This window comes from Caretta caretta, chromosome 1 (genome assembly GCF_965140235.1).
Source record: "Caretta caretta isolate rCarCar2 chromosome 1, rCarCar1.hap1, whole genome shotgun sequence".
Taxonomy (NCBI): Eukaryota; Metazoa; Chordata; order Testudines; family Cheloniidae; genus Caretta; species Caretta caretta.
Genome location: NC_134206.1, coordinates 135,730,964 through 135,875,142, shown reverse-complemented (window position 1 = coordinate 135,875,142; position 144,179 = coordinate 135,730,964). Strand labels below are relative to the sequence as shown.

Sequence of the window (144,179 nt, the reverse complement as noted above, 5' to 3'; positions counted from 1 at the left end):
TAGCTCCTGGAGGCCAATTTGTCAAATTGCATCTGCACTACCCCAAATTCGACCCAGCAAGGTCAATTTTAGCGCTACTCTCCTTGCTGGGGAGGAGTACAGAAGTCGATTTTAAGAGCCTTTAGGTTGATAGAATGGGGTTGGTTGTGTAGACACATTCATTTTAAAATTGACCTAACACGGCTAAATTTGACCTAACCCCGTAATGTCGACCAGGGCTTTATGGGAGCTGAGGGTGCTCAATGTGTCCTCTGATCAGGCCCTTTGTGATACAGAATGCATGCAGGGGCTTGCCTATGTGTGGAAATTAACCGGAATAGCTATTGTAGAATAAACTATTCCATACTAGCTCTCTGTGTGGCCATTATTTCAGAATAAAAGTGATTTCATCCCGAATAATTACTTCTTATTGGAAGTGAATTAAGCTAAACTGAATTAAGGCCACTTTTGTTCACAATGAGAGTGGTTTTACTAATCCATTATACTTTTGGCTTTCACAACATCCAAAGAATTAGATAAATTCATGGAGGATAGGTCCATCAATATCTATTAGCCATTCACAACATCCCCTGGCAACAAATTCCACAGGTTTACTGTGCCTTGTGTGAAGAAGTATTTCCTCTTGCTTGTTTTAAACCTACTGCCTATGGAATTCATCAGGGGGCCCCTGGTTCTTTTGTTACAGAAAAGGCTAAATAACACTTCCTTATTCACTTTTACCACACCATTCATGATTTTATAGACCCTTAGTCTACCATATTCCCCCTTAGTCTCTCCTCCAAACAGAATAGTCCCAATCTTTTTAATCTCTCCTCATATGGAAGCTTTTCCATAGCCTTTATCATTTTTGTTGCCTTCTCTGTATGTTTTCCTTTTCTAATATATCCATGGGCAGCGGATATCATAGGCTGGGGGAGCCTGTGCCTCCCCGAACAGACTGGCATGAGCCCATCCCCAGACCCCTCCTGCAGTTCCCTGAGTTCTGTCCTGGCCCTGGCTGCCTGGGGCCGGGGCTGGGGCTGGCCGGCCTGCCTGCCTGCCACAGGGACTCGGGCAGCTGGGGCCGTGCTGCCCTTGGCCACATCACCTGACCACCCAGCGTTCGGGCCGAGGTGGAGGTCTCTGGGCTCCTGTGGAGGTGGGGGGACTGGAAAGGAAGGGGAAGGGCCTCGGGCATGGGGTGGGGCCCCGGAGGTTAGCCTCCCCCAACAGCCGGGTCATCAGCTGCCTATAAATATATCTTTTTTGAGATGGGGCAGTCAGAACTGCATGCACTATTCAAGGTCTGAGCCTACCTTTTAGATAATTTAGGATTTAGATAACGGCATTGTGATATTTACTGTCTTATTGTCTGTCCCTTTCCTAATGCTTCCTCATATCCTGTTAGCTTTTTTTGAATGCCACTACATGTCAATGAGCTATCCACAATGACTCCAAGATCTCTTTCTTGAATAATAACAGCTAATTTAGACCCCATCATTTTGTATTTTGGTTGGGATTATTTTTCCATTGTGCATTACTTTGTACTTATCAACATTGAATTTCATCTGCCATTTTGTTGTCCAGTCACCCAGTTTTGTGAGATCCCTTTGTAATTCTTTGCAGTTTGCTTTGGACATAACTATCTTTAGTAGTTTTGTGTCATCTGCAAACTTTGCCACCTCACTGTTTCCTGTTCTATTAATATGTTGAACAGCAGTGGTCCCACTACAGATCCCTGCAAGATACCACTATTTACTTCTCTCTATTCTGAAAACTGACCATTTATTCCTACCCTTTCCTGTCTTTTAACCATGATCTGATCCATGACAGGACCTTGCCTCTTATCCCACAGCTGCTTACTTTGCTTAAGAGCTGTGGGTGAGGGACCCTGTCAAAGGCTTTCTGAAAATCCAAGTACTCTATATCCACTGGATCACCCCGTCCATGTTTGTTGACTCCCCTTAAAGAATGCTAGTAGGTTGTGAGGCATGATTTCCCTTTACAAAAGCCATGTTGGCTCTTCCCCAACAAATTATGTTCATCTATGTGTCTGACAATTCTGTTTTTTACTATAATGTCAACCAATTTGCCTGGTACTGAAGTCAGGCTTACTCACCTGTAATTATCAGTATTGCCTCTGGAGCCTTTTTAAAAAATTGGTGTCACATTAGCTATCCTCCAGTCATCTGGTACAGAAGCAGATTTAAGTGATAGGTTACATACCACAGTTAGTAGTTCTGCAATATCATATTTGAGTTACTTCAGAACTGTTGGGTGAATACTATCTGGTCCTGGCGTTTTCTGATCATTTTATTTATCAATTTATTCCAAAACTGCCTCTAATTGACACCTCAGTCTGGAACAGTTCTTCTGATTTGTCACCTAAAAAGAATGGGAATCTCCCTCAAATCCTCTGCAGTCAAAATGGATTTAAAGAATTTATTTCTCTTCTCTGCAGTGGCTTTGTCTTCCTTGAGTTCTCCTTTAACACTTCAATCATACAGGTTTCAGAGTAGCAGCCGTGTTAGTCTGTATTCGCAAAAAGAAAAGGAGTACTTGTGGCATCTTAGAGACTAACCAATTTATTTGAGCATAAGCTTCCGTGAGCTACAGCTCACTTCATCGGATGCATTCAGTGGAAAATACAGTGGGGAGATTTATATACACAGAGAACATGAAACAATGGGTGTTACCATACACACTGTAACCAGAGTGACCACTTAAGGTGAGCTATTACTAGCAGGAGCGCGGGGGGGTGGGGGGTGGAATAAACATGGGTGTCACAAGTACTCTTTTTTTTTTTCAATCATACAGTGGCTGCACTGATTGTGGCAGGCTTGCTGCTTCTGATGTACTTCCCCCCTCCCCACCGCTATTAGTTTGAGTCTTTTGCTAGTTGCTCTTCAAATTTTGTTTTGGCAAGCCTAATTTTATTTGACTTGCCAGTGTTTATGTTCCTTTCTATTTTCCTCAGTAGGATTTGACTTCCAATTTTTAAAGGATGCCTTTTTGCCTCTAACAGCCTCTTCTACTCTGTAGTTTAGCCATGGTGGGTTTTTTTAATCTTCTTACTATTTCTTTTTAAATTTGGGATGTACATTTAATTTGAGCCTCTATTATGGTGTTTTTAAAAAGCTTCCATGCAGCATGCAGGTATTTCACTTTGGGGGCTGTACCTTTTCATTTCCATTTAATTAGCTTCCTAATTTTTGTGTAGTTCCCTTTCTGAAGTTAAATGCTACTGTGGTGGGCTTCTTTGGTAGTCCCCCTACCAGGATGTAGCATTTAATTACATTATGGTTGCTATTACTGAGCAGTTCAGCAATATCCACCTCTTGGACCAGATCCTGTGCTCCACTTAGGACTAAATCAAGTATTGCCTCTCCTCTTGTGGATTCCAGGACTAGCTGCTCTAAGAAGCCATCATTAATGGTGTCTAGAACTTTTATTTCTGCATCCCATCCTGAAGTGACATGTACCCAGTCAATATGGGGATAGTTGAAATCTCCCAATATTATTGAATTTTTTTATTTTTATAGCCTCTCTAATTGCCCTGACCAGTTCACAATCATCGTCACCATCCTGGTCAGGTGGTTCATAGTATATTCCTACTGCTATTCTCTTATTATTCAAGCATGGAATTTCTCTTCATGGAGATTCTATGGTACAGTTTGATTAAGGTTTTTGCTATATTTGACTGTATGCTTTCTTTCACATATAGTGCCACTCCCCCACCAGCATAACCTACTCAGTCATTGCTATATATTTTGTAACCTGGTATTACCATGGCCCATTGATTGTCATCATTCCACCAAGTTTCTGTGGTGCCTATTATATCAATAGCCTCATTTAAATACCAGGCACTCAAGTTCACCCATTTTAGTATTTAGACTTCTAGCATTTGTACACAAGCACTTATAAAAATTGTCACTTTTTAGTTGTCTGCCTTCATATGATATAACTGAACAGGACTCTTTCATTTTACTTTTTCTCTTCAGTTCATATCTGTAATTTATAAACTTCTATCCTGTCCTCTTTACTAGAAGTGAGAGAATCCCCATTAATAGATCCCCCATGTGGGATTCAGAGTAACAGCCGTGTTAGTCTGTATTCGCAAAAAGAAAAGGAGTACTTGTGGCACCTTAGAGACTAACCAATTTATTTGAGCATGAGCTTTCGTGAGCTACAGCTCACTTCATCGGATGCATACTGTGGAAACTGCAGAAGACATTATATACACACAGAGACCATGAAACAATACCTCCTCCCACCCCACTGTCCTGCTGGTAATAGCTTATCTAAAGTGATCATCAAGTTGGGCCATTTCCAGCACAAATCCAGGTTTTCTCACCCTCCGCCCCCCCACACACAAACTCACTCTCCTGCTGATAATAGCCCATCCAAAGTGACCACTCTCCCTACAATGTGTATGATAATCAAGGTGGGCCATTTCCTGCACAAATCCAGGTTCTCTCACTCCCTCACCCCCCTCCAAAAACCACACACACAAACTCACTCTCCTGCTGGTAATAACTTATCCAAAGTGACCACTCTCCCTACAATGTGCATGATAATCAAGGTGGGCTATTTCCAGCACAAATCCAGGTGAGTTTGTGTGTGTATGGGGGTGGGAGGGTGAGAAAACCTGGATTTGTGCTGGAAATGGCCCACCTTGATTATCATGCACATTGTAGGGAGAGTGGTCACTTTGGATGGGCTATTACCAGCAGGAGAGTGAGTTTGTGTGTGGGGGGATGTTAGCTGACGGCCAAGGATGTTTGGTGAGATGCCAGCTATGCCCGTTTATACCATCCGTGACTTTAACCGCTAGGACGCACTGTCCCTTCGCGGCGGGCAGCCTGGGCTAGGCTGACGGATGCCCCAAGGTCCTAACCACCCGTGACTTTAACTGCTAGAGCTCAGAGCTCCTTCGCAGCGGGCAGTCAATACTGACTGACAGGTGCCCCAATGGCAGCACTAAGAGCCTCTCCACACCCGTGACTTTAACTGCTAGAGCTCAGAGCTCCTTCGCAGCGGGCAGCCAGGATTGACTGACAGGTGCCCCAAGAGTTTGCCCCGTGGAGGCGGCACAACTCAACGCTAGGCTCTTAGTACTCTCACCTAGTGGCCAGGCTTTAGAGCCAAAATGGCTGAGGTTCTTTAATTGTGTTGGCTGCTTTACAGTAAACCAGAGAAAAGAAGTCAGGCTTATGCACAAATGGTTACCAAAATTTATTAAGCTAGATTCTAATCATGTGGTTACAAAATTGCTAGTGCCTACTTATTTAAATGTAGAGATGTTACACACACAAACAAGTTACAAAACTGAAGCCACAATCCCAAAGAAAGAAAACAAAGTATAGAGCTCTATTTCAAAATATGTGTACACTAAAGATAGGAGATCAGGTGTGGGTGCTTCTTACCCTCCTTGCATCTCTCGATTCCAGCGGTGCCAAGCCAGGATCGGTCACTCAATTCCGCGGAAAGACGAATAAGGGACAAGGCTTAGGGACCCTCTTAGCTGCAGAAGCCTTGGGAGGCTGTCACTTATCTGACCAGCAGATAGATAGTGAAAAGCACTCAAAAATCATGGTGCTGTAGTCCCCTACTTATACCTCTGTACTCCTTTATTCTCTTTCTCCTTTCTTATGCCAAATTGAGGCTGGTCTGTCTGGGTGATGCCAGCTTTCGCAAGAGTAGTTTACACTTGCAAGGGAGAGAAACAATAAGTGTCGACTACTGGACATTTCTTTTATCAGGGTAAATATTTTCCCACCTAGGATGTTGGTGTGTGTGCATCACGCTATTTAGTAGGGGCTAAGAGCCATGTCTGTCACAGGGCCTCTGCCTGCTGTGAGCTTAATCGTCGTATCTGTTCCCAGAGGCACATTGTAGCAGCACACCTGTGCTTTCACAGCTTCAAAGGCTGTGCTGGAATATATGTTAAGTGCCCTGTTCCGGCTTCCTCCTGTGTTTCCAGCAATGCTGGTCTGAGGGGGGGGGGGGGGGGGGCTGGCTGTCTGGCTACAGGGGGGCGGAGGGTGAGAAAACCTGGATTTGTGCTGGAAATGGCCCAACTTGATGATCACTTTAGATAAGCTATTACCAGCAGGACAGTGGGGTGGGAGGAGGTATTGTTTCATGGTCTCTGTGTGTATATAATGTCTTCTGCCGTTTCCACAGTATGCATCCGATGAAGTGAGCTGTAGCTCACGAAAGCTCATGCTCAAATAAATTGGTTAGTCTCTAAGGTGCCACAAGTACTCCTTTCCCATGTGGGGTGTCTCTGAACCACATACTCCTCTGTACCTATCAGCTTTTCTCCAGCCCTTAGTTTAAAAACTCCTCTATGGCCTTTTTAATTTTACGCACCAGCTATCTGGTTCTGTTTTGGTTTAGGTGGAGCTCATCCTTCCTGTATAGGCTCATCCTTTCCCAAAAGGTTCCCCAGTTCCTAATAAACCTAAAACTCACCTTCCTACGCTATTGTCTCATTCACCATGGAGACCCTGCAGTTCTGCCTGTCTAACTGGAAGCATTTCAGAGAATGCTACTTTAATCTCTTACTGAGAAGCCTAAATTTGACCTCCAGGACCTGTCTCCTACCTTTCCCTATATCACTGGTGCTTACGTGCACCATGATCACCTGGTCATCCCCTTTACTGCCCCTAAGTCTATCGGCAATTTTTGCACCCTGCAAGCGATTCTCCTGGTCATCACAAATCCAGCTGTCTATATTTCTAATGATTGAATCTCCTATTACTATTCCCTGTCTCTTTCTAATAATTGGGATTCTCTCCCCCAAAGAGGTGTCCTCAGTTTGCGAGGATACCTAGACATCATCTGGAAGGAGGGTCCCAACTATGGGATCATTTCCCTCTGCTCCACTTTGATGTTCTCCTTCCCCAAAGCTCTCATCCTCCTCAACAGCACAGATGCTGTCAGATGGGGGGTGGAGGGGTGACTACTGTACTGTGTCCCAGAAAGACTCATCTATGTACCTCTGTGCCTCCCTTAGGTCCTCCAGTTCAGCCACTCTGGTCTCGCAATCCATATAAATATCCAATCCTTTTTTTACTTAGCCTGGATACTACTCAACATGAATAATATTGGAAAAATCTGTTCCTTAGCTTGCAAATAAAGCCAAATGAGTGCTATTTTAGGTCTAATCCCCAATGTCTTCTCATTCTCCCATCACTGCCCCAGGATCACCTCACAAATGCTGGAAACAAAGTGATGACACTGTGATCCCATCCTGGACCTTGTCTTGTGTCTCACCCTCTATGGAAAACTCCTCTGTTGGCACTGGAGAGATATCATCTTCTCTCAATGCAGTGACACACTTGGAGAAGGAATGTCTTCACATTTCTGGGTGGGCCTGCCAAACAGCTTTTTCAGGGCTCTCCTTGCCCCGCCCTAAATGTCCCCCCTCTCCTGTCTGCCATGGTTCACATTGTGCACAGGGCTGGCTTCAGGATTCTGAGGATGTGTGGAGCATGCTATTACTTACCTGACTCATATTATAAAAACGTAGCAGGCAACAACACGGAGCAGTCACAATTTCAGTTCATCTTACTGGTAAGACTTCTTTAGATAAGGGATTAAATGTTTCTTAAAACCAATTATACATCCTGTAACTCCTCCAGCAGCAAGTCTGTTGCACTCTTGTACAGAGAGGCCTTTCTTCTAAGTACTAATGTACTAGGAGTTTACTTATTGCTTACACAGTTACAAATGCTGTCTCTGCTGTCATTCCTGTAAATACATTCTCAGCAGTTTTCTGGTATTTTCAGCTATGATAATATTTGCATAGTGCAAAAGATCTCCCCTCCCCCTCATAAAAACAAAACACAAACAAACTCAAGTTATAAATACTAAAGTCTCTCAAGTGTCATGTTTCTAAGGCTTTAATATGCTCTGCTCCTGCCCAGGGATGAGTTAATCAATCTGAGAAAAGTTGTTTCTAAGTGCTTGCTGTATATGTTTGAGGGAAAATAGGAAATATCTGAGTTTGATAACAGTTGCGTTTGAATCAAAGCAAATGGCATGTAGCCAGAGCCTGGTTCACAAGAAAGGGTGAGGTTCCTAGGAAATCATAATTATACAGCTTCCTGTTTTTAAAGATGTATTTCAACAAGGATCGCAGCCACTTCAAAGCAAATAGATGCTTGCTACCGTTAGGAAAGCACTGAGTGAGCTCTCTCCAGAATATTGCTCAGTGCCAGCAAGTTGCACAGCTCTCTGCTTTTCTTAAAAGTGATTCATGCTGGAAATGAAATCAGGCTTCCTTTTTTGGGTTTCGGCTACAGCAGGGTCAGTAAACGTTGCAGTGTTGGACTCTTTTTTCTGCTTTTGCTGTTGTACAAACTTTAGGCCTTGTCCTTGGCAATGCTGAGTGTGCTCAAGAGTTTAAGGTGCTCAGTGCCCTGCTCAATTGGGCCCTTTATATACAAAATGATTAAAACACAAGGCACACCAGTTATTTTTAGGGGAAAACATCCTGCAACAGATCTATTGCAATCTTTTATATAGCACCAAAATACCTCTCCTTTTCCCACACCCCCTCCAAAAAGAACAACTTATACTCTAAATTGTCGGTTCTTTGTACTACTTACTCTAAAAAATATCATTTTATTTCTGAAATGAGAAAACAGGTTGCATGCTGCAGCTTGGATACTTATATTAAAGGTACAAACTTGCTAATCTTGTACATTTTCTTTTCTTAAAGTATACTTTTTAGAGGCAGCAAAATGCTTTCGCTCTTTTACCCAGCATATGTTGACCAGTTTAAAACAATGTCACGATGGGCCTGTGATACAGTTGACTGGTTTCACGTCCACTGGGGTTTGGCATTGAATTGTCTTGAGTTAGTCAGCCACAAGTTTCTGGATCACCTCTGTTGGCATGGGTCACCTTTTCCAATGCTGGGAAGGGAGAGACACTGGGAGGTGAAACACTGCATGATTTCTTGTTTAATCAGTGTACAAACATTTGTACTTTAATCCAGAACAGTTTTATTAATTTTGATCACAGGGGACTGTAGAGAAGCCTGAAATTTGTCAACTCCCCCTCCACCTTTTCTGTCAGATGTTACTATGGCTACCACCTAGATTACCCAGAATGATACAAATTGGGGAAATAGATTCCTTTTAAAAACAGGATTGGAATACAAACCTGGAGTGAGATGGTCAGGGATCCAACCCCATTCTCTGGGTGTCCTTAAGCCTGTGACTGCCAGATGTTAGGACTGAATGACAGGGGAAGGATCACTTGATAACTGCCCTGTTCTGTTCGTTGCCTTTGAAGCATCTGGCATTGGCTCGTGTCAGAAGACAGGATACTGGGATCAATGGACCATTGGTCCGACCCAGTATGGCAAGTCTGACATTCTTAAGAATATTTAGACTTTATTGCTAACAATATTTTTGGAAGAGATATTACACCACACATTTCAGGGATTAAGCCTAGCTTTAACTATTAGAGATCAAGATGAGATATAATGTGGAGACGGATTATCCCCCATCTGCCTACCACAGGGTTCTTACCTTCCGCTGAGGCATCTCGTGCTGGCCACTGTCAGAGACTGGATATTGGACTAGCTGAACCTCGGGTCTGATTCAATCTGGCAATTCCTTTGTTCCTATCTTACTCCTCAAACACTACCATTGACTTACTTAAGGCGTTGAGGCCTTGTTATTGTTTGCATCACTGTATCTGCACCAATGCAACCCCACAGTGTAGATGTGCTGCCCTGGTGTGACTACCCGAGGAAGCTACTAGAGTAAATCACACCAGTGCGAGCCTGATGCGGCGTTACTGCATTGAGTAGTTAGGCTGGTGCATATGTACCTCGTATAAATCTCTAAGGTGTTACGCAGACAGAATCTGGATGTCAAAAGGAAGTTTGAAGCCGTCAGCCCCTCTTTCAATTGCTTTGTTTCCTAAGTGTCTGGGAAGCTATTAGAGGAAGTGAGGAGGCCTGAATATGTAGGGCACATGTGCTGGCTGTGAACTGTGCAGTCAGGAACCGTAAAATACTTTTGTAAGCTAAAGCAACAGTTTCAGTGCTTTTTACCCTCAGATTTATTTTGCTTTGGATATATCCGAGTCCAGCAATGTAGCTGGGAAAACAGAAGAGAGGGAGTTCTGATTTAAAATCTGTTACAAACGCAGCTCTCTGACTTCAGACTGAAGAGTGTTATGTAAACTGTTTAATCAGGAAAACAGAAGCTGGCTATGCCAAATGTGATATGTTTACTCCCAAAGTCTCTCCAGATTTTACAGTATAAGCCTGAACTGAGTTAGAGGGAAAGGCTATGCTCAGTCAGCTGTATTTCTGCTAGTGTCATTGGTGAAGGGCCTGACCATGGGAAGTTCTGAGCATCTATAAGTCTCTGAACAACAGGGAGGGTAGGATTGTGGGGCATGTGGAAGTTGGGTGGAGGGGTGGGAACCTGAGGGTGTGGGTGAGGATGGAAAGGACATGTTGGAATAGGAGACCAACTGCAATGGACAGAACAAGAAAGCAAACAACCTCTAAGAGCCATAAGTGGGAACTGGGCTGGAGGTGTGACAAGTGGCCTCTGACATTGCACGTACACCTTTTGGCCACTAAGATACTTTTTCATGATTGAAAACAGTTGTGAAGAATCGACTTAGATGTCCCTAGACTCTGATTGCCAGAAGCTGGGAGTGGGCGACAGGGATGAACCACTTGATGATCGCCTGTTCTGTTCACCCCCTCTGAAGCACCTGGCATTAGCTACAGCCAGAAGATAGGACACTGGACTAGACGGTCAATTGGTCTGACCCAGTGTGGCCGTTCTTATCTTCTTGCTGCAGCAGTTTGTAATGTAGTAGTACTATTCAAGTCACTGAGAACTGAATTTCCTGTTGTGTAATTCTCAAAACTGCCATAGGCAAAGTTATTTTATCCTTCCAGCCCCCCAAGCCCTGAAGCAAATTAGCTGTAACAGTAAATGATTTATTGTGAAATAACGATTACAGTGATTCCATTTCTATACAGGGCGTGAGTCTGACTTTATGGCTGTTTTCAGTGGGCACATGCTTTAGGGATCCTGGCTTTGCACATTGGGTGTTGCACTGCAATAATGTCTCAAAATCTGGGCCCTATCCTATCCTTCCTCATACTTACCCTTTGCCTTTGATTCTAGCCTCTTGGAATTATCCTGCTACTCACACATTACATTATTAATGTCTTGATAATAGTTAGTACTTACATACCACTTTTCATTTTCCCAAGTGCGGGACTAACATTAAGGCCTGGCCTACATACAGATTTTTATACCAGTATAACTATTTCCGTTGGTGGGGGGACAGGGGACAGAGATCTTTTTTTTATTAATATATTTATGTCAGTACAACCCCTAGTGCAGATGCAGTTATTCCAGTATAAAAGTGTTTTATGGCAGTGTAGCTATTCTCATATGGAAAGGGGAATTATTTATAAAGGGGCTGTAGCACTTAACTCTACCAATACTTACGTGTGCAGACAAGGCCTAAGAACCAGAGTTTGCCACCCTTATCCACACTGAGTAATTTCATGAGTAGTCCTGGAACCAAGATATAGATGGCAAAAACTGGCCCTAACTAATGAGGCATCACAGCCCCCATGAATCCAAGGAGTATTACTATTACCATCATGCAGATGGGAAAACTGAAGTCTTGTCTGTGCACTAACTTCAAATGTACAGAGTGGCACCAGTTTTAATTAATCCAGTTTAGTGCGGATTCCTATGTGGACACTTTTATTTGGTAAGGAGGATCTTATTTTGGTTTTGCTCTAAGCTGCTTCTGATCAACCTAAACTAAACTGAAACAAGCCTAGTATAAACTGCCATAGAGTGTCCACCAGCCTTTTGTACTGTTTTAACCAAATGGGTTTAAAATCCCACCTAGAGTTAAACCGGCACAACTCTGTGTGTAAACAAGCTGTGAGACAAAGGATGAGTGGCCTAGTTAGCTCCCTCCAGTGAGTCAATGGCAGAAGCATGATTAGAATTTAGCAAAAAGAAAAGGAGTACTTGTGGCACCGTAGAGACTAACCAATTTATTTGAGCATGAGCTTTCGTGAGCTACAGCTCACTTCATCAGATGCATCAAGTACTCCTTTTCTTTTTGCGAATACAGACTAACACGGCTGTTACTCTGAAAATTGTAGGGAGAGTGGTCACTTTGGATAAGCTATTACCAGCAGGAGAGTGAGTTTGTGTATGTGTGTTTGGGGGGGGGGGGGTGAGAAAACCTGGATTTGTGCTGGAAATGGCCCACCTTGATTTTCATACACATTGTAAGGAGAGTGGTCACTTTGGATAAGCTATTACCAGCAGGAGAGTTAGTTAGTGTGTGTGGGTTTTGGAAAAAAAGGGGGGAGGGAGAAAACCTGGATTTGTGCTGGAAATGGCCCACCTTGATTATCATACACATTGTAAAGAGAGTGGTCACTTTAGATGGGTTATTACCAGCAGGAGAGTGAGTTTCTGTGTGTGTGGGGGGGAGGGGGGGCAGAGGGTGAGAAAACCTGGATTTGTGCTGGAAATGGCCCAACTTGATTATCATACACATTGTAAGGAGAGTGATCACTTTAGATAAGCTATTACCAGCAGGAGAAGTGGGGTGGGAGGAGGTATTGTTTCATGGTCTCTGTGTATATAATGTCTTCTGCAGTTTCCACAGTATGCATCCGATGAAGTGAGCTGTAGCTCATGAAAGCTTATGCTCAAATAAATTGGTTAGTCTCTAAGGTGCCACAAGTACTCTTTTTCTTTTTGCGAATACAGACTAACACAGCTGTTACTCTGAAACCTGTGATTAGAATTTAGAATTTCTTTGCTCAGTGCTCAATCCAGTAGACATTGCTTTCTGTCCTCACTTAGCATTCTGATCTGTGGTTCTGAGGGGATATGATATCCCTTTGGAATAAAGATGATGGTAACAGTAATAGATTTGATCGCTGCTGGACTTTATTTTGGTATCTTGAGTGCAAAATTGTTAGAAGGTACAGTTAACATTTTGGAATTGCCAGGGAGGCATTCAGTTTTTAAGATGCACCATGGGCAATATTGTTCGTAATATTTAACACATTTTAATAATTTTAGTATTTATTTGATTCAACTAACATGGAGAAGGGTTGGTTCCTCAGGACCCTCCCTTGTACAGCCTCCCTCAGCAGCCTGGCTGGCTCACAAGCTCCTTAGAGCATCCTCCTGGGGATTACTGCTGTGTTACACTGGGAAATGTCTTGGTTTCTTAGCAGCTTATCTGATAGAAGAAAAAGAAGGTTAATGCAGCAGTGTGTGTGATGTTTACACTAACACATGCTCGGTTAGTTTATAGAAATAGGCGAGAAATGTACTTCCAGTTCCCTTGCTTCAGGCGATAAGGCATTTCCTGTCTTGAATAATGGTGAAGGACATATGCATTATGCCTTGCAGTAACACTCCTCATTCCCACATTACCAGGAGGAGCAATGGAGTCCAGTGAAATCCACTTAAAATCTAAGAACTGAGGAAATAAATAGTAAAAGTTTCAGGATATTGGCATTTTATTTTCTCACTAAACATGAACCATTTATTCCCAACTTGCCTTCTCTTATGGTCAACAATTGGTTTAGGTGTTGTTCCAATGCAGTTGTGCAGAGAGCAGCTCTGCGTTGTTCATTTGTCTTTATCTCAGATTGTGTTTTGTGGCTGAGTATTGTTCATCAGTTTGGCATTCTTTTCTCCGAAAAATGAGAGAGCATTGAAGTATTTGCTGGATAATGCATTTCTATGTGTGTGTTTGTTTTTACAGATAAAATCTGGCTTGGCACTGTATTTGCTATTGAAGTCTTTGCCTGCAGATATCCAGATTCGACAGGGTTGGGAAATCTTGGATGCTTATACCCCAAATGGCCTCTTCTGATAGCATGGTAACTACCAAGTTTATCGGGAAGTAGGGTCAGGGATAGAGGTTACTGCTGTGGCCCAGAAGATGCTCATCCTTCAGGAAAACTGAGACTCCAAAGGTGAAGACAGAATACACAAGTGTATGTGTAGGGGAAAAACAACAGGAGGGAGTGGAGAAGGGATGAATTGAGCAGAAAGGAAAGGATAGGACCAGGTGATGATGGATCCAGGGAGGGGGAAAAAAAGAGTGGTCCATGGAAGAAAAGAAAGATTGGGTAAAAATGATGGAGCTGGTGTTTAAGAATGGCACTTAGCAGCCAAGTGGCACTGTGATTAATGCTGTTCTGCCTTTTCCCACGGAGACTCTGGGCTTATGTTTTAGGTACAGTCTTGTACTCCCTGGACCTGAAGGAGAGAACATGTCATGCCACTCTGCATGACCCCTGTGTGCACTGATGGGCTCCGAAGCAATTCCGTCCAGCCCTCGTCAGCCACACAAAGAAATAGTCATGGAATGAGCCTTGCAGGAAAGGAGGCTGGTGTAAAATAAGGTGGGAAATCGTCTCTCCAGCGGGAGGGGAGGAGGAAATGACTGGCACACAAGGCAGTGCAAAATGTCAAGAGCAAACACTTCCCCATCACTGAAATTGCTCAAATAATTCCTTAGCAGTTTTTATGCTGAAATAGTTTCAAATATATCTGCCACAATGAGGTGAGGTAAAACGAAAACTAACAATGCTCTGCAATCATGAGGCTGTAGTAAATAGCTTACCATAGAAAAGGATCATTATACGGTCATGTTCATTTTATTTTTTTTTTTGTTCTGTCACTTCAGCAGTTGTAAAACACTTACATTAAAGACAAAGTCAGTGGCCTGAAGCAAGCTGTGATGGATCTAAAGACTTATCTAGCCCCACCAAAACTCTAAAGACTAGTTAGCACAGCCTCCTTACTCATTTGCTATTCAGGCAAACCTTTTTTAGGCATGTCTAATTTACAGAATCTTCTTTTTGAACTGTCAAGTTGTTTTTTTTTTCTGATGGTTTGACTCACTGCTAAACAGAAGTGCAGCTTCCTTAGCCTAGGACTTTCCCTTTTGTTTTGTTCCCTTTTTTTAATCCTCGTTATTTATTGGGCAGGGAGTCTTTCCCATGTGTCATCCACACTTTGCAATATGAAAGGATAGTTTAATTTAAGCTTTTATTCCACCTTCCAGAGCTTAAATAGCAAGTTTTGCCCCATTCCCATTTCTCAAGCATGCTACGTCCTCTCTGTAGTTGAAATTGCTAATGAAATTGACTCTGCCTCCTTTGAGATATGGGTCAGATTGTGCTGTCAGCTACATCAGTGTAAATCCAAAGTATCTCAATGGAGTTGAAGTGAGTTACTCTAGCTGCACACAGGGGTAACAGAGAAGAATTTGGCCTGCTGCTTTAACCATTCTGCTTGGACAGCCTTGTTTAACTTCAGAAAGCGTTGATGACTCAGATCAGCTTACCCAGTTACATGCAGCATTCCAACAGGCTACTTCTCTTGCAGAAAAATAGTGAACAGAAACAGGAAGTTCACATCAGGGTTGTTAATGCTGCAAAGATCAATTAATCAGGCTCTGCACCCCCATCTTCAGTTGTTTCTGTTACAGTTTCACAGTAACAGAAAATGGGCCAAAGAGTCTGATTGGGTCTTTACAAACTAAATTTTCAAGTCTCTCATTCGGTTTCACAAGCGGGTAATTTAATCTTAAGGTAGAAAGTGGATCAGGATAAAGTTGCAATGGCAAACATTAAATTTTGAATAAAATCATTCACATGCTGTCAAGAGTTTGCCAGATTCTAAAACAGCTCTGTCATGGCTGAAAAATTGTCTGGCTTCTTACAAGCACAGGCTTTTCAATCTCTTTATCACTTTATTACATATACTGTCATGTTAATTGTGCTATGTATATCAGCAAACTTTGTCAGATCAATACTTACATGTACTGTGGTAAACAGTTCCCAACCCTTCTTTCTGAAGTGACCTTCCCTTACACACTGTCCACATCCAACCTGCTACCCAGTGGGGACAAGCCAGGAAATGAAATTTCTCAATCTCAAGCTCCGACTTGGAAGGCAGCCAGGGTGCACTCCAGAGTATGAGCTCTGACAGCGGGCATCAAGGCTTCTGGCTTAAATGTAGGTCATCATTCAGTTATGGAAATTCACTGCCTCGAATACTGCGTGTGGAACGCCATGAAGCACTGCTTTGGAGAGACAAAGCAAATGTGTAACATGGTCTGTGACATAACTGCAAATGTGTGAATGGAAATCCTTCCGTTTGCTTTAGCTGTATGTATTAAACACTCAGCTTGGGTGGCAAAGCAAATGGCATCACTAAGCCAGCATATAGATACTTGGGGGCACATATAGGGCTGCAGTTAAAATAGAAAAAACTGTGACATGAATGAGGCATCTGTCCTTTGTATTTCTGAATGGTCTATGTTCCAGTAAAAGTTCCATTCCTAGTCTCAGGGAGAAGCGCTGTCTGTGAGCTAATCTCCCCATTGTCTGCAGATCTCTATCCTGGATCTGGCCAGCAGCAATTAATGTGAATCTTTCCTTGCTTGTAACACACCCACCCACACTCTTGCTGTTTGGATCTGACTGGTGCTAGGTTTTCAGTTCCACATTGTTCAAACACAACATGCTAGGTTTTTTAAACCGTGAGATTGACTCCTGCCTCTGATCGGCCCATGATGCCAGACTCCATCACCCACTACAAAAACACCTTTGTGCTTTCTCCCAGGCTGCCCCTCGTGCTTGGGAGGAGCTTCCTAAACTCGTCCGCAAAGCTACATCATGGTCCTCCTGCAAATCCCTCCTTTGTCATGGGGTGCCTACAAAAACTTGACATTGTTAGACCACAGTCTACCATGCTGACTAATACTGTTGCCTTGCGCTCCTCCATCTGTCTTTCTGTATCCATCTGTTGTCTTTTGTCTTATACTTCGATTGTAAGCTCTTTGGGGTAAAGCCTATCTTTGTTTTTGAACAGTGCCTCGCACATTATGACGTCTAGCAAAATACAAGTACTAAACAATACAACATAACAATTATACTACTGCACTTCTGAGAGGTATTGTGGCCAATGGGTAAAAAGAGGCACAAGGAGTCAGTATTCTTGGTTTTAATATCCAGCTCTGCTCTGACTTATTATGTGACCTTGGATAAGTCACTAGTCTCTCTGTGCTTCGGTTTGGTGGCCTGTGAAATGGGTACGCTAAGAATTCATGGGATGTTGTGTGACCAGTTAATTGTTTATGTAATAGTTGTCAGCAGGGAATGAATCTGAGACCTTCAGCTCCAAAGCATAGTCCTCTACAACTTTGGCAATAGTTGGTAGCAGTAGTAGGTTATTCTACTTTATTTGGATCAGAGGGGCATGATACATTTGGCAAGTGTCTTATATTTATAAAATTCTCTAAGATCCCTAGATGGAAAAGGCTGGTATAACTTCAGTAAACATAGGGTTAATTATTTATGATATATTATTTAAATTATCTATTATTTTGGTATAAAACTCACACCCTACCACCATTATTTATACTTTTCCTTCTTTTGAGTGATTTTTATTTGCTTGCATCATCTGTTTGCGTTTTCTGAAGTAAAATGGAGATACAATGAAGCAAATCAAGAATTGTATAATCACTGTGGTGTATGAAAAAATAGTATTTGTTAATATATACCTAGCCCACCTTTGGAACTGGAATCAGTGGAAAGCCCACGTTTCTCGGAACCACAAACATTTGGCCAGGACTGCATAGATGCTGAATGACAGGAACAGAAAGAATGGAGAGGCATCTTCATCCTTTCTTTGAGAAAAGCTGATGGAGAGAGAGGAGGAAGAGAAGAAGAGAAAATGAGAGAAGGGGGAACCAGTGTGGGAAGAAGACAGTGATAAAGGAAGAGAGAAAAGTGCAGTGCAGAAAAAGGTCTGCATGTCATTTTCAGACAGCATCCTAGATTGGTGTTAGGGGTTCCAAACAGGAAGACTGATGTCTCTGTAAGCAGAGAGTATGAGCCCTCAAAACTGGACAGGTTTTATATTTTCCTTTGCCTAGCTCTGCTAGGCTCTCCAGGCACTCTGCTCTCCTTCTAGACATGCACTTAATGAATCACATTGACAGTCAGGCACAGTAAATCACATCCCATCACAGAGCACTCACACTTCCATTCTCATATATGCTCATTCATTACTATGGCTAGGTACATCACAAATAATGCATCCGAAGAAGTGAGCTGTAGCTCATGAAAGCTTATGCTCAAATAAATTGGTTAGTCTCTAAGGTGCCACAAGTCCTCCTTTTCTTTTTGCAAATACAGACTAACACGGCTGCTTCTCTGAAACAAATAAGGACAGTGTCTTTCGCTTTTAGCAGCAGTTATTAAGTAATGCTGTCAAAGAAAGAGAGAGGCCCTCCCTTTCCCCATCAGTCTCCTAATCCATACTCACTCCTTGCCTTTGAGACAACTGTCTGGATAAGGGAACTACAGATGGAAGAGGGGAGATAGTCAGTACTCAAGTCCACCCGATTTGCATGATTATATGTGGGGACTGGTGCATTTAAAGTACTTTTAAAGCAAACTCATTCATAAAGGTCCTCTTAATCATTTGGTTAAGTGAGACATGGGTTACTGGAATCATGATTCCATATTGAACGTCAGGGTTAATCAAAGGCATTTGCAGTCTCTTCTTTTGGCATCTACATCTAGTTGTTGTTCTTGTCTCAAAACGACACATCTTCTACTTTCTTCTATTAACAATAGGTGTAGAAATAGCTGGGAGGTCAGTTTTCTTTGCTTTAAAAGATGCCTGATCTTTCATACTTTCTGGTTTGCTTTTAAAAAATATCTAAAGAGACACTCCCCACATTTTTTAAAAATTAAAAACATTTTACATGCCCCACATACTCATTTTAGAAATAATCAGGTGATTGGGGGGGGAGGGCAGGAGGAGAGGAATGGAAGCTTTTCCAAAGTTCCTATGCCACTTTAAAAATGAGATTTAGGATACTAAATCAGTTAGATGCTTTTGAGGTAAATTTTTCAAATCTCCTAAATGTATTATTAAAGGAGGTGAGCCTGATGTGATGTTGCAGGTATTAAACTTAATCACTTCAAAGAAAACCACCTGAGCTAGCAAAAAAATCCAAATCTACTACCATTAAACATTACAAACTTGTAGAGCCTTGTTCATGTCATCTAGTGACATTATCTTATGTTGTAATGTCATAGTGAGAAGTATTTGGAGACAGAGTTCAAAGGTGAATTGTGAGATGATGTAAGTTACACTCTGAGATGCACTCAGATTTCATCAGGACTAATTATGCCCACTTTCTAATGTGTGAGTGAATGTAAGGAGATGCTTAAGTGGGTATAATTTACACACTGAGGAAATGTAAGTTCAAATAAGGGGTGGCTTATTTATATCTTTGAGATACCCTCCTGATAGCACAACTTTGGCACAATAGCCAAAATTAGTCAGGGCATAGGAATGTCCTGGCCATGCCCCTGGCATTCTTCCTGCTTTGACTGCCTTAGATTTATTTAGACTTGCCACAAAATTTGAGTCATAGAAAAAAACCCAGTTGTCAGACCAGTATCTGTTATGCTATGTGTCTCTCTGTAACAACACATGAAAAGGAAATGGATCACAGGAAGTTTTTGGGGGCCAACAGCTTCAGTAGCCCCTTGTTCTCCAAATTTAAATCACAGGGCTTCTCCTTATTCTGCTGTGGGTCATCACCTAAAAAAAAAAGGGGGGGAGGGGGACTGGGCAAACTTTTACTTTCTGAAACAATGGCAAGACTATGCTACTCAACACAAAATCATATTGATCTATATTTGACTCATAAAAAGAGAGAGCGAAGCATGGTGCTAAGGTGATTTTTTATATATATTTTTATATATATTCCTTCTTAAAACAGTAGAACTTAGAGATAGGAAAAAAGGCCATCTAGTTCACTTCCCTGCCTGTGCAGGATATTTTCTTGTTGCTTTAGTGCTAACATGCACAGTATCTTTGGTTCTCATTGCATCAACAAGTAGTGAGAGTGGATGGCAAGGTGGGGGGTGTATGTGTGACTCTTAGAAAGAACAATACATATGGTGTGCAGAAAAGATGCCAGGCCACATTCACTCTTGCCAGTGCTGTGGGAATCCGACCCTTCCCATAGCCCCGCACCAGCATGGGAGGTAGCATTAGCTCTGGGGAAAGGCACTGCCTCCCCGCTCCACCCCCAGGACTTCATCTGGGAGAAGACAGCTTTAAATTACAGCCAGGGATCCTTCCAGCAGAAACTGCCTAGAGATGTGCTGATTCAATGCATCACCAGGCAGGCTGGCCACATCCCTTTCACACAGAGCACTATCTTGTTTTGGGCTTGCACTGGCTGACTGCCCCCGCCCCCCTATGCAGAATGCGGTTCAAAGTTGCAGCCCCTTCCTGCCAGACTTTCTACTACCGCAAACCCTTCTGCTGATGTAACCAGGAGTTGAAACAAGCCCAGGTGCTGATCCCCCACTGCAGTAGCAGGGGGTGGGTTGGGCTGCACCATTATAGGCACTATCCTTCTAACTAGGCTTTGATGTTAAATCCCTTCTGCCTGTGTCTGACAGTTGTTCAAGTAGATGTAAAAATATCCCATAGTGAGTTTCAAAAAGAGGCTAAGAAAAACTGGGAGCTCGGCCAATGATTTCCTCCCCCAGTGAAAGAGGTTTTAATACCTAAGGCCAGGTGTGCACGTAGGGATTGGTTTCAGTGTCAGTCGTACCTGGCTTCCCCATATTTCCTTTCTACTGCAAGGTCAGTGTTTCTCATCATAAACAGACCCTTAAACAACCTTCCCTCCTCTCTGTGCAGCTCCCTAGACCTGATCTCATTTACACTCAGAGCTATTTACACTGCTCTTCGCACTTCCACAGTTGTGAAAAGGGGCTGGCAGGTAAATGAGAATCGGATCCCGCTGTCCAGTTGGTGTTTGCCCAGCAGGGCTCCTTTGGAGTATTGCATTCTTCTAAGGTTTCATCTTCAGATATACGCTGGATACACTCATTCCTTCCAGAATTTTGTTTGAAAGAACATCTTTCAAGCCACTTCTGTCTTTGTAGGGTAAAAGTCTGATCTTGAGACATGGATCAAGCTGTGATGTCAATATATATTCTCTTTCAAATCTTCAGCTGAAACAAAGGTCTGAAGGCTGAGTTTCAATCTCGTTTTCTCATCAGCATTTAAATTGTTTCCTTTAGTTTCTAATTCACATGATATTTTTCTATGGTAGATATGGCTAAGTGTATAGCAGTGCCTGTTTAATGTTGACATGGCCTTTTTCAAGGTATTGTAACCTGGACATGCAGGGCAATGGACTTTATGCGCTAACTGGTCTTTTCTATTTCTAATTAGATAGGATAAGTACTATATGTGACACTCTGTTCCTTGGGGGAACATCCTGCACCCTCATGTTCATCCTTATAATATGATTGTGTGGTATCTAATGCAAAGTTTGTCATGTCGGGTGTCTTCGTGATGTACTGAACATTGTTTTTATAGTAATGTTATAGGTTGTAATTTCATGTATATAGTTATGAGGCTGAAAATGTGTCCTCATGGCTTAAAACAAGCCCAGGCAAACTCCCCAGGAACAGAGAGGCAGTTCACACCAAATCAGGGCAGGTATGGGACAAACCCAGCCCAGCCTCTCAGGAACAAAGGACACTGGCCTAGGCAGCAACAAATGATCTGTTGGGCTCTCGAGTGAGTCACCCCCCCTTCGTTTGGGACTATGATGCGGTAATGTTCACCTGATCCTGAAGGGGGTGGGGGCAAAGCCAAGAGGGAAGAAAGAACATGATAAAAGGGAGAGATGTTTGCCATGCTTGCTCTCTCTTCCTCCTCCATCCACCACCAAGCAACTGAAGTGCTGATCAAAGAAGAGAGTCTGGCTGAAGGGCAACTAGCCAGCCTGTAGTGAGAAGCATCTAAGTTTGTAAGGGCACTGAAAGTGTTAAGATCAGCTTAGAATGTGTTTTGCTTTTATTTCATTTGACCAAATCTCACGTGTTGTGCTTTGACTTATAATCACTTAAAGTCTATCTTTTGTAGTTAATACATTTGTTTGTTTATTCTACCTGAAGCAGTGCGTTCAGTTTGAAGCGTGTCCGAGATTCCCCTTGGGATGACAAACCTGGTACATATCAATGTTTTTGTTAAATTGATGAACTCATATAAGCTTCCAGCATCCAGCAGGCATAACAGACAGAGGCTCCTAGGGTCGTGTCTGGGACCAGAGATATGGTCTAGTATCATTCGGTTACACGATCCAAGGAGCAACTTACATGCTAGGGGTCATGCGGGAGCAACCCGGAAGTGGGGGTTCTCACAGCAGAGCAGGGTAAAGCCTGGAGTGACCTAGCGGATCACTGGTCCAGATAACACCAGGGGAACATCACAGTGGCACAACGAGCAGGGTGTATGTGCAGCTTGTTACTCCCAAGTGGAGTTCACACTTTAAGCACTGATATTTGTAATTTTTAAGTGAGTCTAAGTGCAGTGGCTAAGAAGAGTCAAGGATTGGAGTGACCTAGCAGGTCTATTTCAGAGTAGCAGCCGTGTTAGTCTGTATTCACAAAAAGAAAAGGAGTACTAGCGGCACCTTAGAGACTAACCAATTTATTTGAGTATAAGCTTTCGTGAGCTACAGCTCACTTCATCGGATGCATCCAATGAAATTGGTTAGTCTCTAAGGTGCCACTAGTACTCCTTTTCTTCTAGCTGGTCTAGCAGATCTAGTGACCTAGCTGGCAATAATTTTTCAGCAGGTGAAGTTAAGGGCTCCATCTTCTTTTCTAGTCCTGTGCTTGCCAGTATAAGCATGTATGGCTTTTTGTTGTGTACTGTTGCTATGTGCTTCTGAGTAGTTGTAACTCATCCAGAATATGTTCAGAAGAGACAAAATAACAGCTTAGTGAAAGGACTGCAAGAAATGTATTTTTTGCCAAATTCTGTGCTCTCCAATGCACAGAGTTTTGTTTTTCTTCGGGCATACAAGGCCCATTGCATGTATGATGGTACGATAGAGGTACAAGAGCAGAACCCATAGGAAGGCACAGTACACTAGCACCATTTATTAGGCTTCAGAACTGCGCATTTAAGGTAAATATTGGTCATCATGAACAGCAGAGATAAGGAAGGGAGTTTTCCCACCAACATTACTAATGACTGTATCGTGCCTTAAGATACTGCCCTGAGCACAGAATAGTATATAAGGCACTCAGCCCCAGGAGTTACCTTGAGAGACATTATGCCTCGGAGAGATCTGTCTTAGGTACAGCTTCTTCAGCGCTTCCCCTCTTGTGTAGAGAGAGGGGTAATTTGGTATATATATTTTTACGGGCCCCAGCGTACTTCCCCATCCTTATGTCCAGCCAGATCCATACAGGAGAATGGAGATTGGAGGAGTTCCAGTCTAACTCTAAGTGAAGAAAATAGCATATACTGGCTGCAGGAAGAAACCCGACAGGAGTATAATTGCCATTCTCCTTCTCTACAATATTACTGTCCTATCTTGATGTAAAACCAAAAATTGTGGTGTATTGAAGTTACAGAGAGAGCTGCAAACTTCACTCATTATGTTTGTTACCTCAAGACTGCACCTCTATTAAGACCTGTTTTGTACTTTTATTACTCTGTTATACTTAGCTGGTATTTCTACTTTTCAGTACATGCTAAGCTGAAATTTGTGTACATTCTGAAGGTGAGAAGTAAGTCCATGAGCCTATGTATCTCGCACGTGACTGAGACAAGGAGGCAGAGCACAGCTGTTCCACTTCTCCCAAAATGTGTACCACAGAGGCAGTAAAAATAAGAACAAAATGGGTCACATTTTTGTTCTCTTCTGAGTTCCTGCTTTGCTATTCACTAGGTCTCACAATGGAAAGCCATCTGATGGGATGGCTGGTCATTGGCCTTTGTGAAATGTGTTGATGGTCTCAATCCAATTCCAACTTCCTGGTAGACTCAAATCCTTCACCATAGCTGGCATGAATTGGCATATTCGTTAGTAGTGTCAGGAGAGGGAGGAATTGAGAGATTGTAGAAGTTGTCCTTCTAGGTCGGGTGAGAGGCAAGTTGATGAGACAATATTGGTGAGCCTGTCCTACTGTTGCTCATGGTGTTCCCAATAAACAGATGGCTTCCATCTTCAAGGCTGTCAGTTAAGCCACGTTCCCAAACATGACAGTCACTATAAACTATTTTACAAAGAAAATGAAAAGTAATTGCCCTACTCTTTTTGTGTTTAAAGGATACAAATGGCACAGCTAAAGTATCCATCAAAGATATATATATAACTCATTCTAAAGAATTAGCTGGACTAGCAGAGTCTCTATTTCCAACTGGTTTGCTCTCTCTACCAGTAGACCATGTGTGATTTGGTTTGGTTATTGTTCTTATTCCAATGGGAGAAACAAAATCCCTTTGGAACTTTTAAAGTGACTTTATTTAGACTATCAATGAACTCCCTGAGTTCATGCCATAGGAAAAGATTTTACACATATGGGGCCAGATTCAGCCCAGGGATGCAAGGATGCCATCAGCATGAATCAGGGCACAAAGTTTATGCCTTCCCAAGTGTCAGAATGTCTGTTCTGAGTGAAGGTACAGTGATTCAAGGCACCCACATCCTATACTTCACGTAGGGGCCAGCTTAGCCCCAAAATTACTCAGTGCTAGTCAGGGATGGGGTGATATCATTTTACCCTGAAGAGGTACTATACAAGTTCCCAGGTAACTTCTAACTGCAATTATCTTATCGAGCTTGATCCACAAGTTAAAGATGTCCTTCTCTAGTGAAACCTCTGCAGCTGCCTTCTTCTAGGAGTGAATCTCCCTGGGATGCAGCAGTCTCTCTTGGTACAGGGGTGTGGGAGAACAATTTGACCATCTAATACAAACAGAAAAAAGCCCAGGATATGTTCATTCTTCCCCTCCACAGTTGTAGCCCTTGTTGTGTGATCTTTTGAGGTGGACTGTCATACTTGACAAATCACGTGTAAATGTCAGAAACAATACACTATTATAAATTACACGATTTTGCTGTGAAAATAAAGGTCTGTTCTATTCTGCTTAGGAATTTTGGTTCTTAAGACAAACAGTTCAGTCTTGCTCCTTTCAAACACAACTTTTCCATGGGACTAAGTGTTTTAATAAACATCACAAGCTATGTTTTAATACTTCCAAATCCCCTCCTTTCCTTGTTCATCTCGTATTATCTCTTTAATGCGCATTAGCTTAAAAACGTGCAATATATGCCTTTTGTACCACATGTATTATAAGATGAACTGCAGCCATCCAGGATCGCTTCCCAACAGTATGGTGAATCAGAATGATTTGTATGACTTATGTGCTGCCTGTCCCCCTCAGGTACTTTATTTCAACTTCTTGGCTGCATTTCCAGGCTCCATTTTATTGCCAGTTATCACAGTATTTGAAGTGTGGGTGTATTTCTAGCAAATAATCCCCTTGGATTTACTTAGTAAATGCCATGAGTCATAGGTTCAGCTCATCTGCAGTTATTATTACTTAACAATGTGCAAATATTGTGAGGTGTATTTCTTGTTCTCTCACACCTCTTACTGAGCTGCATGTCTAAAGGTATAGGCCACAGTTGTGTTTCATGCTGTGGCCCAGGTATGCTGCTCTATTGGCACAAAATCTCTATAAATGGATCTTAAATAGTCCCTGCAGAATAGATCATGGAGGAAGGTTTTCTCTTGATGGCATAGAGCCAATATGCCTTCCACACCAGCACCCTCCTAGCCCGCATAGGGGGAATGTAGGGATTAGCAGGCAAGTGATGAGAAAGGAGGAGACAGGCATTATTTTCAGATTGTTTTGTAGCAGCATAATGGCCCCATAGAGATCTGTTACAAGTTGGTGCAATAGAGTAACCATGACACAGGCACAAAGGTAGCTCCAGGCTACCTTCCCTATGTCACTCCCCTGCCCTTGCTTTCCTGTTCTGAGGATGGACAAACAGGCATGCAGCACACAGTGCCTCCTGGTAAGGCTAATTGTTGATGTGATGTGATGATTCATTTTTCAAGTGCTTTATAAACAATATGGCCACTTACACTGTGAGGTAACACACAGTTACCAGGATTTATTCCAGGGTAATTGAGCTTAGAGTCTGGCACTTTGAATACTGAGATTATTATTTTCTACAAGCTTGTGGGGGGAAAAAATTGCTTGTTGCTGTCTTTTCTTTTCTGGATCTACTGCAGTTTTCTGGCAGCACTAGATAAAACAGGCATTAATTCTTCTAGATACCATGGTGGAACTAAGAATCCCCGTTCCTCATTATTGCACAAAATTTTGCAGCCCCCAAGCTGTTATGAAACATTGTACAGCGATCACAACAGGAAGTACCATCAATGGTGAGTAAATAAAGCCACCACTTCCTATTCTACAGATTTCAGAACTTCCTTATCCTCCAGTTCTCAATCCTCTTACAGCTGTTGCTCTTATTTATTTATGGGTTTTGGGTTTTTTCTGCTTTTTGCATGGGCTGCTTTAATGGGACCACCACCTGCTCCCTCTTACTGGCATTCTCTTTTTGCATGCAGGAAAATAAGTCACAGCTTAATCGGTCTCCAGGGAAGACTGGGAAGCCATTGGTCAAAGATCTGCAGATCGCATTAGATGCTCTCCTCCCCCAGCTTTGCAGGAACTGATGTTGCGTCCTCATCCCCACTAAATATTAGTGGAATGATTTCTTCTATTTAAATTTTTCACTAGCAAATCAGACCTGATGCGGTGGCTTGTAACAAGCAATAATCCTATAGCCTGTACCTGTTGACTCTAGCATAGCAATTTAATCAGAATTTGCCTCAAAATCCTATCAATCTGTTTGTTTATAAGCAGAACAAATAAATCCTGATAAACTATTTTCAAAACTCAGAAGACAGATTACTTGTGCCCATGCCACATCAACAGCAGAAGCCAAGGCAAGAGTCATTATTTACAGATTTACATTATTTGCAGATACTGACTAGTTGCAAAAATTGTTCAGATCCTGTTCACCTTACTTATATGCGTAGTCCCATTAAAATGACTGTGATTACTCATCTGAGTAAGGCAATCAGGGTTTGGCACATTATTTCCAACTCATTTCATATTCCAGCCCCTGATTCAACAAATGTTCTTATGCACCTTTAAGCATGTTCAAACGTAAGCAAGGAATGAAGCATGCTTCAATGGCACTATTGAGGTGCTTTAAATTGAGCCTGGGCTTAAATACCTTACTGAATAGAATTCTGTTAAAGAATTCACATCTCCTGAGGCTTTGTATTCTCTAGGGAGAAAGGTGTGCTCTGAACAGGAGTTGGCTATCATGAGGTAAGATCCTAATGAAGACAAGGCAATTTGTGGTTTTCACAGGCGTTAGCAAATCAAGGTCAGCCCTAGGTTTCCCCATAGTCTTTAATTCAGCCTGCTAATGCGTGTGGAAACTTCAGATGCTATACAAACACAGAACAAAAAGACTGTCCCTGCTACTTGATTTTTAAAATTTTTAATAGTGACTGTTTGAAGCTTTAGGGATGTGCAGCGTGTTAGCGTTAGTGGGGAGAGGGCAGGTATGGTGATTAAAGTACCTGATAAATTTGTTCACCCCTTGGGATAGCTACCTCCATATACGTGGTGAGTATAATATATACATCCACATCTCTATAGTGTGTGCACAATACATATAACATGTATGTGTATGATTATAAAAAAGAAGAAGAAATACAGCTGAGCAGGCCTGCAGCAAATGCTGTTTTTGTCTTCTTCTTTCTTGGAAAGGCTGCTCAGAAGAAATTAATAATTAATCTCACTCCAACAGCTGGTGATTGCAGACTGTCTCCCCATGCACACTGCTTAGTCTCCAGTTTTTGTTTTAGAATTCTGTAGTCACTTCAGCTGGAGTAGCCCTCAGGCCTTACATTGCAAAGCAAACTCTGTATCTCCTGGATTATCTGCTTGTCACTGCCCAAGGCCTGTTGATTATCACTTCATCAAGCAAAATGAGGTAAGGGGATGGGAGAGGGATATAATGTAAGCGTGCACCACAATCTTCCAAGGTTACTGAGGGGCTGGTCTAAGGTCTGAGCTGTTGATCCAATGACTATTTCTTTGTTTCTGTTAGATGGGACTGTCAAGGCTACAGAAAAGCTTCCAGATAAATGACAAAGGAACAACACATACCCCAGCCCCCACCACTCAATCACTTTCCCTAAATGGACAACTAAAAATAGGGATGTGTAGCAGCTAGGAAGGATCAGCCTTCATCAGATGCTTTATATAGGGGATTGGTGGGAAATAGCCTTAGCCCCCACAGAAGAACTCCACTAAATGAAGTTAGTGAAATTTTTAGATTAAACTCTCTAAAGAGAATTAGAATAGAGTTATAATAAAAAAATTCAGAGCATTGTAGACACTCTCTTCTTAAGAAGAAAAGGAGTACTTGTGGCACCTTAGAGACTAACCAATTTATTTGAGCATGAGCTTTCGTGAGCTACAGCTCACTTCATCGGATGCATACCGTGGAAACTGCAGCAGACTTTATATATACACAGAGAATATGAAACAATACCTCCTCCCACCCCACTGTCCTGCTGGTAATAGCTTATCTAAAGTGATCATCAGGTGGGCCATTTCCAGCACAAATCCAGGTTTTCTCACCCTCCACCCCCCCACACAAATTCACTCTCCTGCTGGTGCTAGCCCATCCAAAGTGACAACTCTTTACATAATCAAGTCCGGCTATTTCCTGCATAAATCCAGGTTTTCTCACATCCCCCCCACCCCCATACACACACAAACTCACTCTCCTGCTGGTAATAGCTCATCTAAACTGACCACTCTCCAAGTTTGAATCCAAGTTAAACCAGAACATCTGGGGGGGGGTTAGGAAAAAACAAGAGGAAACAGGCTACCTTGCATAATGACTTAGCCACTCCCAGTCTCTATTTAAGCCTAAATTAATAGTATCCAATTTGCAAATGAATTCCAATTCAGCAGTTTCTCGCTGGAGTCTGGATTTGAAGTTTTTTTGTTTTAAGATAGCGACCTTCATGTCTGTGATTGCGTGACCAGAGAGATTGAAGTGTTCTCCGACTGGTTTATGAATGTTATAATTCTTGACATCTGATTTGTGTCCATTTATTCTTTTACGTAGAGACTCTTCTTAAGTCCTCACACTGCCTCTGAGTAGCCCTTAGAGTACATGTGACACAAAGCCATACATGCTTGGGCATGTCTTCACTAGCAACGTTAAAGGACTGCCGCGGCCGGGCTTTAACGTGGCTGTGTAGGTGTGGCACCAGCACTGGGAGAGCTCTCCCAGCGCTATAAAAAAACCACTTCCGCGAGGGGCGTAGCTACCAGCGTTGGTGCACTGTCTACACTGCCACTTTACAGCGCTGAAACTTGCAGCCCTCAGGGGGGTGTTTTTTCACATCCCTGAGCAAGAAAGTTGCAGCGTTGTAAAGTGTCAGTGTAGAAAAGGCCCTGCTTGGCTACATTAATAAGAAAACACCTTAGAAAACTAGATTAGCAGATCCCTCTCTATTTTATTTATTGTTTTGAAAGGGTAGACAATGCATGTAAGAGATGTCCGACTACAAAGGGTCATCAAGTCTAAACTGGGAGGTAAAATGTAGTGGATAGGGCATGGCATTAAAGAGTCCTGCGCTCTATTCCCATCTCTGGCAAACCGTGTAACGTTTTTGTGCCTAGGGTATGTCTATTCTACAGCTGCTACAATGGCACACCTACAGCTCTGCATTTGTGCCGCTTGTAGCAGTCTTGGTGTAGAAACCTCCTACATAGACTGAAGGGGTTTTTTGGTCAATGTAGTTAATCCACCGCTCCAAGAGGTGGTAGCTAGGTTGATGGCAGAATTCTTCCATTGATCTAGCCACGTCTATCTAGGGGGCTAGGTTGACCTAAGTAACTTGCACTAACACAAAACTTTTCAGAGCTGTGAGCAACATAGCTAACTTGATCCAATTTTTAAGTGTAGACCAGGCCTTAGTTTTCCCATTGGTAAAATGGGTATAATAATGCTTCCATATCTTGTTAAAGCACTTAGGCTAAGTTTTTCAAAAGTGTCTATTGATTTTAGGGGCCTCAACTATTTGGCCTCAACCAGTTTGAGACTCCTTATATACATAAAGCACCAACTGTCCACACATGCATCCGATGAAGTGAGCTGTAGCTCATGAAAGCTCATGCTCAAATAAATTGGTTAGTCTCTAAGGTGCCACAAGTACTCCTTTTCTTTTTGCGAATACAGACTAACACGGCTGCTACTCTGAAACCTCTGGAAATCAGGCTGCTTTAAGGCATCTCAAGTTAGGCATACGAAATCCCATCACTTTTGAAAACCTTGGCCTTTGGGATGTATGCATGAAAAGTTCTCTATGTACTAGTATTAAGTACGACTGTCTCAAAAAATAAAATTCATAAAACAAAAGGCTATGCATGGACAAGTGTGTGTCAAAGGAACCTCAAACTCAATTCCAATTGTTCACAGAATCTGTATTTGCATGTGGAGACCTGATGACCTGCTGGTATAATATCTGCATGAACAAATTTAAAGCCCATTAAAAAAATTGGCCCCAAACATAGACAACTCAAACACTTATTTTTTTGTACCATATTGAAAAAATATCCGTTGAATGAGATGCCCACATTTTTTTTTAACATTCAGCCTCTACTTATGCAGCAACATGAAAAAAGAGAGAGTAAACCACACAGAAAATGGTTGAACTCTATAATGCAATCGTGTTAAAAGAAATAACAGCTCTTTCCCAAGATAAACTCTTGCCTCCAAAATTTCAGCTGAAAAATCATCTCTATGACTGCATTAATATTTTTTAAAGGAAGATGCCTCGACAGGAAATACCAACAGAACCTTTAGCAATAACAGCCATGTCGCTGATGTGTGAACTTATTTGTTGAAATTCAGATACTGCTTTCAACAAATAACTGCAAAATATTCTTTCCTTCCTGGCTATTATTTTTTTTCCTCTGCACTGACTAGTATCCGTCAGCAGTTTCAACATTTAGTCTGCTTGTATGGCTGAACAAAAAATAAATCGTTTAAACTAAATCTACCCAGATAAATTGAATTAGCATGTAAATAATTGGCACTCACAGTCAATGTGTTGCTATTTTAAACACTATACGAAAACTCGTGATGTTTTGGAGCTTCAGTAAAGACTGAATTTCTGTTGCAAAAATTTCTGTCTCCTTATTCTTTTTACATAGGCATGTACTGTGCAATGCCAAGGGCTTTCACTAATAATATTTATGGTGCAATAAATCTTCTTCCATATCATTTTTGTGGTTGATGTTGCCTTTGGTACATGGACATGTTCTAAAGTAGAATCTACAATTACTCATCCCCAGCAATTGGTTTTAATAGGATCATTTTGCTGAATAACTATTTGACTTCCAGACATGTTTAAAGGTAGCACACAACACACAGGAGGCTGAAGCACTGTTTAAGGTCACTTTTCTTCATGGGATCGCTATTCTGTCTAATGACATGCTGAACTGGTTTTGAACTCTTGCGAGATGGAGAGAGAGAAAAGGGGATACAGGAGACCAACAGGTCTTTACTACCCACTACCAAATCAGGTGAATGAGTTAATTTATGAAGCAAACAAACAACGACAACAAAAACAGTCCCCAACAGTGGCTTCATAATCTACACAGATTCCCAGTTCATATCTATAACTCCTAGAATGCTCAGTCTTTCTATTGTGTTTACTAGGCCTCACATTCTTTCTCTGTCTCCTCAGAAAAACACCCTTGTTTCCTCTTATTCTTTTATGATCTTTAAAATACAGATGCTCACTTGATTAATCATCTACACATCTTCCCATTACCTGCTTTCTGTGTCCAAAGAGTGGAATTCCCTTCAGGGCAGGAGTGGTAATTTTCTTATTGACATCCCAATAAGAGCTTCACTTTACAGTGAGCAATACAGCATATGCATCTGCAGCTTTCACCTATGATTTCATCTAACTTCACAAGCTATGCAGGAGTGGGCCAGGTCAGTTCTTGAAGAGTGGTATAGCCTTGAGAAAATGCCAGGTGCTGCAAGAAGTGGAACTGGCTATTTATTATCCTCCATTGGACCCAGCCTGTACGTAATTAACCTGCCCTGAAGTTAGAGAACACCAAGAAGGAGATGTACTGACTATTAATGGTCATGGTAATTGTATATTATTTTGCTGCAGCCAAGTTTATGCTAGCCAGGGGTTCTCAAACTTCATTGCACCATGACCCCCTTCCGACAACAAAAATTACTACACGACACCAGGAGGGGGGAAACGAAGCCTGAGCCCTGTGGCCCAGGCGTGGGAGGTGGGGTGGGGGGGCAAAGCCAAAACCCAAGCCCCACCCCGTGGTTGGGGGGGGGCAAAGCTCAAGGGCTTCAGCCCCATGCACAGGGCGTGTAACCTGAGCCCCGCCATCCAGAGCAGAAGCTCTCAGGCTTCAGCTTTGGCCGCAGGTGGCGGGGCTTTGGCTTTGGCCCCAGGCCCCAGCAAGTCTAATGCCAGCCCTGGCGACCCCTTTAAAAAGGAGTCGCGACCCACTTTGGGGTCCCAACCCACAGTTTGAGAACCACTGTGCTAGGCAATCCACAGCACAGGTAAACTGCACAAGATCCTTGCCTTGTAGAATAGCTAACTACATGTTCCTGTGTGAATTTTGGCGCAGCAGGGGAGTTGGCTGTATGCTTTGTTGTGTGTATTTTGGCAAAGCAGAGTGCTTGTGAGCTGCTTGCTCCTAGAGAGCATGTAAAATAATAGTGTTTAGCAAGGGGATTTTGAAAGGGGTTTTTTACGATCCCATTAACAGTTCTAAAATTAGGGCAAGAATTATTTGAAGAGGATTATTATTTTAGATTTTTAATGTGACAAGTGAGAAAAGGCAACATGGAAACTATGGGCTGTAAATGAAAATAGAGATGGTTTTATTCCCCCCCCCCCCCCCCAGTGGAAAATGCAATGACGGAAGCTATGCCAACAATATGCATTAATTACACTAATGAGCAACAACAGGGAGGGGAAGAAGAACTAAGCAAACCCAGCTATAAATAAATAAAATTCCATGAAATGAATTCCATGAAAACTCTAATGTTAAAAGGAATGGTTCTGTGAATGTGTATGCAGTTATGCAGACATTTTGTATATATCGCTGATTGGTAGATATTCTGGATATGACGAGAAAAAAGTGAAAAGTCACATTTTTAGTCTGTCTTCTTGCAAAATCTATAGTAAAACATATCTTTAAACTAATTTCATTCTCATCTAGTTCTCACTCCATTTAGAAGACTTAGTAATACATCGGTATTGTAACTGTTGGGAACTTTTGTGCATCCTGAAATAGCTAATCTTTGCAGAATATTACAGCTGTAAATTACCTTTTGAAAACTTGGACAGGAATCCACTAACCAAATGAATAGATTATTCAGTTATGAGGTACTACTCTCCCCCCCCCCCCCCGTCCCACTCCCAGAAGCCATAATAGGAACAATTTTGTAGAACATCAGTCAGGTTTTCTGACTGCAATATCAATACAAGAGCCACCACTTTTCTGTGCTCTACCTTCAGAAGAAAAAAAATTCGGTGGTGTAGTAGAATTGTGCTGGCTACTATGTAGAAAGGAATGTATGTAGCAAGATTGCCACCCTACCTGCCAGTGCAATTCTCAGCGCGTTCCTTATTAAACTAATATAGAATATTTCCTTTTTTTGGCCATGGTTAAGGTTTATCTGTGTGCATTTAGAACTCTGGTTACATGGGATAAAACATGGACTTCATTTTAGTGGTTTTTCCTTCAGTGTCTTCAAATGGTATCAATACAGGATGGCATATCTTACAGAAACACTGCCTCATGTTCTTTCCTGACATTCAGGAAGGCTCAAAGTGGAAGCTAGATGAAATAAACTGAATTTTAAACAGTCTAAATCTGCAGTCCTCAGCCTTCCTCTTGTCATCTGCCTGTACATTTTTTTTCTGTCATTCCTTCTCTTTACCCTATAAATGGATTATTACTTGTAAATTATAGTAACTCAAGTGGTACTTTGTCAAGTAAAAAAGCTTATTGCCTTTATGCATTTACTATCCTCTTTTACTGATGTATCCTCTAATATGTAGTAGTAGTATTCCTAAAATACTATTCCATCAGTGAACTAGAGGATTTAAATAAATTCTCTGGTCAATGAGCAATTCCACAGCCAAAGAAATACTATAAACCAGCATTCTAGTGCAGGGTTAATGCATTGGCTTTTCACCTGCAGACCAGAGCAGCTATCGTCTATTTAGTGGTGTGAACTTAAACAATTACAATGATATTTGTCCACATCTCAGAGCACAGTTGACTGGACCCAGTTCAACATGAGTGTCTCTTCAGGCTCTCCCCAAGGCTGTAGGCCTCTCAGTTAGCACAATGGCCATACTATGAGCACAATGCCTGTCTCTCACCAGTATTGTCATGCCCCACAGTAGAATTAACATTCACCAGCTTCAGTGGAAAATTGAAAAAATAAATAAGCAAAGCAATGAAAACTTACAGCCAGTGCTGTTGGAAGAGCATAGTGACAGTGGGCAGTACGCTCTTAACTTCTGTCGTAATCAATGGAAGTTAGGAGACTAAATATCTTAGCGCTGGGGTTCTCAACCTTCATTGCACCGTGACCCCCTTCTGAAAACAAAAATTACTACAGGACACCAGGACAGGGGACCAAAGTCTGAGCCCACCCAAGCCCCACCACCTGGGGAGTGGGGGGGCAAAGCCAAAGCCCCACTGCAAAGTCGAAGCGCAAGGGCGTCAGCCCCAGGCAGGGGCCTGTAACCTTAGCCCCACTGCCCAGGGCTGAAGCTCTCAGGCTTGGGCTTTGGCCCTGGGCCCCATCAAGTCAAAGCCATCTCTGGCAACCCCATGAAAATGGGGTCACGACTCACTTTGGGGTCCCAACCCAAGTTTGAGAAATGCTGCCTTAGAGGATCTGGACTAGAATTGCTTAGTATAGTTTGGTATGGCTGGTGGGCATAGATAGCTAGTGTCTATGGTATCAGTGATGTAGTGTAACAATGACTAGTATCTGCATCAGAATGCCTTTACATGCAAAACACTTGCATTGCCGCAACCCCGCATATCCTTTAATACGTACTAGACAGCTCTATAATTATTAAAATAAGAACAAAAGCCTTTGGCTTTTGCTAGTTCATTAGGACCTTGTTCATTCATGCTCCTCGTGACTGGGCGCCCATTGTGAATAACAGAATTTTGTAAATTAGTAAGGATCTGATCCTGCTCCCAATGTGGTCAGTCAGAATTTTGCCATAGAATTCAATGGAAGCAGGACTGGTCCTGATTGACTTGATCCTGCATCACTGAAATTATAAGAGGCTTTACCATTGACTTCTATTGGTGCAGTGATCAGGCCTTAAAGCAAGTATGTGAAATAAGAAACAAAACAATGATCCCATGTCACAAAATATATTTTGTTAATTTATTTTGCCAGTGGTAATTTGTGTAATTATTTCTTATATTTCATAATTAAAATTGCCATTAATTATTGTGTATATATTATTTTACAGCACCCAAACATGTGATGAGCTCATACAGTACAAGTAAGACGTGATGGGGACAGATGCTCAGTTGGCATGGAGTACTGTAGTTCCATTGACTTCAGCTGGGGATCTGTCCCAGCATAACCCTGACTGAGGATGCTTTACATTCTAATTTCAGGCACGATGCAACAAAGTGATGGGATCAGGTAATAAATCAATATGAAGGGGTGGGTTGGGGGCACTGGGAGAGAAGAGCAGCAATACTTAGCCAAGGCTTGTACAGAATATGTGGTGTAGTCAATCCCACAAACCTTGTATAAATATCTTAGCCTCAATATACATAAGTATCTTTGACTCATTTCTTGCGGTAAACGCATGGTAGTAGGTTTTGTTAAAATAATGTAGTCTTAATATAATTCCTTACTACAGCATCTGCTGCTAAGGTTTAGATGAGGCATTGAGAGGGACTGCCATTCTTCTGTGCAAATTATAAGTGCCCTGGTTTTACAGTCCTCTCCTGAGCAAGGACTGTAGGAACAGACTCAAAGAGTGAAATCCTAGCCCCACTGAGTGTGGCTGCAAATAAACCAGGATTTGAACTCAGGCTCAAGCCTAACCTCTCTTCCATCTATGCACAACTATCACTTACCCAGAGCTTGGACCCAGGGTCCCAGAACCCCATGCAGGTGGAGAGTGGTCCAGCCTAAGTCAAGCCAGGACCCAGGGTTCAAGCCCTATTGCTTTGCAGTATAGACACAGCCCCACTGGACTAGTGCTCTGGGAGTCTGCCAAGAGTATTCCACAATACCACATTGTGGTATTTCTTTGTCCTTTCTTTGTCCTCTGGACAGTCAAGTTTTCCCACATTGCACCATGAACAAATGGCTAGAGCAGCCACATTTTGGGAGGGCTCTAGGAAGTCTGGGATATGGGTGGTTGGACTTGAGCCCAGATAATGCAGTGTAGATGTTGGAACTCCAGGTTGTAATCTGGGGTTATAAATGAGTGTAGACACTTAAGCCCTAGGTTAGCAAACACAGGGTCTGCTAACTCGAGTTCGACTAACCCTGGGCTTACTTTTCACTGTACACATACCCACTGAAGACAAAGGAGCTTTGCCATTGACTTCAGCAAGGTCAGGATGTCACCCAGGTATGCAGGTTAGTGAAGTGTGGATTAGCAAACCTCTGCTCTGTTTAAGGAAATCTAGCCCTCATGTTTCAAAGTATTTTATTTACCTTGGGTAAACCATTAATATTCCAGTGATTTGGTGATATATTTTTCACAGACTATATTTAAGCACTTTCTTTTTTAACCTGTACAAACAATGTGTATCTGCAGCTTTTTGGCCTTGTTTTAAATAAAACTAACAGTAATAAAGAAGAGAAGCAGGTTTTTGCTTCCTTTTCTGCCCTTCTTGTTGAAAAGAGCTATTTGAAAGTGCAGTCTCTGGGGAACAGAGTCACTTCCTGACTGTATTTGGCAAGAGAAGGATGCTGTAATGCATGATACTTTTTTATACTGAGGCAGGAAGCTCTGGTCTTTGTGCTCTTCATGGAAAATATTTTACACATCTTTCTGCTGTGTTCTATCCTAAATGAAGATATATTTTAAATATCACCAAAAATTGGCTTGTTTCATGGGTAACAACTTTATTTGAGAAGTTAGAATGCTACAGTTGAGTTCAAACTGAAACACAGGGCAAGCGTAAAGCAAACTTACTCAGTGAAGACTTCCTGTAAAGGTGGCTAAGAACCAGAAAGGTCTAATGAATATTTGAGTAAGTGAATTTACAGTGTAGAGTATATAAAAGCAATTAGGAACTCCCCACCCCTTCAGCCACGAACTAAAGGGTGGCTTAAAAAATAAAAGTAGTTTTGCCACTATGTAAATCTTGATACAAATGAATGTGTTACCAAGAACCCAGCACTTTTCTTTGCAAGATTAGCCCAGATGGAATCTGAGAATTAGCACATTATTAGCTGAGCTTCATTTTTGGAATGCTAGGTACTTTACCTGGTTCTTATAAAATGTCTTTTCTCTTGTTCCATGAGGAGCACCTGGATGAACTGAAGGTAAAAACAGATCATGGGGCCAGATGACCCACTACCAGGCATTTTGCATAATTATTCATACCTGTGTGAAGTGGGTGTGAAACATGAGGGACCAGATCCTGGCCTGGCACTGGCTACTTTGCACTATACTAGTAGCATGAAGTAGCTGTAAAACTGGTGGATCCTGCCTCTTGAGATTTCTTCTCTATGCCAGGAAATTATCAGGAAGCATACACCACCCAGCTTCTCAGCCTCTCATGCATAGGGTATAACTGAGAGGAAGGGGGTGTAACCAGGGCTTACTCCCTGGTGATCCCAGTGATGTTGGGACCAGGGGTAGCTGGCATCAATTGTAGCAGGCCTGAGACCCAGTCTCTAACCAGCCCTAGTATTGTTTGAATGAAAAGGTAATTTAGAGCCATTCAGCCGCCTAAACTGTGTGAAGTGCAACTTGGATGCAGTTTAGAATCTGGGCCTTGGTAATGTTTAAAACTCACTTTGCACCAGTGTTCATAAGTATGCAAGGTGCAAGGCAGTGCCTATCAGAACCTAATGTTGAAAGTACTAGGGAGGTTTTACACCCCCTCAGTTTCAGATCCCAGCCCTTCCAAGGCCCATTGTCCTGCACTTGTGCCCCACGTATTACTGTCTGGCATACTACTACCTGACAAAGCACAGTGCTGTATTGTTACATTTTGCAGAGGTTCTATTTTGTTCTGAATAAGCCTGGCCAGTGCACCTGTTCCCTCTGCTAAAATAATCTGGAGGAAAAAATTAGAATATGCACATTTAAGTAAGTACGTAAACTGCTTTATTGTTTTGGTTTTGCTCTATTGTGTTGGGCCATGCGGTAACTCTATGCATTCCCTGAGTCCTGTATCAGGAAGTCTGCAACAAGAGGAAATTTATCTTTTTCCCAAGGACAATGGAACATGTGTTAGAGTTTGGGGTTTGTTTGTTTCTCCTAGGAGAGAGGTTTGTCAGGTTCTCGCTGCTGTATTACTCACTTCTCAGTCCTGAACTAAATAAATCCCATTCTATAGGACAGGCTACATCCTGTCATCTGCCAAAACTGACGTTTGTGTTTTCCCCTGCTGACTTGAAAAGTTGTGCTCTATTGGTGAGAGAATCTCTGAAGCCTAGGATGTCTGGACATTTTTTTCCCCACAGGCTGCTGGTCTGGAGTGAGGAGATTCCATATATTTTATTGACATGATGTTCCGCTACATAGGAGATTAAAATCCCCTTCTTCAGAAAAGCTGGTGATCCAACTCCTAATGTCAATGGTAATTTGATCAAGAGGGGAAAAAAACTTGTTCCAAGAGAAAAAATTATTTAGTTTGAGCCTCACTACATTAAAAAAAATCTATAATGATGATTCCCCTCTAGTAGTAGTTTGACATCAGTGTATAAGCATTTACTTCAGTAGAGTTAATCCTGATTTACACTGGTCCAAGAAAGAGAGGAATCAGGCTCTTTGTGGTACCAGCTGAATGTTAGGGCTAGGTTGTGACTGGCCCTTGTGTGGGTGCTCACAGAAAGGCAGGACACAAGCAACATTCTCACTATGCACGAGGGCCAGTCTCAGATGAACACTGTGTGCTGGAGAGAATGCAGAAGAATGAGGAATACTCTTTTCATGCCCCCACTGTGGATGGAGAAGAGGTGGGGCCACAGCCAGAACCCCCTTCCACAGTAGCTCATGACCCTGTGTGGCAGACCCACCATAGGGAAGATGCACAATTCAAAAGGACAGTACAGCCTGCACACCTGCTGTATGTGCTCCCTGAGTTACCTTGGATGATGTGGCCACATGCCACAACCAATTCAGACTTTGTGCTAACTACACAATCAGATCCTTTATCACTGATAAAGCAGCTCCTTCCTCTTATGCACAGTCTGAATTTCCCTTCCCTTTTCCTGTTTTTGCATGAGATGTTCCTTCTAGTCTCTTATGACACTCCCGTGTGTGTGCTTGTGGCTGATATCTTTATGATTCACTGCTCATTGCCTTAAGGGATATAAAAGACTATTGAGTTTAACGGTCAATCCCTTATGCATCCCATAAGCACCGAAAACACATGCAAAATCTTAATGGACAAAACAAACCTTTTCAATAACAAATTTAGCACATTCCATTCTACCTATAGTGCCACAGATTAATAAGCCAGTCTTTAGAGCATCCTACAAAGGTGTTAGCTAAAAACCTGATTCTGACCACTACTGTCAATGTGAGTTTTCCCATAGACTTCAATGGAAACAGTATTAGGACCTTAGTGATATTATTACAAGTAGGTTTCATTTTTATTAAATTATGTCTTTAGTTTATAATATATAAAATGCATTGCCCAGTTTATTACATAATGATCCAAAACATATTTACTTTGAGATATGTTATTATTTACTTAAATTATTTCTAGTCTAGTAGAGGCTCCAGTGAGAGATTGTGCTAGATCTTGTACCCAGCAAAAAGCTTTACAATCTAAGCATACAATGAGAGACAACAGGTGGACAGAACAAATACGTGGGGGGAAGGAAGGAGGAAAAAAGTAACTGAGGGACAATTATGTTTGGCATAACAACCAGCAGTCACAGCACACCCATACACTTGCCATTGTCGAGTGCTAGGAATCATTTCAAGAGTGGCCCTCATTGCTTTAGTTTATGTCACTAAATACTGCAGATGGGGTTATTATTTACTATATATTTGTAGGTTGCCTAGCATAATGGGGCTGTAACCTAATCGCTAGAAGAGGTTGTTGAATTTAGGAAGTTGTGGAAGTACCTTTCCTGGTGGATTTGGAAGGAATAAATACAGTGCTCCTTCAACCACACTGCATTCCTGTTAAACAGTGTAATTTAGGAGCTCATAATACTTGGTAATAATCCATGTTTCATTCCATCTATGAAAACACACCCCATTCCATGTTTACCTATTGTTGTAGTGTGTTGTTTGTTCATTACTATATCACTTCATGTATTTAGATTGCCATTAAAGCCTCCACGTCAATGGCTTTGTACTTGTTTGGCATTGTCTCCCTAATGCACAATATAAATACATATACCAACTTAACACTACAGTAATGAGTGCATAGGAATGAAAACCGTGTTTAACTTTGGTAATTAGGGACCTGATCCAAAGCCCATTGAAGTCAAAAGTCTAAATGAAGACTTCAACTCATGCTACCCTACAGATGAACTCCCAGGAATTTGTATGCATATTGAGACACTACAAGGATAAAACACTGATTTTCTGTCTTTGTGAGAAGCACATTTTATTATTTTTAATTATTATTCCATGCATAGGAATAATATGGAGGTCCTGTAGGTCCGGGGATGGAATAGGCCCACTGCTTCTCCTGCATGTCATAAGAGGTGACTGAAATGGGGTTGCCTGGCGAGGGATGGGCTCCAGCAGGTTAGAAATTTGTCCAAGACATACCATATAATGAGCAAGTCAACCATGTCCATACTGGATTGGTCGCAGCCCGGGTTAATAATGACTGCGCCATCCGTCTACCACCAGGAAAGATGTGACAAGTATACTACTGGTGTAACTCCAACAAAGAGGATCTGTGGAAGAGTTAATGTCACCGTAGCCACATGGAATGTAAGGACATTGAGACAAATAGGAGGTTGAAAGAACTCACATACAAAATGGAACAATACCTGGCACCTCCTAGGAATCTCTAAGGTCAGATGGAAGAACTTTGGAGAGGCACTAACGGAAGAAGACCATGTACTCTATTACAGTGGAGAGGACAAACATGTCAACGGTGTAGGATTTCTTGTGCATAAAGATATCAAGAATTCAGTATTAGGATGCCGCTCAATATCCAGCAGGCTTATTTCAATCAGTCTAAAGGCAGTACCATTTAATATGACAGTGGTACAAATCTGTGTACCCCTACAACAGACTATGACAATGAGTAAATTGAAGATTTTTACAATCAGCTCCAAGACATCATCGATAAGGTACACAAGAAAGATATCCTGATTGTAGGAAGATTGGAATGCTAAAGTGAGTACCGTTGCACAGGCAGATTGGCGAGATTATTGAGGCCCTTTATGTAATGTGATAACCAATGAGAGAGGATTGAGACTTTTGGAGTTTGCCAGCTATAACAATCTGGTTCTTGCACACACATTAGGAGCACATAAAGCATCCAGACAATCAACGTGGCATGCATCTGATGGTCTACATCACAGCCAGATCGACTACATTATGGTCAAAACCGATTAGTTCTGGGATTAACAGAGTTAAAACAAGGAGCTTCGCTGGTGCTGATATTGGAAGTGATCACGACTTTGTGATGCTAAACTTTTGGCTGCGGCTAAGGAAAATCATCAGGCCCCAAAATTCACAAGAACCAAGCTTGATTTAGAAAGACTCAGAGACCAAAACATTGCAGAGTCATTCCAAGCAATGATCGGCAAAAAAATTGCCCCTCTGCTTGCTCTAGAGGAAGACATAGAAACAATGACCAACAATTTCAATGCTGTAATGAATGAGGCAGCAATGGACATCCTTGGGAAATACCATAAGAAGAAAAAAACATGGGTCACAAATGTAATACTACAAATGTGTGACATTAGAAGAGAACTCAAGAGAGACAAGAACAGCACTGAGGGAGCTGATAAATACAGAGCGATTGGCAGAAAGATCAAGAAAGGAATGAAAGTGGCCAAGGAAAGATGGATTGAAAAACAATGCTCTAAAATTGAAGAGTGTATCAATAATAAAAATAGCAAATGAGCCTTCCAGGTTGTAAAAGATCTGACAAAGGAAAGATGGATCAAAGCTAATTCAATTCAAGACAAAGAAGGGAACAGTCTTACAGAAGAAAGGGACATCATCAATAGGTGGACAAACTACTACTCTGATCTATACAGCCACCAGACAAATGGAAATCCTAGTGTCTTAGACAGCCCAGATTCAACAGAGGAGGATGACTTTCCAATACTGCGTGAAGAAGTGGAGACAGCTGTGAAATTACTCAAGAACGGAAAGGCTACAAGTATTAACAACATCCCAGCCGAACTGATGAAATATGGAGAAATAGTAATAGATGTACTCACCAAGATCTGCAACAAGATCTGGCAGACCAGTGAGTGGCCCTCGACGTGGAGACAGTCACTAATAGTGCAGTTCTCATCAATGGCACAATAGGAGGGGGGGAGTTGTACCGCTGCTGGAGTCTGGCAAGTCTGCCTTCTTTCACCCACACTGTTCAACATCTACTTGAAGCGCATAATGACTGATGCCCTAGAAGATCACATATGCACAGTCAGCATCGGGGGGCGAACAATCTCAAATCTTCGGTTCGCTGATGACATTGATGGCCTGGCAGGTAGTGAAGATGAATTTGCCAATCTTGTGAAACGATTGGATGAAACCTTCGCAAAATATGGCATGGAAATCATGCAGAGAAAACCAAGCTGATGACAAACAAATGTGACGGGATCAGCTCACATATCACTGTCAGTGGACAAGAGCTGGAGACAGTGAAATAGTTAAATTATTTGGGGACAGTCATCACTGATGAGGATCCAAGGCAGAAATTCTGGCAAGAACTGCGCAAACAGCAGCAGTGGCAAAGCTAAAGCCAATTTGGAGGAATAAGAACATCTCCCTGGAATCCAAACTGAAACTGCTGCACGCACTGGTCATCTCCATTTTTCTGAATGTGTGCAAGACATGGACCCTTATGGCAGAACTTGAACGGAAAATACAAGTAGTAGAGATGAGATACTTCCGTAAAATTCTGGGCATCTCCTACTTTGACCATGTCACTAATGAAGAGGTCCAGAACATCATCACCCAATGCACTGAGTCATCTGAAGACCATGAAGGAGTGCAAGCTGAAGTGGTATGGCCATGTAACACGATCATCTGGCCTATCCAAGACCATCCTCCAAGGGACAGTACAGAGGAAGAGAAGAAGAGGTAGACAGAAGAAGAGATGGACTGACAACATAAAAGAGTGGACAGGAATGGACTTCGCGGAGACTCAAGCACTGACACACAATCATCAGGGGTGGAGACAATTGGTTGATTGCTCATCAATGATGGTGCCTCAATGACCAATGCAGTTATGGGAGTGATGACGATGATAGCTAAAGTTCCCATCACCACAGTATCTATCTGCTCCCATCATACCATGATACTCATGGATGGTATGGTGAGAATGTCCCTTAAGCACCAGTCCTCGTGGGCTAAAAATTTTGTTGTTTGCCAAGATGGCACCCTTGTAACATAATTTTTGTTAATTTAACAGGTTCTGCACTCTTACCATATTCTAAGGCAAGTAACCCTTTAGAAGAAATACAATTTAATGACAGTAACCACTAAAGACAAATAAGGCTTCAGCCTTGCAAGCTTCAAGCAGCAGATGGTACTATTGACTCCAATCGGAGTTCCATGTCTAAGAGACTGTCTTTCTGTTCTGCGTTTGTACAGTGCCTAGCACAATGAGGTCCTGGTCCATGACTGGGGCTCCTAGGTGCTACCACAGTACAAATAATAAATGATGAGTGGCAGGCTTTCAGGACCAGGTGGTAAGTTTGTGCTACTTGACACGTTTACCATCTTCTAAATAGGGAAATGGAAACATCTTTCAGGATGGTTTCCTTCTGTGCCATTTTATGAGGCTGGAACTGCAGTAGTCGCAGATTGTATGTTGGCTGCAGTGTAAATAATCTGGAAGGGTAACTGCATTTCAGTGTTTATCTGTCTCCTTTTTAAGTATTGGAAAAGTAACATCTATAAATTCTATCAAAGCAATACATTACAAGAATGGTAGCAGCATTATCTCCCTGAGTGGTTACTTTCTGTATCTCTGTAATAGGTGGGGGCGGGGGGGAGGGTGCAGGGGAAGGGGGAGTTATATGTCATACCATGATGATCCTGTGATAGTAGCTCTATCTGATAATAACTTCTGCTGTTTGATTTTTATGCTAACCTTGATTTCATGAAGCTCCCGATTTCATGCCTTAATTCTAGATGCTAAATTATTAAATAAGGTGGGGGGTTTTCATGTTGAATATTTGTCAAAACATTTCTTAGCATGGTCTGCAGACTGCTGTTTCTAGCCTTTGTATTGCTTTCAGTCTTTGCAAGAAGGGAGAGACTAATTCAGTTATTAAAAAAGAAAAAGTCACCTACACACTCTCGGTAGATCTCTAAGGGCACATTTCTAATGGTCCCTTTCTAATATTGCTACTGTAGGGGTGTCTTAGTAATGCTGCTAGACTTTATATTGTTTGACTTTATCTATGGATGTTGTACCTATGTAAGTACAAATTTGCAATATGTATTATTGAGCAACAATGGCAGCAATTTACAAGATAGGTATCTAGGTAAGTGGACAAATATTAAGTTTTCTGATTTTGGGGTGCCCAGCTTGACTGATTTGGGGGCCTGATTTCCAGAGGGAGGATGCTTAGCATTTATTAACATTCATGCCCATTTAAGGCATCCTAAGTTGGGCACCCAAAAATTGAGGCATCAAAATCACGAGTCGCTTAAAAAAATTAGTCCTTTAGGTTAAACTGAAAATATCTAAAACAATAATGATGCTAAATATGCTGTTACATTTTGCAGTTAAGAACAGTTTTCAGTATAGATGCAGGAGTTTCATCATAGACTATTTGGTGGTTGTTCAAAAATAATTTTACCACTGATAGGACTCAACAGAAAAAATAAATTTATAGATGGAGAGAACCAAAGGTGCATCTAGTCCATCTGCTTGCCTTATAGCAGGTGCTGCTTGCTATCTAACAGTCATGACCACTATAGTTTTGAATTTCACCTTCTTTAACTCACACCTCTTCTTGGCCTTTAGCATGTAAGTTACAACAATTCTGAGGGCTTGTCTAGGGGACACTAAGGAAAATTAAGCCAAATTAACTAAAGGTGTGAAATTTCATTAAAGCACATTTTAGTCCTATGTGGACACTCTGTTTCAGAAGTCAAGTGGCCTTAGTTCATACTAGTTTAATTCTCCTCCAAGGAGGAGGGATGTGGGAGATAGGAGACATGAGCCATGAACAGTGTCATTATAACATAATGTCAGAAAATAAAGACAATAAGTCAATGACTATAACAACTCTTTGATGTTTGACTCAGTTCACTGGGAATTTGTTTCTCACTCTAGGCAAAATAATTTGGGTAAATACATTATAAAATGGACTAAACTGTAATACTCCAGCCCTGGAGACAAAATTAGAATCAACCAAATAAAGTCAACATATTTCAGTTTGCATAGGGGAAGATAGTAGAGATGTTCCCAATTTTTATTTGCCTTGAGAATGGAACCTCTAGCTAATATAATATCCATAGACTACTTACACCAAGAAATCTAAGTCATACCACTATAGTAAATGGGGAGATATATTTATTGTCTATTACTGACCCTAATGCTGCTCCCAGATGCTACCAACCATACAGCATTATGTTAAATGATCTAAATTATATTTTAATATTAATTGATCAACAGCTGGAGTGATGCCCTGACAACATATACAACTAACTTGCCATTCATTTGGTGAGCATAGGTGATGAAATGTTTAGGCATTTAAAAACATCATTTAGCACCTGCTTTATTTAGAGGGAAATATGCTTGCAGGTCTGAAGCAGATTGAGCAGAAAACATGAGGTGGGGTGTAAAAGGCAGGTGCAATTGGAAGCCTTTAAGCTACCACACAAAGAGGAAGAATTAGCAGTTATTTATTTCCAACCCTATTATTTAGGGCACAGAAGCCATTTGTAAGTATGTAGCAAAACGAATGGAAACAACTGAAATACTGTTGAAACAATGAGAACAACAAAAGCATTGGCTATTCTGAGCTTAGTTTACTTCCCATGTATATCAATATAAACTATTTTCAGAAGTGGACCAACATACACTATCTATACATTGCTCCAATGCAGTCATGTTTTGAAAGTGTTTTGGTTTAAACCGGGAAGCGGGAAGGAGACTTAGCCACCAAATTCACAGAGAGTGCAACCCTGGAATTTCAGACTGCATAACTGTATCACAATCTTCTCCTGGCAGGACGTCTCCTACAACCTACTGCCCGTGGAAGTCCCACATACAGGGGAATAATGCAACATAGAAGGAGTTTTGAACAAATGTTAGTGCAGCCGCAGGCTACACCAATAGTTTGGTGAATTCAGTGCCAGATGCTGCGGGGTGGGAAAGGTAATAATTCATGTCTACCTTGGACCACCATATTCCCAAGGATGTGGTTACTATGAGATCCAATGAGGATGGGATGATTATCACCGAGGTGCTCACCCTCCCCTTTCATGTGTACAAAGGAGATCTGTGGGTGGATGTGGAGCCAATATGTCATAACGTTATGAATACTGAGCTCTAACCATTTTATGAACACTTCATGTGACCTGGTAAGTGAGAGGAAGTCATGGTATATTGGGATTATTGGAATTTCCTGCATGACCATATTGATCTAACTAATTGGGGACTGTGGGAAGAGCAAAAACAGGAAAGTCACATAATAAATCTAGATAAGGACATCCCAACACATATTGTGGCAAGTCGTTAGCTTGCAGAGACTAATCCTGTCTCTGGCCTCTAAGAAGTAGCAGTCTAATTTTGCCAAAGCTGTGAGGTTAGAGATCAAAAGAACACTGAAGAATTAAAAGCTTTTGTCAGTGGCAGAAGGGAGTCAGTCACCTATAGAATCATAGAATCATAGAATATCAGGGTTGGAAGGGACCCCAGAAGGTCATCTAGTCCAACCCCCTGCTCGAAGCAGGACCAAATCCCAGTTAAATCATCCCAGCCAGGGCTTTGTCAAGCCTGACCTTAAAAACCTCTAAGGAAGGAGATTCTACCACCTCCCTAGGTAACGCATTCCAGTGTTTCACCACCCTCTTAGTGAAAAAGTTTTTCCTAATATCCAATCTAAACCTCCCCCACTGCAACTTGAGACCATTACTCCTCGTTCTGTCATCTGCTACCATTGAGAACAGTCTAGAGCCATCCTCTTTGGAACCCCCTTTCAGGTAGTTGAAAGCAGCTATCAAATCCCCCCTCATTCTTCTCTTCTGCAGGCTAAACAATCCCAGCTCCCTCAGCCTCTCCTCATAAGTCATGTGTTCCAGACCCCTAATCATTTTTGTTGCCCTTCGCTGGACTCTCTCCAATTTATCCACATCCTTCTTGAAGTGTGGGGCCCAAAACTGGACACAGTACTCCAGATGAGGCCTCACCAATGTCGAATAGAGGGGAACAATCACGTCCCTCGATCTGCTCGCTACGCCCCTACTTATACATCCCAAAATGCCATTGGCCTTCTTGGCAACAAGGGCACACTGCTGACTCATATCCAGCTTCTCGTCCACTGTCACCCCTAGGTCCTTTTCCGCAGAACTGCTGCCTAGCCATTCGGTCCCTAGTCTGTAGCTGTGCATTGGGTTCTTCCGTCCTAAGTGCAGGACCCTGCACTTATCCTTATTGAACCTCATCAGATTTCTTTTGGCCCAATCCTCCAATTTGTCTAGGTCCCTCTGTATCCTATCCCTCCCCTCCAGCGTATCTACCACTCCTCCCAGTTTAGTATCATCCGCAAATTTGCTGAGAGTGCAATCCACACCATCCTCCAGATCATTTATGAAGATATTGAACAAAACCGGCCCCAGGACCGACCCTTGGGGCACTCCACTTGATACCGGCTGCCAACTAGACATGGAACCATTGATAACTACCCGTTGAGCCTGACAATCTAGCCAGCTTTCTACCCACCTTATAGTGCATTCTTCCAGCCCATACTTCCTTAACTTGCTGACAAGAATACTGTGGGAGACCGTGTCAAAAGCTTTGCTAAAGTCAAGAAACAATACATCCACTGCTTTCCCTTCATCCACAGAACCAGTAATCTCATCATAAAAGGCGATTAGATTAGTCAGGTATGACCTTCCCTTGGTGAATCCATGCTGGCTGTTCCTGATCACTTTCCTCTCATGCAAGTGCTTCAGGATTGATTCTTTGAGGACCTGCTCCATGATTTTTCCAGGGACTGAGGTGAGGCTGACTGGCCTGTAGTTCCCAGGATCCTCCTTCTTCCCTTTTTTAAAGATTGGCACTACATTAGCCTTTTTCCAGTCATCCGGGACTTCCCCCGTTCGCCACGAGTTTTCAAAGATAATGGCCAATGGCTCTGCAATCACAGCCGCCAATTCCTTCAGCACTCTCGGATGCAACTCGTCCGGCCCCATGGACTTGTGCACGTCCAGCTTTTCTAAATAGTCCCTAACCACCTCTCAGTAGCTGTCTAAGGAGACAGGCTGACACTGGAAGAGAGTCTCTGTGGAGGGAGTCTAAGCAGTAGGGCAGATCCAGGGAAGAGCTTGATGTGTGTACAGTCCATTTTATTGTTTTAAAGATGTTTTATCTGAAATGTTTTTGTTCTAAGTAAATGATACTTTGCTTCAAGGAGGCTATTTGTTTACTGATTTCCACTGCCATTCCCCTGGCGAGAACAGAACCTCAAGGTCTGAGCCGAAGTCAGACCTTCCGAGGTAATCATAGTTGATCCACAGAGGACTGCTACTCAGGGGCCAATGAGTCTGACTAGGTGAATCATGCGATTCCACCCCAAGAGAAAGGTGACAGCTTGAGGCCTGAGACCTAGAGGGGTGTGTGCTCAGAGAGACCAGGAGGAGTCAGAGGGGCAGCTCACCCAGAACTGTGAACAGTTCACCCAGGAATTTGCATTATTTTTTTGTTATCTCAGCCTAAACATACTCACCAGGAAAGATACAAAGGCAGATTCACAGCTGATATAAACTACCATAGTTTCACTGAGCTATATCAGTGGTGCTACTCCAGTTCATACCATCTGAGAATATGACCCATAATCTCCAAATTACAGATGGTAATGACAAATGTAGAAAACAGACACTCGCAACCTGTTAAGCTAAAATTGGAGCATGATTTAAGGCCTAACATTGATTTGTCAGAATGGTCATATACGTGAATTACAAATATATTGCCGTTAACTAGATGCAAATTACCACATTACCCATTTTCACCCTGCATTTATATAACCGTTATAAATCTGTACCATATGCACCCTAATAATTCTAAATATTTTAAAATTACGCTGGAGACCATTAGCCATCCATCAACTATTGAAATGTCTGCTTGATCAAAGAGTATTGGGTGTCTGGCCTCACCACCAGAAATACTGTTTGCATATGTAGAGTGAACTGGGCTTGTGTTATGCCTCTTGTCTGTAACTGATTAAATGTGTATTAAGCACACTGAATTTGTGAAGATGAGCTTGATACTTGTGAAACGGAAAGAACTGTGTGAAGGGCACATGGTTGATAGTCTATTATTGGATTAAAGATAATATATATATTCTGCCTGTGAAAAAGAAACAAGCTATAAGGAATAAACTAACATGGAGAAATTTCACAAGTATGGGATAATTTCCCAGACTTTATTAAATTTAATGGAGGAAGTCAATGCTTATAACTGAAGTGCCGCAATGGATTATAAATAATTTAGCTTTCTGAAGAACAAAGAACAGGACTTGGTCATGTAATCAAATGATATAGTCCCACAAAGGAGAAGAACGGAACCTGCACCTGCAAACACTTATCCATCTGAACAGCTACTCACAGAAGTAGCTGCCATCGAAATTCAGATTGAATAGCACCTTTCACACAAATAATTCTGATGGGATGGCTCATGTGAATAAGGGTTTACAGACTTGACCATTAGTGACTTACAGATAATTACAAGCTTTTATTAATTTGTTCTTTCTATTGCCTGTTTTCTTTCTTTCCCCTTTTAATGCTGTTTGCTCATGAGACAGCACCATGGCAGAGGATAGGCATACAGACAACAATCCTACAACACCACTGCAAACTGTATTACTTTCTGTAAGAAAATCAATAAAAATGAATTTAAAAAAAGATGTCAAGTACTGGAGTATTCAGAAAACCATTGATTTATTTTTCCACCTGCCCTTCTTTTTAATGTAGATTGTGTCTTAAGGCATGGCCCTGGGGTGATGCATAAAATGCCTCACTGCGGGAAGAATGGTGACACAGGGACACCCTACAAAGCACAATTCCCTTCTTGCTTTCCCTACACCAGCAGCAAATTACAACAGCACCCTACCCATCCACCAGCTTGGTTGTAATGGCTGGTGTTTTATTGGGGTCCCATTTATCCCAGCCTACCTGCTCTGAGGGGAGGGGGATAAAGGGGGAGAGGGAAGGATAAGCAGCAGGGGAGTAAGCATTTGAACCCAAGATCCTAACCAGAGCCTATTCCTTCCCCTTGTGTATGTAGTCCAAGTCACAACCAAGCCCTTAATCTTTTGAGTCTAATTTTTTCACCTTTACTTATGTTTGTCTCGCATGAAAAGCCGCACTGAAAATAAAGGGAATACTAGTGTGGGTAAGGCAGTATTCAGGGTGAACAGAATCTGAGCCTGTGATCACCCTGGGAAATTTTCAGCCTACACTGCATTGGAAATTACAGGGTTTTTTAAAATTGGGTCAAATTCTGCAGTTTTTACTTAGGCCAGTTTTGCACTGACTCAAATCCTGAGAAGGGCTGAATATCTCCAACTCCCGCTGACTCTAATGAGAATTGCAAGCACCTGCCTTGTTTCTGGATTTGGCTTATTGATTTCAATGTGCATTTTCCTTAGTATACACACATGTGTGCCATTTCTATTTTGTTAGCTCCTAGCCTCAACTTAAGCCAAATATTTTTAGTGTCTCCACATACAATTTAGCTGTACTGATAACAATCTAACTGATTTCTGTGTTAGAACCTGGCCTGCAACTCCCTGGCACAATACTAAAATAATCTCCAAGGAATCAATCTTCTGTTAGCAAGTAGAGCAATATTACATATTAATGGGTTTCGGATCTACAAGTCCATAATTTGTAATAAATTCCCTTTTTTCTATGTAACTTAAACCTCCTTATAGAGCTACATCTGTATAAGAACCCCTGGGGAATGCAATGTGAGAAAAGAAGCTATGCAGAGACTCAAATTTATGGATATGTCTAATAGAAAAGGCCTAAATATTTCAAATCTCAGTAGATGTGAAATGTGTGGGCAGGATGTTGCCCGTGATTACTGTCTGCATTATTGACCCTCTTATCACTAGCTAGTAACCACTAGGCATAAGTCAACTCCTTCAAGAAAAAAAACAAAACAAAACACTGCCCTGAAGCTGAGGTAAAGAGTAAGCCAAGATTATATGAATATTTAGATAAATGTCCTCTTCTTCTTCCTGATGAACAGTCTATACTGTTCCTAATTCTGCCCCATTTGCTGATATTCCACTGGCCTACTCTGCTGGGTCAGCTTTTGTCTTTCTGTCTTGCTTATCTGAGGAAGAGTGGGAGGGGGCAAATGGAGTATTACACAGGTCTATCACAGGTCTAGCTGCCTGAGGCAGAAGAGTTTTGAAAGGAGCCTCTTGTTAAAAATTTTGCAGGATATCACTGCTGAGTTTGAGGGATTTAGAGACACCAGACAGCCCCGCAGACTTGCTCTGACACTGTATAAGGGATTCAAGATATTACCACAGATAGTGAGAGTGCTTGGTGGGAGAGGTGTCACTGTGACATTCCCCAGGGGCACGCAGAGTTTGAGGCACCTCACCACTACTTGCCCTTAATATGAAGGAGTCTAGTCTGGGTTGTGCCTGCTGTGGACCAGCTCCCTGAAATCAATGGCCACTGATAGCATAAGCACCACCTTTCAGGCCTTACCCTTTCTGTACAGGTAGCGACAGCCACACACCAATCCCTAAGTCCTCAGAGCATTCCCTGTAGTGTCCTTCCCCTTATCCATGGGACACTCAGAGAATTACCAGGCTTGCTGTTCCCAAAGGAACAGTACACACCAGCTTGTCAGAGTCATCACTTGGCTTTACTCCACAGTACTGAGATATATTTATAGTACAAACACTAATCAATTTATTATCCAAGACTTAGAGATTCAGGAGATAGTAAGGATATTGGAAACAAATGGTTTCATATAAAACAAAATCACAGCATGCTTTCTAGAGACTAAATTTAACTAACAGTTTAGTGTCCTGTCTAAACAAGATTATGTTACCCAAGGACCCCTTCAGGTTTTCAACCAAGATCCCGTTTTCATGAATATAAATGCACTGCCTGTTTACGTCCAAAGTGCAGGATGAAGAAGTATCATCTTTGCTTTCTCGAAATAGCTCCAAAGTTCATTATCTTTGCTCATAAACAGGATAACCATGTTTTTTCCTGCATGTCCTTTACAGTTGACTTCACATCTCTTGGTTAACATTTGACTTTGTATGGAAATGGGCAACCATTGTGTCGTCTTACAATGCTTTAATTCACCTCTCTCTCTGTCAGGATGTAAATTAACATCTTTTGTCTGACAAAACTGTTTTTCACCTTTGCTGGCGACCAACACCTTGATACAGATACTAAGATTATATTTTTAGTGTATATACATAACACCTTACATACTGTTCACAGTGATATTAATAACTAATGTGACACCAGCTTTCATCTGCAACCTTGCATTACATTATTTGGTGAACCAGAATGTGCATACCAGAATCAGGATCTTCCTGTAACACCCTTGCCAGCTAGCATTAAGAGTTTCTTGGGTCACAGGCACACAAATAGATTGTGGATCAGGGCAGTGTGAGGGCTAAGGAAAAGACAAGGGTCATGCAAATGCAGAACTGGAATTATTGGGGGATCAGCCAAAGAGAAAATTGTATTCAAAGAGTGGGGGAATAGGAACACAGAGGAAGACAAGGAGTTGGGAGGGGAGGGGAGATGACTAGGTTTGGGGAAAAAAAGAGAAAAATGTCAAATAAAGAAGGCAGTGGGTAGGGAAGGAGAAAGAAGAACTCGGAAGATTTAATTCAATTTTACATAAGCATTCAAAGATGGGAGATCTATCCAAACCTCCAGGCCTTCTGATGAGCACTCATTACAGTTGACACCTGCCTGAGAGGTACAATAGAAGCTAATTTAGGTTTTGTCTACACTACACAGCTTTTAGTGACACGGCCATGTAGCTAAACGTCTGGCAGCTTAAATGCTGTTTGTCAGCACTTTTGCTGACAAAATACTTGCACCCCCTACGAGCAAGGTTTGCGTTGTCGACAGAAGAGCGATCCTGCCGACAACGCAGGCGTTCACACAGGCACTTGCCATGAATGACAAAAGTTGTGTCGTTCAATTGGCAGTGTAGACAAAGCCTTAGAGTCTTCGGCCAAAATTTACAAATGGGGATGCCAACAGTTAGGTGCCTAAATTCAGATTTAGGCACTTACATAAGAGTGGCCTGATTTTCAAATACACTGAGCAGCCACAAATCTCCCCAAGGGGCGAGGGGAAGCTGTGAGTGCTCAGCTCCTTTGAAAATCAGGGCACTTATTTGTGGCACGGCATTTGCAAAGGGAGAAATGTGAGTTCGGCATCTTTGGGACCTTTGTCTTCCCCTCTCCCCCCCCCCCCCCCCATCCTAGATATGGATTTGGGAGCCCAACTTTAGGCACCCAGGTTTTAAAAAGGTTTCAGAGTAGCAGCCATGTTAATCTGTATCCGCAAAAAAAAAAGGAGGACTTGTGGCACCTTAGAGACTAACAAATTTATTTGAGCATAAGCTTTCGCAATAAATTTGTTAGTCTCTAAGGTGCCACAAGTACTCCTTTTCTTTTTTCAGGTTTTAAAAAGTGAGCCAAAGTTATTCCAAATCTAAATACAGTGTCTGTATTTTCCTATTTTACATACCAGAGGCAAAATATACGTTGGTATCCACAGCATGCCCTATACCCTGTATTGAAAACAAAGTTGTGCAGGTATCATTGGCTCACCAAATTGGCCCCCCAAAATATGTGAAGTGACATTTATTATTACATTAGAATATTGTATATAATAATATAACATTAGAATATTACTGTATGCATGATTATACAGCTTTCCGCAAGGACATAAACATGCCATCATTTACAGACCTTTCAGAGAATGCCAGGCAGAAGTTTACTGTTCCCAGCTTTAACCTTTAAAAAGGCAGCAAGGACACTGAGAGCTACACTGACATTTCTCAATGGAACTAACACCTCCCACATGCTGCAGAGATGATTTTTAACAAGCGAAGCACCAGCGAAGCAGCCTGCCACACACGTACATGTTTAGAACTGTGCAACTTGCAGCCTTTTTCTTTAAAGGTTTATTCACCAGCAACCTTTGGCCTGTTCTCCCATTTGATACTGGAAAGCAAACCGCCACGCCCAAGGCAAGCAGCTGATTTTTGTACATTTCACAGAGTGAAATGTTGTTCCCCGAAAAATGTGAACCTCTTCATGGGAGCTTAATTCTCTGCGTGGTCCAAACAAGCATCAGCTGCTTTTACAGTCATGAGTCGTGTGGATAAGGCTGTCTAGGATCCACCTTGCTCTCTTCCATGTGTTAAACCAGAGGGTGAACAATTCAGCTTTTCACATCAGAGACTTCTTATCCCTAATGCTGTTGGAATTACAAGGAATGAATAATATCACTGAAGCCTATAACACTCACTCACTTTTTACATTTCCCTAGCTATCTCTGGGAAATGATTGCCCTTATAAAAATCATCACAAATTTGAATTCCGTTTAGAGTCATTATATTAATACCCACCTAGACACAACTTCAGGAGAACCTCAGACTTCCTCATGGCTTCAGATGTACTCTTAGGCTGAGATTTGTTGGTAGACCTGGCTATGCCACTATGAAGCAAAGCCTTTGGCTGAACAGTGATATTTCCCTAAAATAGCAATGTCTCTATAATTACATAAAATGAAGGTCCAGCTGCACATTCAGGCTACTTCGCACCACTCCTATGATGGAAAGCAGCAATAAATCCAACTTAAATGGCTGGTTAAACCAGCTTTATGACTGCTCTCCATTAGAGGAATGGTGCAAAGCAACCAGAATGTATTGGTATGAACCAACCATTTTACAAATGTATCTTAAATTCCCCACCTCAATGATTTATTACCTAGCATCATCCTTGAAACAGCTGCATTGCCAATGAATGTAACAAAATGTAATGAACATTTTTCAAGAAAGAGAAAGTGCGTATTTTCCAAGACATTTTCCAAAGTAGTTCTAGGAAAAGACTAAAACAAATACACAAAACAAGGAAAAAGCTACCTTGCTTGCTTCCCTCCCTTTAGCTTCAGCTAAAGTCCCCTTCCCTCTTGAGTGCTTCCCTCCCTCCCACAAAAAAAAAGCTTTTTTCCATTATGGTTGTGGTTTTAAAGAAACCATGTGAACAACTTGCCCTCTTAGTCTCTTCTTGCCATCAGGAAGCAAGGAGATACCAATACTATCTGTTGTTCTATAGGCAGATGAGCAAAAGATCAGGAAAAAGAAAAGGAGTACTTGTGGCACCTTAAAAAGAAAAGGAGTACTTGTGGCACCTTAGAGACTAACCAATTTATTTGAGCATGAGCTTTCGTGAGCTACAGCTCACTTCATCGGATGCATACCGTGGAAACTGCAGCAGATATTATATACACACAGAGATCATGAAACAATACCTCCTCCCACCCCACTGTCCTGCTGGTAATAGCTTATCTAAAGTGATCATCAAGTTGGGCCATTTCCAGCACAAATCCAGGTTTTCTCACTCTCCACCCTCCTACACACAAACTCACTCTCCTGCTGGTAATAGCCCATCCAAAGTGACAACTCTCTTCACAATAAGAAAAGGAGTACTTGTGGCACCTTAGAGACTAACCAATTTATTTGAGCATGAGCTTTCGTGAGCTACAGCTCACTTCATCAGATGTATACCGTGGAAACTGCAGCAGACTTTATATACACACAGAGAATATGAAACAATACCTCCTCCCACCCCGCTGTCCTGCTGGTAAATGGGACAGTGGGGTGGGAGGAGGTATTGTTTCATATTCTCTGTGTGTATATAAAGTCTGCTGCAGTTTCCACGGTATACATCTGATGAAGTGAGCTGTAGCTCACGAAAGCTCATGCTCAAATAAATTGGTTAGTCTCTAAGGTGCCACAAGTACTCCTTTTCTTTTTGCGAATACAGACTAACACGGCTGTTCCTCTGAAACCTCTCTTCACAATGTGCATGATAATCAAGGTGGGCCATTTCCTGCACAAATCCAAGTTCTCTCACCCCCCTCCAAAAACCACACACACAAACTCACTCTCCTGCTGGTAAAAGCTCATCCAAAGTGACCACTCTCCCTACAATGTGCATGATAATCAAGGTGGGCCATTTCCAGCACAAATCCAGGTTTTCTCACCCCCCCACCCCCATACACACACAAACTCACTCTCCTGCTGGTAATAGCTCATCCAAAGTGACCACTCTCCCTACAATGTGCATGGTAATCAAGGTGGGCCATGTCCAGCACAAATCCAGGCTCTCTCCCCCCCCCTGGACACACACACACACACACACACACAAACTCACTCTCCTGTGGCAATAGCTCATCCAAACTGACCACTCTCCAAGTTTAAATCTAAGTTTAACCAGAACGTCTGGGGGCGGGGTAGGAAAAAACAAGGGGAAATAGGCTACCTTGCATAATGACTTAGCCACTCCCAGTCTCTATTTAAGCCTAAATTAATAGTATCCAATTTGCAAATGAATTCCAATTCAGCAGTTTCTCGCTGGAGTCTGGATTTGAATTTTTTTTGTTGTAAGATAGCGACCTTCATGTCTGTGATTGCGTGACCAGAGAGATTGAAGTGTTCTCCGACTGGTTTATGAATGTTATAATTCTTGACATCTGATTTGTGTCCATTTATTCTAATTCATTTGCAAATTGGACACTATTAATTTAGGCTTAAATAGAGACTGGGAGTGGCTAAGTCATTATGCAAGGTAGCCTATTTCCCCTTGTTTTTTCCTACCCTCCCCCCACCAGACGTTCTGGTTAAACTTGGATTTAAACTTGGAGAGTGGTCAGTTTGGATGAGCTATTGCCAGCAGGAGAGTGAGTTTGTGTGTGTGTCCGTGTCCCCGGGGGGAGGGGGGGGTGAGAGAGCCTGGATTTGTGCTGGACATGGCCCACCTTGAGCTATTTTCCAGCAGGAGAGTGAGTTTGTGTGTGTGGTTTTTGGAGGGGGGTGAGGGGGTGAGAGAACCTGGATTTGTGCAGGAAATGGCCCACCTTGATTATCATGCACATTGTGAAGAGAGTTGTCACTTTGGATGGGCTATTACCAGCAGGAGAGTGAGTTTGTGTGTAGGGGGGTGGAGAGAGAAAACCTGGATTTGTGCTGGAAATGGACCAACTTGATGATCACTTTAGATAAGCTATTACCAGCAGGGCAGTGGGGTGGGAGGGGGTATTGTTTCATGATCTCTGTGTGTATATAATATCTGCTGCAGTTTCCACGGTATGCATCCGATGAAGTGAGCTGTAGCTCATGAAAGCTCATGCTCAAATAAATTGGTTAGTCTCTAAGGTGCCACAAGTACTCCTTTTCTTTTTGCGAATACAGACTAACACGGCTGTTACTCTGAAATGTGGCACCTTAGAGACTAACCAATTTATTTGAGCATAAACTTTCGTGAGCTACAGCTCACTTCATCGGATGCATAGTGTGGAAACTGCAGTATGCATCCGATGAAGTGAGCTGTAGCTCACGAAAGCTTATGCTCAGATAAATTTGTTAGTCTCTAAGGTGCCACAAGTACTCCTTTTCTTTTTGTGAATACAGACTAACACGGCTGTTACTCTGAAACCTGTCAAAAGATCATTATCACTTCGGGTCGAGGCACCCTTGAATGGTCCACAGTCCAGAGTAAAACAAACTGGAGCTTGACAAGCACACAGGAACTTGGCAGCCTGCAACACATACAACATGGAGCAACAAATTGTCTGCACCAAGAGCCATCTGGAAGACAGGCATAACTTTGCCGATTTTGGAGAGGTAGATTGCAGTGCACCATGATGAGAAATGCAAAGAAAGCAGAAGAAAAAAGTAAAAACAGAACAAACATAAGATGGCATCAGCAATGTTTCAGGCCTTGCTGGTTTCTCCTGTGCCCCTGAATGCAGAGGAGATCAAGGACACTGTGGAGCTTATGCCTTCTTCAGGGAATGAATCCCTAAGGTAAGACCTTTGCCACATTTCCATTTGGGAAAGGTGCTCTACAGCTGGGTCACTCTTCTTAATCTCTTCATTGACTGACCATGTTAGGCTTCAGAAAATGGGTTTGATATCATTAGGATACTGGGCTAGATGGACCTTTGGTTTCACCCAGTATGGCTGTTCTTATGTTCTTAGTTTACCTTTCTGTGTTAATCCTCTCAGTACCTCTACCTGGGATCTTCCCTTTCTCAGTAGCACATTGCTCTGTTCCAACCAGCCATAAAGTTAAATGCTACATTTTTAGTCATAACCTTTTTGGCCACCTGGGGTGCTCAGTCAGTGAAGAGTATAGTGCATGCTTATTCATAACCACATAAGTGAAAATAATCAAGGTGATAAAGGGCAGAGCAATATGATGCATTTACCGCTTGTTAATTATATGGTCATACAAAACTCTTGTCAGAACCATCTTACTATTCTGGGCAATTGATACAAGTTAGAACAGCCCTCAGCCTGTTCTAACTTATGCCAGGGAATGATCAGGTGTGGACAAGCCCCTGGATTGTGGGGTAGCTTACCATTCAAATTACAAACTTCTAGAGGCAATAACCCTGTCATTAATGTAGTGCTGATTGTTTTCCACACATAACTAGAGTGACTTGAAAATGAATTACAGTGCTAATAATTGTTTTGCAGCAATATTTCACCATTTCAAAATGTTTTAAAAAGCCAAAACATAGGGTAAATAAGCACCAGTATAAGAAATCAAGTGAAAACTAATCTAAGGAACATTTGATTTTTAAAGTATTATTTATGTTCCAGATTCTAGTTATGGACTTTTTCTTAATTTCCCAATTTACGGCCATTTCCATCATCTCCTCTGCAATCTCTCACTTTCTGGCTAAGTCATCTCAGAGAAAGACACACATCTATGCACTTCCTACTGCTTGGTGGCCAATAACTACACAAACTGCCCTTTGAATGAGATTGTAGAGGGAAGACAATTGTTGAGCTCTCCTAAGTCAAAATGCCACCCGCAGCAGTAAGGTGCTGACAGGCAATTACAATCTGGCAAGATTTACAGCTCTGGAACTCTGTCCTAGCTGCAAAATGTCCAGTAACAGTGTAAGCTCAGTGGGGGTAAAGACATATCCACCAAAGAAATTTGTGTTCAGATTTATTAAAAACACCTTGTAAACTATACTACCATTATGGGTGAAATCTTGTCCTCATTGAAAGTAATGAGAATGTTGGCATTGATTTCAATGGGGATATCACCTTATAAAACTAGCTATCACATCTGAAACTGTCTCATCTTTCTAATTTTGGCACTACTGCAGGTTTGGACCATCACAGGAAATTTGGGTTATTATTAGCAAATAATAGTACATGCTAATTTACAACCCCCACCCGCACCCTCCCGTTGTCAAATGCCTCCTAAGATGATTCTAATTTCTGCAGGGGTATTCCGTATTCACAAGGATTATGCAAACAAATTTCAAGGTATGGGTTGTTTTTGAACTGTTCACATTTACTATTTGCTGTTCATGGTGTGTGATTGGTCAACAAGGTCACATGATACTGTTTCTGCTCCCTGATTTCAGGAATTAAACATTCTGAACAGCAGAATGACGAATAACACATAATTTTTTTTGGATGAGCTATCATGAGTGGGTGACCATCCAAATAATACTATCCCAGAGGATTAACGGCAAATACGTTGCAGTGCTTGTATTTGCATGATATTTGCTAATCATTTTTTCATTATTCAACACAAGAAACAGTATATACTAGGTAAATACATTTAAAAAGTATCAGAAAATAAATCCAAAGGCATCAGAAAAACCAGATCAACAGGTTCCATATCTTTTAAGAAATTTTTGCTTATAGCCTCCTTTGATCACTCTTCTCATACTGAGTAGTAAGTAATGAGTAGTCCTATTGATTTGGGCCATAAAATACTACCTTAGCATGAGTAAGGGTGGCAGAACCAATTCAGTGTAGCCAACTCTCACAATTTTATTTTGAGTCTCACACTATTTGACATTTTTCTTAAAGCCCCAGCTCTGGGAGACCTGAGATTTTGTGAGAATCTCAGGTTTTGCGTTTTCTTCCCCCCCGCCACATTGTTTTAGTGCTTGTGGCTAAGGAGGAAAGCTTGAAAATGTGACCCTAGTGCACAACAAAACAGAAGGCAAATAAAAAAAACCCCAAATTTATAATTTCTAAAAAAAATCTCATGATTTTTGGGGGTCTGCCTCATGATTTTTGAAAGCTTGAAGGCAGCAGTATTGAAATCCAGCCTTTAATTTGGAAATCCTTCACTCAGAGCAGGAGGGAAAATGGATTCTTCCTTGTCACAAGTTATACAGCTTTAAAGTAGGTACATGGTTAACAACAATGCTTTCTAAAAATAATCATATCACAGGGACGGTGGCAAATTAATATGTCAAACAGTGTACAAATAACACAGAGATGATATATAAAATTGCCCTTATACAAATTAACAAAATAGCCAGTTTTCTTTGCAATTCCATTTCCCATTCTGTTGTATTGCAAAGTGTATAAAATAAGCACATCAAATGCTGTCAGAGGAAACTGCCTTCCCCAGCCTTCTCTTACAGATTTCTAAGGTTGATTTGCATATTTGTACTAATGTGTATGAATAAGTAAGCTTCAGCTATATTTTTAATTGCATTAAAGAAAATTCTACCATATGTAGGATTAAAATGCCCACTTTCTCTGTCCTATGTTATTTTTTGCATCATCCTTATGGCTTGGCTTATCATTTTCCACAGTCAAACACATGAATTACTTTAATGTACCATTTGGAGTAGTACTTATTCATTCCTTCTTTTTAAAAATAATTTTCTTCAATAGCCTCATGTGTTCGCCACATATGATTAAACTAAAAGCTAGAAACTGGTCTTTGGTGTTCATTTCTACCCGGTTACTAGGGAAGTAGAGGTTACCAAGGGAAGTGGTGTTTTATCACACATTCAGCATTGCACAAAAATAGCCTAAATGTTTGCATTACGGAAAGGCTCAACAATTTTTTTCTGTAAATTTAGTGCCAAAAGGAGCTATTTTGGATATTGGGAACGTATGTTTTCTGTTCAATACATAGATCTTGCAACTTGTATGACAGTGAAAAATCTTATTTAAAACCCTAAAATGAACAATTTGCTTCAGAGCTTGAAGGCACCACTAAACATTTCATAACCTAGGCAGTTCTCAGAAGCTGAGCCGCATTTCTGGTGGGAGTGGGGGTGGGGGAGGGGGAGACAGCACATCAGACATCATAAAGACTTTGTCCCTGAGGGGGGCTGGGCTGATGTGGCTGCACAGCATGTGAGATCAAAAACCATATGTGCTGCTCTGTTTCAAATGACCTTTTTTTTCATAACCAGGTTTCTTGCCTGTGATTTTTTTAGTGAATTTAATACTGGTGAAAGTTGCTAGATTGACAGTGCTACAGCCTAAACCTAAACCTGTCTGTTTATTATTCACGGTACAACTCTAGAAGAGTAAGGAGCATCACAGTAGGTCTGATTCTCCCCTGCCTTGCACCTTGTGTGCTCACTTACACTTGTGCTATGTGAATGTACGATGCTACCATATTTAGAACTCTTTTTTCACACTGTGGGGAATGTTTTGCAGCCACTGTGCACTCACTTGGCACTGATATAAATGGCTTCACATGGTGTAAAGCAATGGAGAATGGGGTCCGGTATTCTTCAAATCTGACCTGGAGGGATCACCATCAAATACTGACAGGTTTCAGAGTAGCAGCCATGTTAGTCTGTATTCGCAAAAAGAAAAGGAGTACTTGTGGCACCTTAGAGACTAACCAATTTATTTGAGCATAAGCTTTCGTGAGCCACAGCTCACTTCATCAGATGCTTTGCCTCTCTATTGAGGATCCTGACAATAGGACTAATTCACATCAGTTGTGACAAAATCACCTCCCTACGAGAGACTGGGCTGGAAACTCATCATATACTGTAGGCCTTCAAACAGCTAGCAGATGGTAACACTCTTTGAACATTACTGACTTCTGGTGCATTTGGACCAGTGACCTAGAAGGGAAAGGTTCTATATCCAATTACCATTTGCCTGAGCCATCCTATATTCACCTACACACACACACACACACACTGAATTACAATTTATCAAAGCTGCAATCAGATAGCTACAGGTTAAGTTCATGAGGCATCAATCTAAATGCATGCCATAAAAGGGAATGTGAAGCTACTGGCCACAGTACCACAAATACATGATATTGGGCCAGCTCCTCAAGTGGTTTAAATCAGCATAGCTCATTGACTTAAATGGAGCTATGCCAATTTACACCGAGGATCTGGTCCTCTGTGTCTAATGCTCTAATTCTTTTTAAATATATTGCTCTGATATTGCTACGGTTTTCTTTGCAGAGATGAACCACTGCAAGCAGATGCTCACTGCCATTCTAATTGACCACGACTCACATACATACAATGTAGACTAACACTCTTGAGTTTAGTCATATGCTACTTCCTGTGCTAGCTGATTAAGATCAGAAGCTAGGAGGTGATTGTCTAAACTATTTTTCAGAGTCTAACTGGTTTCCTGTACCTTTTCTACAATTCAGGAGGAAGAAAATGAAAGCCTAAAAATCTAACACTACAAGCAAAGATAACTGACTTTATTTTCTAATGGACCACCCTAAACATAATGGAATTATCCTGAAGCATTTTTGCCAACAGATTTTCAGTGGATTACATCAGCATTTCACTGAATCCCAGTTCTTAGAATACGTAGACTTCCTTATTAAACGCTTGATCATACAAGATGTTGAATGCCTTCAATTTTCATTGACTTCAGTGGGAGTTCAAGGCCACAGAGCATCTTACAGGATCGAGCCTTTATTCTGTTGTAAGTATTAAGCTAGAGGAATCAAGTTGTGCGCTGATGCTGGTGAGAATTCAGTCAAGAACAGAATTCATCCTGCGAGGTGGTGAGTGCTCCCAGTATCTTTTGAGTACAGACTAGGTGCACTCAGCATCTTGCAGGATTAGGCCCCGATCTATACACCTTACTCAGGGAAAAGGCGCAATGAAATCAATGGAGTTACCCCCAAGGATAAATTTGTCTCTGTTGCAGTTAATTCACATAGCACCCATGGGTACAGTTGATCCTGAATCAGGAAGAAGGTGCAGGACCAAGTCTTAGCCACTGAATAAGCTAAGATACTAGTGACCTTCACAGACCATCCCCACAACACCCATATGAAGAAGTGTCATTTCAGGCTGCTATGTGCTTAGCGATGAAATCCTGATGCCCACTGCCTTTAAAATGGGTCCAGAATTTCACCCAGTGTCAAGTGACAGGGATGGGAGATGAATGTGTACATAACAAAGCAGGTTATGTGAAATGGCATGCTACTGTCTGATGGTTTACAAGATAGTTTTGTCCCATAATGATTTTTATTTTTTAAATTAATATGGATTTTATCCCCAAAGTATTAATTTTAAATTTTACGAACAAGATTCTAGGTCAGATCATCATACAGTGACTAATAAGAAAGACATTACCCAATGAAGCTCTGAACAGATCCAAACCATATTTAATTCTGCTGAACTTCCATTTGCACAGAATACCCTTTATTAAACGATCATTAATAGTTTTACTTTTAGCACAGCACAAAGAATGAGTGGTCAACAATACGCAAAAGACTGGCTACCCTTGTTGCTCTCTTAATGTATTTATTCTAAAATTTTTAGGTTCAGTCTATTATTGTACTGCCTACTAAACTGAATGCAGATTAATTACATATTTGCGTGAAGAAAGTGCAGTTCAAGGGTGAAGATACAGAATGGTTTCTACAAAAGGAAATGTTTTAAAAAAATACAAAAATGCTGATTTACCTCAAATTTGAAAAATATATATTAGAACTAAGCATATTTACAGGAAAGCAAACAAAGTTAGCTGTGATGCATAGAAATATGAATGAAATCGATTTTAAGTGTTGTAGGACTGAAATTGGCAAGAGCATATATCAAGAGCCAAAAACATTTTTTTTTAAATAATCTCCAAAGGTCTCCTAGCATCCCACATGTTAACACAGGCACTTATGCTTCATCCTGTGAGATCACTGTCCAAAAGATAGCACATCAATACCATCCAGGTTTTAAAACATTTTATTTGCATATTAAAAAAATTGTGCATTCCAATAATTAAAATCATTTGAACAAAAAAAATGGCACTCGATTAACTGCATTTTACAGCTCGCAGGACCTTGGTACAGCTTTGCATTTATTCATGTGTTACTAGTTTACTGTAGTCCCACCCAAGTTCTTCTTTCATCAACATGCAAGCTCTTTCATGCCACCAGGACCAAACCCAGACAGGCAGATGGAAAGGCAGCGCCTTCATTCAGTGTCAGTAGTTCTATTTTTTGATGTGAAAGGGGCAGTACAGTCATTTAAACTTTATCCGACCTCTTTGCATCTTACAAAGTTAAACAGCTAAAAGAAGTAAAATAAGAAGGCAATGCTTGTGGAATGTACAGTGCATAATTTGGAAGGGCAGATTTCATTACGATTCACCCGCTTGCTTCTCCTGTTCAATTGCTAAAAAAAAAAAAAAAAAAAAGAGGAAAAAAATAAGAATTTAAAAAATAAAGATGAAGTACTTGACCTTTTTTAAATATTAACTTTAATAAATTTTATGGTATAGAAATCAAATGTAGATTTATAAAATTGGTAAAAAAAATTATAAAATGTACTATGTTAACTTTACAGTGGTTAGGATATTTTATATCTACTCAGTAATCATACATATATTTCACATAATTTATATATGTATAAAAACTGTCTCTACCCTGGACTTTATCTTTTCCTTGCCTTCTCCCTCTCCCTGTTAAATTATACATACTTACTTTCTTTTGAAGGCAGTGAATTTTTCTCCTGCGTTTCTGTTTTCTTCAATTTAGTCTTGTCAAATTTCTCAATTTCAGCCATATCTGGTTTGTCGGACATTTTTGCAGATTAATCTGTGCGTGGAAAGGAGAGACAGTTATAGACTCCTCCACCTTTTAGCGTTACTCCTTGATCTCCAGCCAGCAACCCCGCCTCCCGCCTCCCTGGTTGAGAGGTACGTAATAGCCTCTTCTTTTTTTGGTAATAAGATACATATTCAGTGAAATAAAATTCGTCGTGTTAACATACAGTGGGATGAAATGATATGTACATTTCATATACAAGGCTGATTAAGGAGTTTAAAACAAAATCAATGCAGGAAATACGTTGTTTTATTTTTTAAGTGGAAATTTAATCCATTGTCAAAACAATTGCCTATTGTTGAGACTGTTTTCTTCTCATTAAAATCTCTTCAATGTTTCCACGAAGAGAACAATAGGGAGGATGGTGCCTGGAAGAGGCTATTATCTTTTTTTTTTAAAAGATTTAATGCACACACACTAAAAAATGTGAAATAATGCCAATGCCAAGGAACTAGCCTATGCTAATCACATTCTCCATCTTGGGGTCTGTCTGCTCTCCCTTCCCTTAGCACATTTGGCTGAAGTCCTGCATTCTTTTCTCCTCACAAAGAACTGCAGCTGCAGTCTGAGGAAGCTCAAACCACCGCCCTTCTCCGTTTGCTGCCTTTCTCCTTCTCAGCAATGCAGCCACAGAGACAACGCTGCCTGGATTTAAACAAAAGATTTTCTTGTATCGATACACACACACACAGCGACAGAGCCCCTCTTTCAGCAGCTGGAGGTTTGAACAATACAACCTCCCCTTGCTCTCCCTCCCTCCCTCCCTGTATTGGGAGCTTGAGATTTTTGCGCACATCTGCTTGTAGTAAATTCCCTTCTAAATAGCAGGGAAGGAAGTAGTAATGCGTAGATCAACAAAAGCTCCCGTTGTTGGGTCACAGATACGAAAAGATTCAATGAGTGTCGACAAAGATGCCAGCTTTTTTGGTCAAGCCAGAACAAAGGAAATGGAGAGGGCTTCCCCCATTCTTTCCTTAGGCTCGCATTTAACATTTTCTCTCAATCTGTCCACCTTTAACGACGCCACTAGTCTTAAACACGGGCTTACAATTAACATCTCTTGGGTGCCTGTGAAAGCAACAGGAATATCCCATCCTGAAATTTAGTAACAAAGCAAAGGGTGTTGAAGAAGGACTTGGGTTAAAAATCCACACTCATCAGCGTAGAGATGGAGAAATGCATGCTAATAAAAGGGGAGAAAGGGGGGGAAAGAAAACCAGAGTTGAAATATAAAAATCGTATCCTCACCACTGATGCTCTGCACAGAAGTAACTCTACCCTTTGCCGCTGCTGCTCTGGACTGTAGCATCAGCGCTTTCTCTGCATGAGCAGTTATAGCCTCACTTCTATGCAAATGAGAATGATGTCATTGAGACGGCTTTAACCCTTTCGCTACACGTCCTGTTCCTTGCTTCCTTTTTATGTTATTTTATTTATTTATTTATTTATTTATTTATTTATTACACCGCACTAAAAAAGCAAAAGCCAGCAACCAGATCCCCTATGGAAAGCATTATTTTTGTAGACAGCTGTCCCTGAAAAGAATGTGAGGGAATTTGTGTGTGAGATTTGTACTACTGCCAAATTATCACAAGGAAAGGCCTGTTGTAGCCCCCGTACTAGAAAACGGGCAGGGTAAACACGCAGCAAACCAATACAACACAGGGGGATGCTATCTTTGTGGACCTAATGCAATGATGGAAGGGCGGGGGGGGGGTGTGAAATGAACGTGTATGTCACTCCCTGGTTCCCCTTCATGTCGATGTGAAAGGATTTTCCCCTTGTATTTTTGTTTGCAGTTATTATTGCCTTCTCAATGTCTTCTGGCCCTTGAACACTGTCTGACATCAGGTGGGTTACTGTATTTAGTGCTAAAATCCCAACCACCGGGGAAAAAAATCCCATTTTAAAATCACTCTAGTTAGAACAATACCTTTTTAACAGATAATAACTCTGGGCCATATCATGCCAACCATTATTAAGCAGAAATCTCAGTTGAAATTAATGGGACGTTTTGCTTAAAAAATCAATGGCAACAATATGCTGGCTCCAGAAAATAGCATAACAAAGTGCTTATTGTTCGTAATTGCTGCTTTTCTTTGTTCTTTTTTACTTCCTCTTAGTGTGTATGGAGGCGGGAGGGTCCAGTGATAGCTGTTTTTTTACATTTTGCAGAGAAATTGCAGCCATGTTGTGGTGACCATGTTGTGCTGCATTTCCAAAACCCTGGTATATTTTTGCACAAACTTTTTGTGGATCTCTTTTTGTTGAGCAATAGTTTCTTACTGCTCATGTTACTCAAATTTCCTCACTTACAAAACATCATCTCTATCAGAGAGAAGACTCTAGGAACTGCCCCCCTGCCATCCTTGTGATTGTGCTGCAAGTGAAAGAAAGAAATCATGTAGGCAGGCTTTCTTGCAGCTTCAGCAGACAATAGCTCTAAAGGAGACCCTGACTTGCCCCTCTCCACCCCTAGCTCCATTCACTACAGCTGGGTTATCACAAACCATGCATCTGCTTGTGTGCTTCCAGTTCTGGTTCATTGTGGTTGGAGGGCAGACAGAGACATGGTACAAACAGGATTTCCACCATACTAGGCCTTAGCTAAGCAAGGCCTGGGACCTCTCCATGCTGAATATTTCAAGCTTCCTTGCACACAGAGCATTGCAGGGAACACAAGCAGCACATCTAAAGGAGTAAAATGATCCATTTGTGAGAACACGAGGGTTTTTAGATGTTTGGGGTAATTTTTGGATATGGGGGAGGAGAGGACGTCTGGAATATGGTTTCTGTGTATACAGGATTGAACAATGCACCAAACTATCCATGCAAAAATACATAGAAGCGAAAAAGTTCAGTTAAAACTGTGAATTTTAACTATCCTGATTCGTTGTCTCCTGGAGAATGGGGGAAAGGGAGTTTTACAGGTCACACCAAAGGGGCAAGGTTTGTGGAGTCCCAGATTGTGTATGTGGAAATTAATTTAATCTTCACTGACCCTGGGCCATCTATATGGAGACCCATGCGGCCCGTTGTGTTGCTCCGTGGTCCCATGCCCTGGCAACGTGTGTGTGTGTGTGTGTGTGTGTGTTGGAGGTCATTTGAAGCCACAACTCCTAAGCAGCATTAAGTTACACTGGTAATTATGAATAAATCTATGCCAGTTCCCTCGGGAGCATGCCACACAGAGTGGCTGCTAAATGGCGTTGCCTTAACCTATTACCAGGCAGTCTCCATAAAATCACAGAGTCTTAATTTCATTGGGAGAAATCCTGGCCCCATTGGAGTCCCAGCAAAAGTCTCATTGACTTCACTGGGGCCAGGTTTTTACTCATGTGGTTCACACAAGAGGCAATCCCATGTATGAAGGCAAAAAGGGTCAAGAAATTGTTTCCATGATCTGGGAAACACACAAGACTGAAGGCCAAAGGAACTGTTTAGAAAAGAAATGGAAAAGAACATACATTACTAAAGTCTCTAGAAAAATGGTCGGGACATAGATGTTTATTACAGCTTTTCATAATAAAAGTGTTGAAAGGATCCTGGAATATTTTCTTTATTAAACACAAAGCAACTTTGCTAATATGTGAGCAAGATTTGTAGGATAACGTTATGACTGTTTCACTACTTCCAAATTTTGTGAACTTGAATCTTGTAAATCTGAATAGTTAAAATATTCCAGTTATTGGCCTATCTTTTTCTACAGTGTATGAAGTCCATTATGGCTCTACAATCTCAGATCTTTGGGCTTTCAAAAGGATCTTTGTAATGAATGTTGCGGAAGAGTTGAGTGCAAATTTTTCTTAAAAATTCCCTGAGCAGACTGCCTATTTCTTCACTTCTATGGCTCCAGCAAACACTTATGCATGTGCTTATCTGTAAGTATGTGAGTGATCTCATTGTACTTTCATTGATTTCAATGGGAATACTCATATGCTTAGAGCTAGGCATGGATGTGAGTGTTTACAGGATTTGGGTCTGTATTTCTGAAAGCAGTTGGCCACCAGTTGACAGTGGCAGGTACCTCATCTTTAGTTTCTTAGTTTGGGACAGATGCCCAGCTGGCATAAATCAGAGGAGCTCCATTGATTTCCATGGCGATTTACACCCACGGAGTATCTAGCCCAAATTTAGATTCAGTTATGGTTCCGAATGCCAGAGACATGCTAGGGCTCTAGTCTTTCAGCTTCAACTTGCCGCCCTCCCTAGTCCCGCCTGCTCCCATGCACTCAGGCTGGGATATTTAGAATCTACTCCTATGTTAAATATAGAAAGCATGTTTATTGTAATACACTTATGACCTGATGCTGACATTTTTCTCCCATTGAAATGAATGTGCTTATTGAGTAATGGCAGGAAATAAACGGAAAGTAATTTCTGACTGTAAATATCTATCTATAGGGCATATTTTATTAGTGATGGGAGCTACAGAATCTGCATACCTTAGTGCCATACTTTTTAGTTATATTGTGACTGTGAGAAAGGTGCTTGATCATCCAATACTAATTCATTGCACAATACCCTAGGCCTAGGGGATAGAAAACTTCAAAATGAACTTGAAGGTACCAATGCAGAGCTCATAAATAAACCAACCAGCGCATAGTATGTATTGGATAACTGGCTTAGAAATGCTTTCATTTTGGATATTGATGATCTGTTAAATTTTTCATTACTTCATGCGGTTTTGTCATCAATTTCTTCTCCTGTTTTGTTTTGTTTTTATTTAAATCAATATATCTTCAGTGATGTCATGCCTCATTGGACATGCATTCTGGTAGCTGTTTGCATGTTAAAGGCACGCACTTTTCAGCATGTTAGACAAGAGTCAGCCTCATGCTAATCTAGTGTTCTGTAACTCAGTGAAGGAACAAAAACACAGAGAGGTTGCAAATCCTGTCTCGTGTTTTTGCTAGTTGTAACAGGACAAATAGTGAATGGTAACAATAATTCAGAGCCCTTATGTATCATTTCACATGTCCAAACCATTGTACAAATACAACATCACACAAATATTAACACCCTCTTTAAGCAGGCTGGGAAGCAGAGATGCTAAATGACTTGCCCAGGGCAAAGCAGCAAGAACCCAGTCTGAAATCCACTGAAATCAATGAAAGTATCTCCACTTGGGAGTATGTCATTGACTTCAGTGGGTGCTAGATCAGGTCCCAGTCAGTGGCAGTCAGAGATGTGATTAAAATTCAAGACTTCCAACCTGGTATTAATTCCTCCAGACTTTGTCTGAGTTAATTAAAGCACACGTACATGGTAGTAATTATAGTAAAAATGAGGGATGAGAAATATCTATGTGACACAGTGGCAGAGATTAATTCCCATATCATTTAGTCCGTAATAATGGAAAAAGTGCTCACTGGCACAATAAATAAATGAATGAATAAAAAAGAAATCTGCATATAAATTTCTCCATCATCTGGCAAGTAAACTTAGAGACAAGCAACCAAGTGATTGGTTGTCCAGGATTTGAGGAAATCTTACCGTCAGATGACTTTCATTGTCTGTCAGAACTTTCTTTCTCTGCAGTTTGCAAAAAAGGTTACATAGAACCAGGAGTTGGCAATGAGAATTGGAAATGTAAATGAGAAGATGCTCACATGTTGCAATTTTTTAAGGCTCTGCTAGACTAACAATGCTCCTTGTTGTAGGCTGAGTATTTGCTGACACCATTATTTTGCTATTTTGATATAATTGAGTAAAGCTCTTAAATACAACACCCAATACATTCTTTTTGCATTATATTCCACTCTACTTGGTACTAATTCCAGCAGGGTATTGAGACACTCAAAAATGTGTCCAAATCGTTTTTTAGATTTTTTTAGGTAGATATAAAAGTATTCATTTAACAGGCTTTTTAAAGGGGCATACTATTTTTTCACAGGTTTAATTCCAAAAGAGCACTTACAAAATGCCTCCTCCCAGTACGAATTGGCTTTACAAATAATTAACTCTCCTTTTTGTTGGGACAGATGATGGGAAGTTTGCAACAGGCCATGACATTAATAAGGTAAAACTCATGGGGTAGCAACAGAGGGCTTAGGAAACTAAGGTTCATCTCTTGGAGTTCAGGGGCTTCCACAGGTTCTCATGGACGGAAGAGGCTGCTGAGGCTCCCTTCTGCATCTGTGTCTGGATTTGCTTCCTTCCCTTTTGCCTGCATAGATGAGCCCATATTTTAATATGCACAAATAACAATACAAACAAGTTGTTTATAAAATAAGCCATTCTGACACACTGATTAGGACGTTCTCTCCATACAATCTAAAACAAAGGGCAGAGGATAAGGAGGCACTGAACTCTAGTTTTCAACTTCTGATGGAAGTTGTTTTCTTCTCACATTCTGCTGTCTGTTACGCACACAGCAGAGGGAAGGAAAGGTGGGTGCTACATTTTGGCGGGAGTATTTTATTGCCTGAAGTGTTTCTAAATACTGAGTTTAAAATTTATCTAAAAATGGTGTATTTTTGTTATTCAAAGTATCTGAAAGAACAGTAAACAAAACACTGCCAGGAAATCTCCTGTCAAGTCATTCCTCTCTTTCAATTTATGTGTGTGAATATAATGCTTTTGAAAGCATTGGTATAGTGCATGAAGGTATTGTGCGGTCTTTACCATTCAGCTCTGCTAATGCACCTCAGTCCTAACTAACAATACCCCTGTAATTCCAGTGCCAGGCCTCTCCTATGTAGTGGCTGCTAATCATATCCTGTGTATGTGTCAACATAGAATACAATTAGAAATCTGAGGCAAATGAAATGTGACTCCATAAAACATATAGAGCAAGGGTGGGGAAGAGAGGGAGATTGGACCTGTGACCGTTGAATATAGCTCCCTATCTATGTAAAGATAAAGCTGGCTTTGCCTCCAAAATACCATGGCCTCTTTGTTGAACATATAAACAAATCAATATATGTAAAATATATAAATGACAGGAAAGCAATTCCTATCACAACTCCCTTGGAAAGGGGATGGCCAAAATTAACACAAGGGAAGAAACAATAGCCAGTGGCTCGAGATTGATTTCAATGGGAGTTAGGTGTCTAAATACCTTTGAGGATAGGGGCCTACATACATAAGTGGTCCTAACTAGTACAATGAGATTTTTATATTTTTAAAGTAGCACCAGCTCTTATGCTATAGGCACCCCAAGCCTCATACATTTCCTATCTAGCTCTGCTCACCCGGTGGTATAGTCCTGTTTCTTCAGATATTACTAAGATTCTTCCTTTTGTAGCAAGTTGCAAACATAACCAAATGTACAGGGTCAGTTAGAGGGGGAGGTTATATGGATAGAGTCCAAGGGGCTCTAGGGTGCCTCAGGAGAATGCCACAAGCAGCATAGGGTTTTTTTAAGGGACTTCTTGAGGAGGGGTGGAGGCAGGGAGGGGAGTCTGAATGCTTTGTCACCGCAGTCAGGAGTCAGAAAAGTGTATCATTCGGGATAGGATCAGTACAGTTCTTTCTTGGAACTGGCAAGTGTTGGGTTCCCATGTTTATCTTTCAAGGGAGAGGGCTTTTTCATGATGTTACAGCAAGAGTGCAGTCATAGATGCCTGCTGGGAAGGGGAACTGTTGAGCAAAGTCACAAGTTTGTTTCTTTGGGGAAGGGCTTTGGAGGGGGGTTGTTTTCTTTGAGACACAAGATTGGCCTGCGCCTGGGGCTGGCCCTGTAATTGTACGTCTTGTGTTTTCAAGCAGCACTGAAGATTATTTGTCACTGGGGAGAGAAGGGGAGAATGACATTGTTCTGCAGAAAGCACAGTTTTTTAAATAGAGCTATCGTTTCAACTTATTCATGCAGCACAATAAAAGCCAATGCCGGAGGTTCATGATTGTGAATGCTTGTGACTTTTATTTTTAAAACTTCCCGTTTAGAGAAGTAAACCTACACACGAAAATACCAGGAAGGGAACTTGTTGTTCAGGACAAAAAGTTGGTGGGAGCTGGGGGGTGGGAGGGAGGGAGAGGACTTTTGTTTTATTTCTCCCTCAGCACTTCTGTGGGGGCATCCTTCCCTGGGCACATATTCTCAGGGTTACATGCACTGAAGGGAGAATATCTCTATTTTCAGGCATTAACTCAATCTGGTATGTCTGCTTTTTTGTGGTATCACCTCCTGCCTTCTCTGTTATTCATATTGTTGAATATATATATATATATTGTTGATACAGATTCATTTATATCTGAATGAAGCAAAAGGAGGCAACAGATAGCTCATTTCCTTGTGATTATCTCGTGTCTCGTGTCTCTGGTCACCCTGGTGTTCTGAAGCACAGGGTATGAGGGCTAAAGGCTGAGTGACTTCAAATACCTCAGGAATGCAATAAGCTCTCAGAATGTTTTCTAGGGTGTGCTGTGATTCTCAGGAAATTATCATATACACACTCGAAAAATCATTAACGTACAGAGGGCTCTTGCCAGCAGTGTGTCATCACAGCCAGCCACTTAGAAAGCTCCATTTGTGTTTATGGGTCAAATACCCTTTGTAACTGAATTTACTATAAAACATAGTAGCAGAGAGAAAAATATGCAGGCTCCAATCTTTAAGTCAAGGGGAATTTTGCTGGTGATATCAATAAGAACAGGGTGGAGCCCATACCTTTTATTTGTTTTATTTATGTAATGTGCCTTAACGTACGGAATGTATGTGAAACACCCTTTCTGAATGGAACATTTCTTGACTTGGATTTACACCATCTAAATCTTTGGCTGATTAGTCTCACACAATAATTCTGGTAACATCAGAATTCTGGGTTGAGAAACAGGAGTAAAAGGCTAGATTGAATTATAAGTGAAAGTTCAGTGTTTCTTTGCCACTGAATCTGGAAACTTAAAGCCCATGGTATTGTTCAAAGTTCTGTGCACGAGCAGCGAACTGCTGCCACCAATAGGCTGGGATTTGTATTGGCACAAACGTTAACACTGTTAAAACATCCAAAATACTTGTACAGTAATAGTGACCATAACTTTAAAAATGTGTCTAAAGTTAGACACTTAAATCCATATTTAGGAATCTAAGTAAGTCTTATTCAGGTGCCTAAATATGGATCTGGAAAACTAACTTTAGACATCAATGTTTGAAAATGTTGGCCAGTGATTACTAATTTGGAAATGGCCCACCTGTTGATCACTTTAGATAAGCTATTACCAGCAGGACAGTGGGGTGGGAGGAGGTATTGTTTCATATTCTCTGTGTGTATATAAAGTCTGCTGCAGTTTCCACGGTAAACATCTGATGAAGTGAGCTGTAGCTCACGAAAGCTTTAGTCTCTAAGGTGCCACAAGTACTCCTTTTCTTAATTTGAATAATTATCTGTTGTTATTGTGTGGCATTTATTGACACATACTATAGTAGTTAAATGGATAGTTTCAATGGACACCACTAGTCCTTTTGGAGCCATTCTCTTCTGAGCATAACAGGCGCTCTATTCACCTCTTGTTTACACTGATGTTAGTCCACGGGGCTTGATTCTCAATTACTCTGTAACCTGTAGTTATTTACACCAGTGCAAAGTCAGTATAAAATGTTACCATCCTAATCTGTAAGTATATAACACATACTTCACTGTCTCTGTGCACTAATATCAATGAGTACACACGGTGCAGGGCAATGAAGAACCATGCCCATTTGGAGTTATTCTTGAAAACAGGACTGAGTGAAAGGAAAATTAGCCCTGATGTTCTGACTAGTGTTGATGAAAACAAATCCATGCTCTTGGCCAGCCTACGACAGTGTTTCACACACTTGGCTAATATTGAATGTTTATTTAAGGGCTACTGTCAACCCACTTTTGTCAAGTTCACCAAAATCCAGTCATCAAGATACTTTTGGAAAATAAATCTGCCTTTGAATCTGACTGGCTATCCCTTGCTTTTCAGAATTGTTGGAATAGGGCAGGGTTGGTTTCTCTCATCCTGGAGCTCATTAGTTGTGGACAGCTATTCTAAAAACAATTAATCGCTATTTGTTTTGTTTAATTTTTACGCAGAAGCTGTTAAGTAGTTTATCTCCATAAGGGGAAAAATCAAATTTTTGATCAAATGTATGTAGCTTCCTAGTCCTTTTTAATTATGACAAGATTTATTAGAGCTATTTCTCCTGTCAAAAAAGTACCAGTATGAACAGTGTCATATGCTGCTAAAATGGGCCCAAACACCAACTCAGTATTTAAACTGGCTTCACATATGTAAATATTATCGCTGAAAAGTTGCAAAACTAGGGGCTTGTCTATGTGATGTGGCAATGCACACCAGAGGGGTGTAAACTGTAGAGCACTCTTAATATGTTGCACTGTAACTTCCCTGTGTAGATCCTGCTGATGCACTTGAAAAGGTACCTAGTGCGCATTGATGTAGTCCCGTTTGAAACAGTCCTACATTAACACACACTAGGAACCATTTAGAGTGTGTCAGAAGGGTCTGCAAAGGGCAGTTAGAGTGCAATACTTTAAAGCACTCTACAATTTACCCCTTTCTGATACGTATTGCCGCACTGTGTAATGAAGCCCTGAATTTTGTCCCAAGTTTATCCAGGCTACAAGGGACTAGGACACTGTGGAAGCAGCATGTACTTCCCCTTGGGGGTGGGGGGTGGAGGGGAAATGCCTTGACAGCCTTCCTCTGGCTGATGTGTGGAGTCGCATTAATGAGCATTAATACAGCACTCCTGTGGCAGGAGGATTGCCACCTTTTGGGGACTGTGTAAGTGGTAGAGATAAATAAGGGAATCTAAAATGCTCTTCCCTTCATTCCCAAAAATGGGACAACTAAAAATATCATATAGCTCTTTCCAGAATCCAGCTGATCAAGTGAGGTTTTAATCAGTCCAGAAACTTAATTGTGTTACCAGCAAGATTCAAATGTTCCGTCCATTTCTGTGAATATTAATAATCCCATGGAAAACTGCATATGAGACAGAAGATTGCCTTAGTGTTCTGATCAAAAGCCTTCCTTCAGTCCACTGAAATTGGCTATCCACACGACTGCTGCCCTTCACTCCAGAGGCAGTTAAATTTTGGAATACTGAATGTATATAGTTTGAGAACTTTTGGATACTAGAGATTCTTTGCTATGTGTATCCAGCCAAGAAGTAGAAAGTAGATCTGAACTCAAAACTCCACATGAAAAAGCTCCCACATTACACAGCTTAATACTTTAGAATTTATGTAATCACTGCTCATGAACTTCATATGAATCACATGGATAAATTATTCTACAACAGTTCTTCTGGAATATCTCCCCATGAAGATACTCTTATTCTGGAATAAAGAGTGACTATTTCTGAGTTATTTTATGAATCGAGCTAAATCAGGGAAAGGCACTCTTATTCCAGAATAAGAACATCCTCCCAGGAAGGTATCTAGATAGTTATTGCAGTATAGTTTATTCCACAATAGTAGTCTGGTCAATTTTCAAGAATAGACAAGTTCTTAGCACTTGGGAACAGTTAGGTTGCTGATGAACTGAGACCACAGCCTGTCATGCTGACCAATAGTGTTTCATTGTTTCCTTGTACTCTCCCATCTGTCTATCTGTGTTCATCTGTCAGAAATTAATTTGTCAAAAGAGGAGGCATTGGAACAAACTGATAATGTAAATTACAATAAGTCACTCTGTCTTACTTACTCACAAAAGCTTAGAAGGAGCTGAGCTGCTAACAAAAACATACAGTCTCTTGTGGACACTCTAAGACCCAATGGCTAGTGACCCATTTCTTCTGGTGGCTCCAAATGCGATCCACAGTGCAGGCATCTGTTGCTTCCTGCAGTGTGTGTGCTTGCCTCAAGACAGCACTCTACAAACCTTGTGGTCTTCTCCAACCTCTGGAAACCCCATCCTGACCCTGGTCGGCAGTTGCCTCGGACTTGTTGTGGAACTACTGGAATCCAACAGATTTATGACAATTTTGACTGTGGTAGACCACTTCACCAAAATGACCTACTTTATTCCCGGCACCAGTCTACCCTCTGCTGAGGAAGTCACCCAGCTATGGATACACTATGGATACATAGTCCAACTCAGTAGCCACCCAGATCACGTTACCTCTGATAGAGGGCCACAATTCAGTTCCCGGTTCTGGCATGACCACCCAATTTCATCTGAAACTACCCACAACCTCCTGTAACCCAGCCACCTCCGACCGGTACAATGGATCCATCAAATCCAGGAGGTAGTGAGGGAACACTGGAAAAGGATATAACAAACTACAAATAGTCGGGAGCAGGGCCCCACCTATTCAGTGGGACAAATATATGGCTCTCAACAGAGCACCTTTGCATGGACACTCTCGTAAACTAGATTACCAATTCTTCAACCCCCATTGAATCTGGCAACAAATTAATCCCATTACCTTTGACCTCCACCTATCCTATCACCTTCAAATCCACCCAGTGTTCTCTGTATCACTCCTAAAATGATACTCACAGAGCTCATTTTCCCACAGGACCCAACCAGCCACCCCACCCTCACCAGTGCACGTACAAGGCCAAAAGGAATATATCATTCACAAAGTCTTAGCCTCCAAACTTAAACAAGGGAGACTCTGGTATCTAATTGACTGGGAGGGCTACAGCCCTGAGGAGCACACCTGGGAGTCAGCATAAAATTTTCATGCCTCGGCCCTCATATAAGCCTTCCATGAGAGTCACCCTGGACTGATGTCACTCAGAGGGCATCTCTAAGGGACAGGTGGTGTCATGTGTCACTGATCTCAAACCCAAGTCCATCGAGTCCCTGGGAGTCATCGTGCTTCAATCCTCCACCTGATGGCTTTCTAGCATCAGCTTGGACCAGGACTCCTTGAAGCCCAGCTCAGACAGACAGCTCCACCCCTGAATTCCAATTGCTGGAAAACTGGAGTTCCTGATTGGCCTGCTCCCCCTACTTAAGCTGAAAGGAGGAACAGAAAGTTGTCCATGTAGCTGGGCTCCACCCTGCTTTGGACTACTCACTCAGTGCTACCCATGCCTGATCCTGGTCTCCTTTTTTCTTGACTTAGCCTGATTCCTGGTATCTTACTCGTGGCTCCTGATCTCTGGCTTGTCTCCTGATCCTGGTCTCCTGACTTGGCCTGATACCTGGTATCTGACTTGCGGTTAATATCCCTGTTACATACTAATAGTCGGTATCCACTAAGTCCAGTGACCATTGGATGCCCAGGTCTTTTTCCTGAGTGGTTACAAGTAATTGAGAACCCAATAATGTATATGAGTAGTTGGAATTATTAATCCCATCTTGAATTTATCAATACTGAATTTCATCTGCCATAGTGATGCTTTTAACATTAATCACTGTGACGGGGGAGGAGGGAGAGAATAGAGAGGGAAGAAATAACATCATAAAATATATACTGGGCAAGTGGATAGTTGTGGAGCAGAGTGTTTTGGTGAGGTAAGGCTGTATGTAGCTGTGCATAAACTGTACTAATGAATTATACTGGGCAGATCTCTGATTTTTTGAAGTCATTAAGACGTCAGTGAAAGCTGACGTGAAAAGTCACTATGCACAGAAAGCCACTTGTGATTATTAATATAATCCAGGTAGTTGCCCTTTAAAATTTTAATAAAACATGTTAGACCTGTGCCTTGCTTCTACAGTAATTGTCCTTGAATTAAAAACTTTAATAGCATCCATTACTTTTTATGTGGGCAAGCAAAAAGCATGTCACTTGATAGTATCTAAAATAGTGTTCCATTAGTCTTAGCCTTTGTCCTGTAGTACTGTGCCGAAGTGGGCCTGGGGCATTGACCAACTCACTCCTACCTTGTATTAGTCAGAGAGGTGAAGGAGACTGAAATGAGATGGTTATATAGATTGGTGCCTCAAAGATAGCTCTTGGCTCTTGCCGTCAAAATTGTATTTGAGAAAGAAAGATACTGTGTGTTTTCAATTAATGTATAACAGAAAGGATGAAAGGTGAAGAAGCCTTTGGTAATGAAGAAGGAATGAGGTCTCAAGTGAGACTGATCAGCCTGCTCTAGAGAATGGATCACTTCTTTTGGCCAAAGCATTTTTTTGGTGTAGACCCCAGAGATGCTGTAAAATGTCTTTTGTGTAAATGTGAATTTAGGGTAATTTCCCACAAGCATATTCATGAGTTTAAATAAATCTGCCTCCTGTCACTTGGTACATTGCACCATTGTTGTTTGCATTGGTGTTGTAGTCATGTTGGTCCCAGGCTATGAGAGACAAAGTAGGTGAAGTAATATCTTTGTTAACAAGATGGTCCAATAAAAGATATTACCTCACCCACCTTGTCCCTCACATTCCATCTTTGTCATTCCTGCCTAATCTCAGTATTCCTGTGAGAGTTTACAAATAAATTAGCAGTCTGACACGCTTAGTCCTCTGAGGCTGGGAGTCAGGAAGGGCTAGTTTTCTTAGAAATATGAAAGACTCTCCTTTCTCTCAGGTCAAAGCACAAATGCATCAACCATAAAGCATGATGAAAACCATATAGTTAGGAAGTGAGAACAGGGCTGTTTTCATCCTGCAACTCACTGTTTCACTTAAGGGTGAAACAATTTCTGGTTTTGTTTTTAAAAACTAGACAAGCCATTTACAACGCACACTTTGCTTCTCTACAAAAGAAAAAGGACACTAAACTTTCTAAACTACTACATGCTACAAGGGGCCACAGCAATGGTTCCCTCACCCCACCTAGCAATATTGTTAACCTATCCAACTATACTCTCAGCCCAGCAGAAGCAGCTGTTCTATCTCGGGGCCTCTCCTTCTGCCCCTCCACCCCCACGAACATGATACAGTTCTGTGGTGACCTAGAATCCTATTTTCGACGTCTCCGTCTCAAGGAATATTTCCAAAATACCTCTGAACAACATACTAATCCACAGAGGTCTCCCTGCCAACACTACAGAAAGAGGGATTCTAGATGGACTCCTCCTGAAGGTCAAAACAGCAGACTGGACTTCTACATAGAGTGCTTCCGCCGACGTGCACGGGCTGAAATTGTGGAAAAGCAGCATCACTTGCCCCATAACCTCAGCCATGCGGAACGCAATGCCATCCACAGCCTCAGAAACAACTCTGACATCATAATCAAAAAGGCTGACAAAGGAGGTGCTGTTGTCATCATGAATAGGTCGGAATATGAACAAGAGGCTGCTCGGCAGCTCTCCAACACGAGTTTCTACAAGCCATTACCCTATGATCCCACTGAGAGTTACCAAAAGCAACTACAGCATTTGCTCAAGAAACTTCCTGAAAAAGCACAAGATCAAATCCGCACAGACACACCCCTGGAACCCCGACCTGGGATATTCTATCTACTACCCAAGATCCATAAACCTGGAAATCCTGGGCGCCCCATCATCTCAGGCATTGGCACCCTGACAGCAGGATTGTCTGGCTATGTAGACTCCCTCCTCAGGCCCTACGCTACCAGCACTCCCAGCTACCTTCGAGACACCACTGACTTCCTGAGGAAACTTCAATCCATCGGTGATCTTCCTGATAACACCATCCTGGCTACTATGGATGTAGAAGCCCTCTACACCAACATTCCACACAAAGATGGACTACAAGCCGTCAAGAACACTATCCCCGATAATGTCACGGCTAACCTGGTGGCTGAACTTTGTGACTTTGTCCTTACCCATAACTATTTCACATTTGGGGACAATGTATACCTTCAGATCAGCGGCACTGCTATGGGTACCCGCATGGCCCCACAGTATGCCAACATTTTTATGGCTGATTTAGAACAACGCTTCCTCAGCTCTCGTCCCCTAAAGCCCCTACTCTACTTGCGCTATATTGATGACATCTTCATCATCTGGACCCATGGAAAAGAAGCCCTTGAGGAATTCCACCATGATTTCAACAATTTCCATCCCACCACCAACCTCAGCCTGGTCCAGTCCACACAAGAGATCCACTTCCTGGACACTACAGTGCTAATAAACAATGGCCACATAAACACCACCCTATACCGGAAACCTACTGACCGCTATTCCTACCTGCATGCCTCCAGCTTTCACCCTGACCACACCACACGATCCATCGTCTACAGCCAAGCTCTGCGATACAACCGCATTTGCTCCAACCCCTCAGACAGAGACAAACACCTACAAGATCTCTGTCAAGCTTTCTTACAACTACAATACCCACCTGCAGAAGTAAAGAAACAGATTGATAGAGCCAGAAGAGTTCCCAGAAGTTACCTACTACAGGACAGGCCTAACAAAGAAAATAACAGAACGCCACTAGCGGTCACCTTCAGCCCCGAACTAAAACCCCTCCAACGCATTATTAAGGATCTACAACCTATCCTAAAGGATGACCCAACACTCTCACAAGTCTTGGGAGACAGGCCAGTCCTTGCCTACAGAGAGCCCCGCAACCTGAAGCAAATACTCACCAACAACCACATACCACACAACAGAACCACTAACCCAGGAACTTATCCTTGCAACAAAGCCCGTTGCCAATTGTGCCCACATATCTATTCAGGGGACACCATCACAGGGCCTAATAACATCAGCCACACTATCAGAGGCTCGTTCACCTGCACATCCACCAATGTGATATATGCCATCATGTGCCAGCAATGCCCCTCTGCCATGTACATTGGTCAAACTGGACAGTCTCTACATAAAAGAATAAATGGACACAAATCAGATGTCAAGAATTATAACATTCATAAACCAGTCGGAGAACACTTCAATCTCTCTGGTCACGCAATCACAGACATGAAGGTCGCTATCTTAAAACAAAAAAACTTCAAATCCAGACTCCAGCGAGAAACTGCTGAATTGGAATTCATTTGCAAATTGGATACTATTAATTTAGGCTTAAATAGAGACTGGGAGTGGCTAAGTCATTATGCAAGGTAGCCTGTTTCCTCTTGTTTTTTCCTAACCCCCCCCCCCCCCAGATGTTCTGGTTTAACTTGGATTTAAACTTGGAGAGTGGTCAGTTTAGATGAGCTATTACCAGCAGGAGAGTGAGTTTGTGTGTGTATGGGGGTGGGGGGGATGTGAGAAAACCTGGATCTATGCAGGAAATAGCCCGACTTGATTATGTAAAGAGTTGTCACTTTGGATGGGCTAGCACCAGCAGGAGAGTGAATTTGTGTGGGGGGGTGGAGGGTGAGAAAACCTGGATTTGTGCTGGAAATGGCCCACCTGTTGATCACTTTAGATAAGCTATTACCAGCAGGACAGTGGGGTGGGAGGAGGTATTGTTTCATATTCTCTGTGTGTATATAAAGTCTGCTGCAGTTTCCACGGTATACATCTGATGAAGTGAGCTGTAGCTCACGAAAGGTCATGCTCAAATAAATTGGTTAGTCTCTAAGGTGCCACAAGTACTCCTTTTCTTTTTGCGAATACAGACTAGCATGGCTGTTGCTCTGAAACTTATCAGTGAAGTACTCATATCTTCAGCTAAAGACGTGGGATATAATTTTCAAAGGCACATAAATGATTTGAAGCCTGAGTCCCATTTTTAGCACTTAGGAGCCAAGATCCATTGAGTTTCATTGAAACTCCTGATTGCCTAAATCACTTTAGAAATAGCATTTAAGCTGCTAAGGCACTTAGATGCTTTTGAAAATCTTGCCTGTGATCATTTGGCTGACTGATGAGGATTCCAGCTAGAAACAGGCAATCTTAAGGGCAGTGCCTACTCCTGCATTCTGTATGTAGAGAAAACAACCACTGGATTAACTAGGAGTTCTGTGCAGGAGCAGGCCCTTTCCGTATCAGCGATGAGTAGCACAAATATGAAAGCTATAGCAAGAGCCTTTTGTTAAAACCAGTGCAGTTCCACTGGATAAAGTGAAGGCAAGTTTCCATGAGCTTGAGCTGTGTTATGTGAGGGCTTGCTGTGAATTAGGCCTTGATCCAAAATGCATTGAAATCAATAGGAAGACTTCCCTCAACTTCAGTGGGCTAGATCAGGACGTATGAGGATGACAGAGGATGTTCAGGATGGGACAGTGATTACACAGATCCATTGACTTATTCTTCCACTAGTGGGAGGGAAAGTAGAAGCTGCAAGGGGGTCTGCATTAGCAGCTGTGGAAGAGCTCTTCTGTTTCTTCATGGGCTCATGGGGAGGGTTACCAGTGAAGCTCCTCGGTGCACAGACCGGCTATATTTAAAGGTTTTTAAACTTTTCTGCTGCATATTATCCAGACTTCCTGGCTAACCCTAACTCTTTCAACCATAATACATGGGGACGTACTTCACATACATTTTCTCAGGCTCTTATCAGCTAGCTACCTTCTTAGTAAAGCCTGGTACAATAGAATTTGGCATATAGTGATAATGAAGAAATTTAAAACATCAACTAAAACTCAACAATGGAGACCAATCTCTCCACCCCAAACAAATCTAAGAAGCTTTCACTTTCATGCACCCTCCTTACTGGAGTGGGCAATAACTAGAGGATATGTATTCTTCTGAGACATTACTCCAACTCAGCACAGCATAAACACTACAGAGACAAAAGCAGATTCTTGAGTTTGATGTAACTGGATTGAGATCTTAGATACAAGCAGCTCTCTGATCAAGTCAGGAATTAAGGGATTGATTTTTCCACTGGTGAATGACAGCCATTTTGTCTTGTCACCATGAAGCCCCCCTGGTTTAGATGGGAGGCTTCCCTCTGTTGAAACCCTGTAACAGTTTCTCCAGAGGTGTTTGTATCCACTTCAGGCTTCCCTTCCTGCTGAAAGACTCCTGCTTACAGCTTCTACCTATTGCTCTACTCACCTATTCGGGCTTCCTAACCCTGCAGCAACCCTCCCCCATCTCCAGTGGCACTTACAGAGGTCTCTGCTATCGTGAAATATCCAAGGAAGAGTGAATACTTGTCCATCCTAGCTACTGTTGTTGAGAAGATCTGGCTTTAAACGATCCAGTTAGCACAATACAAAAATTAGAATATGCATCAGACCATGATCAGAAATATACACAGTCTCTATAGGAATTCGCTCTCGGATACCAATGTGACAGGAGCCTTATAAATAAGACAGATGAATCAACAGATACTTACTTAACCTTTTTCTAACCTAATCCACATTTTAATGCTTACTCACAACATCTTCAAATAACATGCATAAGTATTTGTACGTTGGCAGGGATTTTGCTGACACAAAGAATGAATACGAAACAATTCACTGCTCCATTTTGAAAGGGTTATGCCATCTGGTCTTATAGAATAAGAAAGCAAAGGCATTTGTGTACATTGTGTATTTCTCTAGCCATCTATAAGTGTAAGCAGAGTCAGGATGAGCTCCACCCTGACATCTGGTGGTGAGTTGTGGCAAGTTGTGGAAAAGAACTTCAGGGGCTGATCTCATTTGCTTAGGCACACCCACCCCGCCTAGCATGAGCCCATAGCTGCCCAAATGGTCACTTTGGCTGCTGTGGGATCCCCAGTTTCTCTGTTATTGGGGCAGGAAGAAAAATTGTTATTATCCTGATTATGTGAATCAAGACAGTGGAACTGTACTTGGCCTTTTGTTATGATGGAGGAACTCGCCATCAACTAAGTAGCACTAGCTAGGCAAGGGACATGGGTTCCAAAACTCAGTGAATGGAGAGAGAGGCTGGGCTCGGGCTCAGTACCAATACCAGTACCAGGTGGTATGGGCCAGTGGTGAGGGCCTCTATATGCTAATTGCACTTCCTTCTTCGTCCACTGTGGAACAGAGCTAATTTTGATTCTATTAGGCGTCTAGTTACAGGCTGCTGAGCTGAATTCACTTTGGGCCAATGGTACACCAGCACTGAGGCTCCCCTACTACAAGCTGAAATCACGAAAGAGCTTAAAATTACTAGGAGCTGAAATCACTGTATGTTGTGTTAAGTAGCGGGGCCTGAAGATATGTTGTGGAGCAGTTTGCTGGAGCAGCTCATGGGACAGCTGGCAGAGTGGAGTGGATGGTGGGACGGAGTAGTTTGTGGGACAGCTGGAGCAGCTCACGGTGTGGGGGGCTGGCAGAGCAGAGAAGAGAAGAGCGATCTGTGGGATGGCTGATAGAGCATTGCGGAGCCCCATGGAGAGGTGGGGCAATCAGCTTCGGACCATGTAAGGTGCCCCTTAACCCTTCCATTTCCACCCAGGTTGGGAGGTAAAACTCTGCAGATAAACTTTCGAACTTTGGAGCTGCACTGACCAGAGACAGAGACTTTTGGGTTGTTGGACTTTTGGGACTTTGGGTGACTTTTGGGTTGCTGGACTCAAGAACCAAAAGGAAAGGACACAACCCAATTTGCTTGGGATGGGTTTTGCTCATGGGTTGTGTTATGAATCCTGTTGGTGGTGTTTCCCCAACATAATGCCACATTGTTTCTCTCTGTTATTAAAAGTCTTTTGCTACACTCAGACTCTGTGCTTGGGAGAGAGGAAGTATTGCCTCTTAGAGGCACCCAGCGGGGGGTGGTATATATTTGTCCCAGGTCACTGGGAGGGGGCTCGAGCCGGTTTTGCATTGTGTTATTGGAATGGAACCCCTAAATACTGAACCTAGCCCTTGTTGCTGCCAACTCTGATGGGCAGAAGGGTTACATCAGCATAAATAAATGCAAAAGAATCAGCACAGAGTCATAGATCCTGACTGTTAGAACTTTAAAAGGATCTAAATTCTAATTAAAAAGAGAAGGAGTACTTGTGGCACCTTAGAGACTAACCAATTTATCTGAGCATAAGCTTTCGTGAGCTACAGCTCACTTCATCGGATGCATTCAGTGGAAAATACAGTGAGGAGATTTATATACACACAGAACATGAAGAAATGGGTGTTTTCATACACACTGTAAGGAGAGTGATCACTTAAGATGAGCTATTACCAGCAGGAGAGCGGGGGGTGGTGGTGGTGCGGGAGAAGAAACCCTTTTGTAGTTATAATCAAGGTTGGCCATTTCCAGCAGTTAACAAGAATGTCTGAGGAACACAGACTGGACTTCTACATAGAGTGCTTCCGCCAACGTGCACGGGCTGAAATTGTGGAAAAGCAGCATCACTTGCCCCATAACCTCAGCCATGCGGAACGCAATGCCATCCACAGCCTCAGAAACAACTCTGACATCATAATCAAAAACACTGATAAAGGAGGTGCTGTCACAAATACAGACTAACACGGCTGCTACTCTGAAACCTGTCATTATGCAATGCACTGCATTTAGCCGTATGGAGTGGAAATCTATCAACTTCATGCAAAAATACAGACAGACATCATCTTCCTTTCCAAATGCAAACAGATGGACATCATACCAAAAGGACTGAAGGTAAAAAATCCATTGCAGTCTACATACCACACAAACTATGCTGACAGCTTGTGCCACACGCTCTCAAAGAAACGGTGGAATCACCTGATCAACATCCTCTACAGCAAACAGGGAAAGATTAAGAATGAGCTCTCAAAACTGGATACTCTCATAAAAAAACAACCTTCCACACAAACTTCCTCGTGGCTGGACTTCACAAAAACTAAACAAACCATTTACAACACACACTGTGCTTCTCTACAAAAGAAAAAGGACACTAAACTATCTAAATTACTGCATGCCACAAGAGGCCACAAGAGGCCTTAACCCACCCAGCAATATTGTTAATCTATCCAACTATACTCTTAGCCCAGCAGAAGAATCTGTCCTATCTCGGGGCCTCTCCTTCTGCCCCTCCACCCCCACAAACATGATACAGTTCTGTGGTGACCTAGAATCCTATTTTCAATGTCTCCGACTCAAGGAATATTTCCAACACACCTCTGAACAACATACTAATCCACAGAGACCTTCCTACAAACACTACAAAAGGAAGGATTCTAGGTGGACTCCTCCTGAAGGTCGAAACAATAGATTGGACTTCTACATAGAGTGCTTCCGCCGACGTGCATGGGCTGAAATTGTGGAAAAGCAGCATCACTTGCCCCATAACCTCAGCTGTGCAGAACACAATGCCATCCACAGCCTCAGAAACAGCTCTAACATCATAATCAAAAAGGCTGATAAAGGAGGTGCTGTCGTCATCATGAATAGGTTGGAATATGAACAAGAGGCTGCTCGGCAGCTCTCCAACACCACTTTCTACAAGCCATTACCCTCTGATCCCACTGAGAGTTACCAAAAGCAACTACAGCATTTGCTCAAGAAACTCCCTGAAAAAGCACAAGAACAAATCCGCACAGACACACCCCTGGAACCCCGACCTGGGGTATTCTATCTGCTACCCAAGATCCATAAACCTGGAAATCCTGGACGCCCTATCATCTCAGGCATTGGCACCCTGACAGCAGGATTGTCTGGCTGTGTAGACTCCCTCCTCAGGCCCTACGCTACCAGCACTCCCAGCTATCTTCGAGACACCACTGACTTCCTGAGGAAACTACAATCCATCAGTGATCTTCCTGATAACACCATCCTGGCCACTATGGATGTAGAAGCCCTCTACACCAACATTCCACACAAAGATGGACTACAAGCCGTCAGGAACAGTATCCCCAATAATATCACTGCAAACCTGGTGGCTGAACTTTGTGACTTTGTCCTCACCCATAACTATTTCACATTTGGGGAGAATGTATACCTTCAAATCAGCGGCACTGTCATGGGTACCCGCATGGCCCCACAGTATGCCAACATTTTTATGGCTGACTTAGAACAACGCTTCCTCAGCTCTCGTCCCCTAATGCCCCTACTCTACTTGCGCTATATTGATGACATCTTCATCATCTGGACCCATGGAAAAGAAGCCCTGGAGGAATTCCACCGTGATTTCAACAATTTCCATCCCACCATCAACCTCAGCCTGGACCAGTCCACACAAGAGATCCACTTCCTGGACACTACGGTGCTAATAAGTGATGGTCACATAAACACGACCCTATACCGGAAACCTACTGACCGCTATTCCTACCTACATGCCTCCAGCTTTCACCCAGACCACACCACACGATCTGTTGTCTACAGCCAAGCTCTACGATACAACTGCATTTGCTCCAACTCCTCAGACAGAGACAAACGCCTACAAGATCTCTATCAAACATTCTTACAACTACAATACCCACCTGCTGAAGTGAAGAAACAGATTGACAGAGCCAGAAGAGTACCCAGAAGTCACCTACTACAGGACAGGCCCAACAAAGAAAATAACAGAACGCCACTAGCCATCACCTTCAGCCCCCAACTAAAACCTCTCCAATGCATCATCAAGGATCTACCTGTCCTGAAGGATGACCCATCACTCTCACAAATCTTGGGAGACAGGCCAGTCCTTGCCTACAGACAGCCCCACAACCTGAAGCAAATACTCACCAGCAACCACACACCACACCAGAGAACCGCTAACCCACGGACCTATCCTTGCAACAAAGCCCGTTGCCAACTGTGTCCACATATCTATTCAGGGGACACCATCATAGGGCCTAATCACATCAGCCACACTATCAGAGGCTCGTTCACCTGCACATCTACCAATGTGGTATATGCCATCATGTGCCAGCAATGCCCCTCTGCCATGTACATTGGTCAAACTGGACAGTCTCTACGTAAAAGAGTAAATGGACACAAATCAGATGTCAAGAATTATAACATTCATAAACCAGTTGGAGAACACTTCAATCTCTCTGGTCACTCGATCTCTGACCTAAAAGTCGCTATATTACAACAAAAAGACTTCAAAAACAGACTCCAACGAGAGACTGCTGAATTGGAATTAATTTGCAAACTGGGTACAATTAACTTAGGCTTGAATAGAGACTGGGAGTGGATGGGTCATTACACAAAGTAAAACTATTTCCCTATGTTTATCCCCTCCCTCCCCCCGCCACACTGTTGCTCAGACGTTCTTGTTAACTGCTGGAAATGGCCCACCTTGATTATAACTACAAAAGGTTTTCTTCTCCCCCCGCCCCCCGCTCTCCTGCTGGTAATAGCTTATCTTAAGTGATCACTCTCCTTACAGTGTGTATGATAACACCCATTTTTTCATGTTCTGTGTGTATATAAATCTCCTCACTGTATTTTCCACTGAATGCATCCGATGAAGTGAGCTGTAGCTCACCAAAGCTCATGCTCAAATAAATTGGTTAGTCTCTAAGGTTCCATAAGTCCTCCTTTTCTTTTTGCGAATACAGACTAACACGGCTGCTACTCTGAAACCTAAATTCTAATTGACATTACTGCCTATTTAAAAATAAGTACATCCATGCTGCAGTGCTCTCTAGGAATTTCCTGCTGTAAAAATCCATTTCATTCTGTACCAATGCAATGTATTTCCTACTGTACCAATTGATTTTTCAGAGGAGAAAACAGAGGAGTGCATATTTTTGCCCCCTCCTGTGCACACACATGAACACACAATTTTAGTCAAACCATGCTGGACTTATGGAACTTATGCAAAGTTTCAGATGCCTTGTAAAAATGTTGCATCTTTAGACCTTTTTAAAACATATTTTTGTGGGTTTTTAAAATGTACCGTGGAATCTACAGAAAGGTATCTTTTCTGAAACTGGTTACTTTACCTCTTATGGCTCTATGGGGAAAATGAAAGTCTTGAATTTATTTTGGATGTCACGGCATATATCAGATTATTAAGAGACAAAAGTTGCAACATCATGCTGAATCAGAGTGCTGGGATGTGATTATTATTATTAATAATAATGTTATTTATTGTTTCATTTATGTAGGACAAAAACAAATAGCTGGCAACCATATTTTTTCCTGTAGTTACTGCTGCTGGTCCCTTTCCTCTTTCTTCTCCAGTCTTTCTCATACACTTCCATCTGTCCCATTCTCTTTTGATTGTATCACTTAGCTGCAAGATTCTTTTTCTCTCTGTGCTCCCTATGCTTCGTCATATCTACTACTCTGTGTCTGTAATAGGACCCCATTTTCAGTTGGTCCCTAGCCACTGCCATAATTAACATGATTAACAATAATACCACACTGGAGTTGATGATACAAAGGTGCTTGAACACCATGTTGAAGCACACCTTGGAAATACCATATTCAAATATTTTTCTTTCTTCTTGTTTTTTAGTGTGACCTTTGTTCACTTCCCTTGCCTATGCTACCTCTTCTTAACACTGCCCCCAAGCTTGACCTGCATTTATCTACCACTTCCATCTGCCCTTCTTATCATAAGTCCTAACACCTTTTGTCTTGCTAGGGCTCAACCCTACATTCTGACTGAGGGGTGATTCAGCTGCTGTTCAACAGCTGGCTGCCTCAGCCAGTTTTGAGATCAGCTTCTGGGTAGAGCACAGAAGGGTTCCAATCAGAAATGTCAAACCTACTGAGCCAAATCATCCCAGGTCACTTATATCAATGGTGATATACCTGGGATAAATGGAGCCCACAAGTACATTTTGGTTGGAAGGTTTCCAGAAGTAATATTGTCCACATTGTGCCTATACAATACAGATTTAGTACAGGCAGGATTTTTCCCAATTTACATAATGACCAGTTAATTTGGCACTGAATTAATGTTATTAATTTATACCATTTGGTGTTTGAACATACTCACTGAATTCCATTTTTATAACATATAGTACAAAAGATATTGGCAATAAACACCTGAAGGAACACTATACGATTAGTAAAGCGAAAATTTGACCTACATTTTTTGTATTTCTCTGTTTGCAAAGTACATACCATTATTTATATGTGACATTTTTCCAAAACAAATTTTTCAATGCTTTTTTCTATTAAAAAAAATCAATACTATCAACACAGCACTTGTGAGAAACCCTAAAGCCTACAGTGATAAACTACTAGCATTCCAAGTACAGTAGATAAAAGAAAAGCCTGCCAGGAAACATATTTCAGTTTTAAAATTTCAAGGGGTTATTAAAAATCTAGAGATTGAAAAAAAAAAAAGAATTTAAAAATTAGGAAGATTGTCTTGCTAGTATTTGAAACACTAAGTATGGCTATCGTCCAGGAAAGCACGTAAGCATGTGCTCAATTTTAAGCATGTGAGTAGTCCTATTGCCATGTGTGAGGCAATTTGTGTGATTAAAGTTGAGCATGTGCTTAAATACATTGCTGGATCAGGGCCTAGGTTAGACTGCCAGAAAGAATGATGCTACATGCAGATATTGTTAAAGTAATGCATGCATGTGCTTTAGACATGAATTCCACTGATTTGCAAGCACAGTTTAAAGGGCACCAAATTTCAGAGAAATGTAATAGTTTTAAAAATGGTATTTTAAATAGATGGAACAGAATGGGCCTGTACTATTTACATTATTACTGATGTTCATTTATGTTATTACATTTTAAGGGAAACTGCACTTTAGAGATGATATCTGTCCCCCCACCAACTAGCAGCTTAAAAAAGATCATAGGAATGGAAGGGCAGATTCCCCATGCAGAGCAGACTGGTGAGTACCCCGTAAATAGCAAAGTACACTCCCCAGCATGTACTTTGCTTTTATAAGCTAGTGTGATTGTTCTTTCTTTCTCTCCTTCTCACTTTGTGCCAAGTATTAAACAGCACTAAAGGAAGTTGATGACTGTTAAGATATAATTGTGTATAGCTAACCTGTCTGATCTACTGCAGTAGTACAGTAAATAGTCTTTGTGCATTTGCATAATTTGTGGAATGAAGCAGAAAATTCAGTGAAAAATCTGTATGTGTCCATTAGGATTTTCCAAATGGTGCACCAATAAAATGAACTTCTAGGTTAGGACTGGGAGTATTCAACAAACCTAGGGTCTGATCCTGCACTTTTAAATCAGCCCCGACACTCTTCTTTTCTGTTCCATCTGTCCTTCCTCCTCCATCACTGTCTCCCAGCTCAAAGGACTCTTTCCCACTATCTGCTTGTAACTTCTGGACAAGGCACTAGATGGCCCACTCTACCATATTCTTTCACTTGTTCTCAATCTCCCTCCTTATCTCCTCACCAGCTGATTACAAGCATGTTCTTGTATCTACTGTCCTAAGAAAACCTTCCCTCTACCTGCCTTTCCAACTCACTCACAGAGTCGATCTACAGTTAATCTCTAGATCTATTGGTGGACCTCCTAAAAGAAAGACTTTAAAGAAAATATTAGTTTGTACCTAGAAGCTTGAAAAATTCTTGGTACAATTATGTATTGGTACCCATGTTTTTACCTCATACTTACACAAAATTACATGTATTTAATATGTAAGTAATATGTACTTGCATTGTAGGTGGCACATGTAGCAATGCATTTAGTTAAGATTGCCCAACACTTTCCATTATAAGACTTGTTTTCAGCTGCTTGTAATTTTGCCAAACTCTAACCACTCAGCTTGAAATTTCCCATGTCAGGTGCCTGCCTCATGATGAATTTTTGTAAGATTTAGCTAAAACAATTCAGCCATTTCCAAGTGTAAGCAGGGTCTGAATGAGCTCTCCCGTCTTATTCTGGAATAAGAGTACCTTTCCCTGATTTAGCTCGATTCACAAGATAACTCAGAAATAGACACTCTTTATTCCTCTCCCTCCTGCCCTCACCATCCAGGAGCCATGTCACTTACTCCTCTCCCCTCCCCTCAGCAGCCAGGAGCAATTGTTTCTCGCTCCTCTCCACCTTCACCCCCGCCCCCGGCCTATTCTTTGCTTGGCCATTAGGAATGCAGAGGTGTATCTGGCAGAGCCAATAGCAGGGCTGGAAGCTTCTGCAGCACTTTTTCAAATTCATTCCTGAAACAAATATGCATAGGGAGGGGGTGGGGGCAAGGAGGATGCTCTCAAGCTCTGTCCTTAGGTCAGAAGATGCTTGCTGCAAATTTCATCAGGATCTGCCATTCACCTTCACACGTTGACATGTTACAAAGGCAGGAGCAGGCCCCTTGTGACACCAGTAGACACAGGCAGGGGAGGGGGCTGCTGCCCCAGGCACATTCAGGGGATAATTATTATCCCCACAGACAGCCCAGCTTTGGAAGTTTCAGGCTGCAAGAGCAGCTGAAGAATGACCACCTGGAATCATTCCCTGCTGTCAAGAAACAAACATGGTGTCACACCACAAATATTGTTTAATTACACTGAAAACTTTCCCATTATTTCCAACTCTCTAATTTTTGGGGGAATGGCAGTACCCCAGTGTGGCCATTTATTCTGCCATTTAGTTCCACTTGTCTGTGAGACTGGAGTACTTGTGGCATCTTAGAGACTAACAAATCTATTAGAGCATAAGCTTTCGTGGGCTACAGCCCACTTCATCGGATGCATAGAATGGAACATATAGTAAGATATATATATACATACAGATAAGTTGGAAGTTACCATACAAACTGTGAGAGGCTAATTACTTAACTAATTAGCCTCTCACAGTTTGTATGGTAACTTCCATCTTATCTGTATGTATATATATATCTTATTATACGTTCCATTCTATGCAGTCGATGAAGTGGGCTACAGCCCATGAAAGCTTATGCTCTAATAAATTTGTTAGTCTCTAAGGTGCCACAAGTACTCCTGTTCTTTTTGCAGATTCAGACTAACACGGCTGCTACTCTGAAACTTGTCTGTGAGACTCTTTCCTTTGCCTACAATGGGCTTTGGGTCAGGAAGGTTCATATAGGCTGTTACACACAAATGCTGATTCCTCTGCAAATGCCCTATCTTACCAAATCTCCCCAGGGTTGTGCTTTTCTAGGACCTTTTCTCCAGCACACCCTTTGAGTTGCTGCTGGTCCTTTACATCATAGAATCAGAAGGGACCTCAGGAGGTCATCTAGTCCAACCCCCTGCTCATTTTGCCCCAGATCCCAAAATGGCCCCCGCAAGGATTGAACTCACAACCCTGAGTTTAGCAAGCCAATGCTCAAACCACTGAGCTCTCCCTCCCCCCAATGTGCAGATACAAGCAACTGCTGCCTTTATGCAGCCATTTTATAGCTGTGTATCTGCTGTGCTGTATGTCCTGCTCTTCTAACTGGTAAGAAATCTTAGCTACTGTTTACTTACTCTTTAATATTTCTGAGGGTGGCAGAGTCTCACTAACTTGAGTACCATCCATGAATTTAATTGAAGCTATATTTACTCTCTCAAATCCTTCCAACTTAATCCAATTTATCATAACTGTTTGTATAAACCCTTCAGTGCACATAAACCGAAGCCAATCTGAACAATTTGTAAGATTAAGCTGCTAAAATTGGTTTATTATAGATCCATGTTGCTAACATCCATCATTTAATTACACTCTAGATAGTGATTTTTAAGAGATTTTTTAAAAAAAAAGTTAGGTACCTCAGTTACTTTCAAGCAATCATTAATTTCATCCATCCCGTCATTTGTTAATTAGTACACATACTTTCTCTCTAATACTACTTTCCCCGTGGACATGTCTGACTTTTTGGTTCTTAAATCGCCGTCCGGGAGGAATTTTTAAATATCTAAAAACGTCCTGGATTTTGCCATTATTATTTTTCCCCAAATTAGAGTTGATCATTCAAGAAAGAGAGTGAATGTTGACCATTCGAGAAAGAAAGTGAATGTTGATAACTCGAGAGAGTGCCCACTTTTTCCCCCTAGCTCCCAGCACTTCTGCCTCAAAACAGCTGTTTCGCGCGGCTGGGAAGGAGGGGGAGGAGGGGGAATGCAGCATGCTAAGGGGAGGAGACGGAGTCGGGGCGGGGATTTGGGAAAGGGGTCCAATGGGGCAGGGAGGGGGCGGAGTTGGGGGCGGGGACTTTGGGGAAGGGGCTGGAACGGGGGCAGGAAAGGGGTGGAGCTGGGGCGGGGCTGGGGGTGGGCGGTTGTGATCAAATAACCCCCTCTGTGAAGTGTCCTCTTTTTTGAATGTTCAGCTATGGTAATCCTACCCTTGGCAAACTTTTAAATGTTCACCTTAACCCCTGTAGTTTAGCTTCAGCTCATTTATGTTAATGGTTACAACACATAATCTGAACATTTCTTTCATGATGAATTAGAAAGATCTCCAAAAATATCATGCCTAAAAATAATTTAGAGATAATTCAGCCACTGTGCTGGCCCTGTATATTGTTAGGATATAGATATTCAGGCCGGTCTGTAAAGGCCTATACTTCAAGAATTTAGGTATATGTTTATCATTTAGCTAGTTATAGAGGTATAAAAGAAAGAATCAAAGTCACTGTCTGCCTGTGTAAGGGCCTTCTCTCACTGTGACAGTCTGAGGCCCTGTTCTTAAGCTAAGGCCTTTGGCTAAGCAGTGGGAGCAGCCATAAGCTGGAAAGCGTATGGTCATGTCCTCACACATTTCAAACCACTTATATTGAAATAAGGCAATCGGGAGCTGTTAGAAAGGTGATCCAATCTATCACCTCCAGATAAAGGGAAGAGCCTAGAAGATGTAAAAGGAAATTTAGTTTGATAGTTTTCTGTTTCGTAAGAATTCACTTATCCATAGACATAGTTGGGAAACCCTTATGTCTTTATAGATGTAGTTGTGAAAAACTCACTTCTGTATTGTTTTGTCATTATAGTTCCCACTTTGCTATTGTTTATTTGCATGGCCTCTGTCTGGTTCTGTGATTGTTTCTATCTGCTGTATAATTAATTTGCTGGGTGTAAACCAATTAAGGTGGTTGGGTATAATTGGTTAGCTAATCATGTTACAATATGTTAGGATTGGTTAGGTAAATTTCAGTAAAATGATTGGTTAAGGTATAGCTGAGAATATTACTATATAAATTAGGGGCAAAAAGGAAATAAATTGGGATTTGAAAATAAGGAAAAAGGAACTTGGATTTAAGCTTGCTGGAAGTTCACCCCAATAAACATCAAATTATTCTGCCATTTAGTCCCACTTGTCTGTGGGAGTCTTTCCTTTGCCAGCAGTGGACTTTGGGCCAGGTCCATAAGCTGTGATAGAAACACTGATTTCCTCTGCGAATGCCTGGATTTTACCAAATCTCCCCACACTGGGGTTGCACTTTTCTAGGACCTTTTCCCCAGATACCTTCTGAGGAGCTGCTGCCCGTCAACTGCTCCTTCCATCAACCATTTTGCAGCTTTCTGCTGTATCTCCTTCTCTTCCAGCTGGTAAATATTCTTATCTCCTGTCATACTTGCTGTTTAACATTTCTGAGGGTGGCAGAATCTCACAAACTTGAGTTCCATATGTGCATTTCATTTAAGTGATGTTTACTCACCCCAATTCTTACAGCACATCTACCAATGTGATATATGCCATCATGTGCCAGCAATGCCCCTCTGCCATGTACATTGGTCAAACTGGACAGTCTCTACGTAAAAGAATAAATGGACACAACACACTAGAAACCTCCTTCCAACTTAATCCTTTGTATTTATCATAACTATTTTATAAACCCTTCAGTAAACATAAACCCAAGCCAATCTGAACAACTTGTAAAGTATGGCTGCCAAAATTTGTTATAGATCTATGCTGCTAACATCCATCATTTAATTATACTGTAGATACCGATTCCTTTTAAAGGTATAGACCAATGTGTTAATAAAAAAATTGTTCAAATAAATAGATTCGGCTACTTTTGGACTAGTTTTTAAGTGATTTCGGAGCATTGATGCAGTATAAAGTAGCCCCTCGTGGCTAAAGTTACCCCCCCCCAAAAAACTGAAATGGTGCTCCTGGATGAACTGGGGGGAAAAGATATCAAGAGCAGGCTGTATTTACACTAACACACCTACTCTGTCTAGATCAGGGGTCCCCAACACAGTGCCCGCTGGTGCAATGGTGCCCGCCAGGGAAGTTGTGGGCGCCCACCAGGGAAGTTGTGTGCGCCCGCAGGACACTGCGCCGCTGAAATGCCGCTGCCGAGCAAAGCCACCTGAGAACTGCCCACCGTTGCCACTTCTCGGTGGCATTTTGGCAGTGAGGCTTCTTTCCACTGCCACTTCTCGGTGGTGTTTCGGCAGCGGGGTGTTTGGCACCCACCACAGTCTGTTGGGAATACGAATGTGCTATTCCCACAGAAAAGTCGGGGACTACTGGTGTAGGTGATCAGCAGACAGGTTTGCTTTGCTACAGTGATCAATTTTGACTGTTTTGGATTAAAATTTATTTATGAGTGGGGAAGTATTGCTTCTTAGAGGCACCTAGGGGAGGTGTTTAGTGTTCCAAGATTTTTGGGTGGGGGCTCAAGCTGGTTCTGTTTTCCAATGTTAAGAAAATCTCTATGATATTGAACGTGGTTTCCTGGCCCTTGTGGCTGCTGACAACACCTGGCAGAAGGCTCACACAAGAATGAGTATAAGGGAAAATACACTGTTTTGCCCATGTTAAATTTTTCCCCAGCAGTTTTGATGAGACAATCTATGCTTCCATGCTTTGTAGCAGCGACTTGAAATTTACAGGGGGGCGGGCGAAGGGGTCAGCCTCGTGTCCATTACTACCCTTGTGAAAACCTGGCCAAGTTACCTTTGAAGAATCCCCATGTGCACATGCTCAGAAGAGACTTGTTGAGGGGCATCTAAATTCTCCAAAGATTTCACCTGCCCTGGGCATGCTCCATTCCCTCACGACTCCTACGACCAGGCTGTACATGCATCATCCATAAGGTTAAGATTTTGTCACAGTTATTTTTAGTAAAAGTCACTGACAGGTCACAGTGTTATACCAATAAAATAAAAACCAGCAGGATCTTATTAAAGGGGGAAAGGCAAAATGCCACATTTATTGTGAATACAGAAAGAATCATAGCAAGCAGTTAGTTATAGCTATAACATTCCATTCAATTTCATATTTATTCACACATTCATTCATACACACACACACACAGAGAGAGGTTCTGCAAGGTTGTTATCATAGTTACCAGCCTTAGAGTTGCTCATGCCAAGCCACTGGCCAGGTGGCCTGGACATGAGGAGGGAGCAGGGCCTTCTCAGATGCTCATCTGATGCTCCTGGAAGTAGGTTTGCAGAATCAGACCTCAAAGTTCTCACTTTCTAGAGTCCATTTTTATAGGAGTTTCTTCCTATTCCAGTCTATGGGAATTGCTTCATCATGCTGTTGCTGAATCAATCAGCAGATCGCACATTCCTGGTGGCTGCGTGCTGCTAGATGTTTTCTTGTTCTTTGGTTCTCCCATCCTTGAGGCTGTTGGGTGGATTGCAGTCTGCCCTGGGGGGTCCTCTGGTTATTTCCACTTGACGCCTTCTTCAGCCGATGGACACTGGATTCTTTGGCTGGCACCTCCCTGATCATTCAGTTATTATGCACACCAAGCATCCATCCACATACATCCTCTATCTCTATTTTAATCACAATTGTTAACAAAGCAAGATGAATACAACAAAAGGGCGGGGAGTCTTTGGGTGCTGTTTCTGTTGTTACAGAGTATTGCTTTGAGTCTCTCTCTGTGTGAGTAGTTGTTGTTACAAAGAATTGCTTTGAGAACAGACTCTGTCTTAGGATGTACTAACACAATTAGCATCTTGCAAGTTTCACACAGAGAGGGAGAGAAACAGTACCAAAAACCAAGAGACCTCTTAATTAGTAATACCCTGGAATTTAAACTATGGGGAATCAAACTCATTTGTGATTTTAATACAGAACTTCTTTAATATGATCCAACAACGGGCAATAAACAAAAATTCAAGGCAGCCTGTGACCTATTTGTGACTTTTACTAAAAACAACCAGGGAGGAGGGCTGAGGGATGGGGAGGAGAAATGGCACTGGAACCCCATGCTCGGGGAGGGAGGTGGGATTACCAGCCTGAGCCATGCTACGGGAGGCAGGGGGGCTGACAGCCTGAGCCCCACGAACATCGGGGGACACAGCCCTGATGGTGGCAACACTCTCACTCTGGCAGAAGCCTTGGGGAGGGCACAGTCCCGGCCCCAACTGCAGGCGTGGGGGGGTGCGCAGACCCTGCTCCAGCTGCAGCATGGGGTTGCACAGAAAGAGGCGGGGAAGAGGTGGGGCAGGGGTGGAGCTGGGGGCAGGAGGGGGCGGAGTGGGGGCAGGAAGAGGCAGGGCAGGGGTGGGGGCTTGGGGAAAGTGATGGAGTGGGTCTGGGTGTAGAGCAGGGGTGGGAAGAGGCAGGGCAGAGGTGGGGACTTGGAGGAAGGGGTGGACTGGGAGTGGGCCAAGGGCAGAGAGGGAGGTCAAGTACCCCCCAGTAGAGAGGAAGTCGGTGCCTATGCATGAGAGGCACTGCTTGGGCGAGTAGAAAGCTATGCAGGGTACATTACCACAGATTTCAGAAGTGTCTTTCCTCACCTAAGCCCTGCCTCACCATCTACACTACTATTTATAGCCATGCTGGGAAATGCAGGGAGAGCTGTGTATATACCCAGCACCCGAAGGAGTGTGCAGTGTAGATGTACCTTTAAAGTACTGATGAGAAAGTCTTTATGTAACCAAAGCTGTAACACAGGACACATCATCTAATTCTGAAGGATTTATTATAGTATACTTCTGTTTTTTGGTAGATTTTATTATCATATCTATTTTTCTCTTGAGCTGCCGAGGAACTAACATGAAATTACCAAAGGTAATCATTAATCTTCATTTTCAAACAGAGAAGCTGTGGTTATGTGGCAAATAAAATAAAAGGAAGGAGGATCAGATGGGGCAATACTTCCCTTTTAATTCCTTTTTATTTTTTTCGCTGAGGTAGATATTAGTTGTAAAAAATATCTGGACTCAGAATCATTTCCTTGGACATTTGACTTTTTAAAATGCACGATGAAGTGTTGGATTCTACACATTGTAGCAGGAATATTTGTCTGTGAGTGCACATTGTTATTTTTTGAACATGAATCCACTTGCCACATGCTAAAAATCTGGAATTTACCCAGGGTGTTATTTTAAGTAGGGCTGGTTTTTGCTGCTGCTGCTGAAATCTCCATATAGAAGTTATGGGATCATTCTATCTGTGTGTATGTAAACAGCAGTTTAGGTGACAGGAAAGTGTGCTGAAAAATATGTAGCACAGTTCTTGAAGGATTTTTAGGACTAACAAAAATGTGTTGTTGTGCACTGTAAATGGCTTCCTCTGTGCATCTCTTTACATCAGCGCTTAACAATAAGCAGGGCTTTTAAAGACAGGCAGCTACTTTTTAAAGTCCCGGTCCAGCAAAGAACAGGGACTGTTCATGTGCTTAAAGTGGCATGCGGCGGAAATGGGTATAACTAGGAATACTGAGATGAAACTGAGAAAGGCAAAGATAGTCTGAATGTTAGGAAGAACTACCTGCTAATCACATATGTGATAAATGAAAGGGCGGGTGGGGGAGCTCCCTTTTATGGACGCAGCCAGCCAATTAGCGATAAAATCCCTCTTAGTAGCTGTTCTCTACTTGCTTTACCTGTAAAGGGTTAAAAGAAGTGAATGGGCACCTGGCCAGGAGAGCCAATGGGAAAGCTTTAGAACTTTTTAAAAATTGAAACAAGACTCCTCTTTTGTCAGTCTGTGGTTGTTCTCCAGGAGCGAGGGCACAGGAAAAACTATGCTGTAAGAAGCTTGGGGCCAGATATGAAAAAATCATCAGGATCATACCTAGAAGCTACTCATTTAAAACCCCAGATATGTAAGTAGATCAGGAAATGTCTAGGAAGACACAATTAGGTTTATCCCTTTTATTTCTTTATGGCTTGTGGACTCCTCTGTGCTAACCCCAAATGCATTTGTTTTGCTTGTAACCTTTAAGCTGGACCTCAAGAAACTATCCTTGATGCTTAATCTTTGTAGTTGCTCTTTTTAAATCTAGCAATAGCCTAAACTCCAAGATATATTTTTTCTTTTGTTTTTTAATAAAATTTACCTTTTTAAAGAACAGAATTAATTTTTGTGTCCCTAAGAGGTTTGTGCACATGTTGTTTAATAAGCTGGTGGCAACAGCTGATTTCCTTTGTCTTTCTTTCTCAGCTCTTCCCGGGGGCAGGGTGTGTGAAAGAGCTTAAGGGTACTCCACAGGAAGGAATTCCCAAGTGCGCCTTCCTGGGTTCTCAAAGGGGTTTTTGCACTTGGGTGGTGGCAGCATCTACCAATCCAAGGTCAGAAAAAAACTGTGACCTTGGGAGTTTAATACAAGCCTGGAGTGGCCAGTATTAATTTTTAGAGTCCATGCGGGCCCCCACCTTCTGCACTCGAAGTGCCAGAGTGGGGAATCAGCCTTAACAACATATAATGGATCCTAGAACAGTCTCCTAAGGAATATAGCGGAAACTTCATTGCTTGTGACAGTTAAAAGATTGGATAAAGCTAGGAAATCTACTGTAGGGAAGCAGCCTGTATAGGCAGGGGTATGGATTAAATGACATAATAAGTCATTTTCAAGCCTAATTTCGAGGATTCTGTGATTAAGGGCTTGTCTACAGGGCAAGTTACTACGTGGCAAGCCAGGGGGTGACTCTGCATTGCATGAGCTTGTCACACAGTGACATCCCATGTGGGCCCAGCTACAGTACACTGAAAGTCCCAGAGTGGAGCTTGACATACTAAGCTTTCAAGTCATAGTATACCAAGCCGCACTCCAGGACTTTCACAGCACTGTAGCGGTGACCACATGGGATATTACGGTAGATTCACACCCTGGCTTGCCACACAGCAACTTGCCATGAAGAGAAGCCCTGAATGGCATCACTGGACAAATACTGCTGACTTACAAAAATATTCCCACTGAAACCAACTTGTATGAATAAGTAAGCAGGATCTGGGCCAATATCTAGACTTGCTAAACTCAGCCGATGTATGTCCTCACAATAAACTTGTGAATAATAAAGGCCCCACCCTGCTACTACTGAGGTCAATTGATATTTTGCTATTGATTTCTATAGCAGCAAGGAGAGGTCTTTAACAGTCATTTCAAAAAACTGTTACAGAATATTTTTATGGCAGCTTTTTAACAGGTGACCTTAAATTTTTTCAAAGATTTGTTTTGAATGCCAATAGCTACACAAATGTAGGGGATAGTGTTATCTTTTTCAACCTATTCAGAAGTAGAACTGAAAGAAAAAATATGCAAACGCCCACAAAGATAGACTTTACAAAGAGCTCTAGCTCTACTAGTTATTGCTAGCAGCAATTATTAGTAGACAAGGCCTCTGATTTCTCATGCTGTCATGTAATGTAATTGAGATAAAAGAAAAGGGGCATGACTAGGAAACGAAACTTTGGGTATTTTTTCCAGCTTTGCAGTAGCACAGAAATTAAAGTGAAAATGTGAAGCTACCTGTAGAAATATCCCAAGCTCAGACTAGTCAGTTCATGTGTTGTGTCAAAGTTGCTTTTTGTTAAACTTAGAAAACTAGACTTCCCATGACCTGGCATCACCTGATGTGACCACAGACATGTGTGCTCCCAGTTTGCATCAGCACAGTATGAACCAAGCAGTGACAAGGTCACTCTTTAAATGTCAAGAGAGAGAGAGAGGCAAAGAGTCCTGTGGCACCTTATAGACTAACAGATGTATTGGAGCATAAGCTTTCGTGGGTGAATACCCACTTCGTCAGATGCATGAAGAGAGAGAGAGAAAATTAAAAGTAAAGCTTGTCAGGAATTTTTCAATGAACCATCTTTTCCCCCCAAAATATTGATTTGTCACAATAAAAACTGGTTGCAAAACAGGGCCAGTTTTGACAAATCTCCTGACTCAGAAAATGACTGGGAACAAATGTTTCAATAGTGTCCCATTTTGACAGTTACCAAATGAAAAATTTGGGGAGGTTTAAGTCTCAAAAACTTTTTGTTTAAAAATTTTAGTAAAGTTAGACACCCCTCCTTCCTTCTCCCCTCCCCCCAAAAAAAAAGGATTTTGAAAAGGTCAGAATTGAAATTGAACATGATTGACCTGAACCGATATTTTTTCAGATTTTCAGTTTGCGAAAATATTTGAGATTTTGTCTTATTCCAACTCAGGATGGGAAAATGTATTTGCTATCTCTAATTTTTGCAGGATGGAAAAATCATTTCCTGCCCAGCTCTAGTTATAAGTGTTATACCAATAAAATAAAAACCATCAGGATCTTATTAAAGGGGGAAAGGCAAAATGCCACATTTATTGTGAATACAGAAAGAATCATAGCAAGCAGTTAGTTATAACTTTAACATTCCATTCAATTTCATATTTATTCACACATTCATCCATACACACACAGATTCTGCAAGGTTGTTATCATAGTTACCAGCCTTAGAGTTGCTCTTGCCAAGCCACTGGCCAGGTGGCCTGGACATGAGGAGGGAGCAGGGCCTTGTCAGATGCACATCTAATGCTCCTGGAAGTTGGTTTGCAGAATCAGACCCCAAAGTTCTCACTTTCTAGAGTCCATTTTTATAGGAATTTCTTCCTATGTCAGTCTATGGGAATTGCTTCATCATGCTGTTGCTGAATCAATCAGCAGATGGCACATTCCTGACGGCTCCGTGTTGTTCTTCGGTTCTCCCATCCTTGAGGCTATTGGGTGGATTCCAGTCTACCCTCCAAGGGTCCTCTGGTTGTTTCCATATGACGCTTTCTTCGACCCATGGACACTGGATTCTTAGGCTGGCACCTCCCTGATCACTCAGTTATTATCCACACCAAGCATCCATCCACATACATCCTCTATCTCTATTTTAATCACAATTGTTAACAAAGTGAGATAAATACAACAAAAGTGCGGGGAGTCTCTGGGTGCTGCTTCTGTTGTTACAAAGACTTGCTTTGAGAACAGACTCTGTCTTAGGATGTACGAACACAATTAGCAGCTTGCAAGTTTCACACAGAGAGGGAGAGAAACAGTACCAAAAACCAAGAGACTTCTTAATTAGTAATACCCTGGAATTTAAACTATGGGGAATCAAACTAATTTGTGATTTTAATACAGAACTTCCTTAATATGATCCAACATAAGGGAGAAGATAATAGAAAAGCCCTTATAAGCTTTATTGGTCCATGTATTCATTTCTGTTAAAGGATCAAATTACCACGTCCAAAATCACTGACTAGAGTGGAGCTGCTCAGGTATAACTGAGAAAAGTATTGTTCCATTGTGTTCTGTTTTACATTCAGTGAGTTGGATTCTCCCATTTAAGTATCACTAGCTGATGACTTGTACAAACTTTGTTGATTTTGTTGTCATCTAACTTTCATGTCATTCCTCCTGATAAGGCAGTTTGGTTTAGATCTTCATTGGGGCCTCTGGGAGTTTAGGCACCCCAGTCTTATTGACTTGTAATGCAGTAGCTCTCAAACATTTTTACTGGTGACCTCTTTCACATGTCAAGCCTCTGAGTGTGACCTCCCTTATAAATTAAAAACACTTTTAAATATATTTAACACCATTATAAGTGCTGGAGGAAAAGCGGGGCTTGGGGTGAAGGTTGACAGCTCACGACCCCCCGAGGGGTCCTGACCCCCAGTTTGAGAACCCCTGTTCTAATGGGATTTGGGCATGAAACACCTTTGGGCATACTTGAAAATGTCAGCCTATATTAATAGGTCTATCAGCGAATCAGTTTATTAGCATGATTTCCACTAATAGAGTAGAAATTTTTATTTTTATTCCCTATGGTAGATAGCCATTTGCACCCATTAAAAGGAATGCTGACGTAAGAGAAGACCCAATTCTAAGAGTGAACATGCAGTCCACAAAGCTACAGAACCGACCCCATTATTAGACAGACCAGTGTAGTTTGGAATCTACTGCCCCATGCCAGTAGCAAGGGCAGCTATAAGACATCTGACATTGGATCCAAGCATGGGTAATTGATGGTCAACAACCAGAGTCAGGCAGTGAGGTCACAGTGTGTACACTTTCTATGTGTATAACAGGTGTGAAGAAACCAAAAGCTGATTTTAAAGAAGCAAACATTCTAAATCAACACAAGACTAAAACACACAATGAAGCACCACTAGACCACTTGCAAGTGTCCCTGTTAAGCCGCAACTATTGTTAGTAAGTATCATTGGACTGAAGTATAAAAACTGTTTCATTAAAAGGTAGCCAAAGGTAAGACTGTTCTTAATTCTCACTAGCAAGTTAGATAGTTTTGAAAGTTCCATGATGTTAAACATACAATTCATAATGGCTAATTACATGTGTAATTAGTGGTGATAACTGACAAGTATTGAGAAACAATTTACACAAATCATCAGTACAGCACAGTATCTGTGTATATGATCTTCCACTTGCCTGTAGTATCATAACTGACATTAATTCAGGCCAAAGTACTGTAATGTTTGCTTCCTTCATACTTCCTCAAACACTTTAGTAGAGATGCTGTTTTAACTAGATCCAATGATGCTGTTTTAACTAGATTCTAATTATGTACTCAAAACTGATAATGTCTCAATACAAAGATATCTGCTACAAAGAAGAAGACATTCTTCTCTCTTTACCGTCATTTAATGGAATCTGTGTACAATGCATTATATCTTTTATAATTTTCTGTTAGCACTACACTTTTTAGATTTTGCCAGAAAAGGCCTTCAGCATGTGGATTCTTAGGCCAGTCAAGAACAGAGCTCTTGCATATCCTCCTCCTCAGCCTCAGGTACTGGGAATGCTGTAGCACCGGCTCCAGTAGAATGAACACAATCACATCCGTATTCTCATCCATTAGTCTCTGCAGAGCGATATAAAAAGCAGTTTTAAAGTTCCCATTTTTCACATATCTTTCGGTTAGAACAAAGATGGTCTTTCTGCTGTGATGGATACTCTGTGCAAGGTTGTCAATGACAGCCTTTCCCGGCTCCCAGTCCCTTTCCTCCAAACAAAGCAGAACTTGCTTGTCTTCACTTTCCTCTAGATGAAATCGTAGTTCATTTATTACCCAGTCAGTTACTGTTGCATCCTGAGTATCATAGGCTATGTAAGCATCATAGAGAGCTTTGGTCATGCCAAGAGATTTATATCCTTTTAGTTTTGCCGTACAAAAATAGTAAATATACCAGGCATCCCAATAAAATAAATGTTTTGTGATAGCTGTTGTCATAATGGTCAAAATAATGAAGAATGATAAACAAAAGCATATTGCTGCAACTTTATCCAAAGTACAGGCGTATATGTCTAAACTTATGATGCTCTTCCCTTTTTGATCTCCAGGTGTTGCACAAATGACATCTGTTGCCAATCGTGGGATACTAATATTAACATAATGATTTATCCAGTTTTTGAAATCAACAGTTGCACAGGTGCATTCGAAAGGGTTTCCTTTTAAGTCCAAAAGCTCTAAATAAATTAAGTTATCATACTGAGGTATTGACTGGTTTATGGAAGGCAGCTCATTGTAACTTAAATCAAGGTGCAGGAGACTGCTGGCTTTATTAAAAAATCCATCAGCAAGCTGAGAAATCTTGTTTTGTTGAAGCACTAGTCTCTGAAGGGAAGCTGTGCAGTTGGCAAGGTTATCAGTTACAAAAGACAGAGCATTTGAGCTCAGGTCCAGTAATGTGAGGTTCTGAAATTGTTGCAGGGCTGTCCATTCAAAGTACTCTAATTCATTGTTGGTTAGGTATAGCTCAATTAGACTTTGTGGCAGGCCACGGAATGCGTTGGTAGGAATTTTATGAAGTCTGTTGTAGGATATGTCAAGATGAGTCAGATTGCAGAGTCTTTTAAAAATATTTATGTATCTATTATCTCCATTTTTCCATAAAATATCAAGGCGGTTTCCTCTGAACACTAACTCTTTCAGGGAGCTGCTAGTTAGATTAGGCTCTGTGAGTGTAAAAATTTCATTGTAACTTAAGTTTAAAACTTTTAGATACGGAAGATTTTCAGTAAATCCCAATCTGTGTGTTATCCCTGACACAATAAAATAGTGTACGTTGTAGCTGAGGTCCAGTACCTCTAGCCTAGGCAGTTCATAAAATGCATATTGATAAGCCAAATCAAGTTTATTAAAAGACAGATCTAAATATTTGAGATTAGGTAGAAAGATAAATTCAGTGCCATTCAAAGCTTGTCCAATGCCATTTGAGGACAAATTCAAACATGCTATATCATGGAAACCTTTAAATTGCTGTTGGTCAATGAAGAAAATACTGTTTAAGCTTAGATCTAATGATTTACCATACATGCTGCATTGGGATTTGATTAAAGGAAAAATGGAATTATACACACTGCTACTGTCTTTGCCTTCTGCTGGTACCATACTATTTACTGATGGCTCAAGATCAGTATCTGTTGAACGACTTTGAATTACATGATTTTGGACTGATTCTCCTCTAATAATACTATTATTGCTGCTCTCTAGTATAGGTGATATCCTGTTGTCAGACAAAGAAATTGTAGTCAGATTAGCAAAGAGCTGAAACACACTGAGATCAATTTGCTTGATAAAGTTGACTCCTAAATTGAGGATGTGTAGTTTGGTAAGATTTATGAGGGGCCGAAGGTGTTTGCTCTTAAGTTCCTTGAACACGTAACCTCTTAAGTGCAGTTGCTGGAGAGAGACCAGGTTGGAGAACTTGTCTGAAATATTTATATACCTCGGGTATGATTTCCTTGCATAGTTAAAAGATAAATCAAGCACCTCCAAATAAGGCAGCTGGAGTAAAAATTCTCCAGAGGCTATTTCCTTTATTAAGTAGTTAAATTCAAGATGCAGCACCTTTAACTGTGTTGTGTTATAAAACCAGCTGGCCGGTAAGCTAATGAGAGAGGTACTGGAGAGGTTTAAATTCTGTAAATTTTTCAGATGCTGGAAAGCAAGAGGATGTATTTGAATGGCAGAGTCCCCAGTGCAAGGTTCACATGGGTAGGGGGCATTGTAGCACCTTGGACAGTTCCCACTTAAGTCAAGGACTTCTATATTAGACAGTTCATTAAAATCATCTTGGTAGATGGTTTTGATCTTGTTGCTGCTGAGGTAAAGTTTCCTTAGAGATGAAGGCAGTTTGCTTGGAACTCGGGTCAGGTTGTTGAAGGCAAGTGACAGGACTGTCAAAATAGTGAGGTCTGAGAAAGCTCCATTGTCTGCAAGGAAAGCTTTTTCGCAGGGATTGCCATAATAACAATTCCCATCCATATACAGTTCTTTCAGTTGTGTGAGTTCTGAAAAATTTTGCCGGCAGACAGAAAGTATGTTGTTATATCTCAAACTCAGTGAGGTTAAGGACAATGGCATCCCAACTGGTATTTTACATAGGTGATTTTCATCAGCTAGTAATTCCCTTAGCTTTGTTAAGTTAGCAAAAGCTCCATCTTCAATTACCATTCCTTTTTTACACAAATCATGAGCCTCTTCCTCTGCCTTAGAATAGTGATTTCTGTTTAGATCTATTTTCATAAGATTATTCAGGCCCTGAAAAGATTCTTTAAATACCTCCTTTATAAGGTTGTCTGAGAGCTTTAATTCTGTTACATTACCATGCATTGCAGTAGGCACACTTCTCAGTTGACGGGCACTGCAGTCAAAAATGACGGAGGAGTTATTCACACTGACATCACATGGCAGGGTTCTAGGATACTTGGTCTCAGCAAGAATTTCTGAAGTACCATAAGCCAGAAGAAGTAGCCATATTAGATTTGGTATTGTGGGATTCATGTTTCCCTTAAAAAAGAGAGTGTGCTTTTTATAATAATAAATAGGTAGCATTACTATAGCAGTTTTGAAATTAGCATCATCAGTTCGTCAATTCATAGTCCAAGGTTTGCAAAATTGGGTGCCTGAATTTCTGGTGCTGAATGTAAAACAAATTTAAAGGGCCTGATTTTTAAGAGATGGAGCTGAGCAGTTTCTGAAAAGCAGATCTTGTCAAGCTTATCTCAGCTTGAATACCCAAAAATATAGGCACCCAAAATCTCTAGTCTTTTTTTGTACATTGTAGCTGTGGTTTTTAAGACATTTTAGTTTGTCTTCTTTATCCCTCCCATTACAAGTGCAACCAAAAAGTTTAGTTACAAGGTTGATAGGAAATTATACATAGTATAGAAATTAATTATAATGGCATCTTAGCATCATCCAACCGGTGCACAGAATGAGGCAGGTGTCTTGTACTTAAAACAGCATGTGCTCATGTAATTAAAGATTGTATCAGAATGCATATGCACAAGGGAACTGAATTAAGGGTTAATTAATTCTGGCATTTCCTAATTTTCAGTGATTGCCTTTGGAACCTTCATGTTCTTTTTAATATAAGTTATTTTTCTGTCACTATCTAGAAAGCAAACTGCAACCCCCCCCTAAAATCTTGCATCTCATAGAACCATATTGATGCCCACAATGGTCATCAGAAGGGTGAGACCTTTAGATCCACCACACAGTCCTCTACTGCTTGAGCCAGTGGAGTAACTAGCAGTGTTAGTAGGCTGTTCTCCTCTCTGCTGCACCAACCACTGCAGGCAGATGAGAGACATATTTTGTCAGTGCATTTCTCAGCTATTTTCTAAACAGCAGAAGAATATTGGTATACAGGAATCTAGACTCCAGTTGCTGGTTCTGGAGGGGAGTATTCTCCAATGACTACAGACCTTTTTGCTTCTTTCCCCATCATCAGCCCCCCCTCCACACACTTTTGCCTCTGTACCCTAGCATGTATCCTCAGCCTGTCCTCTCTCCTTCTGTCCTATCCAGGTTGCTGCTCTTTCCCTCTACTCCCCATATAACCTGCTCCTAACCCTGCCCTTCCAACTCTGCCCTCACTCCTCTGCATTCATGTCAGGATGCTTCTCCCTTCTCTTCCATGCTGCCTGGATATCATGGGGGGTGGGGATGGGGGAGCACTGAGAACACAGGAGAGGCAATCTCCTGCTCTCAGTTCCTGTGCTCAGTACCAAAATGGCTCCCACAATTACAGGGAAAGCCTTGCTCCAGCCCTGGAGCTGGACCACATTCAGAAATGAACAGCCCCAGTGTTCTCAGTCTCTGCTCAGTGGAAGTCTGTCCATGCCATCTTTTTTGCCAGCTAGGTTTCTTTTTAAAAAAAATGTTTTAAAAAAAATGGACAGCTAAACCTGAAGCCATTTTTAAAAAGCTCTACCTAAAATCTGCATAACAGAATAAATAGGGCAAGTATTTGTCAAAACAAAAGTAATATGGGAGAGAAAGTGGCAGGAAGAGCCTGGGGGGAGTATGAATAGGAAGGCACTGGCAACCAGTTTGAAAATGCTCACCCTGCCTCAGCCAGGCTACCAGTTAGGCATATGGATCAGATTTAGACCAGGGTTCCTTATCATTCTATCAGTTCCCTTGAACCCTCCAATTCCTTCTCCCATTTTCTAGTTTTAAAATATTGTAAAATATTTGGGGCCATGCTCATACACAGTGGAGATGAGTACAACTTCCTTGATTTCAGTAGAGTTGCACCCACTTATGCCAAAGCTGCAGTAGACCCCATGAGTGTCCATGTTTTGCCAAGAACCCAGTGTTGATTAGTGCTAATTTCATGTATAAAAAGCTAGGTGGGAGAAGTATGTTTTGTGATTTCCCTATGCAACAAACTAGCTAGCTGAGCTCACATGCAGTTTATGTTAACAGGACCCTGAAATGAAGACAGTAATGCTACACATCCATGTTTAGAAGCAATAATTCAGGGCCACCTTTCCAACAGCATGTTACATGCATTTATTATTTGTTGTTTGATTCTTTTCTAGTGCTTAATTACAGGTGCTGAAATAAATGTATTAAAACAGTTACTACAATGGTATCATTTGTTAGAAAAAACTTGAAGATACACAAGTCATGCAATTCAGTTTCAATTCAGTGGAGGTTTTGCCTGAGCAATGAGTGCAGGACTTAACTGGGCTTTCACAGCTACTGTACAGGCATCACGTGCCTCCCTGAATATGTACAAACACCACCAGCAATTCCAGTTGTGAAATAGGAAATATGATTTATTGCTAGCAGAAAACAAACAGTTTGGAATAGCTTCTTAGACTTAGAAAAAGCTGATCAAAATTGCTTATTAGGCAGCATTTTCCTTGGAATTCACTATACTACTTTTTCATTGCTTTATTTCCCTTTCTCGGCCTTATTGGATAAAAATTATTAGGGAATGATCCAAAGCCCATTGAAGTCAATAGAAAGACACCTATTGACTTCACTGGGCTTTGGCCATGAAGGATTTTATGTGACTATTATGGTCACAAAAAGACTCATGCTTTATTTACTCTGCATTAACTGTCTCAATAGCCATGTTGGTTTGAAATCACTCCATGATAGCTGCTTGTGTCATGTTTAGAAATACCTGAAATTCTGAGAATCATTTTGACCCCCTGATCCTGCTCCCAATGAAGTCAGTGGTAAAACTTCTATTGGCTGAATTGGAAGCAGGAGCAGCTTCCTTGTCAGCAACTGTGGTTTACAAATGAGATGCCCGCAAAAACCCTAAATATTTGAACCCTGTTTGGGAAACAGAGAATTGAACTTTAGGTAACAAGTCAATTTAGGTTCTCATTACAATCTTAAGGGTATGTTCACACTGCAAGTAAAGGTGTGATTGCAGCTCGGATAGACAGAGCTGCAGTAGCCTGGCTAAAAATAGCAGTTTAGATGCAACATTGTGAGCTGTACAAGTCTGCCTGGAACCCTGGGTACCAACATGGGTTGCTACAGCCCACGCATCTACCCTGCTGTCTTTAGCCATGTTAGAACAGTCATGTGAAGCTGCTGTGTGCACGTCAGTTTGAGCCATTTGTAATGTTGTTGCAGCCAGGCTGGCCCCAGAATATTAGAGACAAGGTGGGTGAGGTCATATCTTTAACTGGGCCAGCTTTTGAAGTGAGACCTCAGATTGGAGTGTACATCTGGTTCTGATCCTGCAAACATTTAGGCAAATGAGTAACAGTTGTACACAGAAGTAGTCTTATTGAGCTCAGTGGAAATACTCAGCACCATGAATTTATTCACTTGTGTGTCTGTAGGATCAGACACATAGTTTTATCCTTCAGATGTCTTTAGTTTTTTAGACAAATGCTAAAAAGAGAGGAAAATTGATAGGAAGGAAACTCTTAACATGCTGAAGGCAAGATTCATAGTGTAACTGATAAACATATAAACAGGAAGAATGAAGGGGTAAAAGAAGTGGAAAGAAGAAAGGCAAAGAAGCCAAGGAGACCATAGTCATACAATTTTTTTATTATTATTTTGTAAAAATTGTGTTCAATTTATATATCAGATAAAACTAGGCACTGTATAATCAAAACACTTTACAATTTAACAAAATTACATTTAACTTAGAAAATGATGAATAAAAGCATCCAAGTTTTAGAATGATCTGTAGCAGATTGATAAGCCACAGAAAAAGTAAGACTTAATATTTAAACAAAATATAAAATTGTCTAATCAAACATTTTTTTAAAAAGATTGAAATGTTTTTATTCTTTTCAACATGATAGAGTTACCAGTGCCACTTCCTAACATCCAGCTGCAGCTTGCACAATAGTTAAAAGCACGCATTTATTCCAGACTTCCTGCTAGTTCAAGATTTTCTAACTAGATGCTGTGGTGCTGATTCTGATCTCGTTTACTCTCACATAAATCAGGAAAAAACCCAATGTTTCTTTAAAATTCATGGCTGTATGTATGCACTTTTGTAAAATAAAAATACTTACTTTCTTTATTTTTCTGCTATACAAGATGTCAGTCCAGTGAAGAGTTTTTAAAACAGAGCAGAAGGGGTGAGCACCAGAGGCTGAAAGCACAGATGGTAACTGAAGTACACTGATCAACTTCCCCAAACTGGCCACTACAGTGACAACAGAAGCTGGCTTGTGGTTTGCTATAGCCCAAGTGGGAAGAACAGAAGCCACGCCTATTTTGATAGTTTAATTTATTGACTCATTTGGCACAAGAATATGCTGATAAGTTGAAATGACAAAACATGGCCAATTGAAGCATGGTTGAACAATAACTTTGTAAGCCAGGGAAAGTCCATATCAGAAAACAGAAAGCTGGCAAACTATTGGGAAAATAAAACTTAAATCAGAGGAAAAATTCACAAAAGCTGAGATTTGCTTAGGCAGCACAACATGAGGATTATTCTTTGTTGTGTCTTTTGTCCTTTAAACAATGATAATTATGGGAAGAAAGAAACCACATGGGCACAATGGGATCCAGTTTACCATGTTTACTAATGATACGCAACATGCAAGGCCTAATTAACCTATACAGATTGCTGCTTTGGCTGGTTTGTAAAATGTCAAATACAGTGAGACTACTAGATGGCTCCCAAACTACTTAAAGGGATATTATCCTCTTCAGGGGCAACTTTGAAAATTTACAGTGAAATACATGCTCAGCTGAAAAGCATAGCTTTCAGATAACGAGGTGGTATGTGAGTGCTAAGTAAGATCGCTTTGCAAGGTAGTTGTAACATGCATAGAACAGTGTACATATATTCATATGTTACTGTCTTCATGGCTGGAAGAGGTATGATTTGTGTTCCCACCAACTTCACATGATTAAGGACCCCAGCAGGTCCTTCTCTTCCCTCTCCCTTACTGCCCTCCACCCCTACCCCAATCTATCAAGGGAAGGAAGAAAGCCCAGAGACTTCAAAGTGACTAGTTTTTTTGGCTGAGCACCTGTGAGCTCAGGATCATGTAATAAGCAAGGGACTGCCTGGTTTCAGTCTCAGCTCCTAGTCAGAGGCACACATGGCATGTTATCTTGGGGGTTGAACTGGATTTTGGAGAGGTGAAGATATGTTTTTCACTATCATGTCATCTCGTTCTCCACACTGAAGTCAGGACCTATCATGGTGAAAGACCAGTTTTAATTATTAGTTGGGATGCTGATTTTGAGACATTATACTGCTCCGACGCACTGTTACAGGCATAGTGGAATTTTAAGGCAACTTGCTATGAACGAACATTGACAGACTGACACATAGATCCACATGCCCCCCTCCCACTCTGTCACATCATCTTGACATGTCTCCAAGGTTCACAGATGACTTGTCACTGATTAAGGGTTTTGGAAACAGTCTTGAGACCTACTGCTCCAAACCAGACCAACTGCAGCCCACAGAACTTTTACATTCCCATGCTGTGGTTGTGAGAGAAACAATACCTCCATTTATGGCCACTGACACAGCTTCAGCGAAAGCTTGACAAGATGAGTTCTTCAGAATATTGAGCAGTTTCTTAAGCTTCCTTCCTGCACCTGTTGAGTCAGCTTAAGCACCTTCTCTTCAGCTCAGTGCTCCGACTCGCCTCCTTAAATACAGCTTCACCTTGTGCTGGATCCACTTTATTGTACAAAACATACCACTGCAAGTCGATCACACTCTCCTTGAACTTAACGGGAGTTTTGCTAGTCAACTGGAGCATGGCTGGGCCCTGTATTAACAAAAGAAGGAGATAATACGATAAATACAAAGTAGAGATCAGATCTTGCAGACATTTCTGTGCATTGGTGCCCGTTGCCCTAACCCTCAGGTGCATCCAAGCTGCACTTTGGGCAGGAGCAGAAGGAGCGAGAGGGCAGAGGCTCTGGGCGAGATGGCATAGAAATGGCTCTTCCAGCCCTGTGCCACTTGGGGATTCCCATAGGCCAAGGTGGGCCAAATACCCAGTTTTACTGGGGCTGGCACTTTGGCCCACTGACTAGTATGGGAGTCTCACGTGTGGAGTAGCTGCAGGATAAGGCTAGAGGTGAACTTCAGTAACTAGTTATGAAATGAATACAATACAACCGCCTTTCAGAGGAACAAATCTGGTCAAACCCTCACAATAATCACATGCATCCATATGACGGGATGCAGCTCACCGTTGTGGCACCTTCTGCTGGCTGTCCCGGGGATTAGCTCTTTTCACCAGTGCACCTTCTTCTGGTGATGTCTTGCCACCGCCACTTCTTCTGCTCTTGGACCCAAGTCACTCCCAGGACCACGGCATCCTCTTCATGACATCTCCCTCTGGCTGAGCCACACTTTGTGCTTCCTCCCTTCCGGGGGAACGGCAGTCCTCTGTCCAGCCACTTCCTCAGTGGTGAGTGGGGGCAGGAGGTACCCAGGCCCGCTCACTTCTCTGGGTCCCGGCCCAGAGACCCTGTAGAGGGCAGCCATGTGCTGCGTCCCCTCCATCCCTTCAGTCTACTTCTGTGGGCCACTTCCACGCAGCCCCATCACCTTCTCCACCCTTGTCTCAGGGCCTCAGCATGCTAGTCTTAGCAGTCAGCCAGGAGCTCACTCTTGCTCCCCTTGCTCACTCTTGCTCAGCACTGTTCTAACCAAGATGCTAGCATTCTTCCTCCTGCAGGGCAGCTTCTTCTCCCGCCTTGAGCTCCAGGGAGCAACTGAAGCTGCTCTGCTCTGCAGGCCAAATTAAATGGGCTTGCCCGGCCCTGATTGGCTGCTCCTTGCAGCCCCTCTCTTATTGACTGCCACCTGTGCAGCCTCCCTAGGGCTCTATTAATGCCTAGTGGGCCAGTGTGGGGCAGACTCCCCATCACAATCCAGTACAGAAAGAGAGGAATCATTTGAACTGATTATCAACATTACCTTAGTAATAATAGTAATACCATGAATAGACACAAGGCCCAATATTGAGCCTATTAAAATCTATGGCAAAACTCCCATTAGCAAGTCCATGCTCCTAGTGCCTTGGATCAGGGGACCGCAAGGCACTTTACAAACATGAATTTAGAAGTGAGTCTCAGTGTATCCTTTACACAGATATTAGTTGCCCAGGATCACACAGTATTAAAGAATAAACTTCCTATAGATGAACAGTAAATATTACTAAAAGCAGAAAATTATGTGAGCACTGAGGTTATGCATTTCACTGAATAACTTCATATTATGCATTTTTAGCTAGAGTGCTTTAAATATGCAAGGCAGAATCTTTGAGACATAAAGCTCTGTCACAGTTACATTAGATGAAAGGCACTTCCCATAAAACAGCCCCATTCAATCAGCAAGGAAAATGATGGGGTAACCCAGGGGTTGGCAACCTATGGCACGCATGCCAAAGACGGTACACGAGCCGATTTTTAATGGCATGCTGCTGCCTGCCGGGTCCTGGCCACCGGCTCCGCTCAGCCCGCTGCTGAACCCAGGCCAGGACCCCGGCAGGCAGCAGCGTGCCATAAAAAATCCTGCCCGCCACTGACCGCTCTTCTCCGCAACCATCACCCCCCCCCACGTGGGCGCAGGGTGAAGAAGCTTGGTCCTGCTGTCTACTGCTGCAGGGCAGGCAAGGTTCCCCCCATCCCCCGCCATACTGGGTTCCTGCCCCTCCTCCTCTCCCTCCCGGCTGCCGATCAGCTGATGGCCCTTGGGAGGGAGGGGGAGAAGCGGAGCCGCAGCCCACTCACTGCTTGGGGGAGAAGGCGGAGAAGAGGTGGGGATGGGGCCTTGGGGAAGGGCGGGGGAATTAGGGCATATCCCCTCCAGCCCCCTGCCATGAGCTGCTCTGGGCAGGGTCTGGGAGCACCTCCATGCCCTCTGCCCTGGCCCCCCCCACACCACCAGCCCTCTGCCCTGACGCCTGCACCCCCCTCACACACACCCAGCCCTCTGCCCTGACCCCTGCACCTCCCCATGACCCCAGCCCTCTGCCCTGACCCCTGCACCCTCCTCACACACCCCCAGCCCCCGCCCTGATCCCTGCACACCCCCGACCCCAGACTTTACTCCAGCACCCCCCACACATACCCCCAGCCCTCTGCCCTGACCCCTGCACCTCCCCACAACCCCAGCCCTCTGCCCTGGCTCCTGCACCCTCCTCACACGCCCCAGCCTCCCCATGCCCTGACTCCTGCACCCCCCCATACACCCCCAGCCCTCTGCCTGACTCCACACCCCCCACAATCCCAGCCTTGACTCCAGCACCCCCCACACCCCATGCCCTGACTCCTGCACCCCCTCACATGCCCCCAGCCCTCTGCCCTGACTCCTGTACCCCCCTCACATGCCCCCAGCCCTCTGCCCTGACTCCTGCACCCTCCTCACACACCCCCAGCTCTCTGCCCTGATGCTGGCACCCCTCACCCCCCCCCAGCCCTCTGCCCTGACCCCTGCACCTCCCACACACCCCAGCCTTCTGCCCTGACCTATGCACCCCTCACAACCCCAAACTTTACTCCAGCACCCCCACACCCTATGCCTGACTGCTGCACCCTCCCCTCACACCCCCAGCCCCATGCCCTGACTCCTGCACTCCCCACGCATACCCAGCCCCCCCACCCCATGCCCTGAGTCTTGCACCCCCCACATTTTCTCACTCCTCCCCCCCACATTCCTGATGGAATGGGAGCTGCCTAGGTAAGCACTCCACACCCAAACCTCCTGCCCCAACCCTGAGTCCCCTCCCTCATTCCAGCTCCTGGCCAGACTGAACACTCCAAACCCCAGTCTGCCCCTTCACCCCCAGCCCTGTGCTCAGTGCACTCCCACCCTCAGCTCAGTGCAGAGAGAGAGGAAGAGAATGGGCTAGAACCAGGGAGAAGGTAGGTATCCACTCTATGTGGGCAGGGCCGGGATCCGAGGCCGGCAGCAGGCTGAGCGGGGCCGGTAGCCGGGACCCTGGCTGGAAGGAGCCGGCGGACGGAACCCCAGACCGGTCTGGGGTCCCAGCCGCCGGCCCCGCTCAGCCTGCTGCCAGTCTAGGGTTCTGGCTGCCGGCCCCTTGCCAGCCGCAGGCCGCAGGCACCCTCAGCCGGCCTAGGTGAACGGAACCCCAGGCTGGCAGCGGGCTGAGCGGGCCGGCGGCGTAAGATCAGCATTTTAATTTAATTTTAAATGAAGCTTCTTAAACATTTTGAAAACCTTGTTTACTTTACATACAACAATAGTTTAGTTATATAATATATAGACTTTTATAGAGAGAGAGACCTTCTAAAAACATTAAAATGTATTACTGGCACGCGAAACCTTAAATTAAAGTGAATAAATGAAGACTTGGTACACCCCTTTGGAAAGGCTGCCGACCCCTGGGCTAACCTCTTTCTATATACTGTACACCCATCATCTCGCATGCTGTTATCAGTTAGCACTGCACTTTTTAGTCTTTGCCAGAGAAGGCCTTCAGCGTGTGGATTCTTAGGCCAGTCAAGAACAGAGCTCTTGCAGATCTTCCTCCTCAGCCTCAGGTACTGGGAATGCTGTAGCACCGGCTCCAGTAGAATGAACACAATCACATCCGTATTCTCATCCATTAGTCTCTGCAGAGCGATATAAAAAGTTCCCATTTTTCACATATCTTTCGGTTAGAACAAAGATGGTCTTTCTGCTGTGATGGATGCTCTGTGCAAGGTTGTCAATGACAGCCTTTCCCGGCTCCCAGTCTCTTTCCTCCAAATAAAGCAGAACGTGCTTGTCTCCGTTTTCCTCTAGATGAAATCGTCAGTTACTGTCGCATCCTGAGTATCATAGGCGATGTAAGCATCATAGAGAGCTTTGTCTTTGGCTGTAGATTTGTATCCTTTTAATTTTGCTGCACAAATATAGTAAGTATACCAGACATCCCAGTAAAAAAAAATGTTTTGTAACAGCTATCAACATAATGTTAATAACAACAAAGAATGAAATATAAAATAATGTTGCAGCATCTTCCTCCAAAGTACAGGCATGCAGACCAGCAGAGACAGCGCTCTTTTTTCTGTGCTTATCAGGGATTGCACAGTTGACTTTTGTTGCTAGCTGTGGTATATAAATAGTACTTGACTGTATCCATTTTATGAAGTCACTATTTTGGCAAGTGCAGGCAAAAGGGTTGCCTTTTAACTTTAAATATTTTACACCTTGTATTTGAACCAGTGTTGACTGGTTCATATATTTTAGCTTGTTGTGACTCAGATCAAAGAACAGAAGGCTGCCATTTGTATCTGAAAAGTCCACAGCAATCTCTGAAATCCTGTTACCCCTCAACAGCAGAGACTGCAGGGACTGTTTGAATGAAATATGAACAGTTCTGAAATTATTTTGACTCAGGTCAAGCAGCTTCAAATATTTCAGTCTTGTGAGGTTTGCAAAGATAAACACTTACAGTCTGTTGTTGTTTAGGAATAGCTGTGTTAGGTTCGGTGGCAGGCTCAGGAATGCTTCACTAGGGATTTTTAAAAGTCTATTGTGGGATATATCAAGGTATGTTAGGCTACTGAGATTCTTTAAAAAATGTATGTATCTTTCATGTTTGTCACCCCATAAAATATCAAGGCAGTTTCCTTTAAACACTAATTCCTGAAGGGAATTGCTGCTTAACTGTCTGTCCGTCAGTGTGGAAATAGCATTCCAACTTAAGTTTAAAACCTTTAGCTGAGGAAGTCTTTCAATAAATGCCAGTCTAAGTGTGACTCCTGCCAGGCGAAAATAATGCTTGTTATGGGTCAGGTCTAACACTTTGAGAAGTTTCATTTCATTAAATGCAAAACCATAAGCCAAATCCAATTTATTATTTGATAGATCTAAATATTTGAGTTTGGTTAGATTGAATTCAGTGCCATTGAAAGCTTGGTTAATATCATTTGAAGACAAATTCAAGCAGGCTATATCATTAAAACTTTTAAATTGATTTGGATTAATGAAGATGAGGCTGTTTGAGCTCAGATCCAATGCTTTGCCATATGAAGAACACTTTACCATATGAAGGTCTAAGAATATAATACAAGAAATGGTCTATTTTTTTGTACTTTTGTGTTACTGAATGGCTTGGCTGGCCTTCTCGTTCCAGAGTTAGATGGCAATATGTTGGGAATGTCTTTTTTCCAACCAGTTCTAAAAGACAATTATTGTCCTCTACAAAAGGTGATATTCTGTTATCTGTTAAGTAGATTTCTGTGAGGTTACTAAAATTCTGGAATACAGCAAGCTCTATTCGTTTAATAAAATTTATCCCAAGATCAAGGATATTTAGCTTTTTTAGAGCAATTAGAAGTTTTAAGTGCTTTTCACACAGGTCTTGGAAAACATAATCTTTAAGACATAATCGTTTTAAAGAGACTAGAGAAGAAAAATGTCGTGAGAGGTTTAGATACCGTAAGTATACTTTTTCCTCAAAGGTGAAAGATAAGTCACGTTCCTCTAAAGAAGTCAACTGCCGTAAGAATTTGCCAGAAACTATTTCATTTTGTAAATAGTTAAATGCCAGTATAGCACCTTTAGCTGTGTCATGTTCTGAAACCAGATGGCTGGTACACTTGTAAGTGAGGTGCCGGTGAGAACCAAAGTCTTTAATTTGTTAAGATTTTGGAAAGCAAATTGGTGTATTTGAATGGAAGAGTATATAGTGCAGGGTTCACGTGGAAAGGGGGCATTATAACATCTTGGACAGTTCCTGCTTAGGTCAAGAAGGTGCAAATTAACCAGTTCATTAAAATCACCCTGGCTGATTCTTGTTATCTTGTTAAAGCCAAGATAAAGTTCCCTTAGAGATGAGGGCAAATTGAGGGGCACTCAGGTCAGGTTGTTGTAGGAAAGTGACAGCACAGTCAAATTGGTGAGGGCCACAAAAGCCTGATCCTCTATTTCAAAAGTTTTTCCACAGGGATTGCTATAGTAACAGTTCCGATCCATGTAGAGTTCCTTCAAATTTTTGAGTTCTGAGAAGGTGTTGTTCTTAATAGAAACTATTTTGTTGGCATTCAGCTCTAATGAGGTTATACTAGGTGAGAGACCTTTGGGTACTTCTTGCAGGTGATTGTGACTGTGAGCTAATTTCTCTAATTTTGTTAAGTTTCTAAACAAGCCAAGAGGCTGTACCATTGACTGATTTATTGCATTATAGTTAAGGTTGAACCTATAGTAAAAAACAAAATTGTCAGACATATAGATGAATATGATTTGTTGGGGAAGAGTGAACATAGTTTTTGTAAAGGGAAATCGTGCCTCACCAATCTACCAGAATTCTTTGTGGGGTTCAACAAGCATGTGGACAAGGGGGATCCAGTGGATATAGTATACCTAAATTTTCAGAAAGCCTTTGACAAGGTCCCTCACCAAAGGCTCTTAATCCAAGTAAGCTGTCATGGGATAAAAGGAAAGGTCCTCTCATGGATCAGTGACTGGTTAAAAGATAGGAAACAAAGGGTAGAAATAAACGGTCAGTTTTCAGAATGGAGAGAAGAAAATAGTGGTGACCCCCAGGCAGGGCCATCCCTAGACATTGTGGTGCCCTACACAGCCCCAGGCCTCCCCAGGGCTGGGCAGGAGCAGGCTTGGGGGGGCAGAGGGGAAACCGCTCCCCAGCACTCACTGGCGGTGTGTCTGGGAGCCAGCAGAGTGGAGTGGGCTGGGACTGGGTAGCTCTACTTTCCACAGCCTGATGAATGCAGGGTGGGCCTGACCCTGCACTCACGGGGCGGCGGGAAGTGGAGCTACCTGGCCCCAGACTGCTCCACTCTGCTTCCTGCCTCCCAGCCTTGGGACTTGGGGTCAGGAGGGAACCACCCCCCAGCACTCACCGGCGGAGTAGCTGGGAGCCGGCAGAGAGGAGTGGGCTGGGACCGGATCACTCCAATTCCCGCCGCCCAGTGAGTGCAGGGCATGCCAGACCTCTGCTGCAATTCCCCGGGATGTAGCTCGGGGAAGGGGTGGAGTGGGGGCGGGGCTGGGGCAGAGCAGGGGTGGAGTCTTTGGGGAAAGGGTAGAGTGGCGGTGGGATGGGGGTGGAGCAGGGCTTGGGGCAGCTTTCCTGGCCAGCTCAGCCGGCTGGGGGATTGGGCTGGCTGCTGGAGCTGCACACAGCTGCGTAGGGCACCAGGAAATCTGGGGCAATTTGGTGCCCCAAATTTCCTGGTGCCCTACACAGCTGCGTAGTTTGCGTATGGGTAAATACGGCCCTGCCCCCAGGGGTCTGGACTGCGGCCAGTCCTATTCAACATATTCATAAATGATCTGGAAAAAGGGGTAAACAGTGAGGTGACAAAATTTGCAGATGATACAAAACTATTCAAAATAGTTCAATCCAAAGCTGACTGTGAAGAGTTACAAAGGGATCCCACAAACCTGGGTGACTGGGCAACAAAATGGCAGATGAAATTCAATGTTGATAAATGCAAAGTAATGCACATTGGAAAATGTAATCCCAACTATACATATGAAATGATGGGGGTCTAAATTAGCTGTTACCACTCAAGAAAGAGATCTTGGAGACATTGTGGATAGTTCTCTGAAAACATCCACTCAATGTGCAGCAGCAGTCTATAATGCTAACAGAATGTTGGGAATCATTAAGAAAGGGATAGATAATAAGACAGAAAATATCATATTGCCTCTATATAAATCCATGGTACTCCCACATCTTGAATACTGTGTGCAGATGTGGTCGTCTCATCTTAAAAAAGATCTATTGGCCTTGGAAAGGGTTCAGAAAAGGGCAACAAAAACGATTAGGGATATGGAATGGCTGCTGTATGAGGATAGGTTAATAAGAATGGGACTTTTCAGCTTGGAAAAGAGACAACTAAGAGGGGACATGATAGAGGTCTATAAAATCATGACTGGTGTGGAGAAAGTAAATAAGGAAATGTTATTTACTCCTTCTCATAACAAAAGAACTAGGGACCACCAAATGAAATTAATAGGCAGCAGGTTTAAAATAAACAAAAGTATTTCTTCACACAGCACAAGTCAACCTGTGGAACTCCTTACCAGAGGATTTGGTGAAGGCCTAGACTATAGAAGGGTTTAAAAAAGAACTAGATAAATTCATGGAGGATAGGTCCATCAATGGCTATTAGGCAGGATGGGCAGGGAAGGTGTCCTTAGCCTCTGTTTGCCAGAAGCTGGGAATGGGCAACAGGGGATGGATCACTTGATGATTACCTGTTCTCTTCATTCCCTCTGAGGCACCTGGCATTGGCCACTGTCAGAAGACAGGATACTGGGCTAGATGGACCTTTGGTCTGACCCAGTATGGCTGTTCTTATGCTCTTAGATGAATGACTCATTAATAACAATAGTGGCATCTGATGCAGCATTTATGCTCTATTTTACCATATGCTAATTAGTGCACAAACTTACATTAATAACATAATTAAAAAAGGACCAAGTATTTCATAAATATCATGACCTGAACATCATGGATTCAAGCTGTTTGTTATTTTATAAACTTGCCATCCACAGTTAAAAAGTGTCCAGAGGGGGATGAATGTTATTTTGGATGATTTTGGTGTGCAATCATAAACACTGTCTATATCAAGTATCCTATGTTATTATGAAAGCGTCTCAGGTACTGTTTCATACTTCAAAAGCAGTCGTAAGATTACATAAGAAGCAGAACCAACTGATGTTATACATATTACAATGACTGGAAATTAAATGACCACAGTCCTCAGCGATACCCGGTGTCCACTGTCTACAGCTGAGGGAGGCGGGTATAGTTGCAGCTCCCCAATCCTGGAAGTGGCTAGGGACCAGTTTGCTTTCAATATAGTTTACAGCAGCCCCGCTCTAAACCAGGATTTCCTAACCCATGAGTCTCTACCCAACATTGGGTCACCAGAATGTGTCAAAGGGTTGTGTGGGAGTCCTGGGGCAGCGTTGAAAGGCAGCTCTTTGTGGCTTTGGTCCTGTGGGGCTGGCTGGGTTCAGCTCCCCACTCCGGGTGTTGTGACCTGGTGCACAGGGCTGCAGTGCTGCTCAGGTTTGACCTGGACACCCTTCCATCACGATCACAGGGGACCCAGGCCAAACCTGAGCAGCATGGCAACCCTGCAGGTTACAATGCCTAGAGCGGGGAGCTGAGCCCAGACAGTCCCACAGGTCTGGAGCCACCACTCTGGTACCTTTGGTGTCTTTATTTAGTATTTGTTACATGGGAGTTTGGGCCTGACCTGGAGGATCTGGGTCCTAGTTATTTCAGTGAACTTAGGGCCTAGTCCAATGTGCATGTGGAGCACATGATCCTGTATATGTACAACTATCTTAGCCTTTGCAAACATGGTCAGTTCTAGCTGGGTATTTATTAAAGTTGTGAGTGAATTTAGGCCCTGGGGATCATTGCATTAATAGCTCTGGCGTGGGCCATGTCTAGTGCAGATGTTGGGGAAATTTCTCCATTCAGCTCAGCCACTGTTCACCCAAACTTCTGCTCTACTGCCCCATCTCTCTCTTGAGCAAAGACTGAATTATTTGGTGGCTATGCCTCTTTCAGAAATAGGAGCTAGATTAAGATCAGTAAACATAGGGCCTGATCTCACATCCAGTAAAGTTGAATCAATGAGCAGGGGATCAGGCCCACAAACTAAAGCTGCTGTATTAGCCGACTTTACGACTGAGCTCTTTTATTTGCATATTGCTGACTAACACCCCCAAATTACACCTTTGGTTATAAACACTCAAAAACTTCACATTCACCTCCAATAGATACCAAAAAGCAATGTGCAGCTCAACGTCATCAAATTAGTACTCTAGTACAAAGTCTTCATGGTAATTGGGTGCCCCTGTGTTAACAGATCAACTCGTCTCATTCACACGTTCAGAAAATTATTCTGCTTTAACAACACTGAGGTCATAGAATCATAGAATATCAGGGTTGGAAGGGACCTTTGGAGGCCATCTAGTCCAACCCCCTGCCCAGAGCAGGACCAATCCCAACTAAATCATCCCAGCCAGGGCTTTGTCAAGCCTGACCTTAAAAACTTCTAAGGAAGGAGATTCCACCACCTCCCTAGGTAACGCATTCCAGTGTTTCACCACCCTCCTAGTGAAAAAGTTTTTCCTAATATCCAACCTAAACCTCCCCCACTGCAACTTGAATGGTCACTGTTAATGTTTTGAGTGTGAGTTTGATAAGTTGGTGTATGCATTGCTTTTCGGTATCTGTCTGCTGGAAGAAGATGTGAAAGCCTTATGGAGAGTGGTAGTGTGTTACCAACAGTGCTTTGGGCAACACAAAGGTGCCAAGGAACGTAGGAGACTTTCCCCCTAACTTCTTTCCATACATTTCACATTTTCAGTTGGCTGGGAGTGTCCTGAAGCAACTTTAGCTATCATTATGTGAAGTTTTTGTGTGTTTCTTTCCTACCTTTTATATATTTGTAAAATGAGAAGGCAACTCATACCAGATTGCCTGGTAGCCTTGATGAATAATAAGGCTGTGAGATGCATGGAAATATAAATTACAGTCAGTAGAGATGAAATTTGAACTCATTGTCTCTTTCCTAATTCAGGGGGCATTCAACTAGACTACAGGAATATTGTGGGAGAGCAGGGTTGCGTGTGTGTGTGTGTGTGTGTGTGTGTGTCAGTCTCTGGCATCACTGAATTAATCACACAACAAGCACAGATTAGCACATTTCTTTTCGGTTATGTAGGAAATTACAAATCATGACACAGGTTAAACTCCCTTATGTATAACTGCCATTGTATTAATCACTAAATCAACAGAAGAATGAAACGCAGATCCCAGAGTGTTTTTGTTTTCTTTCAAAGAGCATCCAGAAAAAAGGTGAAACGATAAGGTGAAAAACTTCAAAAAAGAGGGGTCATTTTGGAGCTCTTATTATTCTTTCTGTATCAAACCAGTTTTCGTCAAATCCCCAGGAAAAATACAGATAGTTCTGAAAGTTTACTTTTTATGTTTTGTGTGTTGCTATTTTATTGAGAATGTAATCAAATAGTTTTAATGCTCCTGTTATATTGAACACTCAGTCTTAACAAAGGAGTTGCAATCTACACCTCCATCATAAAATGTTTGCCCCTAACATTTTCCCAATCTGCCTGCAAAAGTTAAAGTTTAAACAATGTTGCATCTCTAACTCCTTGATCAGGCGACTCACCAACCACCAACAGGACTCTGATAAGAAAGAGTTAGGACCTGATTTTTAAATGAATTTAGACATCTAAAGATACAGATAGCTGCCTAGTGTGATTTTCAAAAGCACCAAGGTGCCTAACTTCCAATTCAGTGCCTGAGTGCTTTTGAAAATCCCATTAGGTGTCTGTCTACTTTAAAAAGCTAGCTCTTAGAGTCTGATTCAAAATCCATTGAAGTCAATGGAGAGGTTCCCACTGACCTCAGTGAGCTTTGGATCAGATCAATATTGCACTGTTCCTTCGCTTTCATTGTGAGCTCCATTCCTGTAACCTGAAATCATCAGCATATGTGCCCTCTCTTTTTGTTGCCAATTAAAGAATAAAGGATAGAAATTGTAGCAGGGTGGAGTAGGAAATCAAATGTTGGAGCTGACAGCCTTGACAATGTCTGTTCAATAAAGAATAAAAGATAAGCAGCAAAAATGATTAGCAGTGATAAAATTAGAACCAAATGTTAATTTTAATACAATGGATACAATGGAGTTTTTTCTAAAAACCCTAAGAATTGCTAGATATTTACTAACTTTAATATATATATATATATATATATATATATGAGAAAATGGAAAGTTCTCAACTTGTTCAAATAGAAATAGACAGTCTTGTAACTATACCATTTACTTACAGAAATGAAGAATTCTCGCTAGTAGAAAGAGATACATGGATAATAATGCGTTCTTGTAGTAAAGAGCATGTCCATGGAAATCAGTTGCAGAAGCCTGACTTGTACATCATTGCAGAGTAGCAGAAAGTCTGCCTTCAAAAAATCCTTTTCTCTAGCATATCAAAAATCACTGCTAGCAAGAAATTAAATGTGAAATTCTCCATCTCCATCTATGTCCAGGGTTGGAAATAAACAGTTAATTTGAGCAGATAGTGCATGCTGCTTTTTTTCTATAAATAACAGAACTGTTTCAGAGTTAATAGACACACACTTCTTACAAGTTTGCACAAAGAGCAGGAGTAGGAAGCCTTCAGAATTGGGAAGTGAAGGAGAGATAAAAGGGAAGTGTCGTGTTTTTAATGGAATCAAGAACTAAGAAACAGGAACAAGATGTTTCACAGTTTTATAATAAAGGCAATGGGAATCAGAAGATAAAGTCAAAACAGAAGTGTAATGGTATTCTGTACATCAAAAGTGTGAACAATGTTAAGGATGCAGTCTTGAGTAAAAAGGGAAAGAAAAAGATATAACTTTGTAATTAACTTTAAATTTAAAGTGACATTTACTTTTACGGTTAAATTAATATATTGCCGTGTGAGACAAATCCACATTAACAACCTTTGATTGTTAAAGAACAATATTGTGTGCCTAAAATTCTCCCAATCACAATTAATATGGAACCCAAACTTTTTCATAAGGGTCAGATTTGAACCTCTTACATACAGCATGAGCAGTCCAATTGAAGTCAGCTAATAATTTTATTTAAATAGAAGTCAGTGGGACTGTTCATGTGACAAACTGTGAACCCCTCCCTCACAATGGTGAGCAAGGTGACTTTTAGATATTTCTGTATCCAGATGGCTCACTTGATCACAATGTACTTAACACTCCTACAATGCTGTTCATTCAAGGACCTTTCAGTTAAGACACCTCTTAGAGTAACATTGTATGAACACTGACAGAATCAGCCTATTTTCTATATCAACCATAAATAAGGCCCCACAAAGCTAGTAGACATCCTTAATATCTTTGAGAAAAGCCTATTTTGGGCTAAAATAGCCAGCTTTTCCTCCTCCTTCTGAAAATAAAAGGAAAAGAACAAAATATAAGTTTCAAGTTTTGTTTTTCTTGAAATGAACTAATTTGTTGGTGGATCTGGAGTAAACCCAGAGTATCCTCCAATAAAAGTTGCTTTGTTTAAATAAAAGCAAGTTTATTTCATTTTATTTTTTCTTTATAAGTTACTGAAAATGTTGGGCCTTATTCTCTTATTTACACCATTTTTACACCAATGGAACACCCTTGTCTTCAGTGGAATGACACCTGCATTATCCCATCCAAATACACGTTAACGATACTAGCTTGGGTGCAACTGCTCAAATTAAGCCCTTTCCAGCCCTATGTCAGGCTTTTCATTTCAAGAAACTTATTAGCTTCTATTATTTACAATTACAGTATCATTATCACGGAAACTTGCAAGATCCATGGAATTAATGGCCCCAGGTATCGGTATGTAGCAGGAATGGATTCCAATGGGGTGGGGGGGGGGAATCCAGGAAAACCAAGCTAATCCTGAAAACTGATAAGAAGTGAAAAGGCAACAAAAAGGCCGGAGGAAATCTAAGTTTAAACCTAAAGCTTAAAAAGTCATATTGTTACTCTCTGTGCAGCTCTCAACAGGTAAGTCACAGCATCCACAAGTAGCACAAAAATCAGAATTTCAGGATACTGATAAAATGGCACGTGATCAGACATCTTCAAAATGCCCAAAGCACCACCCTTCTCACCCCCCCTGGAGAAAATTCTAATGGCAACTAGTGACAGGCTGCTTTTAGCTCCCAGTGCTGACCAGCAAAATGAATTTGAATAGTTCCAAACTCTGCTGGACAGGACAGGGGCAAATCATTCCCCACACAAATTTCTGGGCCTGGTCACCCATTCACAAACATTTACAGAAAACCTTTGACATAAACCGTAATAAAAACTAGACCTATTTTTATGTCCTGGTGGGCCTTTTCATGAACTTTCATAACAGCACAGGACAATACTCATTCAAAATATTAACAACTGCAAGAAAATGCTTTAATGCAAGAAAATATTCTGGCTCATGAAGGAAAGCGCTGCAAATGAGATGTGGCTAAAGAAACTAAAAGAAATATAAGAGGTGGAACAGATCACAGCTGGAATTGGGAGTCGTTTCACTGCTGTGTTAGTACAAGATATAACTCAAATGTTGCACCTAATCCAACTCTTGTCCATGCACAAAAGTCTCTCGTTCGAGTTAAGTAGTGCTTCAAACTCAAGGTAGCTGGCCATCAGGGGGGTATGGCTTGAAGCCCAAGTGCTGCTGATGCTTGAGGTAGTAATGTAGTAGATAGTAGCTGTGTCGGTGATGCTAAATCAGTCATTCTGTGTGGCTCAAGCATTGTTTTGTAGTATAGCTGCTTTCTCTCGAGCTAGGCTAACTCAAGAGACAAAACGTAGTGTAGATCACTTGAGCTAAGGCTGCAGTGATGACATACCCTTACACAGTCCCAAGAGCAGTACATACACTGTTAGGCTTTACCTCACACTCTGTGAAAACCATATATGAAACAAAAAGACACGATGGCCCCACCTTAAAACCAGCCAATAATATGTCAGCTTATCATCCATATAATGATCCCCAAACTGAACAAACCCAGTTACCCACACATCTTCCTACCACAAGCAATTTGTAAAACAGCCGCTTGTGTACTTCTCCATGTATAACATTGCTATAACAAACACCTGTATAAATCTATGCTTCGCCAAATCCTACTTTCCTCCCTTGGCATAGAAATACTGCACCAGTGGTTTGGGAACCAAATGATAGCTATAACGCTGTATCAATAACACTTGCACATTCCTATTTATACACTTACCTAGATATTTATTCTTACCTCAGTATATGCATATTAACCTTTATGCCCAATTTTGAATTTACTCTTACAATCACTAGTGAACAGTTTCTAAAGAAAATATAGTTGACAACATAGAAAAAGGAAGATTGGTTATTAGGAAGCATATGCCAGTGGCCAGAATCAGTCTATCTGTTCCTTTACATGAGGTGGTGTAACATATAAAAATTAATATGTCTCATACATGTATATAAAGACATTTTACTAACAGTGTAACAGAAAAAATATGAAGCAATGGCAGATGTCTGAATGACATAATGACACAAAGAAGGCATCAACTCCACAAAAAAATTTCTAGTGTCATTATTAAGATAGCATCATAAATGTGCACCATGCCTGACAAAGGATTAAACCTGCCATACATGCAGCAGGGCCTGGCCCCCAAGTAGTTGACATTCTGAAGGCAATTGTTATGTAAACATAAATTTTATAATAGAATGTTGTATTTCATTATTAATACAAATTTATATAAATTTCAATAAATAAATGAATAAAGTTGTAATAAATGCATTGCCTATAAAGATACAGAAAAAAGTGACTGTCTGAGCAAACATTGCCTTGTTAGAGAATAAACTTTCTTCCACTACTGAAAAATGTAGCACAGGAATAGAAAGAAAAAAATACTGTTTATATGCAGCAAGTTTATGCATGTTATTAATTCTATCTCTATGATTTTATATCCGCTCTTTTACTTTAACCTCGTAAAGCACACTTTCTTCAGTACAATATAGCAATGTAACAGGTACATTCAACTGTAAGTACTTACCATAGAGTACACCCCTTAAAACTTTAAGAAAACCACCCAAAGTTTTCTAAGGTGACCAGTGATGTTGGTTGTCTAGCAAGGGAGAACCTAGAGCAGCCTGATTTTCAGAAAATGCTGAACAACCCCCCTTCCCCTCAAATTAGGACTCTTTTTAATGCATTTAAAATTTGGCACCCAAATACTGAGGCACTGAAAAGCACAAGTTACTTTTTGAGAACTGAAGCTAGCTGTTGTAACCCCTTTCTATATACTGTACACCCCATCATCTCGCATGCTGTTATCCGTTAGCACTGCACTTTTTAGTCTTTGCCAGAAAAGGTCTTCAGCGTGTGGATTCTTAGGCCAGTCAAGAACAGAGCTCTTGCAGATCCTCCTCCTCAGCCTCAGGTACTGGGAATGCTGTAGCACCGGCTCCAGTAGAATGAACACAATCACATCCGTATTCTCATCCATTAGCCTCTGCAGAGCGATATAAAAAGCGGTTTTGAAGTTCCCATTTTTCACATATCTTTCAGTTAGAACAAAGATGGTCTTTCTGCTGTGATGGATGCTCTGTGCAAGGTTGTCAATGACAGCCGTTCCCGGCTCCCAGTCCCTTTCCTCCAAACAAAGCAGAACGTGCTTGTCTCCATTTTCCTCTAGACGAAATCGTAGTTCATTTATTACCCAGTCAGTTACTGTTGCATCCTGAGTATCATAGGCGACGTAAGCATCATAGAGAGCTTTGTCTGTGGTTATAGATTTGTATCCTTTTATTTTTGCCATACAAGAATGATAAGTATACCAGACATCCCAATAAAATAAATGTTTAGTAACTGCTACCATCATAATGCTAATAATAGTGGAGAAAGAAATATAAAATAATATTTTTGCAACGCTATCCAGAATGCAAGCATGCAGGTCAATTAAGAGAACGCTATGCTGCCTTTGGTCCTCAGGGTTCATGCAAATGACATTTCTGGCTACTTGTGAGATCAAAGTTTTGGTTTTCTGTATCCACCTTATGAAGTTGCTGTTTTTGCAGGTGCAGTCAAACGGGTTCCCTTTTAATTTTAAAACCTTCAAATGTTGTATAAGTCCTGATAAGAAAGTTGACTGATTTAAGACTTGCAGTCGGTTGTAACTCAAATCCAGGTACAAGAGGCTGCTGACTCTCTCAGGCAACCCAACAACAATCCTGGAAATCTTGTTCTCCCTCAGCAGCAGAGTCTGGAGGGACTGTGTGTAGTTGTACTGGATATCAACAGCCTTCAGTTTGTTCTGACTTAAGTCAAGCAACTTCAGAGACTTAAAGTATCTAAGATTTTCCCAGCTGAGGGTATGTATTTTGTTGTTATTTATATACAATTTAGTTAAGCTCTGAGGCAGATTTTGGAAAGCCCTAGTGGGGATATTTCGAAGTCTGTTGTACGAGATATCTAGATGTGTCAGCTTTTTTAGATGCTTAAACAATTGTATGTGATTCGTTTCTCCATTTTTCCATAAGATATCAAGATGGTTTCCTCTGAAGTCTAGTTTTTGAAGGGAGTCACTCCTTAGTTCAGATTTTGTTAGTGCAGAAATGCCATTCCAGCTTAAATTTAAAATTTTTAAGTTAGGAAGGTTTTCAGTAAATAAGAGCTGATGTGCAAAACCTGTCACTAGAAAATAGTGCTTGTTATAGCTAAGATCTAATACCTCTAGGTTAGGTAGTTCTTTAAATGCAGAGGAACTGGTCAAATCCAGTTTATTAAATGAGAGATCTAAATATTTGAGATTAGATAAATAGATTAATTCAGTGCCATTGAAAGCCTGGCCAAGGCCATTTGAAGACAAATTCAAACAAGTTATATCCCCAAAGCCTTTAAACTGATTTGGGTTAATGAAGAAGATATTGTTTAAACTCAAATCCAAGGCTGTGCCATATGAGGTACAAAGCTGGTGAAGAAAGTCATATGATTGCTTTTTTTTCTCAGAATATATGACAGGAGGGTTCAACTTGTATTTCCACATCAAGGTACGATGATAATTGATCAAATAGTCCTCTTTCTCAAATGATTTTAAAAAAACATGCTTTTCTGTTGTTTGTGGGAATATTTTGTTTTCTTTCAAGTATATTTCCGTGAGGTTTCTAAAAGCCTGGAAGACAGACATATCAACTCTTTTAATAAAATTTATTCCAAGGTCAAGGACATTTAGCTTTCTCAAAGCAAACAAAGGTTCCAAGTGCAGTTTATCTAATTCTTTGAAGACATAACCTTTAATATATAATCGTTTTAGAGATACTAGAGAAGAAAAGTATGTTGAGAGGTTTAGATATCGTGAGTATATTTGTTTCTGGTAGTTGAAAGATAGGTCAAGTTCCTCTAAAGAAGATAAATTCTGCAAGAATTTTCCAGTAGCTATTTCGCTCATTAAGAAGTTAGATGCAAGGTGCAGCACCTCTAGCTCTGGCATGTTTTCAAACCAAATAGCGGGTACACTAGTGAGTGACATGCTGGATAGAACCAAAGTCTTTAATTTTTTAAGATTCTGGAAAGCCAGAAGATGTATTTGAATGGCAGAGTTTCCAGTGCAGGGTTCATAAGGAAAAGGTGTATTGAAGCATTTTGGACAGTTCCCACTTAAATCAAGAACTTTTAGATGAACTAGTTTCTTAAAATCATTTTGACTAATGTTCTTTATCTTGTTATGGCTCAAATAAAGTTCTTGTAGTGACACAGGCAGTTTGGGTGGCACCCGGGTCAAGTTGTTGTAGGAAAGTGACAGCACAGTCAAACTGGTGAGGGCTGAAAGAGCCCCTTCTTCCATGTTGAAAGGTTTTTCACAGGCATTACCATAGTAACAGTTCTGGTCCATATAGAGTTCCTTCAATTTTGTGAGTTCTTTGAAAGTGTTCTTGCTAATAGTAACAATGTTATTGGACTTTAGACTTAGCGAAGTAATGCTAGGTGAAATCCCTGCAGGCACTCTGGTTAGCTGATTGCCATTAAGATGTAATTCCTGTAAGTGTCTTAAGTTTGAAAAAGTTGCATCTAGTATTTGTAAAGGTTTTGGAGACAAATCAAAATTAGATTCTTCTGGCTTAACATGCCAATTCCAGTTTAATTTAAAAAATGTAAGGTCCTTAAAGTTGTGAAAATCCTTCTTAGAAATCTCTTCAATCCAGTTGAAAGACAATATCAAGCCAGTAACATTTGTATATATTTCCTGAGGGACTGCTCTCAGCTTTTGTTTACTGCAATCAAGGAGAATGGAGGAGCTATTCTGTTTTGCTTTTATTTTACAAGGTAGAACCTTAGAAACCCATTGATGATGAGTGGAGAGACCAAACTCAGGTTGAATCAGGAGGAGTAAGAAGAACAGGTTGTGGGGCATGGTAGCCATATTTACCTAATTAAAAAGAAACAGAAAGATTAGTGGTTTTGGTATATTGTTGATGACAAGTGCTGTTCATGCGCATATAATATTTCACATTGTAATCTTAATAATTTTTAAATGTGTGTGTCCAAACCACAAAAATACAAACAAAACATACTGCTAGTATAGTGTACAGGTAGTTTGTGATTGTTATCAAAATTGACCAGCAACATAATTTCAGTTATTTTATTCCTGTTGTTACATGCACTATATGCTGCCCAAAATGGAATAAACAAATTTTTAACAGAAAGCACTATTTCTGAGGGAAATTTCTGTTAAGTTCTTTGAGCAAGAAGGACATTGTAAGATTTTGACCAGTTGTAATCATTACCCTGGTTTTGTCTAATCACTCCTATACTTTTAGTATTCTAATGAAAAGGGTTAGGGTGCGGAATATTTAACAAATGCTTCCTTTATCCAAAAGGCTAATTAATCTTTGATGTTAAATAAGTGTTTACAAAAACAAGCAGAGAGTTTTAAACAGTCTGACTAAAAATCCCTTCAGCTTCCACTCTCTTGGCTCTTGTGATGTCTCGATTGCACTACTTCTCCTATCATCATAAGACTTGCTTAGATGAGGATTTTGAGGGCCTGAGCTAGCACATATTAGCTAGCATGTGTTAACAGCCTAGTATAGACATGGCAGTGTGCCTTTAGCATGTGTAAAGTGGTCAAATTAAAGTTAAACTCTACTCTAGAGATCAACTTGTAGAGTGTCTTTAAATTAATTAGGTGAGAAATGCCAAGGTGATCCTGGCAGGCAACCCACACTCCATGCTGCAGAGGAAGGCAAAACAAAAAAACCAAACCCAGGTCCCTGGCAATATGACCTGGTGGGAAATTTCTTCCAGATCCAAAATCTGGTGATCAGCTTGACCCTGAGCACATGAGCAAGACACACTAGCCAGGCATCTATGAGAGAGGATTCTCTGTGCCACCTCAAAGCATCAGTCCACTCTAACCAGTGCTCCATCTCTCACCACGGCTGATCTCTAATGCTTCAGAGGAAAGTAATAAATTATATCTATTCAGGGGACACCGTCATATGGCCTAATCACATGAGCCACAATATCAGAGGCTCGTTCACCTGCACATCTACCAATGTGATATATGCCATCATGTGCCAGCAATGCCCCTCTGCCATGTACATTGGTCAAACTGGACAGTCTCTACGTAAAAGAATAAATGGACACAAATCAGACGTCAAGAATTATAACATTCAAAAACCAGTTGGAGAACACTTCAGTCTCTCTGGTCACTCGATTACAGACCTAAAAGTGGCAATACTTCAACAAAAAGACTTCAAAAACAGAATCCAATGAGAGACTGCTGAATTGAAATTAATTTGCAAACTGGTTACAATTAACTTAGGCTTGAATAGAGACTGGGAGTGGATGGGTCATTACACAAAGTAAAACTAACTCCCCATGTTTATCCCCACTCCCACCCCCCACTGTTCCTCAGACGTTCTTGTCAACTGCTGGAAATGACCCACCTTGATTATCACTACAAATAGTCCTCCCCCTCCCTCCGCTCTCCTGCTGGTAATAGCTCACCTTAAGTGATCACTCTGGTTACAGTGTTTATGGTAACACCCATTGTTTCATGTTCTCTAGGTATATAGATCTCCCCACTGTATTTTCCACTGAATGCATCCGATGAAGTGAGCTGTAGCTCACAAAAGCTTATGCTCAAATAAATTTGTTAGTCTCTAAGGTGCCACAAGTCCTCCTTTTCTTTTTGCGAATACAGACTAACACGGCTGCTACTCTGAAACCTGTAATTATAACTGTGCATCTGGGAAAACAAATTCTTCCTGATCCCCGCAGGCAACCAGCTGAAGCCCTGAAGCATGAGATCAAGCCACCTCTCAGCCGTCTCTTCAATAAGCTGAAAAAGTTGATCTCTTTAAGCCTCACATCATAAGCCTTGTTTTCCAGCCCCGGATCATTTCTGTGGCCTCCATTGAACTCTCTCTAGCGTTTCTTCATCCTTCTTGAAGGGCAGACACCATGAGTACACATGTAATCTATTAGCAATCTGACCAACGCTGCATACAGAGGCAAGATCACTTCCCTACTTCTACCTGAATTTCCTCTATTTATACATCCCTGGATCATAGTACCCCTTGTTGCCACAGCATAGTCCTGAGAGCTCCTGTTGAGGCAATTCTCTGTGGTGACTTCTGAATCTTGTCTTAGTAACTGCTTTCCTCTGTCTTGGAAATGCTTCGGGGAAAGTAGGTCCATTAATTAATGAGAAGGGGAACAAAATGGTGCCTCAGCAATGGCTGAGGTTCTGAACTTTTTCTTTAACAAGAAAAATATACTAAAAGATCATATCACACAGTACACTCTCTCACACACAAATAAATGCATACATGAGATTTTAACTCAATGTATTGAGTTTTTATAGTGTTCTTAGTAACTCCTATGGGAGCCACACAAACAGGGAGCTGGGACCTGAAGTGAGTACAGAGGCTCAAGGCAATGATCTCCAAAATAGGTGCTTAAAGTTAAGCTCCTAAATCCCATATTTATACCCATAAAAAGTGGCTTGATTTTCAAAAGCACTAATCATTTAGCAGCTGCCTTCAATGAGAGGGACTGAAGGCTCAGCACTTTTGAAAATCAGGCCATTTATTGAGAAGTCTAGCTTGAGGCACACAGTTCAGAAAAAGTTGTCCACGTCCTTCAAGTAGATGGTTCAGCGTCTCTAGCAGATCCCTTCTTCCAGTCACAGATTTGGAGGATGAACCACTCTCTAGTCTTCGGAGTCCAAACTCTGTCACCTTCCTTTGATGGCAGAATTTGGAGACAATTCCTTGATCCCATAGAGTTTAATTCCCGTGTGTAGAAGAATCTTGCTTTGTGTAAGGCCTTCAGTACTGTCCCACCTCGTGTGTGTGTGTGTATACACACACACATACATACAAATACTCAACTGATATTAAAATATCTCCTGATTTCAGGTTCAGTATGGGTGTATGTAAGTGAGTGTGTGTATACACACGGACACACATTAAACAGGAGATTAGGAGATATTTTGAATACCAGTTGAGTATTGTCAAGAAAGGACAGATACTATGCTACAAATCATATGCATTAAAAACTTGATGAGAGCATATCCTAAGAAATAACAAGAAGTTTGGCACAATTTGTAATACTCCTGTATAAACATGTCTAGATATCACTCTGTCACACACACACACACTGGCACAAGCTCACAAAGAGAGAGAGAGAGAGAAAGTAATAGTCAAATACATTTGTGTTGAACTGTGAGTTTCAGCAGAAGGATTGAATCACTTACTTGCGGCAATGAAGAATCAACACTAGCAGCTAATTAGATGATTCTAGTGTCGTGGTGCAGTCAAGAGAATGTGCACTTTCCTATGTGGTCTTCTACATTGTAGACTGGCACAAAATCTGCCTTCAGGGCATCTTGTTAAGCGATACAGATAAAGCGTCTCACTGAGTGGTTTGCATGAAATACCTTCTCCATCTGAAAGCAGGTGCAAAAGAAGTATGGATGATGGTTAGAGAGACTATTCCAGCGTTAGGGTTGTGGCAATGATTTTCTTTACACCAGCCCCCACAAAACAGGAAGTGAAGGGGAGGTAAAGAGGAAGGACCAAGAGTAAGTAGAATAAAAAATTAGGAAATATGAAGAGGGTGACCAGACTTCCCATTTTTAAAGGGACAGTCCCATATTTAAGCCCTCCTGCAGCTGTCCCGACTTTTTCTTAAAAACGGGCAAATTGTCCCATATCTTCTGTCTCCCTCCCCCATCAGTACCGGTGGGTCCCGCTGCTGGCCGGATCCCTGCTCGCCAGCCGCCCGCCCACCAGCGGTGAGTGAGGGAAGTGGGGGGTCAAGTGGCTGACGATGGGGGTGGGTGTGTAAGGCTGGTGGCGGGGAGAAGATGCAGCGCGCAGGGCCAGCCACTCCCCCTGCTGGTCCATCAGTGCAGCCCTTGCCGCGTGCCGGCTCTCAGCCAGCAGGGCCCCGTCCCATTTCCAGCTGGCACTGGCTGCGAGCTGCGGTGTCTGAGTGCAGGCAAGTGCCAGGCGGCCACGGGTTACATGTCATCTCTGCTGCCCACCCAGCGGCCCTTTATGTGCTCCCCCTCTCGCTGTCCTCTCCCTGCTTTGCCCCTTCACCCCCGCCAAGCCCCACTGCTCCTCCATATCCTCCCCGGCAGGGCGTGCCGCTCCCAGCGCTGTGCGGAGAACCAGCCCCTGGTCGGAGCGCTCAGCTCACCAACACCCTGGCCGGCAGGCTCCTTCCTTCCCCCACTGCCTCTGGCTGGCCCAGCACCCTGGGAAAGCCCAACACCCCCTGGCCTGGGGCGCTGGCCAGGAGGAGCTGAGCCCTGCATGTGCCAAAGCCCCACACAGTGCTGGCACGGGGAAGCCTCTCCACCCCTCAGCTAAGCTCTGGAGTGGTGGGGGGGGGAGAGCGATTTCCAGCCTGTTCCCGCCCTGAACCTGCAGGCTCCATAACACTCCCCGGGGCTTAACAATCCTCTTCAACCCCCACCCCCGCCGCCCTGGGTCCTGCCCCCAGGGACCGTGGGGCTGCTCCATCCCCTAGGTACCCTCCTCCCTGCTGAGCCACCTCTCTGGTGGGGTTTGCTGAAGCCCCTGCACTCAGGTTCCCTGGGCCCTGGTACACAATGCATCCTTAGGGCTTAACCCCTTCCTGCCCATGCTGTAGCCAGAGGTGGCTGGCTTATGTTGATGGCCAGCAGCAGCCTGGAGGTGTTAGCTACCTTTCAACACTGTGTAGGCAGTAAGGGACAAGCTGCTTCCAGCCACACTGGCAGGGGGTGGGGGGTGAGGGGAAAGAGAGAAACTCTGCAAAGACATGGGCCAGGTCATCCCTTCCCTCCCGCACAGTGCCAAAAGGCTGCTGCTGGCCACATTCTGGTGTGAACCCTGGCAGAAATCTGGGTTGGGGAAGGAGTGACCCTGGGTGCCCTTGCCCCCACGTGTTGCCTCAGGAAGACGTGGTGCCAGGTACTAGGGGAGGTGGGTCTGTCCCAGGAGCCCAGCCAGGCATGGAGTGTGGAGAGCACTGGGCAGGGAGGGGAGGGTTGGTTGGTTACCCCCCTCACCTCCCCCCCCCACTGTGTGAAAGAGGTATACAGAAGTGTGTGTGTGTCACTTCTCCCTGTGTGCATGTGCGGGGGTGGAGAGAAATAGGGGTGTGTCACCCATCCCCATGTGAACCCTAAAGCCTTAAAGAGAAGAAGGTGAATAAAAAGAATCCAACTACCCAGTATTTCTTTTTAACAGGGACTCAGTCAACTTAATGTTTGTACTGCATAGTTCTGATTGATCGCTTGAATACGAGTAATTTTACCAGGTGTCCCGTATTCAGCATAGGGAAATATGGTCACCCTAAGTATGAACTACATGTCTACATGGTGAGGGGGGAAAATAAAGGCTCAGACCAGTTATGGTCAATTAAACATCACATGGAATTATTCTACAAGACAAGGGGTATATTCCTGTGGCCTGGCTGAATTCCAGTTTTGATCATTACATTCTGCTTACATAAATTCACCGTTTAGTTTTACTAGAAGTTTTTGTTCATTCCTCTCCTGTGACACTGTTGTGTAATGTTGCTAAGATAGAATAGCTACCGTACTTGTAAAATTCTTTAAAGCACTTTGGGATCCTTCAGGGTAGCAGTTAACCATATTTAGAAAATGCTATTCGTTATCAGGAACTTATGAAAGCGAAAGAGTATGACTAAAGAGCAATCGTAGAAAAGACAAAACAACATTAGATGGAAAATGAGAATAACACATTGAAACTAACAACAAAGGAGAGAGAATGACCTGGAAGTAAAAGAGAGCGGCATTAAAATTAATTATTTGGTAAGGAAGTGAAGATTTAAGTGGTTGTTTCATTTGAAGTCAAAGCTAAATGTTGGTAATAGCATGATCTGTGGGTTTTGTTCTGTTTTTTTGCTGGAAAAGATTCTTTGTGGGTGCCAACATTCTATGCATTACTTAATTTGCCTTCTCTACTTATCTGTAGGCAATGTTATGGCAACGTTATGGCAATCCTTCCTCTAGCCAAGGGAGACAGATATGGCTATGTCCAAGGCCCATCAGCATGATCTGGCCAAGAGTCATTCGACAGTGAGGTAATGTACTCCCTTTTAAACAAGACGCTATTTGCTCCAACCCCTCAGACAGAGACAAACACCTACAAGATCTCTATCATGCATTCTTACAACTACAATACCCACCTGCGGAAGTGAAGAAACAGATTGATAGAGCCAGAAGAGTTCCCAGAAGTCACCTACTACAGGACAGGCCTAAGGAAGAAAATAACAGAACGCCACTAGCCGCCACCTTCAGCCCCCAACTAAAACCCCTCCAACGCATTATTAAGGATCTACAACCTATCCTGAAGGATGACCCAACACTCTCACAAATCTTGGGAGACAGGCCAGTCCTTGCCTACAGACAGCCCCCCAACCTGAAGCAAATACTCACCAACAACCACATACCACACAACAGAACCACTAACCCAGGAACCTATCCTTGCAACAAAGCCCGTTGCCAACTGTGCCCACATATCTATTCAGGGGACACCATCACAAGGCCTAATCACATCAGCCACACTATCAGAGGCTCGTTCACCTGCACATCCACCAATGTGATATATATCATCATGTGCCAGCAATGCCCCTCTGCCATGTACATTGGTCAAACTGGACAGTATCTACATAAAAGAATAAATGGACACAAATCAGATGTCAAGAATTATAACATTCATAAACCAGTCGGAGAACACTTCAATCTCTCTGGTCACGCAATTACAGACATGAAGGTCGCTATCTTACAACAAAAAAACTTCAAATCCAGACTCCAGCGAGAAACTGCTGAATTAGAATTCATTTGCAAATTGGATACTATTAATTTAGGCTTAAATAGAGACTGGGAGTGGCTAAGTCATTATGCAAGGTAGCCTATTTCCCCTTTTTTTTTCCTATTCTGGTTAAACTTGGATTTATGCTGGAAATGGCCCACCTTGATTATCATACACACTGTAAGGAGAGTGGTCACTTTGGATGAGCTATTACCAGCAGGAGAGTGAGTTTGTGTGGGGGGGGGTGTGAGAAAACCTGGATTTGTGCTGGAAATGGCCCACCTTGATTATCATGCACATTGTAGGGAGAGTGGTCACCTTGGATAAGCTATTACCAGCAAGAGAGTGAGTTTTTGTGTGTGCGTGTGTGGTTTTTTTTGGGGGGGGGGGGAGTGAGAAAACCTGGATTTGTGCTGGAAATGGCCCACCTTGATTTTCATACACATTGTAAGAAGAGTGGTCACTTTGGATAAGCTATTACCAGCAGGAGAGTGAGTTTGTATGTGTGGTTTTTTGGGGGGGGGGGTGGTGCGGGGTGAGAAAACCTGGATTTGTGCTGGAAATGGCTCACCTTGATTATCATACACATTGTAAAGAGAGTGGTCACTTTGGATGGGTTATTACCAGCAGGAGAGTGAGTTTGTGGGGGGGGGGGGGGGGCGGAGGGTGAGAAAACCTGGATTTGTGCTGGAAATGGCCCACCTTGATTATCATACACATTGTAAGGAGAGTGATCACTTTAGATAAGCTATTACCAGCAGGAGAGTGGGATGGGAGGAGGTATTGTTTCATGGTGTCTGTGTATATAATGTCTTCTGCAGTTTCCACAGTATGCATCCGATGAAGTGAGCTGTAGCTCACGAAAGCTTATGCTCAAATAAATTGGTTAGTCTCTAAGGTGCCACAAGTACTCCTTTTCTTTTTGCGAATACAGACTAACACGGCTGTTACTCTGAAATCTGCCTCCATAGCAGCTCAGTTTATCCGAAGGTGTCCAGTCCGATTGGAAGCTCTCATCGCCAGGTGTTTTTGCAAAGCTGCACTGGACCAGCTCCCAAGCATTGTTTATTATTTGTATCGCGGTGGTTCCCGGAGGCCCCACTCAGGACCCATTGTGCTAGACACCCTAAAGGCAGAAAGAAAGACATTCTTAATGGAAATTGTGTACAATGCTGGGCACTGTAATGAAAAATTCTACCAGACCTGTGAACCAAACTCTTCGGTAGAGCAAGACAACAATTCAGGATAAATAATATAGTTGGGAAATGTAGTTCCCTTTTCCGTTGTCTTCTATAAATGTAGACGTTATTCATAATTGTTTGCTAAATAGTTTAAGCAAACTGATTTCAACCTATGGATTCTTTATGATTATGATGATTTGGTATTTGAGTTAACTTAACTAGTCTCCTAATATGGCATTGTTTCTGTTCCCTGATTGGCAACCAAAGCTTAATACATAAAAGCAGTGCCTAATTCACACCCCTGAGCAGCATAACATATCGACTGAAGCTGTAGTATGGCCATCACTGAAGTCAGGAGTAGTAAGGAGTGTGGAATCTGGCACATAGACTCAGTTGCTGCACTGATGCACTTATTTGAGGTCTGGAAATTCTGCGTTACGGTGAGAGAGCCTTACGAAGCTCAAGCTATGTATTTTATTAAAGTGAAGTTTAGGACGCTCTCTCTTGTGCAAAAGACTTTAAACGTTGGAACAACCTACATAGGGATGTGGTGAATTCTCTTTAAATTGAGTTTGGATGTCTTTCTAAACGATATACTAAAAGAGAGAGGCATTAAAATTAATTATTTAGTAAGGAAGTGAAGATTTAAGTGGTTGTTTCATTTGAAGTCAAAGCACCAGAAGCTATGGACTTTATGCAGGAATTACTGGGTGAAATTCAGTGGCCTGTGTTATGGAGGAAGTCAGATTAGGTTAGATGATCACACTGATCCCTTCTGGCACTAAAATCTATGAATGGTTTCTATTGCTCCTTTGCCTGACTGGTATTGCCCTGCTCATAGGGTTTTATGCCAGAGGAGGAAAGTATGAACTGCCAAAAGATTAACAGGCCTAAAACATTGTACGTAGGATATTTAAAATCTTTTGCACGAGAGAGAGAGTGCTTGGATTGAATCCACAGATCTTTATATATGTCATATTAACATGTACCAACCACACACCCCTTATATACAATATATTAATGTACCTTTGTGAGTCTCAATGTATTAGCTCTCTTTATGGTAGATATCTGGTCTACAATTGGCAGGAAACACTGTCCAACTGCTTCTGTGAAGTTGCCCCCACAAACGCAACAATGACAGGTTTCAGAGTAGCAGCCGTATTAGTCTGTATCCACAAAAAGAAAAGGAGGACTTGTGGCACCTTAGAGACTAACAGACTTACTTGAGCATAAGTCTTCATGAGCTACAGCTCACTTCATCGGATGCATGCAGTGGAAAATACAGTTGGGAGATTTATATACACAGAGAACATGAAACAATGGGTATTACCATACACACTGTAATGACAGTGATCAGGTAAGGTGAGCTATTACCAGCAGGAGAGCCAGGGGGTGGGGGGGGCGGGAAGAGAACCTTTTGTAGTGATAATCAAGGTGGGCAATTTCCAGCAGTTGTCAATTTGTTAGTCTCTAAGGTGCCACAAGTACTCCTTTTCATGTAATATCAAGTGTCAATTATCCATTCCAGACTAGATTGTATACAACATTATTTCATATTTCATTATTTCATATGCCAAGTGCATGGTTGAATTTACTGTTCTCAATTTTTCAGCTCTTCTTTTCACTACAATCACTGTAGATCATACTAACAGTGTAGTAATTGAATGTGTTCCCAGTGTAAATAATTAATGACTGTAGAATGCTGTGACTATGTAAAGTGTTGTTAATAACATTTATTTTATTAAATAATATTTATTAAAATATTATCAGCAAAGGATACAGTAATCAATTTTGTGCATCAAAGATGACAGCCATTTATGTGAAGTTTCACACATTTGTTTGCGTTTTGCACATATTGTTAATTTTGTTGCACATTTTGCAGTCCATATTTTTTCAAGGAATTTTCAAATTCAGTCAGTACATACTTTAATTATAGATACTTTTGTGTAATATTTGGTTTTGCTGTCTCTAATCTGGGAAGAGATAAAGCCAATTAATATCC

At 41.9% G+C, this 144,179-nt stretch overlaps 3 protein-coding genes, 1 long non-coding RNA gene and 2 pseudogenes across 4 annotated transcripts in view; all 6 read right to left on the bottom strand.

The window, feature by feature from the left end:
- The window catches only part of LOC142072952 (uncharacterized), a 44,980-nt gene extending 2,109 nt beyond the window's left edge, over positions 1 to 42,871 (bottom strand). The window contains exon 1 of the long non-coding RNA XR_012669580.1: positions 42,691 to 42,871. This is a non-coding gene — a long non-coding RNA (uncharacterized LOC142072952). The remainder of the gene's footprint in view (positions 1 to 42,690) is intronic.
- Positions 42,872 to 64,899: 22,028 nt separating this feature from the next.
- Positions 64,900 to 67,138, bottom strand: TMSB4X (thymosin beta 4 X-linked). Its single transcript, XM_048860854.2, has 3 exons — positions 67,027 to 67,138; positions 65,656 to 65,769; positions 64,900 to 65,347 (listed from the first exon to the last, which is right to left on the bottom strand). The coding sequence occupies exons 2-3, from the start codon at positions 65,753 to 65,755 to the stop codon at positions 65,313 to 65,315; spliced, it is 135 nt and encodes a 44-aa protein (XP_048716811.1). The 5' UTR covers positions 65,756 to 65,769; positions 67,027 to 67,138; the 3' UTR covers positions 64,900 to 65,312.
- LOC125641231 (toll-like receptor 8) lies at positions 67,039 to 137,618 on the bottom strand. Its single transcript, XM_048860829.2, has 4 exons — positions 137,420 to 137,618; positions 126,968 to 134,083; positions 113,195 to 114,922; positions 67,039 to 67,124 (listed from the first exon to the last, which is right to left on the bottom strand). Exon 2 carries the CDS (start codon positions 134,075 to 134,077, stop codon positions 130,955 to 130,957), a length of 3,123 nt encoding a protein of 1,040 aa, XP_048716786.2. The 5' UTR covers positions 134,078 to 134,083; positions 137,420 to 137,618; the 3' UTR covers positions 67,039 to 67,124; positions 113,195 to 114,922; positions 126,968 to 130,954.
- TLR8 (toll like receptor 8) lies at positions 103,683 to 109,187 on the bottom strand. The gene has a single exon (XM_048860842.2). It carries the CDS (start codon positions 109,185 to 109,187, stop codon positions 106,038 to 106,040), a length of 3,150 nt encoding a protein of 1,049 aa, XP_048716799.2. The 3' UTR covers positions 103,683 to 106,037.
- On the bottom strand, positions 118,360 to 119,358 carry LOC142069637 (toll-like receptor 8; annotated as a pseudogene).
- LOC125630522 (toll-like receptor 8) lies at positions 119,569 to 121,287 on the bottom strand (annotated as a pseudogene).
- Positions 137,619 to 144,179: the final 6,561 nt, after the last annotated feature.

Bases quoted from the DNA above. Each gene is read 5' to 3' on its own strand.
- TMSB4X (XM_048860854.2), bottom strand. From the start codon at position 65,755: ATGTCCGACAAACCAGATATGGCTGAAATTGAGAAATTTGACAAGACT. The intron at 65,348-65,655 runs GTAAGTATGTAT...TTTTTTTTTTAG, and splicing joins TTCACTGCCTTCAAAAGAAA to CAATTGAACAGGAGAAGCAA.
- TLR8 (XM_048860842.2), bottom strand. From the start codon at position 109,187: ATGAATCCCACAATACCAAATCTAATATGGCTACTTCTTCTGGCTTAT.
- LOC125641231 (XM_048860829.2), bottom strand. From the start codon at position 134,077: ATGGCTACCATGCCCCACAACCTGTTCTTCTTACTCCTCCTGATTCAA.